This window comes from Neophocaena asiaeorientalis, unplaced genomic scaffold, assembly GCF_003031525.2.
Source record: "Neophocaena asiaeorientalis asiaeorientalis breed wild unplaced genomic scaffold, Neophocaena_asiaeorientalis_V1.1 scaffold114, whole genome shotgun sequence".
Taxonomy (NCBI): domain Eukaryota; kingdom Metazoa; phylum Chordata; class Mammalia; order Artiodactyla; family Phocoenidae; genus Neophocaena; species Neophocaena asiaeorientalis.
The window spans coordinates 7,147,922-7,251,621 of NW_020173116.1; the positions used below are offsets into that span (position 1 = coordinate 7,147,922).

The following is a 103,700-nucleotide window of genomic DNA, read 5'->3' on the forward strand; positions in this document are numbered from 1 at the left end:
TTTTTTTTTTTTTTTTGCATTATGCGGGCCTCTCACTGTTGTGGCCTCTCCCATTACGGAGCACAGGCTCCGGACGCGCAGGCTCAGCGGCCATGGCTCACGGGCCCAGCCCCTCCGCGGGGCACGAACCCGTGTCCCCTGCATCGGCAGGCGGACTCTCAACCACTGCGCCACCAGGGAAGCCCCATGCAGGACTATTTTAATGTTAAATCACCAGCTCTGCATTTCCTGCCACCAACCTGCCCTATCCACCCCGCATCTTCACACCTTTGGGGCTTAAGGACAGAGGGATCTGGGCTTCCCTGGCTGTCAGCTCTCTTCCAGGACACATCCCGTCTCCTGATGCCCTGAGCTAAGCCCAGGGCTGGCTGGGGATCCTCTCCCCAACAGGCCTCCCCTCCCCGCCGCTGCCCATGAAGTCACTGAGCCGGGGTGTGCCTGGGTGGCAGTGCTGCCTTCTCAGGTCACCTCCAGAGGCCTCAGGAGGGCAGGGTGAATCATAGGGTGTCACAAAGCAGATCTTCTTTAGCTGTCCTCCTCCTGTGGATAAGGGACCAGGCTCGGACAGGAGCCATGGGTTTGTGCCAGATGTGGAGTGGGCGGAGCCTATAAGGATCTGATAGGAATGCTTCCCAGGATGGACAGACCAGGCTCCTGACTGCCAGTCCGTAGGCTGGTATGGGTCTCCAAGGTGAAATTCAGAAAGATGGGCAGTGAACTGTCAGTAAACTAAACAGTTTCCCTTCTGATGTTTCACATCATCATTCTCTTTTGAAATAATGCCGAAGGTAGAGAGTAGTTAGGGTTTTTAAAAATATGTTTGTTTTTCATGCCCTTGCGTTGCAAAACAAAAGACGACACCGTTATGACCTCTTCCCAATTTGGAGGGAAATATGAGGGGTCTATATCCCTGCCTGGCTGAGGCTGGGCTGGGAGGTCGAAAGGGGGCTCCAGTGATAGGAGTGACAGGCAGCGGCCAGGGACGAGGTGGGGAGGGCAGGTGTGCTGGCTGGGCCTCCCTGCAGAGCAGGGTACAGCCATGTTGGTGGGTCCACAGGCCTGGGCCCCCCACTCTGGTGACCTAGAGCTGTCCCTCCCAGAGAAGGACAAGCTTAGGATCGGTCCTGAGCAGTGACCAGAATCCTGGGACTGGGGAGGGGAGTGACAGACACCACACAGGCCTTGGAACAGAGCACAGCCAAGAGTGGGTGAATGAATGAGGGAGTGAGGCAGGGAAAGGAAGAAAGGTGAAACCAAGGAAGCAGTCGTCCAGAGTATTGACCCAGCACAGCCCAGCGGGAGGGAAAAGCTAACGGAAGCCTCGCACCATCTCCAAGTTTGCAAAAGAAAAGAGAAAGAGAGCAGTGAGAGGGTTAGTAGAAACTCACGAGCCCTGGGCAGCCCCGGGGTCTGGCTGAGAGCGGGGCGATTGCAAGCGGGGGGCCCCCCAGCCGGAGAGGAGGCTTACAGGGCAAGGCCACCACGTCCCCTCCCCACCCCCAAACAGAGGGGCTGTCCCCCAGAGGCGAGGGAGAAGCCAGAGCGGGGGCAGGTCAGGGGTGGATGGAGAGGCTGGGAGCATTGGGCTGGAGTGTGACAGTTTGGGGAGAGCAGGTCCCCCGCCAGCTCTGCTCCATCAGCCAGTAACCCCTGCAGATGAGTTCACCTCTGGGAGCCTCTGGCCACACCTGTAAAGGTGGGGAAAGCACCTGAGGTTAGCTGCTCGTTCCTCTCTGCCTCTTCTCAGTTCCGTCTCTCCTGCCAGAGGTCTCTCCCTGGAGGTGGCCCCTGCAGACATGCTCCACCCAGTAAGCAGTCAGAGGCAGCTTTGCAAACTGGAATAAGTCACTGTCTTGCCAACCCCCGCCCCCCACCTCGGTGGTTTCCCTTGAACCTTGAATAAGTTCTGGCCCCGCCCTGCTCTTCCCGGGAGGATGTGAGCCCAGGTCATACTCTTGGTTTTTCTCCCCCTTCGAATGTCAGCTCCTCCAAGGACTTGCCCTGTCACATCACCACCACTCCCGGCCCATACCAGGTGCCTGATCAAATGCATTTGCAGAGATCACTCTGTCTTTGGGGGCTTCAAGTCAGACTCTGTTCACTGGATCTAGAGCTAGATGCAGATCTAGGAGGCTGCTCCTCCAGTTCAGTTTTGGGGACCCTGGGTCAACCAGCCAAGGCCAGACGTCCTGCCAGTCAGACTACACTGCTGCCTATGCGTTACGCTAACCACGTCCACTTCATCTCTGCCACCCAGGATCCTAACGGCCCCGTGGCATTCAGGCATCCCAGTTCAATGACTCTGAGGTGACAGGCAGGCCCCCTGCTGGCTCTCTCAGGAAACGTGCCTGGACACGCAGGCCCGCACATAAACACTCACACCTCCTGGTACACCGGGAAGCGGGGGGCATCGTTTCATGTACAGCCACAGTCTGTGTGGCTTTGAGCACCTGCTGTGGCCTGAGCAAGGGGCCGTCCCAGGTGCAGAGGGGACTGGAGTGGCCAGGTGCTGGTGCCCACGCCTTGCCCTCAGCTCATCCTCACGCTGATCCTGCCAGGTGGGCATCACCATCACCCTCACCTTCCAGGAGTGCCTGAGGTCGACAGAGGGAGGTATCTGGCCATGCGTCCAATGCACGTCTATGAGGCACCTACTGCCTGGCACAGAGCAGGGCTTGAGGACAGCTGGGAGGGAAGAGGAGCCGGGGAGGCCTTGCCCTCTGCCCACCCCATGCCCGCAGGGCCCCGTCGGATCTGTCCCCCCAGACACACCTGGGAACCTGCTGTGGTTGGGCTGTCGGGGCCTGGCCTTAGTCGGGGATATTTGAAGACCTGCTGCCAGCCTGTGCTGGACAGATCTGGAGCTCCGGGAGCCCTGCACCCTCTAGGGAGGATGTGGGGACAGAGGCAAGGGTCTGGGAGCAGTTTATCCTCGCCCCCGACGAGGATCTCAAAATCACCCCTCCCCCATCTCCCCTGGGCCTGGGAAGATGCATCAGATATCAGTACAGCGGCAGACTCCGCCCCTCCCCTAGCCCCTGTGGCCTTCCTTACTCTTGGACCTGCCTAGTTTTCCTGGTACAAATGGAGAAACAGGCCTGGAAAGACAATGTGAACTGGCCAAGATCTAGGTCTGGGAACTCCCAGGACTGTGCTCTGTCCTCTACTCCACGCAGCTGTCTTAGCCTCAGTGTCCGTGTTCGGGAAATAAGAGGGACCCAGACAGGGAGGCTAGGGCCCTGCCTCAGTGCTTTGAGCAGGACGGTGGGGTGTGCAGTGGGCGGCTGGAAGGTGGCTGAGGTGTCTGTGGGGCGGCTGGAAACCACTATGCGCTGTCTCCGCCGCGTGGGTGCGCGCACGTGTACGTGTGTGAGAGTGTGTGTGTGTGTGTGTGTGTGTGCGCACACGTGCTCACCATCTACATGTCTGCTGCGATCCACGTGGGCTTCATTGAGGAAGAGACCAGGTGCTGTTCCTGGAGCGACATCCTCAGTCCACGACGAGAGGGTCCTTATTTTTTTAATTAAAAAAAATGTTTGGCCACGCCGCACTGCATGCGGGATCTTAGTTCCCCAACCAGGGATCGAACCCACACCCCCTGCAGTGGAAGCGAGGAATCCTAACCATTGGACCACCAGGGAGGTCCCGAGAGGGTCCTTAGAGATCAGTTGAGCGCCCCCTGGGACAGCGTGGTCCGTGCAGGCCCCCTTTCAGCATGGATCTCGGGTGCAGGGGCTGCTGGGTAGAACACACCTGGCAGAGCAGTAAACAGAAGACCAGCCTTTAGATATGCCCTCAGGCATGTGGGCGGCTGGCTGGGGCTGGGGCACCTCTTAGTGGCCTGTGGAAGGAAGAGGGGGTACCACGGAGGAGGAGGAGAGAGCAGAGAATGGGTAGGTCTCAGCGTAGCCCTGGGGTTCCTAGAAAGGGCGGGAGGGACATGGACTCCAGTCCTAGCTCTGCCATTTACCAGCTGTGTGACCTTGGGCAAGTCACTCCACCTCTCTGAGCCTCAGTTTCCTCATCTGTAAAATAGGGAGTGAAGACAAAGAACTCTCCTTTCTGGGCTGCTGTGAAGATTAAATAAGACACAGCACTTAGCCCAGGAGTGTCTGGCACACAGTGAGTACATAGTAAATGCTCTGGCTCCCGGCTCAAGGCCAAGCCTCCGGGCAGCCCCACACCAACCATCTCGCATTTCTGGGGCTCCTATTTAGAGCACCCCACTTCTGAGACTTAAGCTGATCCTGTATTTTAACTGAGCAAGGGTCCAGGGTAAGACTGGAGCCCCAAGCATCTGCTCCCAGGCGGGCGTCCACCTCCTGACCCCCTGGGCCCGGGCCGACAGGACTTGCATTTACCCAGTGCTGACCTCCTGGGCGCTGCATTGGGAGGGCTCACATGCGCTGAGGTGGGCATCATCAACCCATTTCACAGATGAGTCCAGAAGACCCGGGAGGTTGAGCAGCCCGTGAGATGTGACCAAGCTAGGAGGGCACTTCACAGCCCATGCCTCCAGGGAGCCTATGGCATGGGGGCCCCTCACACAGGACTGGCCAGTCTCCAGGGGGTGCGTCCCTCTGGGCAGCCTGATGGGGGTGTGTTGGGCAGGACCCCCGTGTTGAGTACTGGCTGGCGCACAGATTCACAGTTAAGCCGAGTAAACATTTGCAGCCATTATGGCAATTGCCTTCGATCCTGTGTCCTGCTGTGAGAGAGTCCCGCTTACGCACGCATTCTTAAAACCGGCCTCTTCTCTCACACGTCTTTAATAATTCAGCTCCCCACACAAACCCGAAAATGCCAACTCAGGGCCTTCCTCCCCACTCTGGGCCTTCTCTCGTCCTGCTTGCCAGGGGGGAGGGGGCCCTCACCCGGGTTCTGCCGCAGACCCTGCCCCCCTGCCTGGCCTGCTCTCACTTCGGGGAGGGGCCCAGGTTTCCGGTGTCCCCCCCCCCCCCCCCCCCCCCCCCCCCCCCCCCCCCCCCCCCCCCCCCGCTCCGGCTGCTGTGGCCACAGGGAGGAGCAGCTCGAGCTGCTGAGCTGCAGGGCTGAGCTGGGAGGGGCAGGAAGGTGCGGCTACAGCCCTGCAGCGCTGAAGAATGGAGGGGAGGGGCGAGGACACCAGCTTTCTTGGGGTGACAGGGGAGCCCATCCTGAATGGGTCCCTGGAAAGGCCTCAGGCCAGAAACTGCTCTGGCCTGGGCCTGGGGGCTGCGGGTGGAGGCAAATCAATATTATAGCATCTCCGGGCCAGGTCTCCTGGGCTGGGTTTCCCGGCTGGCGGTGCTCCCCAGCGCCCTCTGGGGGCCATCTCCGTAAAGGGGGACTGGGGGGCTGCACTGGATCCCATCCCTGCCTGGCTGGGCGACCAGGGGCTACTAGAAACACCACTCTGAGCTCTACGTCCCTTCTTCCTCGAGGTCCAGCCAAGTTGACACAGGGGTGCTAAGGAAGAGTTACCTGATCCCTCAGGCAGAGCGTCTGCCCAGTGAAATCCTCATGGCCACTTGGGCCAGGCCCGGCTGGGCTGGACACCATGGCGGGAGCAGCAAGGAGGGAACCAGCGGTGGTGGCCTGTCCTAGGCCAGCACCCGCCGCTGCAGAAGAACAACTGGGCCAGGGCTTCCCATCCCGGCGAGGTCTCTGGGCTGGTGCTGCTTCTGTGTAACCTTCCAGGACCCCCTGCCCTCCAGCCCCAGGCCAGGCTGAGAGCATCCCGTTGTATTTTCACTCTGCAAGCCCCCGAGTTTGTTTACCAGGTGCTGTCCTGGGCCCTGGGGACACAACAGGGAACTAGACAAATCAAAATCCCCCTAGAGTTTATAGGATATAAAATGAGATTGATAAGTAAATGATAGTTAGAAAAGAGTAGGGCTATAGAAATTACACAGGGCAGGGAAGATGGATAGGGGCTCCCAGGGCAGGGCTTGGAGGGAACGTGACATTTGAATACAGACCTCAGGCGGTGACAGAAGAGCCAGAGGGGAAGCTTTCCAGGCAGAGGGACGGCCAGGGCCAAAGCCCCAGGGTGGAGGCAAGCTGGTGTGTCTGTGGAACAGAGAGGTGGCCCATGTGGAGATGCTAAGAGAGCCTGGGGGCAGATGGCGAAGCACCCGTGCGCCCCTGTGGAGGCTCCAGCTGTTCGTAGGAGTGAGGTGGAACCCAGGGGTTTGAGCAGCGCAGTGCCAGGAGCTGCCTTCCGCTCTGAGCTGCCCCTCCAGCTGCTGGTGGAGAATAAGCCGCAGGGGCTGGGAGGGAGGCTGGGCTGTGCGATCACCGGTCACCAGGCACCACGGGTTGGGGCAGGGTGGAAGTAGCAGAAGTATGAGAGGCAGGCGGGTCCTGGAGGCATTTTGAAGGTGGAGCTGAAAGGATTTACCGATGGACAACTTGTAGAGTGTAAGAGAGAAAGAGAGGAGTCCAGGATGACGGATGGGTCAAGGGTTTTGTCCTGAGCATCTGGAGATCTGAGCGCTTATTTACTGTGGTGGGAAAACGCTCCGTTTCCCCATCGGGGGTGGGGCGCGGTAGCTCGGCTCCACTGTGTTCAGTTTGAAACATCTAAAAACATCCCACCGGAAGTATTGAGTAGGCGTTTGGTAATTGGCATATGAGAGAGGTTGGCACTGGAGAGAGAAAATTGGGAATCATTAGCACAAAGATGGGATTTAAAGTTGTAAGACTGGACGGAGGTTGTTCAGGGCGAGCCAGGCACCAACGCCAACGCTTAAAGGTCTCTGGCTCCTGTGCCCACCCCCTGAGCTTGGCCCCTGGCATCTGCAGAAGGGTTCTCTTGTTCATTCTATCCAGAAAAGCGCTTATCTGTGTTCCAGACCTTCATTTTGTGCTACACATTGGTTGGGTTGAGGGCCCCCAGCTTTTCACATGCTTTTTGGTCTAGAGGTGGACCCCCGAACCAGCCGGCCAAGTAGTGGAGGGGAAACCCCACGGGCAGGCCAGGCACCAGGCCCAGGCTGGGCCAATGACAGCCTTTCTCGGATTTTTTGACAGTGAGTGGCCCCAGGTCTGGAACAGAGAGGCTGTGACTTACAGGCCTGGTGTCTTCTAGTAACCAAATATCACGCCACGCGGAAGAAGCCATTTGGGGAGAGTAAGGCTGATATGCAGAGTCGGAAGGTGAGACCCAGTTTGAGCCCATGTGTCTGGTCATTCTTGTCCTTTCTCTTCCTGCAGTTTGGTTTAAGGGCCGATAAATCCCTTTGCTGAGCAAGTTCGATCAAGGGAACCCTAATACAGCATCTCAGCAGTCAGATGGAGAGAGGAGGCATGGACAGGGGAGCCAGGGATGCCCAGAACACAAGGGAAAGACCGACTCTCCTAAGCTCTGGACAGATTGCCCGGAGCCAAGCCTAAGAGTGGCATGTGACACACCAGTGGTCACTGAGGCCGGGGCAGCCTTCACTGGGAGAACGTACTGGTGATCCCATTGTACTCAGAGTCCACTGTTTTTTTTTTTTCCCACTGTTTTAAGATATACATAAGGCCCATCTTGGTTCATTTGGGTTCCCGACAGAGGTCTGACTTTCCTTGTTTGTTAATTTCCTCCACTAAGAATCAGGGAAACAATGAATATATGGATTAGGTTCATTTGCAGGTAATGGGGGTCATTTGGGGGTTGAAGGCTCAGGGGTGCTCCCTTCCCATTCTGGGCTCAGGCCTTTACAAGGTCCCTTGTTTGGTGCATGCTTAGCAATGGATAAACCAGACTGCACGCAACTGGAGAGCTGAACCGAGGTGGGCATCTCCGCTCAGGGCCCAGCACACACCAGGGCTCGGCAAGTGTCGCCTTCATGAGTTTTTCTCACAAACCTCAGAGAGGTGGGAGTTACTGAGATCTAGCTCCTATTGGTTTACGTGTTGGTTTACTGGGCTGAGACAGCACGCTGCATATATACTTCCAGCTCTCCTAGAAAGGCAGAAAAGAGAGCCAGAAAAGAATGAAGAAGGGGTACCCTCAGTGGGCCAGAAATTATGAGGAATCCCCAAAAGGCAGAAGGCAGGTGGGATCACACTGAAGAGGGAAACCACCGAACAAAGGGACATAGAGAGTGCCGCAGCCTTTGGACTTGGGCGGGGGCAGAAGGGGTACAGAAGTAGCAGCATCCCAGTGAGGACCGCCCCTACCACTCGTCTGTGTGTGGAGGTGCCCACACCAGACCAGAGCTAAGTGTGGGCATGTGGACCTGAGAAGCAGAGCAGTTGCCCGGGGTGACTGGCAATGCCCAGGGAGCACAGGGATCCTAGTCCCAGAAGATGGGCCGTGGGTACACCCCATGCTCCGCCTACCCCACCTGCCCCATCCTCTCTGCAGGGATGGGTCCATACGCGCTTTACAAGCAGATGTGGACGCATTCCCGAGAGCCACCCAACATTTGAGGAAAACCAACAACATCAAAGAGAGGCGTTAAGCTCAATGAAATGAAGATAACACAGAGTTACTAAGACCAACGAGAGAAAAAGTATAGAACAGAATGAGTATAATTAATATTCTCAGAGATCCGGGAAGAGGTTATCTGCATACAAAAGCATCAACGATCTTAGAAGTGAAACTATAATTGCTGAAATGTAGAAAATGTCGTAGATGGGTTGAATAGCAGAATGATTACCCTAAAAGGCAAGGCACTGTAGCCTAGAATTTCTATCAAGTTATATATACTAAAAGATAAAGAGATGAAAATATGAAACAGAATTAAAGGTCATGGAGGAGATTTCAGTAGGTCCAATTTTCATCTAAAAGGAGTTCCAGAAAGCAGACATTGGGAAAACAGAGAGAAGGAACTATTAATAGAAAAATTCTGAGCATCATTTTATTTAATCTTCCCAACAATGCAGTGAGGAACCCAGAGGAGATGGGAAAGGGGCTTTTGCAGGTCCCCACTGCTAGGACGAGGATCTGCTCCCAGGTCTGCTTGACTCCAGAGCTGGGCTCACGCTAAGACACGCCGGCTACTCCCTACAAGCTTACACGGGAGAACAGTTTCTCCAGGTGTGGGCCATGGGATCTTAATATGTGTTCCGTGAAAAGGGTTCTGTTGCAAACACATTTGAGAACTGCTAGCAGAGGCGGTTTGATGAATCGATGGCCTCTTTATATTTTGAAAGCGATGTGGTGGCTAAGAGCCCTGGCTGGCTTTGGAATCATTCAGACCTGGGTTCTCAATGTTTCTCTGCCTCTTTCTTTTTTTTTTTTTTTTTTGGATGACGTTTGGGAAGACATTTTGCACCACCACCCTACCCTCCCACCCTGCCAGACCTCAGTTTTCCCATCTGTTAAATAGGAATCATAGTTACATCCCTGACATCCCTGGCTGTCTTCCAGGCTTTAGGGGCCAGAGGAAATGTTAGCTGTGAAACTGCTCCTAACGTATAAGATTGTACAAATACAAAACATCCCGTCTCCCGTGAGTTCTGTCCCTAAATCCTCTGTCTGCTTGCTGCTTCGGGCTATGATGGGCGGCTGTACAGACTCAACGTTTCACACACAATTTATTTGGACTCCAGTCTGTTCTTTTGGTAAGCATGTGAGTGATGAGAAGAGGCCAGGTTGCTCACTTCAGGGAAGCCCTGGGCGGCACCTGTCCTTGTGCCCTGGACACTGGGGTACAGCACAGGGCAGCCAGAGGCCCGTCCCTCCTGCTGCTGCAGTGGCGTGGGCTGTGCGTGCTCCCCCCACCCCCTCAAGCTGCTTCCAGGTTTTATTTATTTACAGTAAGTCCCCTATGTACAAACCTTCAAGTTGTGAACTTTCAAAGATGCAAACGTGCATTTGCACGTCCAATCACGTAAGTTAGTTCACGTGTCTGGCATACTTTTTCACATGCGCACATCCTCTACAAGTGGTCGTGCTTTTTGGTCCTGTACTGTAAGATTAAAAATATTTTTTTTTTATTTTTTGTGTTTGTTTGTTTTTTATGTATTATTTGTGTGAAAAGTTTTATAAACCTATTATAGTACAGTACTATATAGCTGATTGTGTTAGTAGGGTACCTAGGCTAACTGTTGGACTTATGAAAAAATTGGACTTACAAATGTGCTCTTGGAATGGAACTCGTTCGTATGTAGGGGACTTACTGTATTTAGTTAGTTAATTAATTGAAGTACAATTGCTGTACAATACTATATAAATTACAAGCATACAATATAGTGAGTCACAATTTTTTTTTTTTTTTTTTTGCGGTACGCGGGCCTCTCACTGTTGTGGCCTCTCCCGCTGCGGAGCACAGGCTCCGGACGCGCAGGCTCAGCAGCCATGGCTCACGGGCCCAGCCGCTCCGCGGCATGTGGGATCTTCCCGGACCGGGGCACAAACCCGTGTCCCCTGCATCGGCAGGCGGACTCTCAACCACTGCGCCACCAGGGAAGCCCCACAATTTTTTAAGGTTATGCCCCATTTATAGTTATTATAAAATAGTGGCTATATTCCCCATGTTGTACAATATATCCTTGTAGCTTTGTATGTGTGTGTGTGTGTGTGTGTGGTACGTGGGCCTCTCACTGTTGTGGCCTCTCCCGCTGCGGAGCACAGGCTCCGGACGCGCAGGCTCAGCAGCCATGGCTCACGGGCCCAGCCGCTCCGTGGCATGTGGGATCTTCCCGGACCGGGGCACGAACCCGTGTCCCCTGCATCGGCAGGCGGACTCTCAACCACTGCGCCACCAGGGAAGCCCCCCTGTAGCTTATTTTATACCTAATAGCTTATACCTCTTACTTCCCTACGCTTATATTGCCCCTCCCCCCTTTCCTCTCCCCACTGGTAACCACCAGAATGTTCTCTATATCTGCGAGTCTGCTTCTTTTTTGTTATACTCACTAGTTTGTTGTGTTTTTTTAGATTCTACAGTAAGTGATATCACATACTGCAGTTAGAGTGGTAGCTGTAGAGAAGGCAGACCAAATGCTCCTTTGCCCTCAGGATGAAGCCCTGTCCCAACTCAAGCTTGACCCTGGGCCCCTGCCTGGCCCTGCCTCCTACTCCCCCCCACCAACCTCGGCCTCTGCTCACTACGACCACGCTACTGGCACCCCTTCAGTCCCACACCGCACCCACCCCTGCTCTCGCGCTGTGGGGCACTCTTCTGCCCTGGAGTTCCATAGCCTGGCTCATCCGCTCCAAATTCTCCTCTCACCCTTCTTTGCCTTCATACCTCTACCGGACACATCCAAGCTCCCTCTGGGAAACCTGCTCTGGGCCTCGAGTCTGAGATGGGAGCTCCTCTGATGTTATTTCTCCCATCGCAGTCTTTGCCGTGTCGATTATAACTGTTTCATTGTCTGTCTCCCCTCGAGAATGTAAGCTCCTTGAGGCCAGTGGCCGTGTCTGCCACATTTAATACTGTATCTTCCAGGCACAAGGTAGGAACTCAGTAAAATATATGTTGAATGGGTAAGCGCATGAAAGAAGACTCTTCTAACTCTGAACTCTCCAGATTGAAGGAAGAATCGAAAACCATTTTTCCTCCTCTGGGTCCAGCTAACAGACTCCTCTGGGCCCTGACCTCTCCTCCGTGATGGCCTCACAAGTACCCGCCCTTCGGCAGTCCAGCCCTATGAGAAGGAAGAATGCTTGGGTGTTTCCAAGGAACTTGTCAGTGCGCGTGTTCAGGTTAGAATCCCGATACTTCTGGAGAGCAGCACGCAGGGCAAGTCCTGCAGCCTCTGTTATTTGCAGTTGTGATTGGGGATACTGATGGGGGCGCTGTGAGGATTAAATGCCGTGATGTATGTCAGTGCCTAGCGCATAGTAAGCACTCAATAGATGAAGCTGCTACTATGATTATTATTACCCAATTCCCTCACTTCACTGAGCTCAGAGAGGAGGATGGACAGGTTGGGGCCACAGGCTGGAGGCAAAGGTTGGACTCAGATCCTGGACTTCCAGCTCCCAGTCTGGAGCTCTGGCTTCTCCCCTGCTGTTTTCCATCTCAGATCCCAAGTCATTCATCTGCATCCAGCTGACGCAGAGCATCTGTAATAAACATACCTCCCTGAGCTGCCAGAGGCCACCGCAGAAGACAAGAAACAGACACCAAGCATCCCAGATGGAAATTCCCCAGGACACCCTTGGGCCCTCAGCTCAAGTTCAAACAAAGAAATGCTTATGTCCAGACATCTTCACAGATCAGCAACAAGGATGTGACTTGAGATCACTTAGCATCGGTGTCATAAAGCATGAGGATTGATGACCGCCTGTGACTGGGGTGAATGCCAGGGGGAGCAAGCAGACTCTGAGTTGGCCATTGATGTTTCCCGTGTATCTTTTGCGCACAGGGCCCCAGCCTTAATTCAGCGCAGCGTTAAAATACCACGGCACTAGTTGTTATGTCCATGGAACCCCTCAGTGCAGAGAGCACTCTCACGTGCCTAGGCACACCTGAGTCTCATGACAACATATGAGAGGGTGTCCTTGGGATTAAGGAATCCCCGACTTTGGAGATGAAGAACTGAGGCCCAAGGAAATGAGAAGCAATGTAACTTGGGTTACACAGCCCTAGATCTCCTGACCCACCATTACCCAGTCCTCTTGCCAGTACAGAAAGATGGGAAAGCCAAGTTCAGCCAAGAAATATAAATTTACCCAAAGAAACACAAATCAACATGGTGGACATTGCGTAATCTCTAAGGGTCTGAAGTGAAGTTGCTGAGAAGCGCTATGGATGGCCTTATCCATGTCATTCTGGAGCTGGTTGGTTCCCCTGGGCTGGAGCTGGGTAAGGTTAAGAAAAGACACAAGAAGAGATGAGAAGTCCTCCAAGTGACAGAGGGAATGGGAATTGTCCATCACGGTGGACCAGGGATAGGATGAGGGGCCCTGAGAACACGGTGCCCTCAAGCATCCCTCCTTCCATCACTCATTCAGTATTACTAGACTCTTGTAAACCCCTGGGACATTAGATGGGGATTTGGATATGCCTTGTATGGGGCTGGAGGCACGAAGACAGATCCTCTCCTTCTGACCAAGGGGGAATCAAACAGGTCACTGGGCAATCAAAAGAGAGTTTTCCCATAAGTAGGCAGTGAGGGGTCCACCATCACAGTGACACTTGGAGATGTGTGCACATGGTCAAGTAGCTCAGTTCTCTCATGCCTTCTAAGTCTTTCCAGACCATAAGAACCGTGGGACCTAGAACTGCTTAATTAAGGAACAGGAAGTTCCTTTCGTCCCAGAGACCACTGGCCCTAATTCTGGTCTGAGATGCTGAGAGATCCCATGATTCCTGTGATGGGCAAAGACTTATTCCTAGAAGCTGGTTCCAACATGGGGAACTTCATCTCTTTAGTACTTCTTGTGGAACATGTCTACTGATGACAAATTCTCTGTTTTAAACTCTGAATGTCTTAATTTTTGCTGGGTATAGAATTATAAGTTGTCCTCTTTGAGTACTTTGAAAAAAGTGTTATTCCATTGTATTCTGGCTTCTATGATTTTTGTTGCAAAGTCTATCATCATTTGTACTGTTATTCCCTTGGATGTCTTTTTTCCTCTGGATGCCTTTAAGGTTTTCTCCTTATGTTTGGTTTTCAGCAGTTTGGCCATGACATGCCCAGCTGTGGTTTTCTTTGTATTCATTCTGCCTGGGTTTTGTTGAGCTTGTTGAAACTGCGTGTTGATATCTTTCATCAGTTTTGGGAATTTTTCTACCATTATTTCTTCAGATTTTAATTCTGTCCCTTTCTCTCTCTCCTCTTCTTCTGGGACTCTAATTACACATTTGTTAGGCTTTTTAAACTTTTCCCTTTGTCCCATATCTTCCTTATATTCTTTTCTGTTTTTTTTCTTGCATTCATTTTTCATCCATTCACACGTAATTATTGTTTTGGTTGGATTTACCTCTGCCATCTTACAACTTCTTTTCTAATTGTCTCCTTTTTGTTCTCCCTTCCTCCTTTACTGACATTTGTTGTGTTAATTACTGTACCATTTAAATTCCCCTATTGATTTTTTTTTTTTTTTTTTTTTTTGTGGTACGCGGGCCTCTCACTGTTGTGGCCTCTCCCGTTGCGGAGCACAGGCTCCGGACGCGCAGCCTCAGCGGCCGTGGCTCACGGGCCCAGCCGCGGGGCATGTGGGCTCTTCCCAGGCCGGGGCACGAACCCATGTCCCCTGTATCGGCAGGCGGACTCTCAACCACTGCGCCACCAGGGAAGCCCTCCCCTGTTGATTTTTAAAAATATTATTTTGAGTTACTTGCTTAGTGGGTCTTCTAGGGATTACAGTATACATTTTAATTTATCACAGTTTACTTCAGAATAATATTAAATTAATTCCAGTAAAATATAAAAATGTTCCTTCAATATTCTTTTTCTCTCTCCTCCTTTTATCATCACATATATTGTATCTATGCATGTTATAAGCCAAAGCATACAGTGTTATAATTATTGGTTTATGCAAACTTATGTCTTTTAAAGAACTTAAGAGTAGAGCTTTTTAAAAATATATTTATGCAGTCTTTTAAATTTATTCACATATTTACAATTTCTGGCACCCTTCATTTTTTTACTGTGGATTTAAATTGTTTTCTTTCAGCCTGAAGGACTTCCTTTAGTATTTCTCATAAGGCAGGTCTGATAGCAATGAATTCTCTCGGTCTCTGTTTATCTGGGAATGTCTTTATCTTCATTTCTGAAGGATAGTTTTGGCTGAATAAAGAATTCTCGGATGATAGTTTGTCTTTTCTTTCAGCACCTTAATTATGTCATTCCACTGCTTTCCAGCCTCCATAATTTCTGATGGGAAATCAGCTTAAATTCATATTGTTGTCTGTATATGATGTGTCAATTTTCCTTTGCTGCCGTTGAGCTTTTCTCTCTGTCTTTGTTTTTCAACTACTGACTATGATGTGTATAGGTATGGATATCTTCATGATTATATTTTGGATTATTTGAGCTTCTTGGATCTGTAGATTTATGTTTTTCATCAAACCGGGGGATTTGGGGCTAATATTTCTCCAAATATTTTTTCTGCTCCTTTCTCCTTCTGGGACTCTCATCACATATATGTTGGTATGTTTAATATTTGCCCACAAGTATCTGAAACTCCTTTCATCTTTCTTTAATGTTTTTTTCCTCTCTGTTCTTTAGTTTTGATAATTCCTATTAATCTGTCTTCAAGTTTACTGATTCTTCTGCCAGTTCAAATCTGCTATTGAACCCCTCTAACAAATTTTTAAATTTCAGTTCTTTTCATCTCCAGAATTTCCATTTGGTTCTTTTATATTTTCTATCACTTTATTGAGCTCTATCCCCTAAGTCATTGGTCACTTTTTCATTTACTTTTTAAGATATGATTTCCTTAAGTTCTTTGAATACATTTTAATAGCTACTCTGAAGCCTTTGCTAAATCTGGCACCTCGTGATACTCAGAGACAGTTTCTTTTGACTGCTTCTTTTCCTGAGTGTGAGCTGTATTTTCTTGTTTCTTGACACGACTTTTAATTTTCTGTTGAATACTGGGCCAGGCACATGTGCAGCTCTGTGTGGCAGATGGAATCAGCTTCTGTGGGTCACCTGTGTCGTCAGGGTTGAAGGCGGGGGGGGAGACAGATGTGGGTTCCAATTTGTTCTTACCTTCATTTCCTGTCCTTGTTTTTTTTTGTTGTTGTTTTGTTTTTTTGTTTTTCCTGTCTTCTGGTGCTACTGACCTACAGCAACTTCAGGGATACGTAGAGGGAACAGCCTTCCATAGACTTCTTTACTGAACTGCCACAACTGTGAAAGGACTAGTTCTTATAATAAAGCCCTTATTCCAAATCACTCATGGTAGTTCTGCTTCCCTTGGCAAACCCTAACTGATACAAAATCCCAATTCTCTGTTAAAATTTCATCTTTTCATTCATTTCTTTTTCCATTTTTTTTTTCTTTTTCCATTTTTTAAAACATATTCATTATAGTTATTTTGAAGTCCTTATCTGCTAACTCCAGCATCTGGGTCATCTCTGGGTTGTTTCTGTTAACTTTTGTCCAGTTGTTTTCAGTGGTAAGGTAAGTCTGATACCAGCTAATCCATTGTGATTGGAACTTCCTTTTCTGCACTCAAGGGAGCTGAGAGAGGTAGTGGCATTTGTATGGTTAAAAAGACCGATGTATTCAAACTCACCCATGTTCCTGCTTGGTCTCTGAGTGTTATTAGGATGTGCAACAAATCCTTTCTCTGTAATAACAGAATCTACAGCCCTCAAATGGGCAAAGGACACTGTTCTAAGTGTTTTACGTGTACTAATTTATTTTACCCTCACACTCACTCTGTGATATAGGTATTACCATTCTCATTTGTAGTTGCAGAAACTGAGTCATATTGAGGTTAAGTTACTTGCCTAAGATCACATGGCTAATAAGTGGAAAAGCCAGGATTTGAACCCATGCAGCCTGACTACAAAGCCTGCACTATTAACCTCTACACTTCACTGCCATTTAGAAACGATCTCAATTTTTTTTTACCATTTTGTTATAAATAGTAAGTTATGAGAAAATCACTGTATCGCTGTATCAGCAGCAGAGACTTAAAAGCGACAGCTTTTCCTCCCCAGCTGCATTTGGGATGTGCAGAATCTGTCGGCTTCATTCATTCTGTCAGTGAGGTTCCCTCCTGTCCAGACCTTCCGCCTCTCCTTCAATCCAGGCCACCCTCATCTTTCAGCCAAGCTCTCCTCTGTCCTCATCGTGGGCTTCTATGCTTCCACGGTTGTTCTTGGAGCAGCAGGGCCAGAGAGGAAAGGCAGGAAGGTAGGCTGGAGAGTGCTGATGACGATTGGGGGCCAAGAAAACCCACTCGACTACTGGGCTAGAGAGTGAGGCAACCTGGAGATAGTGAGGAACAGCAGAGGACAAACAGCTGGAGACCTCAGGTGGGGACTGGACCTTTAGAAGGAAGTTCTCACCTCGAAGACTGGCAAGGAAGAGGCCTCAAGGACAGGATGGAGGGGAAGTGGTTGTGGGGCACGCAGCCATCTCTCTGTGGCACTGACTTCAAGCCCTGGCTCTGCCTCTTACCAGCTGTGAACACTTGGGGTACATCTCCTAAGCCTCAGTTTCTCCTCAGCTTCATGGAACAGAAAACCTAAGTAATGATGACTTAAATGAGACAGGGGTTTAGTTTTCTCAAGTAATGAGAAATCCAGAGGTAGGTAGTTGTTAGGTTTAATTTGGCAGCTCAAGTCAGCAGAATCCTGTATTCTTCTCTCGTGGCTCCCGGTACCGCCATCATAACCCCATTCCAGAAAGCAGGGGGGGAAGAAACGCAAAGAGGCCTATGTCTGTCCCACACCCTTTAGGATGGTTTCCTAGGAGCCCCACCCAATGCCTTCTGCTTATATCTCATTGGCCCAAACTGAGTCATGTGGCCATCTCTAGCCACAAAGGAAGCTGGGAAATGTAGTGGGGTTTTTTGGGCAGAACACATGGTTGCCCCTCTACAAAATTAGGATTCTGTTAGAGAGAAAGAAGGGAAGAACAGATACTAAGTCTATGTAACCAGAAGTCTCTGCCACAAGGGTAAATGATGTTGTTTCCTCCATTGTTAGAGTTGATGTGGGGATGAAACCAGGTAATTCTCATAAAGCATTTAGCAGGTACCTGGCTCAGTGAATGGCGGTGCGTATTCTTGAACTTGTACTTTTATAATGGCCCATCTAAGGAATGTCTTCACAGGAGGCTGACTCCTCTGCAGACCGCTCACCAGGACCACCCATGGAGTAAGGGCTCAATAAATACCTGTGGCATTGACTTGTCTAAGCCCCACCCAAGGAGAGGCCTGTCAGTAGAGGCTGGTGAGACACAGCCCTTTTTAAGACTCTGCATTGGAGGAAATTGACTCTCTTTACTTAATATCTCTTTACTCAGAGGGTAGAGGGGTGAGACCTTGGGCCTTGGGCTTAGATACTATAAGGAGAGGGGTATTCATGCAGACACTGTTGCTTATTTGCCCGAATCTACCCCTTACCTTCTCCCTCTTTAGAGAGCTCTGGTTTCAGCCCCAGATTCAACCATGAGAAGAGCCGAGCCTTCTTCCCCGCCCCAGGGAGGGGTCCTGACTGATCTGAGCCATCACATTTGTATTAATTCGGGTAGCTCAGGTGCTGTAACAGTGAGACGCCCAAAACCCAGTAGCTTAAGAACAAAGACGTTTACTTCTCTCTCTTTGACCATCTTGAGCTCTGTGTTCAGGTTGGTCGGAGGCTCTGCTCTACACAGATATTCAGGTGCCTTCCACCTTGTGGCTTTGCCAACCCCTAGAGCTGTGTCACTGTTACATGGTTAAGGCTGGTCACCACCGCATATGGGCTCCAGCGGTAGGGTTGGGGAGGGGAAGCTATGCCCAGTGCAGTAAGGGCTCCACCCAGAAAGGGCGCACTTCACCTCTGTTCACATTCTGCTGGAGGGAACTTAATCACATTTCCAGGCCGTGGGTGTTTTGGAAATGCAGTCCCAAGCTCCATGTGTTCAGGAACAACTCTGTTTGTCACCACAGAGGGTAGAATGAATTTTGGTGGGGGACTGGCAGTCTCTGTCCCTGTTCACCAGCAAACACCTGTGCCCATCCTTCTTCCATGTCTATAGCACACTTCCTCCCAATGTAAGGGAGGTAAGGTAAGAACGGGAAACACACAGTAGACAGTGGTCCATTGCAACTCTCAAATCCTGCTAGATGGAAATTACAAATAGAAGTATCATTGCTGTCAGAACTCTCCCTATCCAAACTCAGGAACTGCACAGAGTCAGATAAATTTTTGAGCTGTCTTTCCTTCATGGACTCTCATGTTTGTTATCCAAAACTCAGGAATCTGATAGATTTGGATAACAAATTACTCATGACCTGAACTTGTTGCAGGAAGGGGGACCTCATCCAGGGCCAGAGAGTGGGCTCTTATCTAACACTTGGAAATGAATTGTCTGAGGACACACACGTGCTGACAAAGCAAAAGACTTTATTGGAAAAGGGCGCCTGGACGGAGAGCAGTGGGGTAAGGGAACCCACGAGAACTGCTCTGCACGTGGCTCGCAGTCTCAGGTTTTATGGTAATGGGGTTAGTTTCCAGGTTGTCTCTGGCCAATCATCTTGCTTGTGCCCATATTTGGTCTGACTCAGGGTCCTTCCTGGTGGTGCTTACATCTCTCAGCCAAGATGGATTCCAGCTCGAAGGTCTCTGGGAGGTTGGCAGGACATATTATGGGCTGATGTCTCCTTCCTCCTTTTGGCCCCTCCCGGATTCTTCCAGCTGGTGGTAGCTTGTTAGTTCTTTGTTCCTTATTGGGACCTCCTGTTGTGAGATAGCTCATGCAAGCTGTCATTATCGTGACTTGCCAGGGTGGGCGGTTTCAGTCAATGGTTCCCTAAGAAACTCACTAAAAATAACTCTCACTATCTGACTTCAGGAAACACGTACAATGAGGATTTGTATAGGGAGGATTCCTGGGCTACCTGCCCTGGCAGTGAAATGAGAAAGCTCAACCGGCCCAGTTCTGCTCTCTGAGACCACCTACCATGTCCCCTCCTCCAAGGTCCCAGCCTTACCCTCCAGGAGGACCTTCCCTCTCCATTTCCCATTTGTGTTCATTTGGCCACATTGGAAGTAGGTGTTGGGAGGTGTGCCCTCCTATGAGGCCATAGAGCTGCACAAGTTTTCTGCTAGTGCAAGTTGGGAGGCCCAAGAGTTATGGTAAGTCTTAATTAGACACAGGCTTTTGGGGACTAGGCTTCTGACCACAATATAATTCCCTCAAAGACTTGGTCAGTTTCTGATCCATTTGCTTCCAGTTGGTTCCTTGGTCAGTAACCATTGACAAAGTTCTCTTCCGAATATAGTTCTGACAGCTGCTCTATTTCTTGGCTTCCTTGTCCTACCCATCACTTCCTCTCACCTTTGTTTGGCTAAATGTTCGGCTGGTGAATCTTTATTTTTTTATTATAAATTTATTTAGTTAGTTATTTTTGGCTGCATGGGTCTTTGTTGCGATGTGCGGGCTTCTCATTGTGGTGGCTTCTTTTTGTCGCGGAGCACGGGCTCTGGGCGCGCGGGCTTCAGTAGTTGTGGCACGTGGGCTCAGTAGTTGTGGCTCGTGGGCTCTAGAGCGCAGGCTCAGTAGTTGTGGTGCACGGGCTTCGTTGCTCCACGGCATGTGGGATCTTCCCAGACCAGGGCTCAAATCTGCGTCGCCTGCATTGGCAGGCGGATTCTTAACCACTGTTCCACCAGGGAAGTCCCAGCTGGTAAATCTTAAAGGACCCTTGAAAGATGCTTTTTTGCACTTTTGTCTTCTGTTTGGTCCAAAAGCACTTTCCTTTTCCAGCCCTGTGAAGCCTTCAATATCTGGTATTTCCTTCTTCTCTTCCACTTCTACTTTCAAAACAGCCAACTTACACTTGATCTTTTTAAAAGTTTATTTATTTCTCCCTTAACAGCTCATGGTGAGTGGTCCAGATGGGTGGGAGGCTGTGCTCCATGTGGTCATTCAGGGAGCCAGAGCCCTTCCATCTTGTGGTACCATCCCCCCAGCCCCTTCCCAAGTTTGTCATGATCTACATGGCTGAGTCTGGTCATCAACATGTCTGGGTTCCAGCCAGTGGGAAAAGAGAAGAGACAATGAGTAGTAGACTTACTCACTGTCTTAAGTGAGTGTGCTCAAAGCAGCCCATCACTTCCACTGGCAAGAACTTAGTCACATGGCCACCCCTAATTGCAAAGGAGTCTGAGAAATGCTGTCACTATCAGGCAGCCATGTCCCTGGTTAAGACATTTTTTTACTGTAGAAGAGAAGAGAATGAGTTTTGATGGAGGGCTAGCAGTCTCTGCTACAGTGGTGGTCTCACTCCTCTTGCCAGCAGCTGATTTAGGGATGGCATGTGAAACAATTCCAGCCAATGAAACATGAGGGATTGTTCATGAGAAGCTTAATGGAAAAGTTTTCCTTGCTGTAAGAAAGAGACATAGGAAGAGATGGTCCCTTCTTTCCCAGGACGTTGTCATGTCGGGGTGTGATGTCTGGAACTAGGCATTCATCTTGTGATCATGAGGTCAATACACTGTGGATAAGGTAGATGCTCTGTGGCTGGCAGTGTAGGTGGACACAAGATCCCAGATCCTTAAATATACTGCTGGATCTGAGCTGACTGCCCCTGGAGCCAGCCTCCTACTGGACTTCCTGTGTGTGACATGCTATAGTTCCTTATAGTTTAAGCTAATGAATGGAGCTTTTCTGTTACCTGTGGCCATAAATCTCTCACATTTCATCTGAAGCTGGGCTGGAACAGAGCTTGAGTGGATGGGTTCTGTGTGGCCCCACGGGTCTGTTTGATTGCAGCGCTTGGGTGATGCTACAAGGCAAAGAGAACTGGTCGTGGCTCCGAGGAAGCAGGCTCCTTCAGGAACAAGGTCCCTCGTGTGTGTTTTTGGATTCTTTCACATCCATCAGCTTATCAGATGCTCATAGCTCATAGTGTGACCGGCAGGTAAATGTCAGCAAGTTACCCCATTTTGCAAGAAGGAAAGGAAGGCTCAGAGAGGTGGTATGCCTTGGCCAAGTCTGTTAACAGGCTAGGGTTGGAACTAGGGACTTGGCCCTGGTTCTCCTGGACTCCCAGTCTAATGCTCTTGCTAGTGACACAGGACACCCTCTGCTGTAATAATTGGAGAAAAGGCATCGTCTGACATTTTGCAAATACTCATACGAGGCAGGTAATACCCGTATCTTCAGGAATGTTACAATCTAGTGGGAGAGCATAAACAGATAAATCAATACACAAATAAATATCTAAGTTCACACTGTGATAACTGCAAAAAGGGAACGGGATGGGGGCCACGTAGAGACTAATAAAGGGGAGGAGGGCAGGGAAGTCACCTCTGCAGATGTGACATTAAGCTGAGAACCAAAGGACGAGTAGGATGTGTGTAGGGGAGGAGGAGGAAGGGTACTACAGCTCAGGGAGGAGCCTGCACAGAGACCTGGGGATGGGAGAGTCCTGGTACCTGCAAGTGTGGCTGGGGTCACGTGAGCAAAGGAGAGGAGGAGGAGCCTGACCACATAGGTCTACAGGGACAGGGTGGCGTTGAACTAAATTCACAGGATCTGGGGCTTCCCTGGCCGCGCAGTGGTTGAGAGTCCGCCTAGACTGCTTGGGTTCAAATCCTAACGCTGTGGTTTATCAGCTGTGTGCCCTTAAAGCATTAACCACTCTGTGCTTCAATGTCTTCCTCTTGCCAAGCCCCTGCCTTATCGGGATGTGTGAGGAATGAGGGACATGAGCTGTGCTGAAGTGCCTGGTACACAGCAAGTGCTCAGAAGATGTCCGCTGCTCTTATGGGGTTTGTTATGGATTTTGGCCTTTGTTCTGTGAGTGGTGGAAAATGCATTCATCGGGACCATCTTGGTTGCAAGGGACAGCAACCCAACTCACACTGGCTTAAGCAACAATAGGAGGATTTATTGGCTCCTCTAACTGAAAGATATAGGTTTGAATGTGCCATCAGGCACAGCTGGATCCAGGCACACGGTATTGTGTGCCGGACTCAGTTTCTTTCTCTCTACATTTTGCTGTGCTTTCTCATGAGGTGACTACATTCTCAGGCTCGTTGGCCTCACATGGTGGCGGGGTGGCCACTTAGCTGCCATAGTAAGAGAGAGTGCTTCTCCCCTGCTTGTCCAGGGCCAGTCCCACGAGGTCTCTTATCATCCTGGCTCCCATCTGGTGCCCGTCCCTGAACCAATCACATGGCAGCAGAGGGGTGTTGTGGAGCAGGAAAAGAGGAACTGATGCTGATCGACCAGTCATATCCCCAAACCCCTGAAATCACTGGCCTGAGGCTGGCAGGGGCAGGGGGTTCAACAAAGGAAATCAGGGTGCTGTTACCAAATCAGGGGGAGGGATACCGAGCAGGCAAACACAACCAGTGTTGACTCCAAGAGCCACTGGGGATTCCCAAGCCAGGGAAGGATGGGACCTGACATTCACCTAGAGATGAGCATTCTGGCTGCCGAATGGAGAAGAGATAGGAGGACAGAGCGGAGGTGGGGAGAGGCATTGGGGCAGCGGGTGATGTCGCGAGTACAGGGGAGAGGGACGATGGCGTGGCTGGGCCGGTTGCCACTAGGAGCAGAGATGGATGAGAAAGAGGCACGGTGCCAGAGCTAGGTGACGGACTGGGCAGGAGCGGGGACAGGCAGAGCCCCGTCTAAGAGCCGGGGGTCTGGCCTGAGCAGTTGAGACAGGGAGCTTGAGGAGGGGCTGGGGTGGGGCAAGACTGAGTGTTCGGCTTTGGCTGAGCTTTATTTGAGGAGCCCTGGGACATCACGGGGAGGAGTCCTAGAGGCATTTCTTTGGCCTGTGGAATTCTTGTCTGGTTGTTATGAAATATGAGAAGGATGAATAAATGGCATAACGCCTGCTCTGCCCAGTAGAATGCACTAGAACCAAGGGAGGCCTGCCCTCCAGAGAGTTGGGACAGGAATAACTAACTTGCTGGCTGTTTGCAGGCAACGTGTCCCTCTAAACAGCATGTGTCCGTCCCCATTCCTCCCTTAAGAGTCGAAAGACCTCTTGAAATCCTTGGGCAGCTAGGTGATCAGCAACAGCAGGCAGGCGGCATCCAATGAATGTTGGCCAAACTGACAGTGTCCCCGCCCACAAGAGCGGCGGGGCAGCGCGGACGACACGGAAGATGTCTGGGCTGACAGCTGAGACACACAGCGCAGAAGGTGTGGCCCACGCAGCGGAGGCCTCGCGGGTTCAGGGGAGAGAGGGTTAGTGCAGGCGGTTGGTGGTGTGATCCGGGCTGGTTTCCTGGAGGCAGAACTGGAGTGGCATCAAAAATATTCCAGGCCACCCCCCCCCAAAATTCCAGGACAAAGGAAAACCGTAACCTGAGGCATCGGGGTGCAAGCCTAGGTTTAGAGGGCACCCTACCCAGCTCCAAAGCAGCTGGGTCTCTGAAACGTTCTAAGTTAGATCAGGACACCAGTGCCTCGGGGACCTCCAGCGAGGGCTCAGGGCCCTCCAGGCTTCCCTCGTCATCTGAGGAAGAGCCAATGGCTCCCTCTTATTTCTCTACATCTGTGGCAGCCCTCAGCCCCCTGCCCTGCAGAGATTTCTGTGTCTGTGCCCCTCCCCTGAGCCTGCCTCTCCCCCAAGGCAGGGAGCTGGCACGGAGCACTGCCGACACCCAGCTTGCCTTTGGGGAGTGGGGGAGGGGTGAGTGCATGCCAGGGCAAATTCCGCCCTGGGGGGAGCTAGAGGCAGCTGGGAAAGGCCTGGCCTGGCACTTCATGGGTGTGGGGAGGAGGTATGGGACTTGGGGGATTGTCTGCCAGCTCCCCTCTCTAGGTCCTGGGCAAGAGGAGGTGTGACAGGTCTGCCAGCACAGCCTCAGTGGACCTAGGTTGGCCCCAGAGCTGGCAGGCCCCGGGCTACTGAACGAGCAGGGGAATCAGCTTCCCATCCATTAGGCCCCTGGCCCGGGCTGCCAAGGCCGAGCGGACATTCTGCTCTCAGCCCCGGTATCCACTTAGGCGTCGTTAATATTTTACACCGCAGAGCCAGAGATCGATGTCTCGTTTCTAGCTCAGTGTTTATGGGCAGTCACTGAAGCTTTCACAGGGGAGATGCTCGGGAGCACCAGGGGAAACTGAGGCAGGGAGCAGGGCTGGCAGCTCAGGAGGACCCGCCCCCGTCGGAGCCCACGACACATGCCAGTCCTCGTCTTATTCAATCCTTTACAAGCCCCTGGAGAGGTTGGATTATCACCCCCGTTTTACGGATGAGGAACAGGCTTAGGGAGGTTTCGCATCGCTGGGCTTTTAACCAGGCTGTCGAGCGAGGACTGGTGGGAACTAGCTGCGACACAGGCTAGATCTTGCTCAGCACTTGAGTGTGTAAGTTAGATGGCTGGAGGCTTTTTAACCTTTCTAGACTTTTACACACAAGCAACTCATGGGCTCTAACAGAACCACATCCGCCTGCAATCGTTAGCATCTCTACTTAGACCTCTTGCCTTTGGTCAGTGGAGACGCACCACATGCCCACTTAAATGGAATTGAAAGCTGTGCATTTACAGTTCTTTAAAAATATCTCCAATAACTCAGTCTTTTCACCAGGTGCGTTAAATAGTGAGGTTGAACTGCACAGGCGGAAAGAGACGTCACAGCCTCTCCCTGCTTCAGCTTCCACCAGGAGCAGTGCGGTTTCCTGGGAAAGCATCTGCTCTGGCATCCAGCAGGCCTGGGCTGCACCTATATCCCCTTCCATAATCCACCCTCTAGGTCTCGGTTTTCTCACCTGTAAAATGGGGGAAGAGGAATGCCCACTGGGGGAGCCCTTAAGGATTACAAGTAAAGCTAAAGGCTTGGCTCGCTTGCAGCTCCTGCGGGGCCCTCAGCGGCGCACGCGGCGGTTTCCCGCCCTGCCCTGCCCTGGGACCTGTCCCCTGCGCCTGGGACGCAGTACACTCTCAGTATTTGTTGAATGAATGACAGAGTGGTAGTAGAGGCTCCATAAATGGAAGCTGCTATTGTTCAGGCCCCAGGTCCAAACAGGGTTAACGCTCACAAGCGTGGTACGGGGCTGGATTTCCCCCTCCACTAACACAACAGAGAAAAGGAGAACTTGATGTTCACAGCAGCGCACGCTTCCAGCGCCTGGAGTCTTGGGGCTGGTGAGGACACCGCGGTGCGGAGCGCCCGCTGGAGGGCAGCAGAGAGTCACGGCTCCGGCCCTCAAGTCCCGGAGTTTGGGGGCTTGGAGGATTCCGGGCCCCGCCCTGCCACGCCCCCTCCTCTCCCCTTCCTCTCTCCTTCCTTTCCGCGGCTTTCCTTTTCTACCCAGTGACCCCGGGCTGGAAGAAATCGATCCACAACGATTTAGCACTCCCTTGCGCTACCCGCGCGTAGCACTTGGCATCCGCTCAGCTCTTTCCCACAGCCGGAAAGGCAGGCACCCGCCCCTCTTTGGGGAGGAGGAGGAGGAGGCGGCGGCAAGTCCGTGACTCGACCAAGGTCACGCAGCAAAGTCAGAATCTGAACTCAGCTCCATAGACTCTAATGCCAAAGCCCAACTCCCTCCTAAAGCCTCGAGCGCATGCGGGTTTCCTGAACTTTGGATACCAACTTTTCCATTTTCAGCGGGGGCCAGACGCGGGCCAAGTTCAATCTCGGGCCTTGGAATGATGGTTGTGGGAAATACCCTGGGGCGAGAGGGCTTCCCGGATCCTCCGAAGGCCAGCTCTGCGCTGGCCCGCCGGGCGGAGATTGGCGGTGGCCAGGCTCAGTGCTCCTCCGCCAGGAGAGGGGAGCGGCGCTGCGTCTCCCTTCCTCTCCAGCCCCGGCCCCCTGCCCAGCCACTCGGCCCCACCCTGCACGGGCGGTTCAGTGAAACCGCCGACCGCGCGGCCTCCCGGGGGCTGGCCGGGTAGCGGTGGCTCGGAGCCAGACTCCGTCTGAGGGCTGGCCCGTGCGGGGCGGGGCCGCCTCCCTCCGCCCCTTCCCGGGCTGGCGCGGGGTGGGGGGGGCCGCAGGGGACTCCTCCCCGGGTGGTCGCCGCGCCTAGGCCAATGAGCGCGCCGGGAGCCGCGATGGAGGCTGGGGCAGCCGGGAGCGCCCGGGAGCGCCCGGGACCCCCGCAGACCCCGCGCCCCGGAGCCCGTGAGGCTGGAGAGGGGGCGAAAGAGGCGCAGCGCCCGCGCCGGGCATGGAGGCACCTCTGGCCCGCGCCGGCTGCCCGAGCTGCGCTCCGCGCCGCCGCGCCTCGAAGTTTGCCGGCTGACTTGGAAAGTTGCGCTCTGCTCGGCCGCCGCGCGGGGTCCAACCTCCTGGCCGGTCCCAGCTCGCCGCCGCCGCCGCCGCCCTCCGCGGGGCCCCGGCCCCGCCGACACCCGCAGCGCCGCCTGCCTGGGGCATGTGAGCCGCCGTCTCCCCTAGAGGCCGGGCAGGCTGCACCGGCCCCTGTGCCTCCAGAGGCAGCTAGCGGGCGAGGGGCACGCCCCGGCCCCAGGTAGCCCGGGCCGCCATGGGCATCCAGGGCATGGAGCTCTGCGCCATGGCAGTGGTGGTACTGCTGTTCATCGCCGTCCTCAAGCAGTTCGGCATCCTGGAGCCCATGTCCATGGAAGGTAACGCACGGCCACCCGCCCCTCCGCTGCCCTGCGCCGGGGGCCAGCGGTCAGAGGGGAGGGAACAGCACTTGCGCTCCGGGGTGCGGGTTCCCGGGTCCGGCGAGGAGCGGCCCTCAGGGACGCTGCGCTCCGCGGCCCTGCCCGCCTCGGCCGCCGCCCCCTCCCGGCTCCGGGGGGCTGGCCTGGGACTAAGGGGGCAGAGAAGGCTCGGGCTCTGAAGAGTTCCAGAGGGGATGGAGCCGCGGCGCTTGGGGTGGGTGTGAGTGAGATGCTGGTGACACCTTGAGAGGGCACCCCTGGCTGTCCTAGGCCCGCCGGTCTTAGCCGCCCCCAGTGAGCACGGCCGGCTTGGCCGCCCGGTGGTGGGGGGTGGCACAGGGTGAAGATTACAGGAAGGACCCTCAGCCCAGGGCATCAGGCTGCAGCAGCGAGTAACATAAAACCTCTGCTGAGTGATGGGCCGTTCCTTCGACTCTTAGCCCACAGTCCCCTTCCCCAGGCAAGGCTCAGGGATAAGTAACCAAACCCTCAGGCGCCACGTTTCGGTCTCAATAAAATATTAACTGAGGAGACAGACCTACTCTTAACTCAGACACTGATGGCTTCCCTGAGACCCCTGACAGGGACCCTTAGAGTTGCTTCCCAACCCTCGGTACCTCCCTCCCACTTCTGGGCAGGTTAGAAGGAGCCCCTCCAGGGCACACCCATTGTGAAGGGGACCTTGACCCACCAGGCCTGTAACTTATCCTCTGCGCCCTGCCCCTCTGGACTGTGGGGAAGGGCCAGCCTGTCCTGTTCCTGTCACCTGTGTGCCCCTGCTGTCCTCTCAGAGGAGGATGGGCATCCTGCCTGCCTCAGCACTCTGCTGACCTTGCCAGGCTCCAGCTCCTGGGACTGAGACCCAGAGGCCCAGAGAGCGGAGGAGGAAGAACCTGTCCTTGCCGCTGGACTACCCCACAACCCCTCTCTCTGGCCTAGGGATGCGCCCCAACCCCCTGCAAACGGCTGCTGAGGGCAGGAAGGGGCCCAGGGCCAGGAAGCAAGGCCCGGCTCCATTCAGAGCCCAGGGCTGGTTCTTTACCTGAAGTCCACGGCCATGTGCCCTTCAGAACCCACTGGGCGGCATCACACCTTTTGTGGGTGAGTTCAGGAGGCCGAGAGAGAAGGGACTTGCTCAAGGGGGTTCTGAGAAATGCCACCTTGAACTTCACATTTTAGTTGGGGAAGAAAATTGCCCAAACTGGGCCTGCACTTGGCTGGATGGATGCTGACCCTGGCAGGAGGAATCTATGACAGGTGACTCCATAGGCAATGCAGGTAGGGGTAGGTGGGCATCCCACACCGCTGTGCTTGAGGACCCATGTTTCCTGGGGGCACTAGCCTGCCCACTATCCCCTATCCTTTCCCCATCTGGAGACTGCAGTGGGGTGGTTGGTACTCGGGAAAACACTACATTGCTCTTTCCCCATTTCCTGGGCCCTCCTGGGACCACCAGAGGCCGGGGGCAGCAGCCAGGCTCACTCTACTTAGTACTACAGACCCTTCTTAACCGAGCCCACCATGCTCACAGGTCTGGCAGCCTGAAGTTTACCTTTGTGATTTCTAAGGAGAAGGGATTTCTTTACAGGCTGGATTGGATGCACAAGACTACGGATGGTTTATTCAACTTGCTAAAAAAACCCACTTCAGGCTTTAATGAGTTTGTCTTTTCTGGTATATTTGCCCATTTGTGCCCCCTTGGAGTTCTGGGGTCTCGATGCGGTGGGAGAAGCACAGAGCCTCAGAGTCAACCAGGTCTGAGTTGGGATCCCGTCACCCACACGTACTGGCCGTAAAGCTCCTTAACCTGTCTGAAACTCAGCTTGACTATCTGTAAAGTGGGGCCAATAACTCCTGCCCCGTGGGGCTGCAGCACACTTTCGTGAGTAGGGCTTTAATGGCCCCCAGGATTGTTCCTGGTGTGTAATAAATGCACAAACGTGTGAACCATTGCTATCACCAATAATTAGCAATAGAAGGGTTACTCTTAATAGCAGAACTGATTCACAGATGAAAACATTCTCTCAGGCCTCCCCTGCCTGCGTCAGAGGGAGGGAGGTATAAGTACCAGATGTTCCATGTTGATGGGGAGTGGTGCCCGCTAAGTGCCTGGAAGGACCCACTGGTCAGGCAGGGTCTAAGGGGCGCAGTCATGGCCTGGGAGCGGCCCAGACCCTTCGGGCCCAGCCTGGAGGTGAGCTGGCACTGAGGGAAGAGGGCTAGCGCCCAGCTCCCCTCCAGGCCTTCTCGTGTGCAATTGGATGTGCTCTTGTCCTCTCTGAGCCTCCGTAGTTCTCATCTGTAAGAGACCAGAGTTACCGTGCCCCTGGGGATTGTTAGGAACTAATGGATTTGAGTTCTAGGGACACAGGCTTCCAGAAGTAGATGCAGAAGTTGAAAGACCTTCTTCTCTCCGCCCTGTCAGTCTCTGTCTTGGGGCGGCTCCATCGGGGGGGAGTTCCAGCCGGGGTTGGCCACTAGCTCACTGGGTGACTTTGGTGCATCTAAGCTTCTGGAACCTCAATTTCCTCATCTGTAGAATGAGGAAAATAACAGAATATTTTCTGTTATACACCTCACAGGGGTGTGGTGAGCTGAAGCACTTTGAAAAAGTTACAAGCGAGACGCAAATCTAAGGGATCTCAGAAGTGCAGGCACACGGGTAAAAAGTGAGCCTGGGCTGGTAAGCCTGGTGCCTATTTGCAAGGCTGGCCCAGCCCTGACAGCAGACTTTTTCGTCCACATCTGTGGCCCAGAGCTTGACTTTGACTAATGTCTCTCTCATCTCGGTTCAGATTTCCCAAGTTCTAGACTCGTAGCTCTCGACCGAGGGCAGTTTTGCTCCTCAGTGGACGTTTGGTAAGGTCTGGAGGCGTTCGGATGTCACGGTTGATAGGGAGGGTACCACTGGCATCTAGTGGGCAGAGGCACAGGCATTCTGTGAGGCACAGGCAGCCCTCACCGTAAAGAATGGTCAGGCCCGTAAAGAAACGTCAGTCGTGAGGGTGAGCACCCTTGCTCTGGAAGGAATTCTGACCTGGGGCTGGGAGAACTGCCTTTCAGCTCTTATGTGGTTCCTGACCTGCTGTCATTAACTTGGGAAGATCACTTTTCCTATCTGAGCTCTGCTTCCTTGTCTGTAAGTGGGCGGTTGGATTAGAGGCACCATCTCCCCTGGGAACATTCCCTGACCCTTCTGGATCCCTGCCCCTCAGGTTGTATTAGATGACACTGTCCTGAAATTTTCTACGTCCCTGTCCCCACCAAATGTGAGCTCTCCAAGGGTGGCACGGACTTGTGTCCATACATTTGTGGCCCCAGAGTGTGTGCCCAGCACTGCCTGGCAAACAGCAGGTGCTGAGTCTGTGTAAACCATATGCCATTTTCAGCCACAGTCGTGGGGCACCCATTGTATGCCAGGTAGTGTGACGCTGCCAGGGATGCAAGCAATGCAGGATCTAGACCCTCCCTTTAGGGCAGCCCTGGGGGATGCCATCTGAGGCAAGGGTCCCTCTGGCTGGGGTGGCGGCAAGGAGGCTGGATTGTGAGGGCCTGAGTACAGGTAGGTGTAGAGAACAGAGCAAGAGAGAGTAGTGCCCACGGCAGAGATATGCACAGCCTGATCCACCACCCTGTTGCTCCCTCTGAGTGGCGGCCCCAGTCCTCTGCAGCTGCCCTCTGCACAGCTGCCCATGGGGGCCTGGCCTTGCAAAGGTGACCTGGGAGCCTGGTGGGTCCACAGGCGACTCTTGGCTTGGAGCAGGCCCACAGGTCTGCTGTTCCTCCTACCCCTTCTCCTGCTCTTCTTCCCCCCGGCACCCTCTGCTACCTTTGCTGAGGGCGTGGTGATGTTCCGAGCATCCTGGATTCCCTTCTCCTTGGCGGAGTCCACCACTCTTGGTAAACTGCAAGTCCCTCAAGACTCCTGCAGCCCCTGGGCAGAGTTTCCAGATCTGGGATGCTAATGACAGTGACAGTAGCCGGCATCTAGTGAGCGCTCTCTGCTCTAGGCACTTTATACACATCATAATTGGGTCCTCAACAGCAGGCCCACTTTACAGATGAGGAAACTGAGGCTCGTACCTTTTCGAACTCTGGCGCACCCGTCCTGGATGCGTCTCTGACTCTGCACGGCTAGGGCGGCTTTGGACACAGCTCTGTGTCCTAGCCTCCTACACTGCAGGTGTCAGGAGTCCAAAGTGGAGGCAGCTGTCTGGGTTCATATCCCAAGTGGGAAAGGTCTCCCCCGTAGAGCTGCATGAATGTGCGCAGAGCTCATAAAGCAGGGCCTGGCATGGAGTAAGTGCTGTATGTGTTAGCTCTCGTCATTTCTTACCAAAAATGTCCCAGCCCGAATTCCCCCCAGGGTCGCACATCACTAACCTGTGGACTAGAAGTTAGTGACAGGGGAGGATGCGCTTGACAGGCACTTCACCACAGTGGGTGTCCTTCACTGTGTGCTCTGTAAGGCCCGGGCTCCTGGGCCCCTGGGCCCGGGAAAGGGAAGGAGAGAGGCAGGCTCTGTGTGGGTGGCGCCTGCAAGACAGGGAGGTGGGCTGGAGCCCAGGCCTGATGTTGCTGTGGGCTGGGGGACTTAGGCAAGGCCCCCTCCCCACCTCCCCAAGTCAGTGCCTCGACGGTTGCACATCTAGACACGGTCAGAGGTTTCAAAGCAGCTTGATGGAACCTCAAAGGAAGCCTTACTTAGAAGCCTGGACCCCCGACACATAGAAAGGGCACTGCTCAGATTGAGAAGGGAGTCTTGCTACACAGGCCTCCCCTTACCCCACGGCAGTCCCTGGGGCTTCTCTGTGGGACCCCAAGATCTAGGTGTCACTTGACCAGCAGAGAGTGAGGGATGAGATCCGCCAACTGGGTTCAAGAGGGGCCGGAGCCATCAAGGGTGGACAGCAGCTTGGAGTTTTGCTGCCAAGGGAAGCAAAGCTGGGTGCTGGCTGGCAGGAGAAGCAGCCTAGTGGGAAGCCTCGCAGAGGTGTCAGGGCAGCCAGGGTTGTGGGAAGGCTCCTGCATGGGGGCAGGTGAAAAGCGCCCCTCACCCAGTACCTGGTGCCCTTAGCTCAGAGAATGAAAGACTCGGAGCCACCTTTCCCGAGCCCCTGCAGGTGGGTCCTGCGCAGAGGGGACTGCGTGGAGTGGGGGACGGGAACAGGGACTGAGACTTTTACGCAGTGGGAAGAAAGCCTGGTTTGTAACCTATCAGGCTATGGTACGACCTTGAGACGTTTAGCCTTAAAACAATTCTCTTCAAGCCTCATGCTTTCACTCCTTTGACAAAATGCTTGTTTGATAGAGAGGTGAAATCTGTATTGCTGACCCTCTGGTTATCAATGAATACTACTTAATGGGGAGGGGATGGCCCCGGACTAGCCCCTAGAGAGGGGAGGGGAGGGCTGAGCGCAGGGAGATGATAGAGGCAGGTTGACTTCACAGTTTTGCCAAACAAGGCTCCTCGGCGTGTTGAGGAAAGCCGTGCAGGTGGCTGTTTAGGTCCATTCATCGCCGACGCACCTGTGATTGCAGGAGGAGGGTGTGATGTCTTGGGCAGCTCCTAAGAGATCTGGCTGCGTCTCCACTGAAACTAACCAAAGAGGGAGGAACCTGTGGATTTCTCCTGTGCAAGAGCCAGGAGAGGCCTCCAGCGCCCCTGGGAGCAGGTAGGGTCCCTGGTACCTGGCCTGACGCTGTGGGCGTCAAGAAGGAACCGGGCTCCCTGGTCCTGAGACGACACCCCACAGAGCCCAGCGAGGCCAGCGGGCTGGGCAGGATGCTGTGGAATCGGGCTTCTGGAGGAAGGGGCAGTCAGCTCCTCAGGAAGGAGGGTGGGGAAGGGTCCACAGAGCCCGGGAGTCGGGTGGGCGTAGAGAACTGGTAGCTATTTCCCAAACCAAGAAACAGGAGGGATTTCCTCTGCCTCTTGTATTCTGCCGGCCCAAGTGCAAGTGTCAAAGTTAAAAACTTGACTCTCACTTGTTTAGGGAACAAGCAGGAGAGCAAAGCTGTTTCAGAGACTGATGCTACATAGGAATCAAAACTGGTTGATGTCCCAAAGGGCAAATTAATAGCCAGTAACTTTAAGGGCCGTATTTTCCAAGGATGGAAATCATTCCGTCCCTAGCGGACACAAGTCATTTGCAACTTATCAGTCTGGTTGACATCTAGCTTCGCAGCACCTGGGCTCTGTTGGATAGAAAATAAGTCAAGCAGAGTTGCCTAAAGCAAGTGTTCTAGTGTGACGTTGAGAAGCCCGCGGCGATCTTCCTGCCTTATCTTCCAGTTCTGGGTAATTAACACCCGTGTCTTGGTGGAAGGCACCAGCAGTCACTTAGTCTCCCAGGTCAGAAACATGAGGTCATCCTTGGCTCTGCCCGCCCAGCCCTGGTCCACTTGGTAGCCAGGGGCAGTGGCTTCTTCCTTCCTGACACCTTCTGCAGGTCTCTCTTTTCTGTGTCACCTCATTTGACACCCAAGGCCAGAGTGGCCACTCTGGCCCTTCCGTGGCTCCCATGCCCATATATCCCTTGGCTCACCTTGGACCCTCTGCCCAGGGTGCCCTTTGACCGTGCTGTCATTGTACCTGAGTCTTGGAGTATCACCTTTCTCTCTGATTCCCCACCCACTCCCTGCCCAACAGGTGTGAACCACACAGCACGTTGCTTCAGGAGGTAAGCCTGGACTAGAGACGTTAAAATTGACCCCCAAGGCAATAATCCATGAACCCACCCAAGCAAACATAGCTGTGGGGGATCCGCCCGTCCAGCATGTGCTACAGAGCGTGCCCCACATACAGGTACTGTTCCAGGGTTGGGTGCAGCAGAGAGCCGTCTTGTTCTGCTCGGGCTGCTATAACAGAATAGCACGGACCAGGGGCCTTAAATAACAGAAATGTATTTTCTCACAATTCTGGAGACCGGAAGTCCCCGATCAAGGTGCCAGCAGGGTTGGCTTCTGGTGAGGCCTCTCTTCTTGGCATGCAGATGGCCACCTTCTTGCCGTGTCCTCACATGGCCTTTCCTCCCCCTCATGTTGGAGGGGGAAATCACTCTTCTTCTTATAAGGTCACCATAACCTATTGGATTAGGACCCCACCTTTATAACCTCATTTAACCTTAATTACCTCCTAAAGACCTCATCACCTTGGGGGTTAGGGCTTAAATATATGAGTTGGGGAGAGAGGGACACAGTTCTGTCCATCGCACCAGTAAACAGAGGAATATGCATATGCCCGGGAGTCATGGCCAAATGAAGAAAGTAAAGCAGAGACGGGGGATAGATAGGAACACGGGGTGTGTGTGACACCCCTGAGGAGGTTATGATAGATCAGAGGCCTGAAAGAAATGTGGGTTTCAAGGGAGGAGCATTCGAGCCTGAGAGAAGAGCAAGGGAGTGTGCCTGGTGGGTGTGAGCGGCCAGAGGGGCCAGCGTGGCTGAAGGCGGGGGAGCAAAGGGAGGGACCTGGGAGATGAGGTCAGAGCTGGGGGCGGGGGAGCACATTTATTGGCCATTTAAGGACTTTGGTGCAGGAGGTTGTAGCATGGAGGGGTACCTGAGGATATGTCTTCAGCAGCTTCCTCCAGCACGATTTCAAAAATAGACTGATGGGATCCAGGGCAGAAGCAGGGAGAGAAGCCAGGAGAGATGATGGAGCCCTGGAGCCTGGTGGGGGCAGTGGAGGTGGGAGAGGGGCTCAGAGGAAGGTGCAGGTTGAGGGTAGCGCTGGCAGGGTTTGCGTGGGGACTGAGCGTCGGGAGGAAGGTCTATGCCCAGGGTTTCGGCATGAGCACCCACAGGATGGAGTTGTCGTCCGTTCTTGTACCAGCCTCACAATTGTTATCTCAGTGATTATGAATGTGTGTTAGTATCTAATAGGGAACACCCCCTCTTTACTCTTCCTTTCTAGATTTTCATGGATTTTTTAATTCCTCGTTATACATTTCAGAGTAAATTTATCGAGGTCTTCAAAAAATCCAACTGGATTTTTGAGATGGTGTTGAATGTACGGTTTATTGCAGGAGAAATAGCATCTTTATAATGTTATTATGGTCCTATCTAAAATAGAATGTCTCGTTTATTCAGATTACCTTTCTATACAGCAGTCCTTCGAGTTTTGCTTAATACTTTTAATTTTTATTGCTATTATGAATGTTATCTTTTTTATTATTTTTAGGTGGTTATTACTGGTGTAGAAAATTGCTATTGATTTTCATAAATTAATCTTGTATCTGGCACCCTTACTGAACCCTCAGGTATATTGATTCTTTTTGTCACTCTAGGGACCATACCATCTATAAATAGTGTTAGTTTTATCTTATACTTCCCAACTCTTACACTGTTTGGGGTTTTTTTTTGTTGTTGTTTTTTGGGGTTTTTTTGCCTTTTTCAAGATTTCCTTAGAGCATTGGCCAGACATCAATTAGTGGTGACTGTGGCCAACCTTGGCTTGTCCCAAATCTTAAAGAAAATATGTCTGAGCCTTTACCGTTAAACCTAATATCGTCTGTAAATAAATATATGCTTTGCAAATATAAGCTGCATCAAGTTAATAAAGTCCCCTTTGATTCTTAGCTTGCTAAGAGTTTTTGTCTATTTATTTAATTACAAATAGATGTGGAGGTTTATCAAATGCCTTTTCTGTATTAGGATTTTCATATGATTTTCTCTCCTTATACTCTTACAAATAAAACCTTCTTGATCCTGGTGTACTTAAAAAAAAATAATACAGTTGGATTCAGTTACCTGACATTTGGTTTAAGATTTTGCATCTATGTTCAAAAGTGAAATGGGCACATAATTTTCTTTTTGTTTATTTGTTTTTCCAGCTGTGTTGAGATATAATTAACATGTAGCATTGTGTACGTTTATGAAATGATCACCCCAATAAAGTTAGTTGGTACATCCATCACCTCACATAATTACCATTTTTGTTGTTATCGTGATGAGAGCAATTAAGATCTGCTCCCCTAGCAACTTTCAAGTATACAATACAGTTTTGCTAACTGTAGTCCCCATGCTGTACTACAGATCCCCAGAACTTATTCTTTTTTTTTTTTTGGATAGTTACATTTTTTTTTCTTTAAATTTATTTATCTATTTACTTTTGGCTGCGTTGGGTCTTCATTGCTGCGCGTGGACTTTCTCTAGTTGCGGCGAGCAGTGGCTTCCCTTGTTACGGAGCATGGGCTCTAGGCACACGGGCTTCAGTAGTTGTGGCACACGGGCTCAGTAGTTGTGGCTTGCGGGCTCTAGAGCGCAGGCTCAGTAGTTGTGGCACACGGGCTTAGTTGCTCCGTGGCGTGTGGGATCTTCCCGGACCAGGGCTCGAACCCACGTCCCCTGCCTCGGCAGGTGGATTCTTAACTGCTGAGCTACCAGGAAAGCCCCAGAACTTATTCTTGTACCCTTTGACCAACATCTCCCCATCCCTCAATCCCCACCGCACACACCCCCCCACCATCTCCTGGCAACCACCAATCTACTCTCTGTTTCTTTGAGTTTGGCCTTTTTTTAGATTCCACATATAAGTGAGATCATACAGTATTTGTCTTTCTATGTCTGACTTACTTCGCTTAGCATAATATCCTCAAAGTTCATCCATGTTGTCACTACTTTTCATTCTTGTGTTGTCCTTGTATGATTTAGGAATCAAGAAGACTGTACTGATCACTGGATTAGCAATATGGAGATCACTGGTGATCTTAGAAAAGCAGTTTGCGTGGCGCGGTGGGGCAGATGCCCCACAGAAGTAAGATCAAGGGAGACTAGGAGGAGAGGAAGTGTTAAAGGACAGAAAAAGACACTAGCTTGAGGGGAAAGTAGGGTCAATGGAGTTTTGTTTTCTGGATTTTCGATGAAAGAAATAGCAGCTGGTTTGGGATTTTTGTCTTATTTTTTGGCCCCCAGGGGCAGAGGATTAAGTTAATTGACTATTAACTTCACGGGACAATATCAGTCTTGACCCACTTAAAACCCATCTCTTGTTTATTTATTTTTTCCCTTTTATCCCCTCCTTTCCCTCTTTGCCTAGAGGCAATTATTCTAAGTTTTATTTTATTTTTACTTTTTCTAATTTACATAGAGTACACTTTGCCTTTTTTTTTTTTGATGTCCAGTCCATGAATTTTGGCAAAAAGATAGTCATGTCACCGCTACCACAGTCAAGATATAGAACAGTTCTGTCACCACAAAAAATCTCCTCATGCTGCCCCATGTGTAGTCAGCCCCCTCCCTTGCCCCCCAGCCTCTGGCAGCCTCTGATATATCCTCCTTCCCTGTGATATTCTATAATTTTATCTTCTCCAGAATGTCATATAGTTGGAGTCATACGTTACGTGGCCTCTTTTTTTTTTTTGCAGTATGCGGGCCTCTCACTGCTGCGGCCTCTCCCGCTGCAGAGCACAGGCCCCGGACGCGCAGGCCCAGCGGCCACGGCCCACGGGCCCAGCCGCTCTGCGGCATGCGGGATCCTCCCAGACCGGGGCGCAAACCCGAGTCCCCTGCATCGGCAGGCGGACTCTCAACCACTGCGCCACCAGGGAAGCCCCAAGTGAATTTTTTTTTTAGATGTTGAGGTTTTTTTCAGGTTTAGAAGTTCCATTTGGTTCTTTTTTTTTGTTTTTTTAAATAGTTTTTACTTCTCTGCTAAGATTCCCATCTGTTCACTTTTCTTTCCCTTAATACTTTCAATGTATTGGTAGTAATTGTTTTAAACTTAATAATTCTAATAATTTAAAAACCTGTTGATTCTGGTGGCTGCTTTATCTCTTGATCATTTGGGTTACATTTTCCTGCTTCTCGTGTCTTTTCATTTTTTATTATATGATGGCTACTATGGGTGATATATTGTAGGGAATCTGGACTATATTATCTTCACATAAAGTCATTGAATTTTAGTTTGACAGGCACTTAAATTCCTGGCAGATCCCTTCGTCAGCACAGACTTTATTTTAGACTTTGTTATAATAGGTTTGTTTTAACTTTGTTCTTAGTTCTAGAGCATGGTGCTTTCTCCCAAGGCATGGCCTTTCTGGGGTTTCAGCTGAATGCCTGAAGTTCATAGGGAAGTATCTCCATTCTAGATGAACCAGAACTCCCAACTTGATTCATCATTGCATGAACTCTGATATGTCCTTTCAGGTCTCTGTCCTACTACCCCCCAACAGCTACTCACAGCTGGGCCTTACGGAGTCTCATTCAGAACACGTGTAGCCCAGCTCTTGGCCAAAGCCCCAAGGGAAATGCCACACAGACTTCTGGGACCCCATCTCTGTGCAGTTCCCTCCTCTCCAGAATGCTGCTCTGCAAGTCCATCTGTCTCAGCAGCCCCAAACTCTGATCTCTACCTCATCAGCATTTCCCCACGTCACAGAAAGCATCCCCAGCCCATATCCAGGGTGAACGTGGAGCTCACTTCATATGTTTCCTTCCTCCCAAAGATTGTAGTCCTGTGCTGTAGTCCAAAGCCTGCTAATACTTGCCTCACATATTTCTTCCAGTTTTCAAGTTGATTGTGGTGGGAAGGCGAGTCTAACACTCACTACCCCACCATGACCAAAGTCTAGGCAGTATGTTTTTTTAATTGAGGTATAACTTACATACAATACAATGCACAGATATTAAATGTTCAGTTCAGTAAATTTTGACAACTGTATACACCCTTTTAACCACCACCTGCTGTACTGCTTTCTAATGCCATGCATTACTGTTACTTGTCCTGTAATTTCATATAAGTGGAATCATAAAGTATGAACTCTTTTATCTCTGCTTTTTTCTGAGCATAATTTTTGAGATGCATCCACGTTGTTGTATATATCAGTAGTTCATCCTTTTTTAAATGGAATATACTCTTCTGTTATGTGAATGTGCCACAGTTCCATTCTTCTGTTGATTGAGTAGTTTCCAGTTTGGGACTGTTATTAATAAAGCTACTATAAATATTCTCGTACAGGTCTGTTTGTGGACGTATGTCTTCATCTGTCCTAGGTAAATAGGTTATAAGGTTGATGTATGTTTGACTTTATAAGGATCTGCCAAGCAGTTCTCCAAGACAGTTACACCATTTTACGCTTTCCCCGACAATATATTATATGAGAGTTCCAGTTGCTCCACATCTTCACCAACATTTGGTGTTGTCGGTGTTTTTGAAATGATAGATCCTTGGGTATTGTGCGTTGGAATATCTGCATTTCTTTGACAATGAATGCTGTCAAGCATCTTTTCCTGTGCTTATTGACCAGTTGTGTCTCTTTTGTGAAGCGGTCTAGTCTTCTGCCTATTTTAAAAATTGAGTTATTAAGTCTTATTTCTGTTGATTGGCAGGAGTGCTTTCTATATTCTGGAAATGAGTCTTTGCCAGATATGCATACTGCAGATATATTTTCCAGTCTATGACTTGCCTGTTGAGTTTCTAAATGACCTTATTGCTTTTTCTCTATGTTTGCCTGTTTCCTTTTTCATTAATTTCTACTCTTATTTTTATCATGTCCTTTCTTATAACTTTGAGTTTAATTTGCTCTTATTTTTAGATTCTAGAAGCTTATATCACTGGCTTTACACCTATCTTCTTTTCTAATAAAGGAATGTAAAGCTAAAAATTTCCTTCTAAACACAGATTTACCTGCATCCAGAAAATTATGGTATGTTGTTTTCATTATCATTTAATTCAAAATATTTCAAAATTCTCTTTGTGATTTTTCTTCTCTAACCTATGGGTTTCCCCCCCTGGCAGTGCAGTGGTTAGGACTCTGCCCTCTCGCTCTCACTGCCTGGGGCCTGGGTTCAATCCCCAGTCGTGGAATTAAGATCCCGCAAGCCATGGGCTTCCCTGGTGGTGCAGTGGTTGAGAGTCCGCCTGCCGATGCAGGGGACACGGGTTCGTGCCCCGGTCCGGGAAGATCCCACATGCCGTGGAGCGGCTGGGCCCGTGAGCCATGGCCGCTGAGCCTGCGCGTCCGGAGCCTGTGCTCCGCAACGGGAGAGGCCACAACAGTGAGAGGCCCGCGTACCGCAAAAAAAAAAAAAAAAAAAAAGATCCCGCAAGCCACGCAGTGCAGCCAAAAAAAAAAGTGTGTTTTTAAATTTCCAAATATTTGGGATTTAAAATATATCTTATTGTTTTAGATTCTAATTTAATATCACTGTAGTCAAAGTCTAGCACGCTGCAGGGTGAGCCCTGTGAGGCAGCCTCCCTGATGACCCACCCTGGGCCTGCAGAGCCTCACACACCTAGCCTGATCCGGCTGAGCCCTGTGCTGGGCCAGCTCCGTGCCTGGGCCTCTACCAGGAGCACTGCCTCTCAAGAGCTCTCTGCAAATTACCTGGCAATCAGGCTCTGTTGCCTTGGTCCATCCATGCACCCATTCTGCAAGAGAGCTGTTTCCTTCCTTCCTTCTCTCTAAATTTCCAGTACCTCCTCCCCGCCCCCTCCATCCTTACCCTCAAGTTGCTTCCTACTTCACAGAAGAGAATTTCCCCAGGCTCCTACCATCACAGAGCCTTGATTGCTACGGCTGCGTTGCAGGGCTCACCCTGCAGTGGGAGCAAGCAAACAGCCGTGCAGGTAACCATGGGCTCACAGTTCCTTGGGGAAGAGGGGAGACTGGATGGTGACAGAGCAGTGGGGGTGGTGCTGCCCATTTCTGTGGGAAGTTCTATAATATGTGAGCCTGCTACTCAGCAAGGGGTAGGTATTCAATGCCGTTTCGTTTATAGCTTTGTTTTATATTATAAACTTGATATGTGCCGTACTCAAATAAATTAGGAAAATGTAAAAAAAAAAAAACCAAAAACCCATAAGTAAAAAATTAAAGATCACCTGAAATCCACCTCCCCTGCAAAAGGTAGCCATGGTTCGTTAATATTTTGATGCGTTGTTATTAAAAAATGATCTGGTCCCTGCCCTACAGACCCTTGAAGTCTGACCTCCTACTCAAACGTGAATAAAAGCCCCAGACCCAGCGCGGCTGGGCAGCAGCACGTGAGGCTGGATGACCCAAGAGGAGTGCCCTCCCAGTTCCTGGGGGAAATCGGGGCGGGGAGAGGCGCATGGAGGAGGTGGTCCAGGAATTGGATCTTGAAGGTCGAGGTCCCCTGTGCTTGTCTTCTGTTTTTTTCCCTCCCACCTCCCCTTGTTCAGTGTCTCTCCAGGACAAGACCTGCTCCCAACTCTCATCCCCATCCCACGCTCAAGGTGAGGCCAGCGGGCAGGGCCCACTCCCTGTGAGGAGCAGGGCAGCAGAGAGACCAGGAGGCACAACTCCTGAGTGTGCTGTTCCTCTGTAGCCTGTACATTTGTGCAGTGCACGGCCTGGGTGACTGTACATGGTAGTCGCTAGAAGAGAGTCCCTCCACCCCTTACTTCCGCCCCTTACACTGGAGCAAGATGGGGCGGGGCCGCATGTTCCACCCCCCTGGTCTGTATCCCCCTCCAGACAGCAGCGACAGTGAGCTGGAGCTGTCCACGGTGCGCCACCAGCCGGAGGGGCTGGACCAGCTGCAGGCACAGACCAAGTTCACCAAGAAGGAGCTGCAGTCCCTCTACAGGGGCTTCAAGAATGTGAGTGCCCCCCATCCCCCCAGGAGAAGCCCTGATCCCCCCGGCTTTCCTGTCCCTGGCTGCAGGGTGCAGGCACACCTTCTGGACGCTTCCCATGGCACAGTGAATATCCCAGGGCCTTTATAGGGCTCGTGTTTTGTGGGAGAGCTGTCTGGGGGGTGGGCCAGGTCCTAGAGTCAGTGTTCTGAAGGCATCACACCCCCTTCTGTGTGTCTCGATGCTGGTGCAGGGGAGGAACCTGCAGAGGGACCAACCTGGCATGAGGGGATTCACCACCCCCTCCCGCCGTACCCACCCCCCCAGGCTTTCCCCAGCACGGGGCTGGTGGAGCCCAGCGGTGCCTCAGGCAGCAGGTGTCCCCCAGAGGGAGGAGAGAGCCCAGGCCCCGTGGAGTCAGGGTGTGGGACGGGGGTGGCTGGGATTACTGAGAGGGGTGCCTTCCTGCTGCAGGAGTGCCCCACGGGCCTGGTGGATGAAGACACGTTCAAACTCATTTACTCCCAGTTCTTCCCTCAAGGAGGTGAGTCTGAGGCCAGGCCCCCAGTTCCTCCAAAGTTCCCGCTTCCCTGTGGCAGCCCTGCAGAGGGTGGGCGTCCCTTTTATGGGGAGGGGACCCTCACCCACACACACCCTCCCCAGCATCCCTTGCCCGGTGCTGCCTCTATCCGGCAGGCGGCGGGGGGGACTCCAGCCCAGGACTGAGCAGCAGTATACCGAGAGTGCTTGGGGTAGGGGCTCAGGCGGCCCGACACTCCCAGCCTTGCCCTTGGTCTCCCCAGATTCCACCACCTATGCGCACTTCCTCTTCAACGCCTTCGATGCAGACGGGAACGGGGCCATCCGCTTTGAGGTAGGTCCCTGTCGACCCCTCCCACGTCCCCTGGTCCTGCATCTCCCGGCCACGGTGCCACCCCCTCAGGGCCGCCAGAGGCTCAGACGTGACCCTGGTGTAAACGGTCCAGTGTGTCACCCAGGGAACGAGTGGACTCTGCTTGGCTGGCCCTGGGCCTGACTGTGAAGTCAGTGAAATTTGATTTTGCTGTCTGGCTACCGTATTCTCAGCCTTTCCTTCCATTCCAGCCCCGCCAAGCCAAGGGAGCTGTTAAGGCACACTGAGGCGGTAGTGACCCAACGTGAATTTGCATTTGAAAAGGGGGCAGGGTTTAACTAGAGGTCTGTGCTAAGGGGATCTGGGCACCCCGCCCTGGAACTTACCCCCTTGCCCGAAAACAGGCAGAGCATCCCTGCCCGAGCAGGCTCAGGGGTCGTCCCAGCAGCACTGTGAGCGAGCCTGCCTGTCCTCCCCCCGCCCCGGCCGCCTGCCCCCAGGAGGGCCCTGCCTGGGTTCTGTGCGGGCAGCACGTGGGCTCCACTGAGGCCCCAGCTGTGGAGCCCAGGCCCCTAAAAATAGCTGCAGGAGAAAAGCTGAAACCTCTTCGGAGAGGAAAACCTTGCTGAGAGCCGGACTTGATCGATAACCCCCCCAGCTCGGCTTCCAAGGCCAAGGGCGGCTGACGGGGAAGTGAGAGAGAAAGCCCCTGTGCCAGCTGGGGTAATAATAACTCGAGATGCTTCTCAGCTTCCCTTATCGCTCCAGCAGGCCCACTCACTGACCCTCGGCCGGGGTGGGGCAGCCCAAGGCCACCGCCAGCTCTGTGACCACAGGGGTCTCACCTTCCCCGGGCCACACTCTTAGTGGATTTGTGAACTTATAGTGTTTTCAGCCTTTTTGTTTTCAGTTCTGCCTGCACGTGGTAAAAATCCGATCAGTACAAAGGAGTAGACAGGGAAAATTCATTTTCCTTCCCTGGTCCCACCCCTGTGGCCAGTTTCTTGTGTGTCCTTTAAGAGGTACCTGAGGCTCCTGGGAATGAAGTGTGAGAAGCAGTTGTGTGACAGACCCAACCAGGACTTTGGTGATGGTTTCTCTTGTTCAGGAATCAGATGACCAGACAGCTTAGCAGGGCCCCCGCATAGTGGCGGGTGTCAGAAAGGTCTCCGTCACCCTCCTGTGGCCGCCTCTCTCACCATGGTCCCTTTAAGGTGGTCGATGGTGGGTCTTTGTTTGGGGAGGTGCGGGGGGCGCTGGCGCTGACCCCCTCCTGCTAGACACCTTCTCAGAAGGTCATGCTTCTCCCTTTTGAAATTAATTCCTCCGATTTCTTATGGGGAGGTTTGTTTACCTTGGGGACCTTCTTGTTTGTTTACCTTCGGCATCTTGATATCAATGCTCTGCTCTAGGAGGCCTTTTTCAGGAAGGGAGGGGGGCGTGTATCTCCCAGGGGCCTTCCAACGGGCAGGGCCTAATCCTGGGTGCACCATGGGTGGGGATCCCTGTGGTCAGGAAGGATCCAGAGGGGTTGGGGGGAGACACTCAGCCCTCCTCGCTACCTCAGACCAAACCTCTCAACGTGCTCTTAAAACGGAAAGTCAGGTCAGCTTATCAGTATTTACAATGATCCCAATCCTTTGTGTATATTCTTGGGATAATACACATACATATTAATTCGAGTTTATTGATATGGTGAAATATTGTAACTTCCCTGCCCTCGCCTGAAAGAGTAAGTAAACGGCAGAACAAGCAAACCTCAGCCCTGGCGGCTGCCCTGTCCATTACCTGCCCCCGCAGTAACTCGCTCCCCGTGCCACTGGCCAAATGATGGCTGTGGTCAGCGCCCTCGGGAAGGCCTGCAGCCCCGTGACCTAATCACCCCCGCCCCACACTGAGCTCCTGCTCTGCACTCTGGGCTGTCCCAGCCAGTGTCACTGAGGAGCCCCTCAGGGACAGCACAGAGCAGGGGCTGTGGATATGACGGGCTTCATACACCTCGGCATCGAGACCAAGGAGCTCCGACGAGCGACAGTCCCACGTGAAGCTGTGCTGTGTGCGGCTGGAAATTTAGAACCAGCAAGCACCTGGACGTGGGCTGGCCAGACTGGGGGTCATCTGTGTGTGACTGGGGACGGGCCAGTGGTCTCGCAGGGGACATTCCGACCCACCTCTCTCCTAGCACCGTCACTATTATACTACACACCCGCTAAGGGACCCCGAGTAAGGACAGTCCTGAGTGTGGCTGAGTGTGGCTGCACAGCATCTGAGGAGACTGGATGGGAGGACAGTGGTGCCGGGGTTCCCCCATGCCCACACGGGAAGAGTGGGTCCTGTGCGGGAGCCACTCGTTCCCTGGTGCCCAGCTTAGGAGTCCGAGCCTTTGCTTCCCACTGGGAAAGCCCGTCAGACCCCAGGGAAGCGGCGTGATGTGGCTTCAGGGATGCTCTGAATCTTCACTACTTCTGTAAATCATACACGAGCTCAGCTTCAGTGGTGGCATTCCTCAAACGCAGGCACATAAGAAATATCACACTGTTTCTCCCTTCGTATATCTTTATTTTCGTCACTTATACACACACAGGACTTTCAGGCTCCAGTAGACTTACAGGATGTGCTTTGGGACAACAGCAGTTACCACCCCCCAGATATGCCCGAAGAAGCAACCACCTCCCTTGTTTTAGCCGATTGTCACTCTGTCTTCTTGTCGCCTAACAGCATCGTGTTATTGCTCCTTCCCGACTGCCCAGCTTTAGATGCTGCCCGTTGACTCCCTGCGCGGGTGAGGAGCTGGGTCTTCTGCACACATGCCTTTCCCATCCCCTGGCTTTCCAGGACGATGGAGTTCAGATTGGATAAGCGCTCTCGGTTTACTCACGATGTGAATTCGTTCCCCAGATGAGCCCTGCAGTGAACTGTGATTACGTTCCCCTTCCCTGCACACGTTTTTATTTTGCCTTCAGTTAATGTGGTCCCGATTTGTCGTTTGCCTGGTGTCCGTGACCTCATCAGTGATTCAACGCCGTCCTTCTCCAGTCATCTGAACGGGCATCTCCCTAGCCTTTGACCAGCTCCATCATCCTGGTGCTGGGTGCCCTCTGGGGACGTCTTCCCCTCTCTCCTGGTTTGGGTCTCCTGGTTCTGGAATCCTTCATCTTCTTCTCCCTTGCTTTACTCTCTCTTTTCAAAAGCATGTCTTCCAGGAGTTTCCTACAGAAGAGTACGTGGGAGGTAATTTCTGAGCCTTTGAACGCCCGGAAGGGACTTCGTTCCGTTCTCACCCTTGCTTGATCCGTTGTGTGGGACCGGAGCTACGGCGGAAGCCGTCCTGCTGATTCCCGACCCTGTGTACAGGACCTGATCTTGTCATTGTTGTTGTTGTTTCTGTTTGGTTTTGTTTTCCTCTCTGGAAGCTTGTAGGATCCTGTCCTTGCACCTGTTTTCCGAAGTGTCTCGTGATACGTGCCTGCAGATCACACCGTGGGCTGTTTCCCTGCATCGTTAGGTCCTTGGCAGGACCTGAACACTCAGTCTTCCCTCATTGCCTCTTGGACACGCTTCCCTCTGTTTCCTCCGGCTCTTCCTGGAACTCCAGCTGGTCAAGTTTCGGTCCCTCTGGAGTGGACCTCTCATTATCCGCTTTTCTATCCTATTTTCCAGCTCTGCCTTTTCACGCTGCTTTATGGAAGATTCCACGTGCTTTTCCAGCCCTTCTTCTGAGTCTGTCATTTTGCTTTCTCATTTTTAATTCCCAAGAGCTCTTTCTTGTTCCCAAGTATTCCTTTTTTATAGCATCCTATTCTTATTGTAGGGATGCCAGATATCTAATCTCTGAATCTAATAGTTTATGTTAAGTATTTTTTTCTCCTGGAATAATTTTTTGTTTCATCCAAACTGCTTTTCTCTGTTTCCCTTAGTCTTCCTTTCTCATGATACAGGCTTCCTCTAATCCAGAAAATCTAAAATTTGAGTGGGGGGAATTCCCTGGCAGTCCAGGAGTTAAGGCTCAGTGCTTTCACTGCTGGGGCCTGGGTTCGATCCCTGGTCGGGGAACTAAGATCCCGCAAGCCACATGGCGTGGCCAAAAAGATAAAAAATAAAATTTGAGGGCTTCCCTGGTGGCACAGTGGTTGAGAGTCCGCCTGCCGATGCAGGGGACACGGGTTCGTGCCCCGGTCCGGGAGGATCCCACATGCCGCGGAGCGGCTGGGCCCGTGAGCCATGGCCACTGAGCCTTGCACGTCCGGAGCCTGTGCTCTGCAATGGGAGAGGCCACAACAGTGAGAGGCCCGCGTACCGCAAAAAAAAAAAATAATAATAAAACTAAAAAATTAAAAATAAATAAATAAAATAAAATTTGAGCGGGACCAAGCCCCTTGGTGCAAAGCCCTGTCCCTCCCTGCTTGTCCTCCATTCCCTCCCATAGACAGCCCTTCTCTGCTCCCCTTCTTTCGGAGCAGCCTGAAAGGACCCCATGGGGCAGGGAGGGCTTAACCTGCAAACCTTCCGGAAGGGGCAGGAAAGACTTGCTTTCTACCGTTATAACAAAACAGTTGAAGTTTTCACACGGAAGCCATTCAAACGTTCATTCACATTAGTAATAAACTGTCTGTCACACCTGTGACTGCACACAGGTATGGCATGACCCCAGAGCTGAGCACTGTTAGTTTAGTTTTTTTTTTTGTTTTTTTTTTTTTTGGGGGACGCGGGCCAGCGGCCATGGCTCACGGGCCCAGCCGCTCCGCGGCACGTGGGATCCTCCCGGACCGGGGCACAAACCAGTGTCTCCTGCATTGGCAGGCGGACTCTCAACCACTGCACCACCAGGGAAGCCCCTGTTAGTTTAGTTTTTAAGCTGTAAGTTTTTAAGCACCTTGACACGCAGACACTTGGTAAGGTGAAAATAGAGCACCCCCTTCATTAAAGGAGCACCCCGAGGCCTTCTCTGTCAGCGGCAATGCATTAAATGGGTTTAAGACACCATACGTTTGAGTGTCTTTATTTGAGATGATCAGTTCCAGCCACTGTGCCATCCCCGCCACACACACACACACACACACACTCACACTGTATTGACCTGATGGACACCATCTGCCCGCTCTGTGTTGGAGGTGCCTCACCTATACAGGTGTGAATTTCAGTGGAAGCCACACCGCGAACTGGAAATAGAATCTGAGCGCTGGATCGTCACTCCTCCCCCTCCCCTTCCTCCACAGGACTTTGTGGTTGGTCTCTCCATCCTCCTGCGAGGAACAGTCCACGAGAAACTCAAGTGGGCCTTTAACCTTTACGACATTAACAAGGACGGCTACATCACCAAAGAGGTACGGGGGTGGCTGGGGAGGCTGGGAGTGACCTGTATGCCCCCCACCCCACTGCTCTATATCCCCAGCCTCTCTCCTCCTCTCTCCTGCTGCCCTGGCTTCCTGTCCCCACTCCCTGGCCAGAGACACAGCTCACAGCCTGGCCTTGGAGGGGACAGCAGCCAGGACCTCTCCTCCTCTCCCGGGCTCTCAGGCCTGGATACCTGGGTGCAGGGGACGTGGAGCTTTGGTGCCCCTCACCACGTGTCTCGATCCCGTTCAACAGGTGTCCTGGATCATCCTTTCTTACGGAGAGATCCCGAGGGAGACACAAGTGGAGAAGCTGGGAGCAGGGGTGGGAGCTGGCCTTGGCTCCCACCAATTGAGGGAGAGCAGTGTGGTCCCTTAAGGCAGGGTGCAGACGGGGGCAGGGGGGTCCCTCACCACACAGGCCCACAGTCTGGCTTCGTCTGGCCCAAACATTTTTCTGTCTCTGAAATAGTTGCTACAGTTTCAAATTCTGGAGGTTGCATTAAAAATCTAGCTCCAACTGCTCTTGGAGAGTTAGAAGCTTGCTCTGAGTGGACTGGGTGAGGGTGAGCTCGCCTCTCTCCAGCTCCCACAGCCCTGGCCACTCACTCACCACCGCCCCTGAGGTGCCCCCCACACTTGGATGCAGCCCCTCCCCTCAGACCCTCGAACCCTCACCCCACCTCCTTACAGCCAGGCTCAGGCCAGCCCCTCCGGCCCCCCTGCAGGAGATGCTGGCCATCATGAAGTCCATCTATGACATGATGGGCCGCCACACCTACCCCATCCTGCGGGAGGACGCGCCCCTGGAGCACGTGGAGAGGTTCTTCCAGGTGAGCGCTCCAGCCCCGGGCTGCGCGGGGAGGGGTGGCTGGAGGAGGAAGGGGCTTCGGCTCTTAGGGCAGTGCTGGGCCTGCCACTCCCCTCTGTGGGCCTCCCCGCTCCCACGAGGAGGTTCAACTTGCATCCCCCATCGGGCTGGTTGTCCGGATCCCAGGGAGCGAATTAAAGCCATCCCCGCTCACTGATCTGCCAAACTGCATCTCAGAGCAGGCAGGGGCTCCCAGACTGCAAGGTCGCCGACACCCCCCAGCACTGTTCTTGTGCCTTCCAAGAGCTGCCCCCCGCTCCGCCAGGGACCTCTCTGCAGGAGAGGGTTGGGGTGACTGCTTTGTATCCATGGGAACTGACGGAACCAGGGCTCCGCCTCCCACTTGCTGGGGGTCCTTTAGACATGCCTCCATCCTGACTGCAGCTGCTCCGCCTGCCCTGGCTGCCTGTCAGCAAGGTGAGGGGTCCGACGAGCACAGGGCTTTCTGGGGAGCAGGAGCCCAGGAGAGCTGGGGTGGGGGGTGGGGGACCTCTCTGGGAGGAGGCCAACGATGAGGGCCAAGGGGCCAGAGACCGGGTGGCAGGTCAACAGAAACTTCCAGGAGAGAGAGAGAGAGACCTCTGGGAGGAGGGAGACCCCAGAGAGGTCGGCTGCATGGTGGGCGTGGCTGGAGAGGCCACTTTACGTGGCCTGGATCCCGGGGAGAGGACAGAGGGGACGGGTTGGGGTGGAAGGAGCCCACCACCCGCCCCCTGGCACGTCCTCAGGCCTGGGGCAGGGGCCGGCCCGGTGGGACACAGACTCACTGAGGGCATGGCTTGACTTGCAGAAAATGGACCGGAATCAGGACGGGGTGGTGACCATTGATGAGTTCCTGGAGACCTGTCAGAAGGTAGGTGGCGTCAGGGCTTAGGGACCCCCGTGTGCCGCCCCTGCCAGCCCACAGCCCAGCCGGGCACACGTCCCTCAGCGGCTCGCCTCAGAGGGGAGAGACGTGGAGCCCTCAGGACAGGGTCACACTGCGGGAAGGAGCCTGGAGCCCCCGGCATTGCTGCTGACACTCCTATGCAGAGCGCCTTCAGGGGGCAGGACGCTGGGCCTCCACTGGCCTCGGCCGTCAGCCCCGCCCCTCGGGTGCCCCCGGCCTCCATCTGGGTGCTCAGCCGGGGGCGGGACGGCTTGGTCCATCAGTGAGTTAACAGCTCCCAGACGGCCTGACCATCAGGCCATGGGGCTGGAGACAGGCTGTGCCTGACAGCTCCCCCTTCGCCCAGTGAGACAGGCAGAGTCCCTGGAGGGTTCCAGGTCCCTGACGAGAATCTGCGCACAGTGATGTTGGATTTGGGCCCTGCTAGCCCGGAGCTGACCGGGCCTCTCGTCCTCTCTCCATGCAGGACGAGAACATCATGAGTTCCATGCAGCTGTTCGAGAACGTCATCTAGGACGCTTGTGGGGGAGGGGTGTCCCTGAGCGGCTGTTACCACCTCTGCCCCAAAGATGCCAGGAGCAGCCTCCAGGAGAAACTTGTTTCTAATATATTTGCACAAAGTGAATAGTTTGCTGCAGACACACACACACACACACACACACACACACACACACACACACACACGCACATCCTTCCTCTGGGCTCGCAGGTGCGGGGGGACAAAGGTTAGGGAGGGGCTGAGTCTGGCTGGGACCTGGGTCCAGGTGACGAGAGCCACACAGCTCCCACCAGCCCCCTCCCAGGCCTCCAGGTGAGCAGCTGAAAGAGCCATGTCTTCAGGCCACTGGCCGCTGTGTGTTGCCTCCCCTGCCAAGGAGGGTCCAGTCTCTAGAGCAAAGGCTGCTCCCGTGGGAGCCCACTCGCCCCTCCTTTCTGCCACCCTCCTTTCCCACCACACAGGGGCCAGGCTCCGGAGGCTGCTCTGGCCTTCTTGTTCCCCAAGCCACTCCCTGCCCACTGACTACACTTCCAGGATGGCTCTGACCCCAGGACCCCGGAGGGGCAGCTGGGTGTCAAGGGAGTTCAGACTAGGAAAGAGTTGGTAATTAGAGGCAGCTGCTTTCTGGAAACGTTTCCCTGGGTCCCAGGACGCCAGCCAGTCCACGGAGCTGGTGGGAGCCCCGGTGGTGAGGGACCAGTGAGCTCTGTTCTCCTCCACCCCAGGAAGGGGGCTTTCTAGCTGGGGATGGGGTTTCTTGGTGGGGAATCTGAGGGGAACTTTCTGCCAACTCCACCTCCCCTCCCCCAGGCTGGCTCAGTGGGGATGCAGCAGGGGGCCTGCCCGCACCCCTCAGGCACCCAGGTCATTGTGGGTCCTGAGAAGAGGTCACATGGCTCAGAGCCTAGCCCCCAGGAAGCCCGGGCGGGCAGAGCAGGCCTGGGAAGGGATTTCTCCCTCCCTCTTTCCTGTTGGCCCCCGTCTCCCTGAGCCCAGCAGCCTGGATGAGCCCCCTCTTCCTGGTTAGGGTCCTGGAGCCTTGTAGCCGTGCTTCCACACAGACTCACCCCAAACCCCATACAAAAAGCACAAACGCCCCCAGCAGCTCAGGCCGCAGCCCACGAGGGGAGCCCATGTCCTCCTGCTGGGCTGAGGGCTGGGTGCCACCAGCCCCCATCAGGTGGCCCCAGGGTTCTCTGGAGAGTCAGTTCTGTGCCTCAGAGCAGTGGCGGGCTTGAAGCCCACCCCCCGCCCATCCCAGCTCACCAACGTTCAAAAGCACAAACCCCGGGGATTCTGCTTGGCTGGGTTCTGCTCTGAGGATGGAGGCCGGCGTCAGCCTGAAGCCAGCGCCAACAATGAGGGCCAAGGGGCCAGAGACTGGGTGGCAGGTCAACAGAAACTTCCAGGAGAGAGAGAGAGAGGCTGCTCCCACCTGCCCAGGCCGCCCCAGGAAGAAACCCAGCCCCAGGCAGTACGGACCGTCCCAGGAACATTCCCAAAGCATACATTCCATTGGCTGCCACCCCATCTCTGCCCAGGCCTGGCCCTAGGGTGACAGGGCCCTCAGAGGAAGGGCAGGGTGGCGGAGGCCATGGAGATCGGCCTGGCTCGGCCGCAGGGACCCCTTGGTACCCACACACAGGTGGTCCTCCCCCTTGGAGTTGCACTGACACCCATCTCCAGTCTGACTGGGGGCTCCCTCTCCCCTCCTCCAGGAGGGCATCAGCTTTCCCCGGCTCAGGGATATTCTCCCCCATCCCCATCCCCACCCCCTCAGCCCAGCCCTCCCAGCTGGTGTGGCTTTGCTTCTCAGGGGCCAAGGCCAAAGGAGAGGGTCACCACCATGCCCTGCCCACCCCAGCCTTGGGCCAGACTGGCTGTACGTCCAACCAGGAGGGGTCTGGCTCCCACTCTGGGATGCAAATTGGCCGCATGTCTGCATGGCAGAAAGTGTCTCCCTTGGAAGCAGCCTAGGAGGGTGGTGCCTGTTCTCAGCGCCCACCAATATTCAGTCCTGTATATTTTAATAAAATAAACTTGACAAAGGAGAGGGACTCTTGTTGGCTTTATCCCGGCTCTGAAATTTGGTCCAGCCCCTCCCATCCCTGCTATGAGGCATGGCCTCTGCCCAGGGCCACACTGGTAAATGTTTAACATTCCCCAAATTGTAGCATTTGCCGATTTCCACACTCAATTTCAAGTTCCCAGTGTGCCATCAGTGAAGGCGGAGCGAAGAAGAGATGCCCGCGGTTGGGAAGCATTTATGAGAAGCTCCAGCCCTGCAGCCTGTACACAGAGCCACGAGGTAGGGTAACTCCTTGAGGTGCCATTTGTAGTTCATTCCCAAGTCATTTCTCTCTGCCGGTTCCAGGAAGTCGTTTCTGCGTGTCCCCTTGGCTGGAGGGTGCAGGTCACAGGGCAGAAGCAGAATTTGCCTGAAGACATCTTCCTTTCCTGGGTCAGTGAGGGTTATGCTAGAGGAGGGGCAAGAAGTGGGAAGCTGAGGGGAGGAGAGGAAGGGGTTCCCCAACTCAGGGATGGGGAGACGGAGGTTCTGAGGGGTCCGCTAGTGCTTCAAGGGCCAGCGCCCAGGCCATGTGACGTCACCTCCAATGTTTGGCTGATGGGTGTGTCATCAGTAACCGGGAGGATAGATGGCGGGAGCCCCCTTCCACCACCAAACACACCGAAGGCTCCAGTCTACCGGAGCCCCAGGGCCTTGGCACAATCCAGGCAAGGGAGCCCTGACCTTGCTGCCTGGGATGGGATGTCCTGCGTTTGCACGGGCTGGCCACTGCTGAGAACGTTTGCCGTGGCCACAGCCTGTTGGGCACAGCCGGGAAAGCTGGGCTGAAAGATGTTGGGGCCCCCTCAGCCGTTAAAGAGTGGAGCCAGGACTTGGACCCAGGCGGGTGGCTCCAGGCCAGGTGTCAGCACTGAACTGCCCATTTCCCGATGGAGCTTTCTATTTCATCTTAAGCATGTCTTCACCTGGCTGAGCCTCCGTTGCCTTGTCTGTAAAATGAGCAGAACAGTCTCTGATAGGATTGCTCTGATGATGGATGATGATTATTTACTAGCCTCTCTGTAGAAGGGTGATTCATGTCAATAAGAGGAAGGACAGACCTTTCGGAAGGAGTTTCCAGGTGCTGCAAATGAATCTCTGATGGTCTCCAGTTGCCCTGGAAACCCCAAGGCCCATTTGGGGGCCAGCTGGCTAAGGCTATCCATACACCCCACCCTCCCACCACCCCTCACTGTGTGGCCGCACTGACCTGCCCAGGGCCAGGAGTAAGAGCTGAGCACCCCATGGGCCTGGCTTGACTCCTTCATTCTCACAAAGACCTATGGAGGAAGGCCCTTGTTACAAACTTTACGGCCTCAGGTTCCCTGGAGGCAAAACCTCTGGGTCCAAGTGCTTTGCTTCCCATTGACCACCAGGGGGCGACGGTACCACACACCAGCCTTGTCACCAATTTCTTGCCCTAGGGTCGCCCCCCAACACACACCGTCCCTCGAAGCTGACTTGGAAGGGAAGCTACTTGTCATTTCTTTCAAGACCTCAAAGACATTTTCATATTCCAGCCTCATTCTCCACTTGGTTTTCCCTCAGGAAATTATATCAAGTAATGATTCCACAGGCACACACACAGAGTCCACTGAGCTGGACACAGTTGCCAACCCAAAGTGGGTCCTGTGCCCCCTCCTAGCCCTCTCGCCAATTCACAGGGGCCCTGGCCCTTCGGGTTAGGGGAGCACCAGAGGCCAGCCAGCTCCGGTTTCACGTGATCAGCTATAATCACGTGGACTTTGCCTGAACAGAGAATGGGCAGGCTTTAGCTGCCTGCGGAGCGAGCTCTGTGGGGTTCAGAGACTGAAGAAGAGAGCGGGGTAGAGTCAGGGCCCAATCTGCACAGGGAGCAGTGTCTGTGGGCCGGAACCAGAGCCAGCCAAGATGAGGGCAACTGGAAGAAACTACCTTGCCGTTGGCCAGAGCCGCGAGGTCCTGGAGGGACCGTGTAATGGGAGTGGGCCTGGCAGGAAGGCCCGGTGTGGCCCTGGAAAGGATTCAGGGCCTCCTGAGCAGGCACCTGATCGTGGCCCTTTCTTGGGTGGTGGCACCAGCCGGGGAACCACCCGACCCACAGATCGCCCCCTGACAGCTGCCCCGACTGCCAAGGGCCGCCAGCCTTAGAACCGGGCTCCCTGCCAACTGCGGTGTGCCTTTTTGTTCCGTCTGTTCCTCTAGCAGGAAAGGCCACCTTCCCTCTAACTCTCCTGCCCCAGCCCTACCTGTCTTTGCTCTTACACAGCGACCCAGGCACAGGGCTCCCTCTGTTCAGCTTTCTTGGCTGGCTTTGCACATTATTGAACCCCTGTGTTTGCAGGATCTACGTCTGCCCATCCCCCTGCCTGACATGGCCTCCTCCATTCCCCTGGCAAGAAAAGGCCTTTGGGAGCTCCTCTCCCACCGATGTGGGCGCCATGGGGGCAATGAGGAAGGTCAGCTGATTGCACCTCAGTCTTCTGCCTCCGCAGCATCCTCCCTCTTCTCCTGGCAGCGCCTGAGGGTCCCTCTTCCACTGTCTATCCGTGCAGTCCTGGGGTCCACCCGACCTCCAAGACCAGGCCCAAGTCAACTGGTGCATTACCCACCCCCCTACTCCCCAGTCACAGTGGCTGGCTGGGGGGCGGGCAGCCAACCTGATTGCCCCTGATGAGGCCCAGGGAGACCTGTGCTGGGAATGCTGGGAAAGACGCTGCTCCCTCCCTATCTGAAGCTGAGGGGGGAGTCCTGGAGCTGTTGTTGCCGTTTGGCCACTATGAGGAGGCATGGGAATGCAGCCAGTGCAGAAGATGGCCTGATTGAGGGGTGAAGAGGAAGAAAACAAGACTGGGGGGGGGTCAGCCCTTGAGCTCAAAATCAAACTGCACCTCAAGCAACCCCCCACTCCCCAATCTCTAGACTCTTCAGTCATAAGAGTCACTAATAGGATTCACCCTCCCCCCGAAGCCAGTTAAAACTGGGTTGACTGGTACTTTCAGCTGAAAAATTCTCGACTGCCACGGCCACTAACGTCAGGCTGTGGTGGTGAACGTGCTTGGCAGACTCCAGCGGGCCGTGAAGGAAGAGGGGCCAGGGGCCGGCACGCCCGGCGCTGTCTCCCCTGCCTGGCTGCGGACATCTTGCAAGCATTCCCCCCTGGAGCCCCCACAAGACGGGCACCCAAGACGGGTGGCACAGGGGGAGGGGATTGATCAATAAGGCTGCTGCACTGAAGGTCATAGGGAAGGACGCCATGGCGACAGCCTGGTGGGGGAGGAGGGAGGCGGGGGTGTGGGTGTCTCAGGCCCTGAGCCTGCAGGGTCAAGGGCCAGCTCTCAACGGCACCAGGGTCAAAATCTCTTTGAAACAGCTGTGCTGGCTGGCAGTGTAGGGCGCCTCAGCCGGCCTGAGCAACATTCTCATAGCACCAACAAGACTATTCCTTAAAAGATAACACTCCTTCTTGATCTTGTAAGGGGCCACGATGACGCTTAGGTCTGGACTGTGTAAACTGTCAATAATGTGTCATTTAATGTCCAGCCCTCTGCCTCAAAAAACTGATAGAACCATGCCTTGACTTCTAATGAGTGGAACAGTTCTCAGAGCTTTCTGAGATGCTGTTCCCAGGTTATAATCCTCCATTTGACTCGAATAAAAATTTTCATTTCTTTCTTAGATCGACTAAGTTTTTCATTGATATGCATGACGTAGCCGGCAGGATATCAGAGACACCTGCCAGAGGGCACCTGGAGTTTACCCGGAACCAGAACCAGCATGGCCCATTGAGCCCCACCGGCTTCTCGGTACTCCTCAGGTGTTCCGGGGAGTTCTCCTGATATCCGGATCTCATTGTTTGAGTGATGATCCTGAAAATTTTAAGCTGCTTCGCTTAAGACTTGGAGTCTTTAGGGGCACCCGTGCATTTCTTAGGCAGGACGTAGGGGGTTTGGGTAAGAGGCCCAGGGAAACATAGGTGGCTTTTTGTTAAAATGGGCTTAAATCGAAAAACAAAATGAGTTGATATATGGTCTGAACAAAACTTTTGCTACTGAAATGAGAGGCTGAATTCTTCAGCTCTGAAGAATAAGGGAGACCCAGTCAAACCTTAAGTAAATACTGCTCGTCCGGGCAGACGGGCAGCGAGACAGAGGCTGGTAACCTAGCGCTCCGAGCACCCCTGATGGTTTTAGGCTGTCACACTGTTACTGAATTAAGTCGTATGGACCCTGCTCGGGCCCTAGCCTGGCCGAGGCTCTCTGCCTCTGCAGGGGAGGGTTCTTTTTCCCTTAGGGTTCAAGTAGGCAAATAAGGAAACCTAAGCTGAGATGGACACAGCACAAGCCGCATTCAGTGGCCAAAGACTGGAGAAGCAGGAGCTAAGTTCATAGATCAACTTCTCGCCCACCTGGTAAGAGGGGTTTAATTAAAAAAAATAAAGCAAAGGGAGGAGGGATGAGGCTAATAATGGGAAGGCATATGCATTAGTCTACTGGGGAAGGGGCAGTGCTTTCTCCACCCCCTTTTTAGCCTTTTTTGGTCCAGGTGTGTCATTTACTATGCTAAAGTAGTGAAATCAACATGTAATGAGACTCAGGGTGTGTTGGAGGTCAGATTCATCACCATCTTGTGGTCCCAGCTGGTTCCATCTGGGGTTTGTTTGTAGCTTCCTTTCTTATCTCTGGACCCTTTAACTTAAAGATTGACATTAACTCGGGCTAAAGGTGGGGTTGGCAGGTTTGAGCAAAGACCTGGAGCAGCTCTGGTAACACCAGGGAGACTCACCAGGCCATGTAAGTGTCCAACTGACCCAAGGGTAACTCCTCAGCACACATGCAGTCCACCACACTGTCCTCAGAAAGTTGTTCAGATCGTAGCTCATATCTGAATTAGGCCGCAAAATTAATACTGGGAAATTATGCCTCAAAGGCCAGACAGCTTCCATGCAAACAGCCACCTGTGGGAATACCAGCTGGATTTATATATACTTGCAAGTACTTAATTGGGAACTAAAGGAAATCGGGCCCTAAAATGGCCAAGATGGGGTTCTTTGGGCACTCCAAAACAATTTTGAGCGCACAGTTAAAGCCGGCAGTCTTCTGGATCTGCGCCTGCAGGGTCTACTGGAAACAACAGTGGTAAGTGCTTTTCACTTTTCTAAAATTAGATTAGCAAGGAAAAATATTTGTAGGGCTACCTCCTTGGATCCTTTGAAGTGGAGAAACATCTAAATTGCTGAAATTTTAGGGAGCTCTCATCTTAAATTATTGTACCTTTTTAAATTGGTATGCAGAAGCCCCCAAAGGCCTCAAAATTCCCAAATAGCCTCACTGAAAGACTTGTACAGGCTAATCAAAGATTAATGGTATAAAAGGTGCCTAAAACTCTACTGCTCCCCTCTATCTTCCTTTATTGGGGTACTCAATTTTCTGTCTGAATTGCCTTTCCACTCAGAAGACCCTATTAAATCATTACCTTTAGAAATGGAACCACCTGAGGCTGTAGGCAAATCTCTTCAGATCAAAGGCCGAACCAGGGGCCACAGTTAGTTTAAAGAACTTCTTAAACCCAGGGAGGCTCCACAAAAGTGTTTGTAAATGGATTACCAACATGAGAGGCTACCGGTCTGAATAAACTGACCATAGCTGAAGTTTAGAGCCTGATAGGAATTTTTTTTTGAGGGAGAGGGGGCTTTTCCCTTAAGCTAAATGAGGGAAAGTAAAACATTCCAGCATAGGAGAATGGGTATGTCAGTCCTTTGCTATCGTTGAGGAGGCCACCCAATTCTTTGAGGAATTAAAAACAACTATCCTGGGCTTCCCTGGTGGCACAGTGGTTGAGAGTCCGCCTGCCGATGCAGGGGGCACGGGTTCGTGCCTTGGTCCGGGAGGATCCCACGTGCCGCGGAGCGGCTGGACCCGTGAGCCATGGCCGCTGAGCCTGCGCATCCAGAGCCTGTGTTCCGCAACGGGAGAGGCCACAACAGTAAGAGGCCCGTGTACCGCAAAATAAAAAAAACCCAACTATCCTTGTTTCACAAATCTAGTCTTTATAGGGCCGGAGGTCTGGCTCCAGAAATAATCCAAAGCTCGCCAATTCTTGTATCACACTGAAGAAAGAAATTCTATGAGAAGGTATATGTTTCTAGAGGTTATAAAATACATTCATAAGTGCCAATCAGGAAATCCTGATATGACAAACAGTTCACAATTACTTCTTGGTTTTCTCTAGAGGTTAAGGTTTTAAGGTTAAGAATTATAACATATGTAATAAAGCTACTAAAATAATCAGGGAAACATTTCAATATGCAAGGAAAATACGAGGCGTGTTTTCAGTGGAAGGAGGGTATAAAGAATGGAAATGCATTTTGTTCTGAGTTGTTGTTCCTGGGTTATAATCCTCAATTTGGCTCAAATAAAATTTTCCATTTCTTTCTTAGATCAACTGATTATTTTTTCATTGACAGATGAGTAGGAGTGAGTCAGGTAAAGGGGTGGAAGGGTGGGGAGACAGCCCTGCCCAGAATCAGGGGCTGGGTTGATGAGGCCAGAGCCCGGATTGTGGGCGCAAAAGTGGGTGAAGTGGGGAGGGCAGCAGGACGGAGACACAGGCCGGGGGCAAGGTCCCCTGAAGGCTTTGGCCTGGTCCTGAGAACAGGAAGCCACTGATAAGGGTGCTGTCACATGAGTGTTTTGAAAATCCCCCTCTGAGTGAAACTGGATACCAGATTGGAGGAGGCCGAGTGGACGCAGGGACCCAGCCGAGGGGGCTGATGTGGTCTGTTATCGCTGCAAAGCTGTCGTGGATTATCATCACATCCCATAGTGATTCTGGTTCAAGGTCTTTTGTGCACTTGCAATCAGACAGTGGCTGGGGAAGGGGTCATCTGATAGCTGCAGTGTTTACGGCAAATCAGGGCGGGAAGTCACCACGTCGGACACTAGGACTGTGGAGCCTGTCCATACCTTCTTCTGAGATATCTACTCTCCTTTCGAGAAACAGCTCTGGCTCGCTCTTGGGCTTTGATAGAGACTGAACACCTAGCCATGCTATCAAGTGGCCATGAGGCCTGAGCTTTCCGGAGCAACCTGGGTGTTGTCGGACCCCCTACCCGGAAGGTTGGATGTGCAGCAGCAATCTGTCGTCAGTGGAAGCAGTAGAGATGAGGCTGAGCTTCAGCAGGTGTGAGAGGTACAATTAAGTTATAGGAGCAGATGGCTCAGGTTCCTTTGAACCAACTCCAGTCACGCCGCCTCCTCTGCCTCAACCCGTGACTGAGGCTTCCTGGGATATTCTTTAGGGTCCATTTACTGAGGATGAAAAGACTAACCACAATTGAAAGATGGGTCTGCATGATATGGTGCTGACACCTCCCAAAAGTTATAAGCTGCAGCATGACCATTTCCTTCGAGGATGACCCTGAAGGTCAATGGTAAAGAAAAATCCTCCCTGTGCATAGGACTTGGGCAGCCTATTTGATTTTCTGGAGCAGTAGATGAGCAGAAGTTTGAATCTACTGGTCATTGATTCATGGTCAGTTGCTAATGGTTTGGCTTCATGGTCAAGGGCTTGGATGGAACAGGAACAGAAGATCGGAGAATTAGTCAGGGTTCACCAGAGAATAGAACCAACATACGTAGATAGAGAGAGAGAGAGATAATTTAAGAAAATGGCTTATGTGATAGTGAAGGCTTTAAATGTCCAAACTCTAATGGGGTAAGGTTAGCAGGCTGGAGATTCTGGGAAGAGTTGCAGCTTGAGTTGAAAGGCCATCTGCCAGCAAAATTCCCTTTTGCTTGGGGGAGGTCAGTCTTTGTTCTATTAAGGCATTCAACTGATTGGGCAAGGCCCACCCACAGTATGGAGGGCAATGTGCTTCGCTCAGAGTCCACTGATTTAAATGTCAATTTCATCCAAAAAACACCCTCACAGAAACATCCAGAATAATTTTTTTTTTTTGCGGTATGCGGGCCTCTCACCATTGCGGCCTCTCCCATTGCGGAGCACAGGCTCCAGACGCGCAGGCCCAGTGGCCATGGCTCACGGGCCCAGATGCTCCGCGGCATGTGGGATCTTCCCGGACCGGGGCACGAACCCGTGTCCCCTGCATCGGCAGGCGGACTCTCAACCACTGCGCCACCAGGGAAGCCCCTCTGCTGATTTTTGATGGTTCTTTATAATATCCTAGATATGAGTTCTTTGTTAGATACGTAGTTTGCAAATCTTTTCTCCCGGTTGGTTCTTTCATACTCTTAGCATCCTTTTGCAGAGCAGAAGCTTTTAATTTTGATTAAGTCTACTTCATCGATCTTTTTCTTATATTATGTTTTTGGTGAACATCTATGAAACTTTCACGAAGATTATTGAACTAGCCTTGCATTCTTGGAATAAAGCCCACTTAGTCATGGTAGAGAATTATTTTTATATATTGCTGAATTATATTTGCTAATGCTTTGTTTTGAATCTATAAGAGATATTGGTTTGTAGTTGTCTTTTTTTTTAATACTGTCTTTGTTTTTTGTTACCAGGGTAACACCAGCTTCATAAAATGAATTAAAGCATTGTTCTACCTCTTCTATTTTCTGGAATAGATTATGTAGAAATTGGTGTTTATTCTTTAAATATTTGGTAGGATTCTCCAGTGAAATCATCTGGGACTGGATAGTTCTTTTTCAGGAGTTTTTAAACTACAGTTTAAATTTCCTTAATAGATATAGTGTTATTCAAATAATCTATTTCATATTGGGTGAATTGTGATAGTCTGTATTTCAAGGAATTGGTCAATTTCACTGAGGTTGTCAAATTTATGTGTGTGTACTTGTTTATAGTGGCCTCTTAGTATCTTTTTGATGACTTCAGGGTCTATAGTGATATCACCTGTTTCATTCCTGATATTGGTAATTTGTGTTTTCTTCTTTTTTCCTTTGTCATTCTTGGTAGAAGTTTGTCATTTCATTGATCGTTTCAAAGAAACATCTTTGTGTTTCATTGATTTCCTCCACTATATTTCTGGTTTCTATTACATCGATTTTTTTTTGCTCTTTATTATTTCCTTCTTTCTGCTTGCTTTGGGTTTATTTTGCTCTTCTTTTTCTAGGAGCTAGGAGGAGCTAAGCTTATTGATTTGAGAATTTTCCTCTTTTCTAAAATAAGAATTTGGAGCTATACATTTCCTTCTGAGTACTGTCTTAGCTGTGCCCCACGAATTTTGATATGTTACTTTTCATTTTCATTAAGTCAGCCTCCATGACACCCAGGGAGGAGAGCATCTTTGTTACTGCCCAGCAGGGTGGGAGCTTCAGTTCCCCACATGGCCTCCACTGTGAAGGGTGACCTTGCTACTGCCCAGCAGGGAGGACCGTTCAGGCTCCCCACTTTCCCTTCTCTGATCCACCCCGCTCACCACTCTGACATGGGGGAAGGGTTGAGGCACTTCATTACAGCCTGGCAAGGGTGAAAATCTAGGCTCCCTACTCTGCCTTGTTGGTGGGCATGGGACCACAGTTTTTTTCTGCGTCGTCTGGCTGGAGTACAGCAGTTACTATCTAAATTTTCTGTTTTGCTAGGCTGTCCCTTTGCTGGTCCTTTGACTCAAGAACAGGATTTTCTTGGGGCTTTTTGTGTCTGCACCCACTGGCATTTCCAGGCTGCCAGCTTCCTCAGGACCAAGTCTGGTTACATGAGAAAAAAGAACCCAGAGAACTCACTGCTGCACCATCTCACTGGTGTGCAGACCCCAGGCCAGTCTGCCTCCTCACCTCCTTTTCAGAGTCTTATGTTTGCCTCGTACAGGCTTTTAGCTGTACGTAGCAGGAGGAATAGGAACAAGTGTTTCTCCATTATTCTGGATACAGACGTCCTCTGGCTGATTTTAAGATTTTCTCTTTTTATCACTAGTATTGAACACCTTGATTATGCTATGCCATGGTGTAGTTTTCCTCATGTGTTTTGTGCTTGGGGGTTACTGAGATGCTTGGATAGTGGGTTTATAGTTTTCATCAAGTTTAGAAAAGTCTCAGCCATTATTTCTTCAAATATATATTTTTTTGTTTTCCCTTCCCTCTCCTCTACTTTAGGAATACAATTACACATATATTAAGTGGTTTGGATTTTCCCCGCAGCTCACTGATGGTCTTTTCAGTATGTTTAAATCATATTGTACTCGATTTCACTTTGGATACTTCCTAGTGCTATGTTCTCCCTTTTTAAAGAAAAAAGTTTGCTGGAAACACCTCTTTGGGGGAGGAGACACCACACTTCTCAATAAAGAGAAACATTTTTACAGTCTGGAGATCTTTTTTTTTTTTTTTTTGGTAATACCTATTATGCCAAGAATTTATAGGGAATGAGTTCCAACAGCTCAGGCTCCTTTCCATGGTTCTCACAGGTGCAGAACCAATGCCTGCATTTCTCTGGGTGGAGCTGCCTGTGTTTCAGTTGAGCCCAAGTACCTTTTGCTCTGGCTGCCTTCTTTTTTCTGATCGTTTTCCTTCACATGTTTCAGGAAGCTGTCTCAGCTCCTAGAGTGCTTAACATGTTCAATACGTACGTTAATTTTCTTGGCAAGACTCTTGCCCTTGTTTGTTTGCAACAATGCTGGCAGCATGTTGGGAACACACCGTAGGCTCTTCCAGTTTTGCCGTGGGAACAGCGGTGGGCTTTTCTTTTTGAGTAGTGCCAATCCCCTTGATGTCAACATCACCTTTCTTGTAGATTCACACGTATGTGGCTAAAGGAACAACTCCATGTCTTCTAAAAGGCCTAGAGAACATTTATCTATCGGAAGCCTCTCCTCTTTCCTTTTGTGTTGGTCATTTCGGCAAATTATCAGAAGATAGAGGTGCCAGCCCCAAAGCTAGAGCTATGTTTCCAAATTCACTAATCTTTTCTTCTGCAGTGTTGAATCTACCATTAATCCAGATTAATGGTAACTGGATATCTCAGATATTGCAGTTTACATCAATAGATATTGCAGTTTACATCAATAGAAGTTTGGTTTGGGTCTTTTTTTTTTTTTAACTCCCCTGTCTCTACTTTTTTTTTTTTAATATTTATTTTGGCTGCGCCGGGTCTTACTTGCACGTGCAGGATCTTTGTGAAGGCATGCAGGATCTTTAGTTGCGGCATGTGGGCTCTTAGTTGCAGCATGCGGGATCTAGTTCCCTGACCAGGGATCGAACCTGGGTCCCCTGCATTGGGAGCATGGAGTTTTAACCACTGGACCACCGGGGAAGTCCCTCTACTTAACATTTGAACACACGGAGTACAGTTATAAAAAACAGTTATAATGTCCTTGTCGGTTAATCCTAACATCTGTCAGTTTTGAGTTGGATTAAATTGCTTTACTATTCTGAGTCATGTTTTCCTGCTTCTTTCCAAGCTGGGTAACCTTTTTTTTTTTTTTTTTGCGGTATGCGGGCCTCTCACTGTTGTGGCCTCTTGCGTTGCAGAGCACAGGTTCCGGACGCGCAGGCTCAGCAGCCATGGCTCACGGGCCCAGCCGCTCCACGGCATGTGGGATCTTCCCGGACCGGGGCACGAACCCGTGTCCCCTGCATCGGCAGGCAGACTCTCAACCACTGTGCCACCAGGGAAGACAAGCTGGGTAATCTTTGATTAGATACCAGATCTTGTGAAGTTTACCTTGTTGGATGCTAGATATATTTTTAAAATTTTCTATAAACATGATTGAGCTTGGTCTGTGATGTACTTAAGTTACTTGGAGACAAGTTTGATCCTTTTGTGTCTTGATTTTACGATTTGTCAGGCAGGACTGGAGCATTGTTTAGTCTGGGTTCATTATTCCCCATTATGGAGGCAAGATCTTTATGCGTACTCTACTCGATATTCCATGAATTCTGTGTCTTTCCAGTCAGACTAGTGGGAAGAGGCACATGTTCCTGGCCCTGTCAATCTCTTAACACTGTTCCCTCTAATTCTTTCTGATGAATCTTTCCCTGGTCTCAGGTCGTTGCCTCACAGGCATGCACTGCTCACCACTCTGCTGAATACTCGAGGGGGAACATCTGCAGATCTGTGTTCCCTTTCTGCCCAGGTCTCCTGCCTAGTACTACGCCAGGCTCTCTTTAGCATGTTCCCTCGATGACACTCACACCCCAGGTTCCATTTATGTCTCTATGCTGACCTCTATCTTCAAGCCAGACAAGAGCGGAAGCTCCAGATCCGTGTCTCCAATGGCCCACCCTGCAGAGTCCCCTTGAATGTCCCATGGGCACACTAAATACAACCCATCCAACACTAAGCTCACCATCCTCCCCCCAGACTTGCTGCCTCTCCAGAACCCGTCTCCATGAATGGCACTGCCATCTACCAGGCCAGAGACTTACGAGTCGGCCTTGCACCTCCTTCCACCTTACTCCCACCTTCTATCATCACCGAGGGCCATCAGTTCTGCCTTCTAAACATCTCTGGACTTTCACCATCTCTGCCACACACCAAACCACCACTGCTCTCAGCTGCACCACTCTTAACCCAGACACATTTCCTTGAGCAAAACGTATCAAGTGCAAGTCTAACCACGGCACCCCCCACACCCCCACCCACCCCCCGCCCAGTGAGGACCTTCCAGTGGCCTCCTGTGTGCTTAGATAAGGCTCAAACTCCTTTCTGGGGCAAATAAAGCCCTTGATGATCTGCTCCTTGATTAAGTCTTGGGCTTCTTGCCCAGGGCCCCTCGTATGTCTTTATGCCTGGAGAGCTGGATTGTAACTGTTTAATTAAACCACCTCTCCACTAGAATGCCTGTTTTCTAACGATGGAGGTTATGCCTCCTACTACCCTGCGCACAGTCCATATAGTGCGTAACAAGACAGGGCTGCAAAATGCTGTAATTTTGCTTAAGAATGCCGTCTTAAGGAAAATACTTCCGGCCGCAGGTTCCCCATATGTAAAGTCGGTGCAATCATCACTCCTCTCTTCTCTGATATGGCACAATCAGTAGACAAAAAGAGCTGGCTTTGTCAACCAGCGCGCCAGAATTTGGTCTCCACGCATTTCGCTCAACCATCAGAGCAGGGCCTGGCCCAGATGCTGGGCCCGACGCGGGCGAGGCCAGCGAGGCGCCCAGGGCGCAAAATGTCAAGAAGCACCCCCTTTCGGGTTCATGCAAGCGCACGCCGCCCCGAAAGCGAGTGCCTTCGGGCATGTGGCGTGCGGGGCATCCGGCTGGCTTCGCCGGCTTCAGGTCCGCACCCACAGGCCTGCTGGAACGCGAGAGAGACTACCCTCCCTCGGCCGCTGGGCCCGCCCCCTATGCGACTTGGCTTCCGGCACCGAACTAGACACCCTGCTATTGGCCGTTGTCCCGTGACGTCACCAGGGAGCGCCCGCCTCTGCTGACGCCTTATTTAGAGGAGCCGCGCGGCGCCCAGTGCCGCAGCGTTGGAACTCCCGGCAGCTTGCGGTGTCTGGGACGTAGTACCTGTGCTCAGGCGCCCGGTGACCTTGGCCTCTGGCCCGCGAGTCCTATCCCGACAGCACAGGGCGCCAGGTAGGTTAGGCTTAGGCCAGACGGCGGGGTGCACCGGGCCTCAGCCTTCCTCCGGGCCTCCGGCTGAGGGCAGGACTGGACTCTGGTGCCCGGCCGCTCCGACCACACGGACTGGGCTGGCGGGCCTTCTTGGGCGCCCACTGAGTGCAGGGGATGGAGCTGGGCATACAGGGGAAGTGGGGGACTGGCACAGGGGCCCAGGCGAGTGGATGGTGGGACGCGGTCCCAGGTGCAAACCTTTGTCTCGCCTGCGCCGTTGCCGCTCCATGTCCCTGCCTCTTTGCTTACGGACCCTTTTCCAGAGTTGGATTGAGCTCAGGCTCTGCGGCACAGTGGTTCCCGCAGGAGCAGCGGGGCCACTTTCAGGTATCTCGGCAGGTGACTTCACCTCCTTCAGCCTCAGTGCCCCTTCTGTAAAATGAGGCGCTCAGCCTGAGGGGATTGCTAGAGGGCGGAATGAGAACCTGCAAGGGCCTGTCATGTGGGAAGGGCAGTCAGTGGGGCCTGCGGTTATCTGGGAGAGCAGGTGACCAGCCTTATCCCTGAGGCAGTAGCCAGCAGGAGATCCAATTTCCCCTGGGGCATGCAGGGTGTCTCTGGGCCTCCAGAAGATTTCCTGTTGGAGGTTCCTACTTCTCACCACCACCTCTGGGCTAAAGTGTCCAACTCCTCACCTGGACTTGGATTCAAGTCCCAGTTCTTTCCTGTCTTTGGGAACTTGGGCAAATCCCTTATCCTCTTCGAGCCTTAGTTTTTTCATCTGTGAAATGGGACCAACAGCCCCTACCGTCCACAGCTGTCAAGAGAATTAAATCAGCCATTGTAGGTAAAACAGAGTAACACCTGGCACCTGGGATAATAATCTTAGTGTGTGGAGTATATGAGTGCATACACTTCAGCTTGAACAGCCCCTGACAGGGGCATGGTTGGTGCTTGTGTAAGACGGGGGGGTGGGAGGTTCAGAACTCCTGGTTTTCTGCTTAAACTCACTGGCCAGCACAGCGGTCAGATCACTGACCTGGATCTGATGAGTGTTTAACTGAACAAGGCAGATGGAATCATCAGAGAACCAGGAGTCTGGGACGACCTCCACGTGCTTAAGCATAAAGGGCTACTTTTATTTTTTAATTTATTTATTTATTTTTGGCTGCACTGGGTCTTCGTTGCTGCACGCAGGCTTTCTCTAGTTGTGGCGAGCGGGGGCTACTCTTCATTGCGGTGCGCGGGCTTCTCGTTGCGGTGTCTTCTCGTTGCGGAGCACTGTCTCTAAGTGCGCGGGCTTCAGTAGTTGTGGCACGTGGGCTCAGTAGTTGTGGCCCGGAGGCCCTAGAGCGCAGGCTCAGTAGTAGTGGCGCACGGGCTTAGTTGCTCTGCAGCATGTGGGATTTTCCCGGACCAGGGCTTGAACCCGTGTCCCCTGCATTGGCAGGCGGATTCTTAACCGCTGCGCCACCAGGGAATCCCTAAAAGGCTACTTTTAAAGGCAAGGAACCATGAAGAGGAGGGACTGTTGGGGTGGAGGCCAGACTCAGAAACAAAAGAAGAGAATGGGGTTTGTCTTTGCGTGGAGCCTAGAACTCAAAATGGAACCTGAGCCTTGTTGATACTTTCTAAGTGATTTGAGGAGCGAAGGCACAGCTGCCCCTCCTGAGGCTGACAATCACCAAGCTTTCCCAAGTAGTGAAAAGTCAAGCCCCTGCTTCTGGCATTTGATCATTGAACAGAGAGTAGCTGAGAGCCTTCTGTGTGGCAGGCACAGTGCTAGGCACTATGGACTCAGCAGCAAAAGAGACAGTTGTGGCCCCAGAACCCAGAGGGGAGACAGCCCCGTGATGCCTGTCAGGCGTAGACCCCGCCCTCTGTCTGCAGCCTCTTTCCTAGGGCAGCCTGTACTCCAGCACAGGAGCCACTAAATAATTACTGCCTGGAGAGGCAGGCGGGGGCTGCTCCTAAAAGGCTGCGACAGCCTGGAAGGGGTTCTGGCTTGGTCATGTGAGCCGTGGAAAGCATTTTAAGTAGGAGGGTAACAGGATCAAATTGGCATTTAAAAAACTACCTGTGGCAGCTGTGAAGCCAGTTTCACCTGTGATCTCTTGCTCATGCTGGGCCCCACTCTTAACTAATTCCTAGCCCTGCTCATCTTAGCCCAGCCCACACTTCCTCAAGAAACAAAGACAGGGCCCTTGATCTACACAGCAGCAGTCCCAGTTGCAGAATCCTACTTAACGGCATCCGTTGTTAACATCAGTCTCCCCTGCAGGCAGGATGGCAGGGCTGAGTGTGTCTGACCTACATTGCCCGGTGCCCCAGTGGTGCCAGCTACAGTCTAAGCTTTCAGAAAGCACTGGTTGACGGAAGGCTGGAATCCCTGGGACCTAGCTCAGTGCCTGGCATGAAGTAGTTGCTTCTCTAGAAATGTTTCATTTGAAACACGTGAAATAAGTGAAAACCTGGACCACTTCCCATGTGGTGAGCCAAGAATGGCTCATGGGGCAAAAGGACCTGGGTTGCAGCTTGAGGAGCTTTGGGAACCCCAGTGATGGTTTGGGACTGTCTCCATCCCCTAGGACCCACTTTTTTCTCCATAGGCTCCGATGCTGTTCTCTGGTAGAAGGTGGCTCACGGCTCTGCTGCAGGCTCAGCGTTGGCCCTTTCAGCCCTCCAGAGACATGAGACTGGTGCAGTTCCAGGCACCCCACCTGACGGGACCTCATCTGGGCCTGGAGTCAGGGAATGGTGGAGGTGTCATCAACCTCAGCGCCTTTGACCCCACACTGCCCAAGACGATGATAGAGTTCCTGGGGCAGGGAGAGGCCGCTCTCTCAGTGGCAAAGAGGTAAGTCAGCAGGCAGCAGTGCCCTGCCGCAGCTGCCCCATTCCCCCCCCTCCTCCCACCCGCCTCCTTTTGCACCCCAGCCTTCGTTTCTCACCTGTTCTCTTAGTGAAGAGCCTTAGAAATCTTTTATGACAACATCCTCAGTTTACAGAGGGGGAAACCGAGGCCCAAGGAGGATGATTGACCATCCGAAGGCCACACACTTGGTGGTGGAGCCAGAATTCTACTTTGTCACACTGCCTTCCCTGGGAGATTAAGTCCCTGCTTGCCTGAGGGGCTGGAACCTGGGATCCTAAGAGGCATCTTGGAAAGCTCATTAGGAGAGAGGACTGCAAAGAGGTTCTTAAAGATGGTTCTTGGGTTTGGGCTAGATTAGGTAGAGGCCTCCCTGAAGCCAGGAGTCCTGTGGAATCTGGTCTAAAGGTGTTGATGAACAGTAAATTAAAAACCGCTTTGAGGGGACTTCCCTGGCGGTCCAGTGGTTAAGACTCCACGCTTCCACTGCAGGGGGCGAGGGTTTGATCCCTGGTCGGGAAACTAAGAGCCCGCATGCCGCGTGGTGTGGCAAAAAAACCCTCAAAACAAAAAACCACTTTGAGGTGTCATTTTCACCTGTTTAACTGACAAAAAATACAGATGTTTGACAGCATACAGTGTTGGTAACAGTATTTTTCCCCTACTTTCATATTCTCGCAAGATGAGAAACTACTTCTGTGTCCCTCACTAGAGAATTGGGTGTATCTCTACTGTGCAGTAATAGGCAGCCATACGAAAACGAGGAAGCTGTATACTGTTATGGTGAGATCTCTAAAATATATATATTTTTAAAAGGTATATATAATTGTGCTATCATTTGCATAAAAAAAGATGGGAGGGCTTCCCTGGTGGCGCAGTGGTTGAGAGTCCGCCTGCCGATGCAGGGGACACGGGTTCATGCCCCGGTCCGGGAAGATCCCACATGCCGTGGAGCAGCTGGGCCCGTGAGCCGTGGCCGCTGAGCCTGCGCGTCTGGAGCCTGTGCTCCGCAATGGGAGAGGCCACAACAGTGAGAGGCCCGCGTACCGCAAGAAAAAAAAAAAAAAGATGGGAGAAGAGTATACATAGAGTGGCTGTGAAGAGCTACATAGGACACAGTGGTTGTCTCCAGGGCTGGAGCAGCGTGACGAGGAGAAGGTGTAGAAGAGAGACCTTTCCATTATTCCCATTTGCACCTTTTGAATTCTCTTACATGGACATGTATTACCTAATGGGGGAGAGGAAATCAACACTGGATGAATATAAACAGTGTTCTGATATCAAAGGACAGTAACTGGGCTTGATTTTCCTGCTGACTCTGATGGTTGATCTAGAAAATACATTTTAAAAACTTGTAGCTGCTGCAGGATCTCCCCAGAGTGCCCTTCTCTCCTGCTCTGGTCTCTGCAGAGCCCTGGCTGCCCAGTTGCCAGTCCTGCCACGGTCAGACGTGACATTCCTGGCCCCAGTTACACGGCCAGACAAGGTGGTGTGCGTGGGCATGAACTATGTGGACCACTGCAAAGAGCAGAACGTGCCCGTGCCCAAGGAGCCCATCATCTTCAGCAAGTTTTCCAGCTCCATCGTGGGGCCCTACGACGAGGTCGTCCTCCCTCCTGAGAGTCAGGTTGGTGCCTCCCCACTGTGCCCCCGAGTCACTGGGACCCATCACACAGGTGCTCAGCCTCCAGCCTAAAGGAACCATCTGTTGCTCATTAGTGCATTAAACAGAAACTCCAGGGGATTATACAGTAATAAGACTGCTCTCGGGGGTGGGGGGGGAGAAGTTAATTTATATCTTTTCCTGATTACAAAGGTAATATGCTTGCATTATAGAAAATTAGTAAAATACAGATAAACGTAAAGAAAAGTCACCCATGTTCCCACTGCCCAGGGCTTGCAACATTTATGTTTTGCTGTGTATCTTCCCAGTGTTTTTCTGTTCCTGTTTCTACTTATACTATACATATGCCTACCATTTACTTAAGTCTCCAGCAAGAACATTCTTCATGCCATTAAATATTCTCCCCTGACATTTTTTAGGTTACTGCTTAGTTTTCTGTTGTATCAATGGCCATAATTTATTCAGTAGTCCTCATATTGCTAGATAGGTTGTTTCCAGTTTTTAGCTTTTATAAGTAGTGTTGCAGTGAACCTCCTCAGAGAAAGGACTTTGCACATCCATGAATGTGTGATTATTTCCTTTGAATAAACTCCTTAGAATTTGAATGTCTTTGTCAGAGTGTAGGCAGGGTTTCAAAAATCAGCCAAAGTGACCTTAAGAAAAGTTGCAAAAGCAATTTACATGTCTACCAGCGTGTATGTACCCTTACTAATACTTTCAAATTTTTAGTTTAGGAATATTTTGGAAATTACAGGAAAGTTGAAAAAAAGTACAGTGACTACCCAGATTCTTCACCTGGATTCACTGTTAACATTCTGCCGTATTTGCTTTTCCTCTCCCTCCTTCTTCCTCCCCCTGTCCCTCTTCCTCTCCTTCCCTCATGTCCCACAGGCACACACACACTTTTTTTGGAGGGGGAGTGGGAAGAACCTTTGAAAGTAAGTTATAGACATTAAGACAGTTCACTCTTAGAAACTTCAACATGCATCTCCTAAGAATAAGGACAATGTCCTACATGACCGTAATACCATTGTCACAACTAAGAAAGTTAACATGGGTAATATCTGATATACAGTCCAATTGGGAATATTCCCAGTTGACCCCCCAAAGATGACTTTTAATTTGGGTCCTGTTTTGTTTTTTGGTTTTGGTCCAAGATCAGTCAAGGTCATACATTGTATTTGGTTATGTCTCTTTAGTGCCTTTTATCTACAACAGGGATCCACAGACTTTTTCTCAAAGGGCCAGTTAGTAAGTATTAGGCTCTGAGTGCCAAACAGTTTCTTTTGCAACAGTTCAGCTTTGCCATTGTGAAATATGAAAGCTGCATAGCTGATACGTGAATGAATGAACATGGCTGTGTTCCAGGAAAATTTTGTCTGCAGTAACAGACAGCAAACAAGCAAGGATTTGGTCTGTGGGCCATAGCTTGCCGACCCCTGATCTCAAGCAGTTTTTCCCCCTGCCCTTTTTTGTCTTTAATGACACTTTTTGAAGAAACCAGGCAAGTTGTCTCATAGCATGTCTCACACTCTGGATTTGTCTGGTTGGTTCTTCATGATTAGATTCAGGTTAAACATTTTTGTCAAGTTCTACATAGGTCTCTTAACCTGTTCAGGCTGCTATTACAAAATACAGAATGGATGGATGGATGGCTTATAAACAAGGCATTTAATTCTCACAGTTCTGGAGTCGAGGAAGTCCAAGAGCAAGGTGCCAACAGATTTGGTGCCTGGTGAGGGCCCACTTCCTGGTCCATAGACGACTGTCTCTTCACTATGTCCTCACATGGTAAAAGGGAGCTCTCTGGGATCTCTTTTTGTAAGGGCACTAATCCTCTTCATGGAGGCTCTGCCCTCATGACCTAATCACCTCTCAAAGGTCTCACCTCCTAATACCATCACCTTGGGGGTTAGGTTTCAGTATATGAATTGGGGGGTGGGGGGGGTGGGACACAAACATTCAGTCTGTAGCAACAGGTGTGTACTTGTATTGCATCCCACTGGGAGACTCTTGTCGGGCCCTAAAGTTTGGTCCCTTAGTTTACTTGATGCTCATGTGACCTCTCCATTGTAAAGGTACATTTCACTGTGGTAATTAGTAAACAATCTGCAGGGTAGACATTGAAACCATGTGACTATCTTATTGCCTCACAGTTTTTCATCCAGGGATCATCTGGTCATCCTTACCCGAATCCATTATTGCGGTAAGCGTTAGAAAAAGGTGATTTTTTCTGTCTGTGCACTTTTATTAGCTGGTACCCTGAAGAAACACTGCTTCCCTCCTTTTTTTTTTTTTAACCCATGTCCCTTTAGTATCACTGTAAATTCCTGATTTTTAGTTTTATTCAATATGTCATAGTCCATCATTTACATTCTTTTTGATACTCAAAGGGTCTTAATTTGGCCAGTGAGGGCCTTCAAGGTGGCCCCCATCTATATCACTTTCTGAGTACTTCCTTGCTGTGGCCAAGCTATTGCAGGCTCATCTTGTACTCTGTCTCAGACTTGGAATTAGCCATTTCCCCAAGGAACCCAGTTCTTTTTTGTGTTTCTGGTTGTCACTGTTAGGAAGAGCAGTCAGTTTGAAAGGCTAGATTGTTATCTATTTTATAGGGCACTTTGTGGTTTATGGAAAGGGCTGAGTATGTTCTCCTTTTTGTGGCCATGTGTGTGTATTTCTTTTTGTGAATTGCTTATTCAAGCCTTTGGCCCACATTTATTTTGGCATGTTGATCTTTTTCTTGTTATTATTTGAGTTAGTGCATTAAAGCACTTAGAGTAGTGCCTGGCACACAGTGGGGTTAGCTGTTGTTACTTGGTATGCATCCTTTTCTGGAAGTATCAAGAGTGACTCTTAAACTCCCTCCGCGGACAAAGCTCTTCTGCAGTCGCTCGGAGAGCTCTGCCTGCCTCTAGGGGTGCTGCCTGCCACTGCCCAGTTGATGGGTCTGCACTTGATACCTCCCCTACTGTTTACTCCACTCTGGCTCGAGGTCTTACAAATGGGGACCGGCAGCCAACCCCACTGTTAAGAGGCCCTGGCCCCGAGGCAGTGTGTAGCCCCTCGGCAGAGGAGCGGTGCCCAGAGCCCGGCAGCTCACTGCTCCTTTCCCGCTCTACAGGAGGTGGACTGGGAGGTGGAGATGGCTGTGGTCATTGGAAAGAAAGGCAAGCACATCAAGGTGAGGTGGAAAGGGCAGTGCCATCTGTCCCTGGCACTGGGAGGCGGTTGGCATCTACCTGCTCCTGACCCTGCCTTGCCTCTCATCCACCACCTCTGGCCACTAACGTGGGACCAAGGCTTTGGGATCCTTTGTTACAGGGGTTGGTGTCATCATGATTTAACCTCCAATCTGGCCAAACCCCCTGCCCCCCATAGGCCACAGATGCCATGGCCCATGTGGCTGGCTTCACTGTGGCACATGACGTGAGTGCTCGCGACTGGCAAATGAGACGCAATGGAAAGCAGTGGCTGCTGGGAAAAACCTTTGACACCTTCTGCCCCCTGGGCCCTGCCTTGGTGACCAAGGACAGTGTAGCAGGTAGGTCTCTTGACAGCCCACTGGGTGACTCCTGTTGCTCTTAGATACATCAGTGAAGAGAAAGCAGCTTTCCGGGAAATGGGAGTGAGGGGTATGGCTCCACGTGGGCCCCCTATCCCCAGCTGCCCTTTCGTTGCTTATATTAGAGCAAATCTCTCAACGTGGGCCATGAGTTCTCCACTGGCATCCCCCTGTCCCCTCACCCCACAGAGAGCTGTAATTGCAGACGTGGTGAATCTGCATTCATGAAGTGAATAACGAAGCAGTGCTCTCAGGATGGGTGGGTCAGGCTTCCTCTAGCTGCCACCATCTGGGAGAGTCTTTAAGTTGGAAAGCAGCAGAGCTGCCCTTTGAGCATCACAGAGAACGGCTGTTCCAGAGCCCCCTGCACCTTCACTGTGCCCTTGCTGCTTGTACCTGCTGCTGCCTGCCTACACAGTGGCTGAGTGAGGTCCTGTGAGAGCCAGGAAGAGAGACAGTGCTTAAGAGGACAGAGCACAGCCATCTGGGTAGGGCCACGTCCATGCAGTTCAGCCTTACGCCACCCCGTGCAGTCAGTCATCAGAGAAGTTAAATGGTGATCCCTTGGCGGGGGGCGGGGGGGGGCGATTTGTGAATGTGTAAAACACTGAAAAGTTAAAAGTACTGTCTACTCGGGACAGTATTACAGGTAAGCCTTCAGGTGCAGGAGTCTTCACTACTCCTGCTTGTGCCAAGTCAGCCTCTGCTGTGGGTAGACATCTGTTTCTTAAGGCAGAAACAGCCATTTTTCTCTCCTCCTTGAGTCTGGAACATCCCCTCCTTAACCCACCCAGGGGACCACTGGCAGGTACTCTGCTCTGTGGTGGATACAGGGAGGCCTGAGGAGGCCAGTGTCCACACACAGTTCCAGGGTAGGGAGTGCCAGGACCAAGCACAGGGAATCCAGCACACAACCCTCTCACCTGGCGAGTCACAAGGTCTCCTTGTGCTTTCATCTTCTAGCTGATTGGGAGGGGTTTGAGGGAAAGAAGGGAGAACCCCCAAGTGTTGTTTTTGCATTTCAGATCCACACAACTTAAAGATCTGCTGCCGAGTGAATGGGGAGGTGGTCCAGAGTAGCAACACCAACCAGATGGTGTTTAAGACAGAAGAGCTAATAGCCTGGGTCTCCCAGTAAGTGGGATGGAGCCCTGCCCCCCAACACCCACCTGGAGGCTAAACCGAGCGCTCCATGGCAGGCTACAGCCACCTCGGCCCCTGGTCTCACCTGGCCCTTTTGCCCTAGGTTCGTCACTCTTTTCCCAGGGGACGTCATCCTGACCGGGACCCCCCCAGGTGTTGGTGTATTCAGAAAACCTCCTGTCTTTCTCAAGGTAGGTTGGCTAAATGAGGAAAGGAAGAAGGCCTGGCAGGGTGGGCTCAGACTTGAGAAATCCAGGCCTGTGTATGTGCCACACCAAAGGACTGACCGCCTCACGGCCCACTCTGTTGCAGAAGGGCGATGAAGTCCAGTGTGAGATCGAGGAACTAGGTGTTATCGTCAACAAGGTGGTGTGACGGCCTCTACCGCGGGCCGTGATCTTACGACAAGGTGGGGGCATCCGTTCCTACTGAGCCCAGCACAGGAAGAGGCCCAGTGCCAGCCCCCCTGAGTAGCTCCTCTTCCAGGTAGACGGGGAGGAGATGGTGCTCTCCTCAATAAACTTCTTTTTGGCTTCCTTTAGGATTTGTTTCAAGGAGATAGGGCATTCTCACACAGTGGGGAAGGAAAGAGCAAATACCCCCAGTCACACCAAAAAGAAAGACACTGCTGAGCTTGGGAGAAGAGGACTCATCCAGTCCTCTCGTTTATCACACCAGAGGATGCAGAACGCAAGAGAGGGCGAGGGGCAGTCAGACCTCAAAGATGTTATAGTCCAGCTGAGGGTTTGCAGCTCCTCCCAGGCCAGCCTTCTGGCTCCAGGGCACAGCTGTGCTCTGGGGCTGGGAGGTTTTAACGCTGGCCCCTTCTCCTAGTTCTAGTCACAGATGAACTGCCGGATGAACCGTTCCAGCTTTTCCTGATTGTCCCGGCTGGCAAAGGTGGGGGACAGGTGGAGCATGGGGCCTGCAGGGCTGGGCATCTGCTGCAGCACCTGGGCCACAGAGAAGGGCTCTGAGCGCTCGCCACGGGCACTGTGCCCCTCCCCTGGAAAACTGCAGTGAGACCTGTGGCCCTGTGAGCCTCGGTGTTTGAGGGCAAACGCTGCCTCTCAAAACACTCCCAGGGCCCCACCCGGGAGCAGAATGACCCAGGGGTCTGGGAGACTGAGAGGGAGGGGAAAACTGTCCTACCTTCTCCAACAACTACTGTCACCACACCTACTCGTGGGAGACGCTGCGGAAGTCCCAGGGTGGGTACAGCTGGGGCTCCCCTGAGCAGCTCTTTCAGGGTATGGGAGTGGGAGGCAGGGGGACAGAAGGGCGGAGAGACTGGCCCCCTCACCCCCAGGTCTCTGAAGGTCCAGACGGCACTGATGGCGAGATTTGGGTCCACACACTCTGGAGGAAAGAGAAGTGAAGGCTACGGAAGGGAGCCCCGGGGCCCAGCTCCTCTCCTCTTGTCTAAGGACAGGACAACCAAAGGATAGGGCTCAAGCTGGACCCAAAGGCCTTCTCTGTACCCCTCAGCCGGCCTTCCTGGAGTTGGGCTTTCACTGCCCACTAGGGGGAGGCAGCCACCAGCAAAACTTCCTCGCCTCCCAGGGCCTGGGCTGGCTGCTCGGGACTCACCGAAGAACCCTTCCTCCTGGGCGGTGGCCTCTAAGAACCGCAACAGCTGCTCCGCGTAGCCCGACTCTGTGGGAGAGAGAGGTCTGAGGCCTGGGGCCCCACGCAGGCAGGGCCCCCACCCTGAGCGCTCAGCCTCTCCTCAGGACGGCCGCAGTCGCGCGGGCCTCACCAGTATCTGGCAGCTGGCCCCGGTGGAGGAAGGTGGCAGCCTGCGCAAAAGCCTTGAGCAGCGGGCTGAGCAGGCGGCAGAGGAAGAGGAAGAAGTCAGGGCAGCGCGACTGCTGGCTGAGCTGGAGGCGGACAGGCCAGGGTGAGGGCAGCTCCCACTGCCTCCCTACGGCCCCCTCACCTGATGGCTTTTCCCAGCGCACCCTGAAATACCGGCCCTCCGCCTCCTCGAAGTCGTCGCTGTCACTGTCGGTAAAGTCCCCACTTGGTTTCCACAGCAGTTTCGCACTCAAACGCCGCCGCCCGGTGTCGCAGGCTGGCCGGGAGCCTGGGGTCTGAGGGCCATGGGAGCCGTTGGTCCCTGTCAGGCTGGCCAAGGTTCAGCCCCGAGGCCCCCAGGCCGGGCACAGGGCCAGCCAGGGAGGTGAAACCAGCACACGCAGACCTGGGGAGCCCAGGAGGATGCCCCAGGCCACACCAGACCATCACAGCTGCGGAGCCAACTTGTGGGGTGAGAGGAAGTGAGCACCCACCCTCAAGGGCCACAGCCCCTGTGGACAAGAAATGTGGAGGGCGGGGCTTATGCAGAAACCCTCAGGTGCATTTGTCCAGTCCTGTCACTGTAGCTACACAATGGCCCAGGGCAGATGTGCTCTGACAAGTCCCATGGCGGAGAGTGGCGAGGCAGGGACCAGGCTTCTCTCTGCTAGGCCAGGGGCTGTACACACACACACACGCACGCACGCACCCCACACACACAAGCCAGAGGAGGAGCCCGGGCCGCCGTCACTCGGTGGGAGGCTGAAGGAGGCCAGACCCTGGGCAGGGACTTTGTCTCCAGCTGCCCTTCCTACCTCCTCAGCAACTAGGAGCCCACACTGGATGAGGCGGTCCAGCACCTCCTGACAGTAGCAGTAGGAAGACTGGCAGGGCTGGGGAGAAAGAGGCACCCATGTGGCCTCAGGAGAGCCAGGCAGGGGCCTGGCCAGAGACAGAGACCAGACCTACCGCCGCAGCACATCTTAGGGTCAGGGCTCGGGCAAGCATGGGCCCTCTCCCACGGCCAAGAAAGGGAGGCCCAGGACTGAGCCGGGCTGGTGGGAGAGGCCTGACCTGCAGCAGCAGCAGGTCCTGCGGCAGCAAGTGCAGCAGCAGCAGGATCTGGTGGTACAGCTGGTTCTGGCTCAGCAGCTCGATGCCCTGCAGCTCCCAGGGTCCCTCAGGCAGCACCCTGCCCACCAGCAACCCCCACACGGCACAGGCTGGGGGAGGAGGGGCCGGACGTGAGGAAGGAAGCCAGTTCCCTCACCCCTGCACACATCCCACCCATCCCAGGCCCTAGGGACTCACCACCCACGGCCTCGCTCAGGAAGGCGGGCAGCACCTCGGAGCTCAGGCGTGCCAGGTGCGCGAGGCCTGGGCCGGGCCGCAGAACCACCAGCAAGTCCCCCTGCTGGACGCGCAGCACGGCCACGTGCGGCCGCAGCAGGCTCAGCGTGTGCTGCACCAGGCACTGCAGCTGCCCTGAGAAGCCCACGTCAAAGCCACGCAGCAGCGTCTCCTCTGTCAGCCAGGAGAACTCCCCCAGGAGCTGTGACAGGCACACGCCCTGGGTGGGCAGCGAGGGGCTCAGCAGCAGGGCCACGCCTCCTCCCCCAGGCCCCCACCCCGCCGTGCCCTACCTTCTGGTGCTTGAACAGCAGCAGCGTTGCCATGATGGCCGTGCTCATCACCGCCGAGCTCGCCACGCAGGCTAGGGCCAGGGGTGCAGGGATGCCGCTCAGGGGCGGAGGCCCGACAGCCCGGGCCCTCCGTCACCAGGCAAGCCTTCCCAGTCTAGCACACACCTCCCTGGCAGCAGCCACATACACACCCCCATACGACTCCACCCCTGGGAAGGGGAGAGCAGACTCGGTCCTTGGGTGCCACCCTCCCCAGTGGAGAAGTGGCATTTACCAAATACATGTTGAGAGCCAGGCTGGGAGCTCAGGGACCGTCCCTGCCTCTTGCAGGTCTACTACCCACCAACCCACAGTCTCTGCCACAGAAGGGACACTTGAAAAGATGGTAATAACAGTGCTGTTAAGAGCCCCCTCTGTGCCAGGCACTGTGTTTCGTCCCTTACATACATTGTTCGGTTCAGCTAATGTCACCTCAAGAGAGTGAAGTGACGCACCCGAGGGCGGGCTGGGCGGCCGCCTGTGTGCCCTCGCTTAGCGGCTCCATCATGTCCTCCCTGACTGACCCCCTCCTAAGGGGCAGGGGAAGGTGTCCCACTCTTCTTCACATGTCCAAAGTGGGCCACGCAAGAGGGGGCAGGTGCAGAAACCCACCTGGAAAGGAGGGCCCTGACGACTGGCCAGCTCTGAGAACAGAGTTCAGGAACCTCCCTCAAAGGCCAGACCGAGGTTCCCCTCACCATTCAGGACGTGACAGCTCAGCCTCCTGACCAACAGCTGGTCCTCTTCCTTGAGGGCCAGAAGGGGCCTGGTTACTGGGGTCCACTCCTGCACCTTCTCAGTGTCGGGGACGACGGTACTGGGATAGAGACACAGATCACAAGATGAAGGGACCAAACCTAAAAACAATCATGGGGGAGCCCAGAGCTTTCTCAAACGTGAGGGTGTTTCCCATCCCCGAAAGAGGTGGGAAACCCTAGTCCTTTCCAGGCCTGTGTGCCATAACCCACACTCAACTTACAGGCAAGGAGGGGTGCCTGGCATGGTTTGAGATGACCCAAGTTATTTGGTGGGGGAAGGCTGGAGCTGGTGATGTGTTTGTGGTTCTTGGAGAAGAGGGTGCCAGCTCACGAACTAGGGCCTAAGAGCGGCCTGCCTTGCCCCTGAGACCCTCATCTTCCTCTGCCCTTACCACTGGCCCAGCACGATGGGCTGCAGCAGCTGCTCCAGGGTCTGCCTGCTGCCCCAGCAGCTTCTGGCGTTGACGGTGTATTCCTGCCCAGGACAAGGCTCTTAGGTGGTCTGCCCTGGCCCACCAGGAAACCTGCATACAGCCCATCTGAAGTAGGTAACACTACCCCTGAAGTGGCCTTGAGGGCCAGGCCGCCAGAAGCCCTAGGACAGACCCCAGGTACTCCCAGCCTTGCCCAATGGGGTCCATACGTGCAGGGAGAAGGGCTGGGCCAGATGCACACGGACGCAGGCTCGGCGGCTGCAGCCCCAGCCTCGCAGGCTCCACAGGACAGCCAGAGCTCCGGTCCACAGCCCCAGTGGGGCCGAGGCCTGCAGGGAGAAAGGGGCTGCGGGAGCCGGCTTGCCTGGAGCATGCTTTCTGCTCAACTTCATCTTGGGCCCAAACTGCTATATGACCATGACCTCTCCAAGCACATTTTCTCCCCTGTGGAACAGGAGAAATCCCTCCCTAGCAAGGTCTTCTGAGTATGAAATGAGAGGATGACTGTTAACAGCCTTAGCAGGTGCCACAGGAGAATGACCGTGGGGCTGAAATTCCTTTGCACTCCCCGCTTAGCCAAGCCCTGAGGGGACTCAGCCACACACACAGTATTGTGCCTCCTCTCTGGAGATGGCGCCCACTTAGGTACCCAGGGCAGGGGGCTCTCACGTGGTATGTGTCACGGGGTGCATCTGGAACCAGGTCGTAGGTCATGGCCACTGGCACCAGCATAGCATCTGGGACGATGCCCACCTGGACCGCCTGCACCACCAGTCCCAGCCACGTCTGACCCAGGGCTGACAGCCGAGGCCCCTGAGCCCCAGGCGGCTCCTCCAGGAAGATGAGCAGGGGCTGCCCGCTGACCAGCAGCTGCTCCACAGCCTGGAAGTGGGTGGGGGGAGGCAGGTGTCAAAGCCAGCACAGCAACAGGCCCCCATACCCTGGCCTGGCCCCATAAACAACCACTGGGCATAGCACTCACCGCATGGACTACAGCCCTTGCAAGGACCCCCTCAGAGCTGTCCAGGGAGAGGTTGGCCTCTGGGGGCAGGAAAAGTCCCCCAAGTTTCTTCAGCAGAGCTCTGTGGGGCACAGGGCAGATGAGGGAAGGCGCTCAGGAGATGGGACCAAGCAGGAGGCTAGTGGGAGCCTTGGTCCACACAGGGCCAGCCTGGGTCCTGCCTGAACACTCTGAGGCCAGGCATGGTCCTAGAGCCCATAGCTGACCCTCCGTCTGAGCCCCACAAACTGGGGTGGCACAAAGTTGAGAGCAGAGGGGCCAGGAAGAGGGCCTCCGGGGAGCTGCTGCCAGAATACCGCCTGACATCCCCCACACCCCTGTCCCGGCCTGGGGACCTCTCCCTTGTATGTCTAAAGGCACAAGACTTTTACCTGAGGATGGGGGAACAGGTGCGGGGATCCCAAGCCACACGGAGCACGCCCAGGCCCTGGGAGAGCAGCACAAAGGGCAGTAGGATCCCATCCAGGAGTGACTTGTGGGTAGAGAGGAGGACGAGCGGCGAGCCCTGCTCCAGGGAGAGCCAAAGGGAAGTGCCAATCCGCCCCCCACCCTGAAGATGCAGGGAGCCAAAACCTAGTGCCTACAGCCCCAGGGCAGACCCAGAGGGAGGGAGGGAGGGTTCAGCTGAGCAGTTCTTCCTCTGAGCACATCTCCCAAAAGCAGAGGAGCTCTGTCAACAGCTTTTAAGGTAATGCATTGACGTAATGGTTGTTAAGACCATGATGAAAAGCCGTTAGAGGAAGCCTCGTGGGAGCAGGACCGTGAGACACATAGAGAAGGTCGTCAAAGAGCACTGGATTTTTCCCACCAGCTGATGGGGCTGGTCCCGACTCAGGGCTTGGCCTAGCCTCTGCTCCTCTGTCCCCGCCATCCCATCCCCGTCCCAATGGAGGGGGGGCCTTACTGCCTGGGCGGCCTTGTGGACCATCTTCATCTGGCCCTTGTGCAGCTGTACGTTCAGGAAGAGGCAGTTCAGGATCCGGAGCAGTGCCCAGCTGACCAGCCTGGAGAGCAGCGCCCAGTCTGAGGCATGGCAGGGCGCGGCCCACGAGGCAGCCCACGGCAGCCCAGAGGGCCGGCCAGAACTCCTCTACAGTGGGCACTACTACTGTCCCCACTTTACAGAAGAGGAAAGTGAGGTTCAGAGAGGTCACAGAAGCTGCTGGATAAGAGAGAAAGCTAAGTGCGGGTGCTGGGACCAGCAGGGGGGCCTGACAGCAGAGCCTGCGCCGGCAAGGTGCTGCCGTCTCCCAAGATGACCTCATGGCGCAGCTGCCTCGTATCAGCCTCCGAGCATCTCCCTGCCTCCTTTTACCCCAAAGGTGACCAGAGAACCAAGACTCTCTCCAGGCATAACCCGGCCTTGTCTCTGCAAACTGCTGGGAAAAGTAAACTAAAAAGGGAGGAGTTAGTGATACAAGAAGGAAAGGAGCTAGCTGAAGGGGCAAAATCTCTGGGGAGCGGCTGTCCAGAGGCCCAATGTGAGGACTGGCTTTAAATGAGGACAGAAGCGTAGACACAGGCAGCATGGAGATGTGCGGGACACACAGCATGTCCTCATGTGATGGCTTCCGGTTCTCCAGGAAGCACGAGGTGGTGGGTCGACAGTGGGTGAGTCAGAGCAGAGCAGTCTAGCTTGGCGCCCTGGAGAGTGCAGTGTGCCCCTCTGAGAATCACACTGATACAGGAAACAGGTCCACCCAGTGTGTTTCTCTAGTGACATCTGGCTGCTCAGGTGCAGAGAAGGCACGCAGCGGGGTTCAAACACAGCCGGGTTGTGCCCAGTGACTCCTTCACAAGAGCACTTTCCTCACAAGGAGCCCCGGAATCGAAGCTAGGCCTGGAGGGCAGGAAAGACAGGAGGGGGGACTGATGGCTGGTGTAAAGGTGCTCAGGTCAAGGGAATGGAAGTCTCGAAAAAGCCGAAGAATTGTCACATGGAGGGCTGGTCGTAGGTCACCAACAACCTCTACTTCCTGTCCTTGCTCAGTTGACCTCTTAGCACTTTCAACACGGCCGAGCCTGACATGTGCAGCCCTGTGCCCTCCTTCCCTCAATGACTCAAGCATCCCCCCCGCTTGAAGCATCACCTCTGTGCTAAAGCTCTGCAAATACACGTTACTGGCCCCAATCTCTCTTCTGAGCTCCAGACTCATATATATAAGCAGCTGCCTCAGTGTCTCCACCAGCATGTCAGGTATCAGAAACTCTTTATGTCCAAAACACCTTTTGTGGGCCAAACCTGCTCCTCCCCAAGCCTGCCCCCTCCCCTCCAACCACACCACCAGGTGCTCAGCCAGAAACCCAGCTCTCCTGCAGCTTCCCCTTTCCCCCTCACTGCTCCCACTGCAACCCTCCAATCCATCAGTGAGTCCTGATAATTTCATACTGGTCTCTCCATCGTCTTCCTAAGTTCTACTGTCACGCCCATCCCCCATCATTACGTCTCACCTGGACTAACAAAACAGCCTCCCCAGATGATCTGTTCTCTACTCTTGACCTCAATTAATCTTGTTGTCATTTTCTGCTTATAACCTTTCCATTGGTTTTCACTGCACTTGGAAGTCAAATCCAAACTTCTTGTATGGCCCTGCATATCTGTCCCTTCTACCTCTCAGTTTTGTCTCCAACAACTCTCCCCGTCACTTGCCAGCTTCCGACCACGTCAGCTACTTGAGCAAACCTGGCCCTTTCCTGCAGCCACAGCTCATGCTCTTCCCTCTGGTAGAACTGTTCCCTCACATCCTCACCTCCCCAAGGCTGGCTCCTTTCCCCCTTTTGTCCCTGGCTTACAAGTCCCTTCCTCCCCTCCAGGTATTTCCAGTCCTAGCCCTTGTTCTGTCCTTCTTGCAGGCGTGTGTATCTCTCCTCACTCTAACCTGTGCATCCCTCCATTTCCCCAGAAGAGTGTCCTGCATCTAAGAGGAGCTCAGACCTGTGCAGGACAGATCAGGAGGGAGCAGGTAGTGACAGCAGGATGAATATGGGAGGGAAGAGGGGGGCCTATAAGATGGAGGAACCAGCCACCTCCTGTCTCTCTCCACAAGAACCTGACCTGGGGAAAGGTGGAAGGATAGAGGAGGTACTGGAATCTAGGTCTCAACCAGGGGTTCCTGGGGTGACCCCCAGGCCCCAACCCCCAGGACAGATACACACCACCAGGCCGCAGTGGTGAGAACGTGGGCTGGAACCTGGGGGCTGGCTCAGATCAAGGCCCCTGCCCCTTATCCAACTGGTCCCACTGAGAAGGCAGCTGTCTTCAAAAGGTCTCACAGTGTCCAGATCAGGGGCTTACTCAGACTGGTAAATATAACACCCAGCTCCCCAGGAGGGGAGTCTAGTCTTTACCCAAGCCCAGCCAATGCTCCCTCCTAAAGGGCAGAGGCCCCAGCCCAAAACACCCTTCAGTACAGAGTTACCTGAGCAGGAAGGGGCGGGGTGGGGCCTGGATGTGGCCCAAGATGCGCTGTACCTCTCTCTTCACGTGGCTGGGCACCTGGCCTTCCCCAGCCCCTCCTGGGGCCCTCCCTGGGATGACATTCTGAACCCTGTGGTGTGAGAGGCAGTGGTGTCAGGCTGGAGCAGGCCTAAGTTCACTTCCCTCAGCCCCACAGAAGCCCCAGGGCACAGCCTCCAGTCTTCACCCTCCATCTTTAAGGAAGGGCCCCAGACCAAGCTAACACTCTAGAAACCAGCCCTTTCAATCAGCCCTGCCTACAGCCTTTGTCATCCCTTCAAGGATCCCAGAAGTACCAGCCAGACCCCAGTCCCTGCCTCCTCACCCAGTGCTTTCCACGACCTTCTGTGGGGCATCCTGGCAGGGGGGTATGTGCTGCTCCAGTGACCACAAGAAATAGCAGAGCCTCCGAACCAGCCAGCCCCGAAACCTGGGCACAGCCCCCGAGCAGGGGGTAGATCTCTCAGCGGGCCCGCCCCTGACTAGGGCCCACAGAGGGCATTCCATCAGGAAGGGGTCACCCTAGCCCCACGGACTGGGAACACCTGAGCCTGGCTTATCATGGAGCAGGAAGAGGAGGCACCTGCTCACCTATGGCCTATTCCTACCCCTCCCCCCAGTGAGCAGGGTGCAGGCCCAGGGCCTGAAAGCTCACAGAAGGAACTGCAAGAAAGCTCAAGGCCTGCCTGTCCCCACCTGTGGGTTTGGAGCAGAGGAAGGAAGAAAATGATACCACAAAGCAGGGCCCCAGCAGCCCTGCACCCAAGGGCCCTGCCCACCACCCTGCCCCACCCCCAGCTCTGACTACCTGGTGTTCTCCTCCTTCACCTGGATCACATTGCAGAAGCCTAGATCCATTATGCTTCTGTGGAAGAGGGACTCCTGCCCAAGAGGGGCAGGGACAGCATGTCCTTGGGGGGGCCTTTGCAAACCCGCAAAGGAAAGCCCCTGCTCTGTCTTCTGCGGTCTTTGCCTGATGGACTATAGGGTTTACCAGGAGACAGGATTATAGCACAGCAGTTCCCAAAAGATGTTTGACCCCAGATCCTGAAGCTCACTTAGGATAGAGGGTCCCATGGTCAAAATGGAAGGGCTGCATCCTCTGTAGAATCACGCTCTTGGAGAAGAGCGTATTGAAGTCTCTGAGAAGTTCTCTCATCCATAGCAGAGAACACATAGCCCAAATCCCCACCAGAACCCTGGGTCCCATCAGCACCAGCACAGGGCACCGACACACAGAGGTCTGCAAGCGTGTGCTGAGTGCTCACTGACTCTGCGTGGGCAGTGTCCCCAAAACTGGACAGCAGGACTCATGCAGGCATAGTCAGACCCCAGGCCTCTGGCCGTGCTCTACACCTCCTCTCAGGCCCGTTTACACTTCCCCACCCAACTCTCCCAGGCCTGGGAGCCAGGAGCCAGCCCCAGACCAACAACCAGCCAACACTAGTGCGCCCATTCCGTGAAAGACAGCAGAGGCAGGTGCGGGGGAGGGCTGAGGTTGGGAGACATAAAGGAAGCTGCTGCCCAAGGCCGTGGGAGCCGTGGCTCCCAGAACCAAGCTTCACAAGGTAGGGCCTGGCTCTACCATCACTCACCCAGCTCTTGGGGGTGCAGGTCTGGCAGCAGCGACCCACAAAGGGGCGGTATTTCCCCAAGAAAGGGGTGACAGCCTCCAGCTTCATCCCAAAACCTGAGGACCACAGGCTGGTCTGGAAAAGGGCCACAGGGAGAGATGAGAGGACTCAAAGTCCTTGGCAGAGGGAGGGAGGCTCCAGGAGTGAGAGGCACAGGACGGGAGGTGGGAGAGCAGAGGGTGTCCTGGGAATGGAAAGGCTACACTACCTCCCGACCATTCTGGCTGCTTCTCTGCTGGCTTTGGAGTCTGGCTTCCAACATGGTGTCCACGGGGTCTATAACATCTGGGAACCAGCCGCCTCTGCCTCTCTCTCTCTCCAGAGGAACCTGACCTGGGGAGAGGAAGAAGGATGGAGAAGGTACCGGAATCTGGGCCACAACCAGGGGCTCCTGGAGTGAGCCCCATCCCCCCACCCCAGGACAGACAGACAACACCCAGGCCGGCAGCGGTGGGAACCAGGGCTGGAATCTGGGGGCTGGCTCAGATCAAAGCTTTCCCCCCCAACACCCGGCTGGTCCCACCAAAGAGCCAACTATCCTCAAAAGGTCTCAGAGTGTTCAGATCAGGGCTTCCTCAGGCTAACATGAAGGAGATGTTTTGTCTCACCATCCACACCCACCCTGCCATCTCACGGCACAGATGGGCCTGTACTAGAGACTCAGACCCTTTCTGTGCACAAGGAAGGAACAAGGCTGGACTGGCAGGAAGGAGGCATGAGACTGCCAAAGAGGAACAGGACCATTGTCACGAGACCACCAGGTCCTGCTCAGATGGCCTTCCCCTCGGCACCAGAAGACAGCCCTTTATCCACTTAATCATTACAGCAATGGGCCTAGGGTACTAGATGGGGGACAGGTGGGGGGTCAGAACACAGAGAGATGCCACACGGACCTGTTCCCAAGGAATGGCCTTCTGCCTGGAGATGACAGACTTTTCCACAACTGGTGTCCTCTTACATAGCACTCTGCATAGAAGACCCCACTTGGTATCTCCTCAGCCTCCTCCTTCCTACCACGATATAACATCTATCTTCTATAAGACAGCACTGAACCCCTCCCAGCCCAGAAACTGGGCCCTAAAAACCCTTCTACCCGGATCTCTCACCACGTCCCTGATGGGTAGGCTGATTCAGTTATTTATGTTATCCCTAACCCCACTACAGCGCACATACCTACCTTAGGAGTGCCTTCTCCCTTCCCTACCACTTCCCCAAATTGTGCCCACGGCCCTAAGTCCGTGATGCCTCTGCATCACCTTCTAGGTTTTTCCTCTCTTCCTTGGTTCCCCCAGCCCAAGCTTGCCAGGCAAGAAGCCTCCTCCAGGGCTGAGACTTCATGTCCCCACATCATCTGAAAGTATCCTGAGGGCAAGAGCTGCAACTGACCATCTCTGTATGCCCAGCAGCTTGCCCTGCCCAGAGGAGGGACCCAGGAAATTCTAGATGACTGACTGTAACTCCCTCTCCCAGAGTTCCTCTGGGTCTCTCCTCCTCTCCCCAGTCAGCAGTTTAGAACCATGAGGCCAAAGCAGTACCAGGATCACAAATTCCCCAGTGCACGGCTCTGGTAGCCTCCTCCCAAATGCACTTCCTCCTTTGAAAATGTTCTCACAGCCCCAGTCACAGACACTTGGCACAGGGAGTCCCCAAGCCCAAGCTGCAATCTGAGGAGTCCTGCCTGCTTTGCAAGGAGGATGTCTGCTCCCCAGCCTCAGAACACCCCTACTCTCAAACCTAACCCCACTAGATCCGTGCTAACCCTAAAAGACAAGGCAAGGGGTAACTCGCAGTCGCCAACCAAGTCAACTACTCAGCTCACATAATCCAGAGGTCAGTTCTGGGATAGATCTTTCTAGCACCCAAGCCCCACCCCTCCCCAAATGGGGATCTCTCTATCAGTCTGTAGCTCTTGCCTGGACGCCCCTCCCCGCAGGACATCTACAGCAGAGGCGGCAAACTGGCTGCCTGAGGGCCAAATGCAATTCACAGATGTATTTTCTTTGGCCCTGCAATATTCTAAAATGTGATAAATTAACCTCAACATTTAAAAATAAAAAATAAACCAAACCGGGTCTCCAGCGGCTGTTGTTAAAATACCCCTGCGACCTGACGTCTCTGGCATGCACCCCACAGGGCCTCCGCTGGCCGGAGCCCAGCGTCACTGTCCCCATGTCCCTTTGGCCCCGCAGCACTTGCCCTCCCGTGTGCCGCCGCGTCAATCACACCTGATGCCCGGCCCCTGTGCGCATCTGAGCTTGACCAAAGAATCACATCCAGGGCTTCCCTGGTGGCGCCGTGGTGGAGAGTCCGCCTGCTGACGCAGGGGGCGCAGGTTCGTGCCCCGGTCTGGGAGGATCCCACATGCCGCGGAGCGGGTGGGCCCGTGAGCCGTGGCCGCTGAGCCTGCGCGTCCGGAGCCTGTGCTCCACAACGGGAGAGGCCACAGCGGTGAGAGGCCCGCGAACCGCAAAACAAAAAAAAAAAAGAATCACATCCAGGGCTTCCCTGGTGGCGCCGTGGTGGAGAGCCCGCCTGCTGACGCAGGGGGCGCAGGTTCGTGCCCCGGTCTGGGAGGATCCCACATGCCGCGGAGCGGGTGGGCCCGTGAGCCGTGGCCGCTGAGCCTGCGCGTCCGGAGCCTGTGCTCCACAACGGGAGAGGCCACAGCGGTGAGAGGCCCGCGAACCGCAAAACAAAAAAAAAAAAGAATCACATCCAGGGCTTCCCTGGTGGCGCCGTGGTGGAGAGCCCGCCTGCTGACGCAGGGGGCGCAGGTTCGTGCCCCGGTCTGGGAGGATCCCACATGCCGCGGAGCGGGTGGGCCCGTGAGCCGTGGCCGCTGAGCCTGCGCGTCCGGAGCCTGTGCTCCACAACGGGAGAGGCCACAGCGGTGAGAGGCCCGCGAACCGCAAAACAAAAAAAAAAAAGAATCACATCCAGGGCTTCCCTGGTGGCGCCGTGGTGGAGAGCCCGCCTGCTGACGCAGGGGGCGCAGGTTCGTGCCCCGGTCTGGGAGGATCCCACATGCCGCGGAGCGGGTGGGCCCGTGAGCCGTGGCCGCTGAGCCTGCGCGTCCGGAGCCTGTGCTCCACAACGGGAGAGGCCACAGCGGTGAGAGGCCCGCGAACCGCAAAACAAAAAAAAAAAAGAATCACATCCAGGGCTTCCCTGGTGGCGCCGTGGTGGAGAGCCCGCCTGCTGACGCAGGGGGCGCAGGTTCGTGCCCCGGTCTGGGAGGATCCCACATGCCGCGGAGCGGGTGGGCCCGTGAGCCGTGGCCGCTGAGCCTGCGCGTCCGGAGCCTGTGCTCCACAACGGGAGAGGCCACAGCGGTGAGAGGCCCGCGAACCGCAAAACAAAAAAAAAAAAGAATCACATCCAGGGCTTCCCTGGTGGCGCCGTGGTGGAGAGCCCGCCTGCTGACGCAGGGGGCGCAGGTTCGTGCCCCGGTCTGGGAGGATCCCACATGCCGCGGAGCGGGTGGGCCCGTGAGCCGTGGCCGCTGAGCCTGCGCGTCCGGAGCCTGTGCTCCACAACGGGAGAGGCCACAGCGGTGAGAGGCCCGCGAACCGCAAAACAAAAAAAAAAAAGAATCACATCCAAACCCCTTCCCCTGTCTGGGACGTCTGTTCCCTACAAAGAACCATGGCTTGAACATGACCTCTTCACCCCTCGGCCCGCACCCGGGGGGAGGGGGAACTCAGAACTCGGGGCCCTCACAGACCTACGGCGAGAAGAGCTGCCCCGAACTGCCCCGAGACGGAAGAAAGGGCGTCTGCCGCACAGGCCCTGGGTCCAGGGTGACGAGAGGCCAAGGACCACGCACAGCAGGGCTCTCTGAGGGGCTGCCCCTCAGGCCACGGACCCCACAGTGGGGCTCACCTGCGCAGCGAGGCCTACAGGGCCGCCGCTCCCTCCAACCCTTGCCAAGCCCCAGAAAGGCCCTCCGAGTCGGCGCCCGAAGCGGGAAGGCCCCTGGGTGGCCCTGGGCCTTGTGCGAGACAGCCCAGTCCCGGAGCGAGCCCAGCAGGTCTCACCTCACACCAGCCGCCTACTCCCGCCAAAGCAGCAGCCGAAAAGTGCTAGCGGAAGGCCTCTGAGCGCTGTCTGAAAGGCAGCTCTGAGAGCCAATTGGGACGCGCGCTGGGCCCGAAGCCCCGCCCCTGGCGTGCTGCCGCGCCGCACGCTGCGTGGCCACGCGGCCTTGACTGTGGACAGGCGGGGCTGCCTGTGTGGGCGGGGTTGGGGGGCAGCGTGACCGGCCTTGGCTCCTGAGTGAGTCCCAAGCTGTGTGCTGCTCGCCTTCCCATCTGGACCCCCACGCAGGTGCGTGGGGACCCCTGGAGTCGTCTGCGAGACCCAGGGTACCCGAAGGATAAGGACGCGTGGGCCTCCAGGTTCTAATGAAAGAGGTTCCCAGGGTACACGTGCTGCCAAGTTGGAGTGTAGGCTCTCGCAAAATCCCAAACTGGGGACACCTGGAAAAGAGATCACCAGAAGTCACTTTTGGTTCGTGAAAAACAAGTCAGGCCTCCTCTGTGTCATTTCCTTTGTTGATTAGAACCCTAGACCACAGTCAGGAACTTACTGCAGTCACGAGGTGCCCGAGTTTCAGCTGGCCCTGTGACCAGTGTGCTTATTCGTGTGGTTATTTGATTAATACCCTGTCTCCGCCCTAACTTCAGGTGAACGAGGACTGCATAGGTTCGTTCATCTTTTGATTGTTCCCAGGACACAGCAGGGGACCAGCAAGTAGTAGGCAAGGTGTACAGAATAAATGAAGGAGGGGATGATTGTGCTTTGTTCTTACACTGCCCTCCATGTAATGACAGCCAGAGAATCCCACAGTTTCAGAACACTGTGACACTGAGCAAAGTCACATCGGAGCCTGGCTGGGTTCACACCCCCACCTGCTCTCTGACTCGACAGCCCTGATCTGACTGCCCTCACCCTTCCCCTCCAGGGTGTGGCCATTCCTCTACCTTCTTTGTGAGGTTTTGTGTCTATCTACGCAGGCTATATGTTTCTGTCTGTTCCCTTGAACCCAGGTTGCAATGTCCTTTTAGCATTTTCAGAATCCATTTTGTCCCCCATCTTACCCTTCTTTTGTATCAGCTTCAGAATCTGAAAAAAAAACAAAAACAAAACCAAAAAACCCAAGACCACATTTAATTAGAAGTAAGTTGCCTCCTAAGAGTACAGACTTGCATTGACCTGAGGCCCCTTTGTTCTGGGAACGCCATCTGTGTAGGCAGTTGAGTTTCACAGCTGCCAGTAGGCCCCCACCATTCCTTCTTAGGGAAACTTAATGCTCAGAAGTAGCCCCAGACGGATGCTTCAGACTTGAAAGTTGCACGGATTGTGATGGCAGAGACCAGGTCTGTCATCTAGCAGAGTTTCTGTCCTCAGTCCTGTTGCTTCTTTGGAAGAAATGTGTTTTGTTTGTGTTGTTTGCTGCAATTTGGACATTTAAAAAGAAGCACATCTCTCAGACCTGCATCTTGGTTGGGATACTGAGAATTCAGTGTGCTCATCAAGCAGTGCGCAGAAAACATGGAGCTGCGGTGCAGCAAGACGAGCAGGCCAGCTGCCGTGCAAACTGACTAGCTGACCAGACCTCGGGGGAAACAGAGAAACTCACTGGGGCTTGGCCCTCCCTGAGCTGGACCTCGGGAGCCCCACCCTGGGCTCAGGCCAGGCCGAATCACCCAGAATGTCCTGACACACGCAACTGGGTCCCTGGGCCCAGAGGCCCGCCCTGTGGTTGGGGGCCAGTGTTCCCTGAATTAGATGGGCTTTCCTTCTGTACGTCATCTGGAAAAGAGGACTTAGGCTGGCATTCATCTGGGCAGAGGGGCTCTGGCCCCTCTCTCTAGGGCTCAGCAGGGTGTGTCCTCCCTGTTGCCTGACTTGGCTGAATAGAGGGAGTTGGTGCTGAGGAATATTCCAGGCCCTCTCTTCCTTCCCCCTTGGAGATTTCCTCCCTAGCACTGATTTATCAAGCAATCTAGTTCCTGCTAATTGCTGGATGGGCACAAATTGGGGGTGCAGACACTCCCCAACTAGTCATCCCACACTCTTGGGAGGGGTGGCCCAATATATGACGATGTCAGTTCTCCCTCAATTAATCTAAACTTCACTGTAATCTAAATAACAATTCTAGCTATGTAAACTTACTCTGAAATCTGTGAGGAGAAATAAAGGTCCACAGATGCCTAAGTGAAATGGGGGTGGGCAGGAAACTCACTCCCATAGATATTCAGGTATACTACAATGACATCATTTTTAAAACAAACAAACAGGGCTTCCCTGGTGGCGCAGTGGTTGAGAGTCCACCTGCCGATGCAGAGGACACGGGTTCGAGCCCTGATCCGGGAAGATCCCACATGCCGTGGAGCAACTAAGCCCATGCGCCACAGCTACTGAGCCCATGTGCCACGACTACTGAAGCCTGTGTGCCTAGAGCCTGTGCTCCGCAACAAGAGCAGCCACCACAATGAGAAGCCCGTGTCCGCAACGAAGAGTAGCCCCCGTTCATCGCAGCTAGAGAAAGCCCAAAGCTTCGCAGCAGTGAAGGCCCAAAGAGGCCAAAAATAAATAAATATTTTAAAGAGGTATGTTATTTTAAGCCACTTAGTTTGTGGTAACTTGTTACACAGCAGCAGAGAACTAACACAATCTATAGACAGGTCAAACTTAGCTGGATAAAGTCAAGTGGTTGTGTTGGATGGAGATGTGGGGATGTTGGTCAGGGTAGACTGGAGAGGCCACTGTGGAGGTATTTTAGTCAATAGTCCACCTCGCCTACAACCTGCAATTTCATTTCCAGGTGTAGATGCGAAAGAAATTGACGCAGACCCATAGGCATGCATCTCACGATGTTCACTGCAGAGTTCTGGCCATGGAGGGGTGGGGCAAGGGCTGTTGGAGGCAACCTAGGTGCCCACCTTGGGGAGAATGGAAAGAAAAGTGGGCATGATTCACAGCATGGAGAGTTATGCTGCAACTAGAAGAGATTTAATGCACACATAGCAACGTGGATGAGTAAACGATGCCGAGTTTAAAAAGTAAGGAACAACATGAGAACCAAAACATTACCATTTGCATAAATTAAAAACCACGTAAAGACAGTAGGCATTTTGCAAGAACCAAAACATTACCATTTGAGTAAATTAAAAACCACTTAAAGACAGTAGCCGTTTTGCAAGAACGTATACAGTGGGGGGGCAAAAGATCCATTCGCATGTATCCTGTGCAGAGGAAGGGAATGAGCGAGAGATACAGAGCTAAAAGAGAATAAGTAAAACAAGAGAGGGGTTTTATGTGGACCAAAGATGAAAATATGCCAAGGAATTTAACTCAACTCGAGAGTATAATGAGCCGCACCTGAGGTCCAATGACAGCTGAGGCGGCAGCAATGTCCACTCCTTCAAGAGGGACGGTTCAGTTGGGCAGGCAGAGAAAGAAACAGCCAATGCTACCCAAGTGGGTAAGTGCTGTGAGAGCTGCATATGGAGAGCAATAAAGGAGGAATTAATCCTGCCTGATAGGGCGTCCTGCCTTTCTCTTCATAATGAATGACTTTAATATATATATATATATATTTATTTATTTATTTATTTTGGCTGCACGGGGTCTTAGTTGTGGCACGCGGGCTTCTTAGTTGTGCCATGCATGCGGGATCTAGTTCCCCAACCAGGGATTGAACCTGCATTGGGAGCACCAAGTCTTACCCTGGTACTGGACCACCAGGGAAGTCCCATAATGAATGACTTTTAATGTGAATGCCCGAAAGCCCAGCTCAAATTGTTTTTTGTTTTTTGGTTTCTTTGAACAAAGGGAATTTCTTGACTCAAGTCACTGAAAAGTCCAGAGGTAGCTTTCAGGCATAGATGCATTCAGGTGCTGCAATAATGTCATCAGGATGTCCCTTAAAACTTTTCCAATCTGCTTCCCTCTGGGTTGGTGTCATTCTTAGGCTGAGCCCCTTGGGGGACAAAGATGGTCCCTGGCAGTGCCAGCTGTTTACTCTCCATCTGACAAACCTAGAGGTGTGGGCATCCCTCTCCCAGAGTTTCCCACAGAATCCCCAGGACTGATGCTCTTTGGCCCAGAAAGAGTCACATATGCCCATGCCTGAACCAATCCCTATGACTCTGATGGCCACACTGGGGTGGCACAACTGTCTGGGTCGGTAAGTGGATCATGGCATGGGGACTGGCACAAGCAAAAAGCCCAGCAACATGAAGCTAGACCAGCAGAAAGTGAAGTTCCCTGCTGCCCGGCAATTCCAGGGCAGCGGGCACCATCAGAGTCTTGGACGGGGGGGAGGTATATCAAATTTGCAGGCTTCACTTGGCAGCTGGTTGTGGGTGGCATGGGGGAGCAGTGACATTAGGGCCCTCTAGCATTTCCTCCAAGAAAGAAAGTGCCTCAAGAAATATCTCCCTCTAGGCCCTTCTTCCTGCCAAAGAGTCCCTTTCCTAGAGAGCAAAGAGGCTAACATGCTGTGTTTCAACACAAATGGCTGGGGGAGGGCCCTCGTGGGGTCCTGGGTCATTGCAAGAGAGTCCACGTGGAAGCAAATCTATATAATCAGTTGCCAGAAAAGTACTTAACTGGCCTGTATTCTTCCTGTACCAGGCAAGCTGCGGGGACAGAATGGTCACACTCCCGCCACAAAAACCAATTCTGGGCCAGCCCCAGGGAATTCTGGGAATTCTCCAGCACTTAACCACCAAGCTTTCTGCCCCACCCCGCCCAGGAGCAGCTGGAAGGTGGCTGCTGGCATTGTCTTCAGAGTCACTGGGGGCCAGGCTGGGCTGGGCAGGGCCATGGTGGGGTTCTGAAGGTCAGGAATGACCTTCTTTTATGCAGCCCCCATAACACCTCTCCCCAAACCACTCCTGCCCACTGCCTGGGGTTTTCAATGCAGTTCTCAACCTCTTTCTGGCTGTGGTGGGCAGCGTGGTTATGTACTGCACAGCTAGACGCACGAGGCTGAGCTCCAGCTGTGTGGGCAAAGAACGGGTAGCGGCTGCTTGGTGCTGGTCTGCACCTGCCTCTGGAGCAGGACATGGAGCAGGACATGGAGCAGAGGCAAACGGGTGGATTAGTTAGAATGCTTTCAGCCGCAAGGAACAGAAGGCCCAGCTAGAAGGGGCTTAAACAATAAGGGAGATGGGCCTCCTGTGCAAAGAAGCCCCAAGGTAGGACAGCCTGACGCTGCTTAGCTCAGCGCTGCAGTGGTATCAACAGAGACCCAAGCCTCTTGCACCTTTCATGCTGCCCGCCCGCCTCAGTGGGCCAGCTCTGTTCTCAAACCAGCTTCCCTCATTATCACAAGAGGGCTGCCACAGTTCTAGCCATCACATCCAGCAGGGGATAGCACCCAGGAGAGGACACCTCTTCCTGGATATGTCTTTTTAAGAGTAAGGGAACTTTCCCCAGAATCCCCGTAAGCAGTTTTTCTGTCATAGCTCACTGACCAGAATGGCATCACACACCCATTCTTGGTCAGTCTCCAGCAGAGGGCCCAGGAAAACCATGACGGCTTACATGGACTCCCCCAATAGCACAGAACTCTAATACTCTAGCGGCATCTGCTGCACCAGAACACAGAGGTTCTTCCCACTCAGAGACCGGTGGAGAGGAGACTGGAGCTCTAGTCCTGTTTTCTCCACCAGTCATTGTCTGACCCTGGACAAGTCAGGTCCCCCATCGGTCCCCCACCTGCAGGCATTCTCTCCTCACGCCTTGCCGACACAACTCTGATTTGGCTTGGTGGCGATGTGTCCAGCCAGGGAACGGATCATGACTGGAAATGGTTGTGGAGCACTTCTGCCCTTTGTTAACTACTTGCCTGGGCAGCCTCCAGTGCAACTAGGGGTAGCCACGTGACCTACTACCAGGCAAGGAAAAAGAAGGAGGACTCTGCTGGGATCCTTCTGGGAGATTGTCTTCTATAAAGAAAGCCTCCTCCTCTTTTCTCTCCTCTCTCCTCCCTTCTTTCCAGTTTTGTTTGCCATTAAATGAGAATGTGATGTTTGGAGCTTTGGCAGCCATCTTGCAACAATGAGGGAGATACCAAGAAAATCTCAGACTTGCCAACCTCATGCTTTGGCTTTTTGGGGGCTGTGGGACAGTCCTGCGATCACATAGATTTGTTATGTGAGTAAAATAAACTCCTGTTTAATTAAGCTCCCATTACTTGAGTCTTCTTTACTTGCAGCCAAACATACCCTAACTGACATAGAGCTCAGTTTCTTCATCAGTAATGTGAAAAGAATGGTTCTGATTGTGGCCACCCTCCTTTGGGCTCTCATGCTCTGTGACGAGGGAATCCTCCTAGAATTCACCCACCAGTCCACTGAGGAAAACTAGGTTCCTGCTAACTTTCTGTCTGTCCCTGCAAACTTGAGAGGACAAATGGTGAGATTTGAGATTCCCTGAGCTATTTCCTTTCCTACCAGTAAATTCTGCCCATGACCAAAACTCCCAAAGGACACGGGACAGGATCAGTTAGAATTGCATATAACAAAAACACAGAAACCTGACAGCAGTGTCTTAAACAAATAGGGTTTGGGTTTTTTTTTCCTGAAGTAACAAGAAGTCTAGAGGGTCAGGAGGCCACGGCTAGTCAAGTTGTTAGGGTTGGAGTGAGGTCATCAGCGACCAGGGTCCCTTCAGCTCTGCCATCCTCAGCAGGTACCTCATCCTCATGGTCACAAGGTGGTTGATGCCTCAGAGAAGAATAAGTGGCAGGTGAAGGGCAAAGTTGAAGAGCCATTAGAGCTGCCAGGAGAGCAGTAGCCATCTTGGAAACCCCACTCAGAGGACATCTGTCATCAGTCATCCTGGGCTGTATAGCCATCGTCAGCTTTAAGGGAAAGGAAGGGGAGGGTGGCTTCTGGGTAGACAACTAGTCACATGGGCCAGAAGACCCGGGACTCGGCCCAGCACTGCTTCCTGCTGTCCTCTGTGAGCCTGGCGCTCAGTTAATGCTTTGAGTCTCAGCAGTCTCATCTGTCTGACACAAAGGAAGGAGCCACATTTCAAGTGCCCAAAGCCACATGTGGCCACCGTGTTGGACAGCGCAGGCCTGGTGGCCGTACCTCTGACTGTTAGGGTGGCAGCTGCCGGCATTAGCCAGAACAGGGATTCATTTGTGAGAGAGACGAGGGAAACTGCCAATCCCTGCTGATCTGTGGCTGTAAGACAGCTGAGAGTCAAGTGCTTTCCTGATCAAGATGCTCCATGGACATGAGGTCACCTTGACTGTATTTGTGCATCTCAGAGTCCAGACCTGTGGGCTCGGTCATGGTGGGCAGCAAGGCCCCAGAGAAGAGGCATTGTGGCTGCTTGTTGGGGGATATGGCAGCTTCCCGGGTTGAGAGGGGAAGAGCCCCAACGGAACATGCTCAGATTAAGAAGGAAAATTTTAAAGCCTGTGCCTGGAACATTCTGCCTCTAAAGAATCAGGTGAGCTCAGAGCAGGGAGCCAACTACAGAGAGAGGGCGAGAAGGCTTCAAGTGCACAGAAACAGTTGTTCAGGCTTTGGACGCAGAGCATCAGAAACTCCAGGAGGAATGAGATCAGCTGAAAAAAAAAGGGTTTGATCTTGTAGACCAAACTGGAACAGTGGGGAATAGGCCAAAAACGGAGTGGAGAACAGTCAGCTGCTTCCTGACTGTTCCTGTAACCTGGCTCCTTTTCTATGGAGGAAAGTGGGACCAGCTCAGGAACAGGCTGAAGGGGATGATGGACAGGAGAGGCAGGGAAGCTGGGGATGCTGTAGGAGAGGGGGCAGAGGGAAAGCCTGTGCTGCTGGCACTTCCCTAGGGTCACACATGGCTTGAGGCCTTTAAGAACCAAGGGAGGCCCGTCTGGGTCCCAGAAGCTCAGGGAGAAGCACTTACTCGTCCAGCCAGCCCTCCCCAGGCATGGACAAGGGCAGCAGCCATCAGCCTCTCTCCCCACAATGCAGAAAAAAGAGAGCTGGAAAAGGCAGACAGGGAGGGACCTGGCCTGGTTTCCCCCTGGGAGGGTCAGCCCAGGCCTCCAGCATCCCATGGACCTTGCCCATCCCCATGTGGGCTCAACCTTTAAACTCTTTGCTCAGCGCTATAAAAGTTCCAACCACTAGCAGTGGCCAAGCAAATGCCCCTGGCCTTTGACCTTGGCACACGGCAACATTCCTCTTTTTTGGAGGAGGCCTGCAACCCAGGAACTGAGAAGATCTTTCAGCCAACTTATATATCATCTCACTTAACTTCCCAATAATCATTCAAGGTGAGTATCATTCTTGCTCACTTTATAGATGAGGCAACAGAGGCTCGGGGAGGTGAGGGTCACCCTGTGGAAGAGCCAGGATAGGCTTGGTGACGCTGCTGTAACAAATAGCTCTGAAATCTCATAACTTAAAACAGTATTTCTCACTCCCACCATATGTCTCCTCGAGGCTGGGAGGGGGATCTGCTCCACGCAGGCCACTCAGGGATTCAGGATGATGAAGCCTCCACGCTCCAGAGCAGTGCCCTTCTCAAACTCCCTGTGGGGGGAAGATACAGCCGGAGGGTCCACACGCTGGCTCCTCTATGCTTTGGTGTGACCCTGCCTAACTGGAAAGGAGCTGATGAGTCTGGGAGAGTCTGGGATGTCTGATGAGCTACACCTGGTTAGGAAGTGGAAGCAAGATGAACTCAGGTGTGGCTAATGTCAGTCTCTGCTCTCATCCCCGCATTATGCAGCCTCAGGTGACTGCGAAAGCTTGCTGTGAGCTTCATGGCGATATGCAAATTCAAGGGGCGTCAACACCATGACCCCCGGACATTCTCATCAACTCCCTCCTTAGCCCATCTCCAGGCAGAGACAGCTCTGCAAACCACCGGCCCTTGCAGGCCAGGGGGACAGTTCAATGACACCACCATCACCACCCCAACTCCCGGCCTGCCCTCCCACCCTCCAGCCTGTATACTACATCCCTGCTGAGTCCCGCGACCCTCAGCTGCCCTCAGGTTCCTGAGCCTGAAGTTGCCTTTTCATTCCTGTGGAATCTGGAGCCCCAGTCCCACCCCTAGTTCCCCATGCCCAGGCACCTGCCCCAGTCCTCACTGGCAGCAGCCTTGCTAACAGCCTTGCTATCTGTTCATTATCTACTGCTAGCAGAGGTGCCTGGTAATTGATAACTCAGCCCCCACCTTTAATTGCTTGCCTGTCTTGGGGCGGTCTCAGTTTCGTCGGGGCTTCCTCCTGGTTCTCTCCATGCCCCCTGGGCCCTTGGTGTTCAGCCTCTGGGCTCCTGACTTCTTCCTGGTCAATATTGGTGTTTGTTTCTACCTTCTGCAGAGCTGGGTTTTGTTGCTTCTCAGGCCCCGGATGCAGGAGTTGCAGCTGCAGCCAGCAGGAGACGCTGCACCCCTGCCTGATCTACCGTGGGAGGCTGGGAGGCGGTTAAAGAGATTTGCCCCGGAATGAATGGAAAGTACTGGGCCAGTGGGAGGACTCAGAGGGGGAGCAGATTTCATTTTAAACAAAAGGCCAAGCTCCTCTGGTGCAGAGCTGGCCAGAGGAGCTGCTGCCTCCAGGGCTGTTGGGAGCCTTGAAAGGGGCGGAACCAGGTGCCTGGAAGGTTCTGCCCAGACTCTCTCCCCACTCTCCCCACCCCCAGGGTTTTCTGACCTGATTCCCTTGAGTCTGGGCCCTGACCTCATTCACCACTTCTCTCCCTGGCATATCACCAGATGGGCCAGGTACAGACAGAATTTGGAAGTGTCAACAACCTGATGAGTGAAAAAAACAAATTTCAGAAAAATGGGTGTAATATCCCATTTTTCTAATAAAACTCTTTGAATGTGGTGTACCTTTATGTGTAAATATATGGTTTTTAAAAGTTTGGTAAAATGCCCACCAAACTGAGGAGTAGTTAATTTTGGAGAGTGGGATTGGGAGAGCGAGAAGGGAAGACTAGCATTTTATCTTTACTGTTTGAATTATTTTACTAAGAAAGGGAGCAAGTGAACATTTGCCCTCAGTGGCTCTATAACCTTGGACAATCCACTTAACCACTCGGAACCTCAGCTTCCTCATCTGGAAAATGGAGGCTTGTCCTGAATCCCCTTTCGCTCAGTATTAGGACTCTTGGTTGAGATCAACCTACATCAACCCAAGCTTGTATAATAAAGGGGGAAGTGTTTCATAAAAGGACCCAGGGGACTTTTACACATCTGCATCTTAGGCAGGAAATGGAATGCTGGGGATGTGTCTCCACCTCTCCTCGATGTGTGCCTTTTCTCTCTTTAAAAAATTATTTCTCAGCTCCCACATTCCCCTGGTGGAAAATATAGCAGCAAGGTTTATGAGTCCAGCCCACTAGAAAGGCCTAGGTCCTAACTCTAAAGTCCTGGGCAAGGTTCTTATTGACTAGCTTGGTGATTGTATCAGTCCCAATAGGCTGGGCTATGCTGTAGCAACAAACAGCCCCTAAATCTCAATGACTCAAACGGTAAATGGACCTCTTGCACATGCAACATGTCCACTGTGGGTCAGCAGGAAGGCTCTGTACATCATAGTCACTCGGGACCCAATCTGATGGAGGCTTCATCTCAACAGGTGCGTCCAGGACCTCAGAGACAAGGAAAGAGACAAGAAGGACCACTTAATGCTTCTGCCTGGAAGAGCCCACACCCTGGGAATTCCATGCTTTGGTGTGACCCTGCCTAATTAGAAAGGAGCTGACGAGTCTGGGAGAGTCTGGGATGTCTGATGAGCCACACCCAGTTAGGAAGTGGGAGCAAGGTGCACTCAGGAGCGGCTAATGTCAGTCTCTGCTCTCACCACCGTATTATGCAGCCCCGAACGACTGCGAAAGCTTGCTGTGAGCTGCATGGCGATATGCAAATTCAAGGGGTGTCAACACCGTGGCCCCCAGACATTCTCATCAACTCCCTCCTTCCTGCCTGGAAGTTATACCCACATCACTTTCTATTGGGCACAATTTGATTTATTGGTCAAAGCAAGTTGGATGGCCAGGCTGAATTGAAGTGGATAGAAAAGTCATCTCCTCCGATGGGCCTGGGATAAAAGAGACCTGAATGTTTGTGATCAGCTCCAGTGGCTACCATAATGACCTGTTACCAAGAGCCCCTGCCCACTCTCCTTTCACCTGACTGTCACCACAGGAATTCCCATTATGTAAATGAAATGTTGCCAGGAAAGAAGCAAGAGATTCCAGAGTAGGGTTTAGTCTCTAGCTATTGTTAGCTGGTTTCTTTTTCATGGTGGGGAAAAAAACTCATCATGGCAGAGAGCTAGGAGTCCAACAGATTCTGAGACTCCCTCTGAATCCCAGAGAGTTGCCAAGTCCACCCCCTGGGACTTGGGGTCCCAGTAGGACAGCCTTCTCCCCAGTCTAACCTTTCTTCTCCAGCAGGAAAGACACACTACTGAGGGTGGAGGTTAGGGTCGGGGTGGCGGGGAACCTTTGGCAAACCCTGCCTGAGGATTCAGAACATAAACTGCAACTACTGTTTGCTTCAGTGGACCCAACCCTGGCTTCATCTTCAGAAACAGCATCTCCATGTGCTCATTTAGCAGGAGGTGCCAGGCAGATGGGAACTTGAGGACCCAGAGGCCTGGGTTCAAGCCCTAGCTCTCCCACTAACTGGCTCTGTGACCTGGGCAAGTCAGTTAACCCCTCGGAGCCTGTATCCTCGTCTGTAAACTGGGTTAATTACAATGCCCACCCACCTGATGGTCCTTCTGGAGGACCTCCTTGTGAGGACTGGCTGTTATGATGGGTGTCACGGCTGTTCGTGAGGAGTGACACCTGGTCAGACATAAAAGTCACCTTGGTTCTTGTGGCCCTTCCTGGGATCCTCCCCCTAAAACCCACCCTATCTCATGCCTCCCCGCCCAGACATGAAGCAGTCATTCTGCCAGCTCTGGAGACGAGCTCATCTCTGAGATTTTAGACAGAATAATTTCTTCTCCCTCTCACGCCTGCCTGTCCTGGAAAATCACACAGCCCTCACAGCCCCGCCATGGGCACCCACACGCTCCCATAACCATTGTTCCCCTCATCAGCCAGCAAAAAGCTCCCATTCTCTGAGAAGCAGGGTGAGGTGTGGGAAACGGAGGGGGAAACTGAAGAAAGCAGGGCTGACGGCCCTAATCCCAGAGGGGCCCCTAGCTCCAGGCCAAAGGTGCCACCGAGAGGCAGGGACCAGCTTCCTCCCGGATTCCCACCCCACCTGGGTTGCAGCCACGTGGCCAGCTCTGTTGTCGGGTCAGCCGCCCGCTGGGCTCACCCTGCTGAGGCCTTGACCCAAGCCGCCCGAGGCAGGAGTGAGTGTCTGCACCCTGGCGTTTGTTACAGCTGAGGACTGAGAGGGCAGGGGGCCCGGATCGCACAGCCAGTTAGGGACAGAGACAGGATGAGAGCTCCCAAGTCCTGTGCTTGTTCTGCACTGCTTCCCAGAACTTGCCCCTGGAGACCTGGAAGCCAGAAGGACCAGGGGAGGAGGTACAGGGAGAGCCTGCTCACCGCTCTAGAGGGGAGAGCCTGGGGACTCGGGGCCTCACTGCTGCCCATCGCTGCTTGGGCTGGGGCTCGGCCAGCTCTCAGAAACAGCGGGCCCCTCCTGCACCGCACTACTGTTCCCAATACACGACGCCATCAGTGGAGTGAAACCTCAGAGGTACCCATTAAATGCCAGCCAGGCCGACACCCCAAATGGAATGAGCCTCCCCGGTACAGGGAAGGTGTGCCTGAGATGGGGTGCACCCTGCCCTCCTCTCGGCTCTGGGGCAGGGCCCAGAGGGGCTGATGTGGGCTCTGGGTGCTGATGATGGGTTAAGGGGGCTCGGGGAGCTGAGGAAGTGAGGGGTGGCTGGAGGCACGGGACCGGGAGGAAGGCAGACAGAGCACGTTGGGGGAGACGGGATCTCAGACCCAGTTTTTACAATGATGCAGACTTTTTTTTTTTTTTTGCGGTACGAGGGCCTCTCACTGCTGTGGCCTTTCCCGTTGCGGAGCACAGGCTCCGGACACGCAGGCTTAGCGGCCATGGCTCACTGGCCCAGCCACTCCGCGGCATGTGGGATCTTCTCGGACCGGGGCACAAACCCGTGTCCCCTGCATTGGCAGGCGGACTCTCAACCACTGCGCCGCCAGGGAAGCCGAATGCAGACTTTTAATTCAAAACCAGCTTCCATATCTTCTGTTTCTCCACACGAGGGCCTTGAGGAGGGAAGTCAGGAATAGCTGAGGCACCAGAGCCCCCCTCCCTTCTCCCTGTGTCCCTCCAGGTGAGGACTGTTCCCCCCACCAAGGGCTCCAGGTAAGGGCTCCAGGAGGTAAGGGCTCCAGGAGAGGAGAGAGCTGATCCGAGAGAAAGAAGGGGGTCCGGGAGAGGCAGTGCCTTCCTGGGCCCTCAAACAGGGCTCCTGGCCCCAGAATCTGGGGGACACGCCTCATCTGCACTGTCCCCACAGCTACCTCCCCCTGACCCCTCCACTCAGCCCCCTGCCAGCACCCCCTGCCCCTGCGCCTGGCCCCCAGCTCATCAGGAGCCAGAGGGAGCACCCCTGTACGCCGGGGTCACTTCTGGCACCAAAGGAAAGGAACATTTGTGGGCGTCACTCAGAGACAAACCTTGGGGACAACAGGGCTGGCCTGGGGGCTGAGAATTAGCCAGTCCCACCGTATCCAGGGCCATAAATATGCCATGTTCTTTGACCCAGTAATCCCACTGTTTGGAATTCCTCCCAAAGACATAATTGCAAAAGGAAAAATAGTTGTATGTGCACAGCTGTTTATAGCAACATTATTTATGATAGTACAAAAGTGGACTCGGCCAAAATGCTCTGTAAGTGGCGGAGGGGGGGGACAGAATGATGTGTCAGTAAGGCAGGATGTTTATCACGCAGCCCAGAAAAACAGCAAACTTGGAAAATTCTCCGTGAAATAATGTTAAGGGAAAAGAGAACAAACTTTTACATATTCATTCTGTCGGCAGACGGTGGCTGAGCA

General features: G+C 53.1%; 3 protein-coding genes across 6 annotated transcripts; 2 read left to right on the forward strand and 1 right to left on the reverse strand.

Annotated features, from left to right (window-relative positions):
- Positions 1-26,922: 26,922 nt before the first annotated feature.
- On the forward strand, positions 26,923-50,271 carry KCNIP3 (potassium voltage-gated channel interacting protein 3). 3 transcript variants are annotated; one of them, XR_003003153.1, is made up of 9 exons: positions 26,923-27,113; positions 41,600-41,724; positions 42,175-42,244; positions 42,504-42,574; positions 47,770-47,877; positions 48,615-48,719; positions 49,002-49,174; positions 49,548-49,610; positions 50,113-50,139. XR_003003153.1 is itself a non-coding variant. In XM_024744018.1 (8 exons), the coding sequence occupies exons 1-8, from the start codon at positions 27,011-27,013 to the stop codon at positions 50,158-50,160; spliced, it is 693 nt and encodes a 230-aa protein (XP_024599786.1). In that variant the 5' UTR covers positions 26,923-27,010; the 3' UTR covers positions 50,161-50,271. The 3 variants fall into 3 exon arrangements, 2 of the variants coding, with proteins under 2 accessions (XP_024599786.1, XP_024599787.1); XM_024744018.1 differs by lacking the exon at positions 49,002-49,174 and having other exon boundaries at positions 50,113-50,271; XM_024744019.1 differs by lacking the exons at positions 49,002-49,174; positions 49,548-49,610; positions 50,113-50,139 and having other exon boundaries at positions 48,143-48,705.
- A 15,264-nt stretch (positions 50,272-65,535) lies between these two features.
- On the forward strand, positions 65,536-75,426 carry LOC112399056 (fumarylacetoacetate hydrolase domain-containing protein 2A). Of its 2 annotated transcripts, XM_024744020.1 has the most exons (8): positions 65,536-65,702; positions 68,291-68,538; positions 69,964-70,180; positions 73,302-73,361; positions 73,559-73,721; positions 74,768-74,876; positions 74,989-75,076; positions 75,198-75,426. In XM_024744020.1, the coding sequence occupies exons 2-8, from the start codon at positions 68,297-68,299 to the stop codon at positions 75,258-75,260; spliced, it is 942 nt and encodes a 313-aa protein (XP_024599788.1). In that variant the 5' UTR covers positions 65,536-65,702; positions 68,291-68,296; the 3' UTR covers positions 75,261-75,426. The 2 variants fall into 2 exon arrangements, with proteins under 2 accessions (XP_024599788.1, XP_024599789.1); XM_024744021.1 differs by lacking the exon at positions 74,768-74,876 and having other exon boundaries at positions 65,568-65,702; positions 75,009-75,076.
- Positions 75,427-75,708: 282 nt separating this feature from the next.
- GPAT2 (glycerol-3-phosphate acyltransferase 2, mitochondrial) lies at positions 75,709-85,933 on the reverse strand. Its single transcript, XM_024743922.1, has 21 exons — positions 85,877-85,933; positions 85,630-85,743; positions 84,843-84,916; positions 84,360-84,464; positions 83,997-84,125; positions 81,482-81,581; positions 80,949-81,082; positions 80,539-80,638; positions 80,226-80,438; positions 79,766-79,885; positions 79,515-79,597; positions 79,063-79,181; positions 78,326-78,396; positions 77,994-78,234; positions 77,757-77,905; positions 77,498-77,575; positions 76,847-76,978; positions 76,645-76,765; positions 76,476-76,541; positions 76,189-76,244; positions 75,709-75,838 (listed from the first exon to the last, which is right to left on the reverse strand). Exons 1-21 carry the CDS (start codon positions 85,928-85,930, stop codon positions 75,722-75,724), a joined length of 2,376 nt encoding a protein of 791 aa, XP_024599690.1. The 5' UTR covers positions 85,931-85,933; the 3' UTR covers positions 75,709-75,721.
- Between the last annotated feature and the right edge of the window lie 17,767 nt (positions 85,934-103,700).

Coding starts and splice junctions, on each gene's coding strand:
- KCNIP3 (XM_024744018.1), top strand. CDS start 27,011: ATGGGCATCCAGGGCATGGAGCTCTGCGCCATGGCAGTGGTGGTACTG. Junction 42,245..42,503: donor CCAGTTCTTCCCTCAAGGAG/GTGAGTCTGAGG, acceptor TGGTCTCCCCAG/ATTCCACCACCTATGCGCAC. Junction 49,611..50,112: donor TCCTGGAGACCTGTCAGAAG/GTAGGTGGCGTC, acceptor CTCTCCATGCAG/GACGAGAACATCATGAGTTC.
- LOC112399056 (XM_024744020.1), top strand. CDS start 68,297: ATGCTGTTCTCTGGTAGAAGGTGGCTCACGGCTCTGCTGCAGGCTCAG. Junction 68,539..69,963: donor GCTCTCTCAGTGGCAAAGAG/GTAAGTCAGCAG, acceptor TGGTCTCTGCAG/AGCCCTGGCTGCCCAGTTGC. Junction 75,077..75,197: donor AACCTCCTGTCTTTCTCAAG/GTAGGTTGGCTA, acceptor ACTCTGTTGCAG/AAGGGCGATGAAGTCCAGTG.
- GPAT2 (XM_024743922.1), bottom strand. CDS start 85,930: ATGTTGGAAGCCAGACTCCAAAGCCAGCAGAGAAGCAGCCAGAATGGT. Junction 84,917..85,629: donor CCTGCACCCCCAAGAGCTGG/GTGAGTGATGGT, acceptor CCTCTTGGGCAG/GAGTCCCTCTTCCACAGAAG. Junction 75,839..76,188: donor GGACCTTCAGAGACCTGGGG/GTGAGGGGGCCA, acceptor TCTGTGGCCCAG/GTGCTGCAGCAGATGCCCAG.